The sequence below is a fragment of the Electrona antarctica genome (genome assembly GCF_951216825.1).
Source record: "Electrona antarctica genome assembly, chromosome: 15".
NCBI lineage: Eukaryota > Metazoa > Chordata > Actinopteri > Myctophiformes > Myctophidae > Electrona > Electrona antarctica.
In genome coordinates this window covers 8,077,548-8,221,726 of record NC_136796.1, presented here as the reverse complement: position 1 = coordinate 8,221,726, position 144,179 = coordinate 8,077,548, and the positions used below count along the sequence as shown (strand labels likewise).

Here is a 144,179-nt window from a genome sequence, read left to right as displayed (position 1 = left end):
TGTCTGGGCACCCTGAGTCTGGGCTTGTAAAAGTTTTGCAGCAGGGCTTGCTGGGCTCGCATTCTGAGCTGGCTGGCTTGCCAGGCCGGCTAGTTCTGTTGCTGCAAGGCAAGGCGGGGCAGACCGGGCCAGGAAGACAGAGAGCCAGGCCGCGAGAGAGGCATGGCTGAGCTGACTGAGCAAGGCTGGCTGCAATGGCTGGTTGCAAGGGCTGATGTGCGCGGGCTTGGCAGCCTGACTTTCTACACTGGCTGACTGGCGGGGCTGGCTGGCTGCGATGGCTGACTGGGCGGGCTTGCTGGCTAGCTGGGCTCCCTGAGGGAAGCTTTGGGATGGATCTCTAGGGGCCTCGGCTTGTGTTGAGCCTTCCAACGGCGTCTACCTTGATCTCCGTCCTAAGAAAGAAAGACAGAAAAAGAAAGACACACACAAACTCAACTATGCAGCTTCCACATGAGGAACCGAGACGCGAAAAAATAACTGAGCTTCACTTGGGATGGTCACAAACTCTCCAACCATACCCACCCCATGTATCTTGGAGTTACACTGGACAGGACACTCCTTCAAAAAACACCTGGAGAACACAAAAGCCACGGTCAACACCCACAATAACATCCTGTGAAAACTAGTGAACTCCAAGTGGGGCGCAGACCCACAAACAATCCGTGCAACTGCCATGGCCCTGTCTTTCTCTACAGCAGAGTATGCCTGCTCAAGCTGGAGCCGATCATGTCACACCAAATTGGTCGACACAGCCCTAAATGACACCTGCCGCATCATCACGGGATGGGTCAAGACAACACCTGTCCCGTGCCTTTATGCGCTAGCCGGCACCTCCCCCCGCACATCAGACGACTGTGTATCGCTCAAGATAAATGGAGAATACAGGAGATAGACAGTGAAGTTGGGGATGAACGAAGGAAAGTCTGGAATGAAATGATAGAGAACACCTCACACAGTTTCCTTTCGTGGCTGTTTACATTCGAGGGTCGCCGGTCCTCTCGAACGGAACAGTTTAACGTCATGCCCAGGACGAAAAGATATAGAGAACACCAACATGACAAATAACAGCAGGAAGGCATGGGCCACAATCCACCGTCTTGGCAAAGACCACACAACCCATAATTCACAACGGTCACAGCAAACTCTGTTGCATCACAACTGGTGGCCAACAGTCGTAACCAACACCGCCGCCGACCCACAGGAGAATACCATCACACAGTGGTATCAGACGAACCACAATCGGCCAGCCCTCAAACCAAACCCTTCGACCTAGAAGAACTCGAAACTGCAATGGGAAAGTTGAAACCCGGAAAAGCAGCAGGGATTGATGACATACTGGCAGACATTATACAGCACCTGGGACCTAACGCAAAGACCTGGCTCGTGGGGATGCTGAACACATGCATGGCACAGAAAACCATCCCTTCTGTCTGGAGAAAGGCCAAAGTGGTTACAAGCCACAAACCAGTTAGAATGATGAAAATAAAAAAATAAATGAAAATATCAGTGTGGGAAGTGGGATTCGAACCGTCTTTGCAATGAACCAAAAAAACCGGGGGAGCTGTGCTCTACCTATCACACTATGATAAGCTGTCAATTGTTGTAGGTCACGATCTATTTGAACTTGATCTTAACCGAGTACAATGTGCAGAGCATAAAACAGCACCACCTGCTGTTGTCTAGCAGGCAGTGCAACATGTCAACTTGTGACTGATATTATTATTTGTTTGAAAACAACTGGTCACAAGTTGACATATTGCACTGCCTGCTAGACAACAGCAGGTGGTGCTGTTTTATGCTCTGCACATTGTTTTCGGTTATTTGCTCGAGATTTACAAATGAAAAGATTAATACGCTATTCTGCATTTGTCAGTCTCCACAGAAGAGTTTGTGTTTCATGGTGTGACTATACCAACATCATTGACAGCTATTCATTGATCAGTTCAACGGAGTGCTTATATTTGTTAAAAAAAACCAGAGTCACAAGACAACATGGTATGTTGTGACTATACTGTTCCAGAGTTCACGCCTGGACAGACACACATAAGATCAAATAGATCGTGTCCTACAGTAATTGTCAGCTTATCATAGTGTGATGGGTTGAGCACAGCTCCCCCGATTTTTTTGGTTCATTGCAAAGACGGTTCGAATCCCACTTCCCACACTGATATTTTCATTTATTTTTTTATTTTCATCATTCTAACTGTTTTATAAGTGCATGTTGTCACTGTTTCATACAAGTGAGATTCCACAAACAATCGGATGGGTATTTAATGATCTTTATTTAAAAGAATAGGAGAAGATAGCTCCGCCCCTTCCTGAAACAACATCTGTGAAAGACGGCTCATGAACGCGCAAAACCAGTCGGGAATCCACTAAACATGGAAACAAGTTAAAATTTCACACCGGGAGACCTCTGTTACCGAACAAACACTATAGCAATGATTACTGTCACAATATAGAGCTATTTAATGCTGTTACTGAACACACACTCTATAGTAATGATTACTGTCACACTAGAGCTATTTGACACCGTTACTGAACACGCACTCTATAGTAATGATTACTGTCACAATACAGAGCAATTTAATTTATCATCATATCATATTTATTTATTTTATTTCAGTTATGGTTTTACATGATCATATTAATTTTTACTTTGTACTTTTTTTTTTTTTTTACATATTCCATACAGAAAAGAAAAGGAGCAGGAAGAAGATAAATCTTATTTATACCTGACCCATTTAGGTAACCAAATGGACCCCAATAGTAGATCTTTACACTCTCAATAGTTTAATTGTTGTTAAGCGCCTGCTTAATTTCCAAAAAAACTACACAATTAGAGAATGTAGAAGAAATGCTGCTTTTATTTGTTCCCTGCTGATGATGTTCACATATATTTCTTTAGTGGAGTGGTCGTGGCTCAAATGCTGAATAAATAATGGACCTCGACTAGATGTGAAAAAATGTAATTTGTTTGGTTGGTAAATAGGTATAAGACTCTACTGCCTCGACTGGGACGAGACGCCGGGCCCCGATGTTAACAAAACGCCGGACTCTAACCACTAAAGCGCCACAATGCAACATCATAGCAGTAAAACATAACATAAATAACATATCAAGAAACGTGGTGATGGTGACTATATATTACTGTAGCCGAATGGGTAATGTCGCCGCTTCATTAATATGAGTGCTCGGGTTCGATTCCCGCCAATTTCAAAGAATCTTTGTTTCCTTCCCGCCAATTTCACAGAATGTTTGTACTTTTACCAACCAAACAAATAATACTCTTTTCACATCTAGTCGATTATGTATTCAGCATTTGAGCCACGGACCACCATTTGATGACATTTAGCCTCTCACTCAGACCCATTTGAGCCACTGACCACCATTGTGAGAGTCTATCATAAAATGGTGGTCGTGGCTCAAATGCTGAATAAATAATGGTCCTCGACTAGATGTGAAGAAATTTCATTTGTTTGGTTGGTAAATAGGTATAAGACTCTACTGCCTCGACTGGGACGAGACGCCGGGCCCCGATGTTAACAAAACGCCGGACTCTAACCACTACAGCGCCACAATGCATCTTAACAGTAAAACATAACATAAATAACATATCAAGAAACGTGCTGATGGTGACTATATATTACTGTAGCCGAATGGGTAGTGTCGCCGCTTCATTAATATGAGTGCTCGGGTTCGATTCCCCCCAGTTACAACGAATCTTTGTTGCTTCCCGCCAATTCCACAGAATGTTTGTCCAAAGAAATAGTACTCTTTTCACATCTAGTCGATTATTTATTCAGCATTTGGCCCGTGGCTCAAATACTGAATAAATAATAGACCTCGACTAGATGTAAACACAAATATGTTAGTTTGGTAAGAAAGTCTCAATCCTCGACGGGGGCGGGAACCCGAGCACTGTTGTTTATAAATCGGCGACAGTAACCACTCGGCTAGCACTCGGTTGTACAGAATAGAAGCAATATAATATATATAAACATCATAACATGAACAAATAAGTATTGAATAACATTGAATTATTTACCTGCAGACGGACACGATGTGGTGACTCTCCAACAAACTGACCGACCAACCCGCCTCAGCGCGTCTGCGCCGTATTTAAGGGGGGCGTCACTTCCTTCCGGTGTGAGGCCACGCCCGCGAATTTTTCCCGCGAGTTTCTTGAAGTCATTTTGTAGTCCTCCTACGTTACATCCGGGTCCCGTCCGCTTCTCATTGTATATACTAAATAGCTACATATGATCGCGTTCGCGTGAATCTTTTTTTTTTTTTTTTACAATAACGTTATTTTTCAGAAAGGAAGCCATTGAGGGTTAAAATGTGTCTTAATGCTTCCAACTCGAATAGAATTATTAATGTAACTGTAAAGAAAATATATTACATGGAAGCTTCCTCGAGTAGAACCCGGAAGTGGCTCTGGAAGAGCGGCTGACGTCACGGCCTAAATACACGATATAGAAAGAGATCTCAAAACTGTTAATGTCGGCCGTGGTCTAGTGGGCTAGTCTTCCGATTTATAATCCTAATTTCATAACTTTGCCAGTTCAAACCCCGTTGGTAATTTTCCAACAACACAGACTACTTGTCCCTCGGTTAGGGCTAGTTTGACAATGACATGCATTGTCATTGTAGGCTATAGGCCTATTGTTTGTTATTATAGGTCAGTCCGTAAACACTGAAGTTGGTGCTTTGCATGAAAGTAAGGATAGCACTCAATCCATTGATTCACAATAATACCAGAATGCACTTTTAATTATATTACATGAAGCAGACAGCTGCGATTAAACCTTTAGCATTACACTGCAACCACACTGTGGTTACGTTTTTATTCACAATGCAAAGTTATTGTAGGCTACTCCTAATGTATCATGGTGTAGTCAGCACAGTAGATTCACATTTCAATCGATCTGGGACGTTAAAATTGTGCAAAACTGTTCAATGAATTGCCTCTTCTGCTACAGTTCCTAGAGCCCCTGATAACTGTCCACCACTACCGTCCCGCCTCACCTCATTTCAACAAATTTCACTAGCAACACTCCAACAGACAATATCACAAATGAAATCATCCTCATGCCCATTAGACATCATCCCCACCACATTCCTGAAAGAGGTCCTCGGAACCATTGGCCCTGATATTTTATCAATTCTAAACTGTTCCCTGGCCACAGGCGTTTTCCCAAGTAGCCTTAAACATGCCCTGGTGCAGCCCCTACTGAAAAAACCTTCCTTGGACCCCCTCATCTTAAACCATTTTAGACCTATTTCAAAACTCTCTTTTTTATCTAAAGTTTTAGAGAAAGTGGTTTCTAACCAATTGATTTCTTTTATGAATTTTAACAGTACGTTTGAAAAATTCCAATCTGGTTTCCGCACCCTCCATAGCACTGAGACTACTCTTTTAAAGGTCACAAATTACCTACTCCTTGCGGCTGACTCTGGGGACTGCTCAGTTTTATTTTTGTTGGATCTCAGCTCCGCTTTCGATACGGTTGATCACCACATTTTAATAGAGAGACTGGAGCACTGGGTTGGGATTAATGACCTGGCACTCTCCTGGCTGAGCTCCTACCTTATAGTCCAGTAATAATGTAATTTGACCTCTAACTAATTGCAAAAAAACCAAACTCAACTGATTTTGCATCTTCAATATATCCTGAATAACAGAAAAAAAGTTGCCTGGAATTGTCTGAGGGAAAAGTGTTGAAAATGGCCTGTACAGTATGGCCACCATTGACATCCTATTATAAGGCAATATTTTCAAAATTTCCTTATGCTTTAAGTAGCATGTGACATATCAAACTATGGGGTTTTCATGATGCTGAATCCATTCCAAGCATTAGTTTTGCGTAAAAACACTAATTGGGCTAAATTTGGCCATAGCAACTTGCCCAAATGTGCTGACATCATCACAGTTTGGCAAGTTGCTATGGCCAAATTTAGCCCAATGAGTGTCTTTATGCAAAACTAATGCTTGGAATGGATTCAGCATCATGAAAACCCCATAGTTTGATATGTCACATGCTACTTAAAGCATAAGGAAATTTAGAAAATATTGCCTTATAATAGGATGTCAATGGTGGCCATACTGTACAGGCCATTTTCAACACTTTCCCCTCAGACAATTCCAGGCAACTTTTTTTCTGTTATTCAGGATATATTGAAGATGCAAAATCAGTTGAGTTTTTTTTTTTTGCAATTAGTTAGAGGTTGATCCTGTATTTTCCATAGATTTCCTGTACTATTAGGGGTAGGAGTTTGTCTGTCACTATTGGAGAGGCCTCCTCCTCTCGGGCCCCCTTCACCTGCGGAGTCCCACAGGACACTCCTGTCGTATCTGATGGAACCACATTTCATCAATATAGCCTAAAGCATGTTAAACTAGACAGACTAAATTCACATCTAAAATTGTAGGCCTGAATAATACTAGCCATAGTGACCAACAGGACGTGTGTGTATAGACATTCAGGCACCATTCTTCACAGCTTGCACCTATGCTAAATAGCTAGGCCTACTTTGATCTAGGAGCATTTAGACCAGAGGTCTCCTGTTGTGCTTCCTGTGACCACACCTAACATTTTGGTTTTGGTGTTAACGACTGTCTGTTTCAAATGTGTATTGGGATTTGGGCTTGTATAAAGACTCTACTAAAATGCCTATCTGTGTTAGTCAGTGGCTCACACGCCGTGAGGCGGGTGGCCTAGGCCCATGCAGGAGAGATGATCTGTACTTTGTGTCTGCAAATAACTCAACATTTCTCTTGCACAACAGAAGGGACAACTAAAACATTATTTTAGGTAGATGACCGTAGATCTGCATTTATTCAGAAAATAAAAATAAAAAAACATTTTGTTTCACATTAAACAAAATACATTGAAATATCCATTTAATGGATAGACAAAAAAACATCATTTTGAAAACATGGCTCAAAAACAAAGCATGTCTCTTTTTAAAAACCTAACAAACATTCATTCTTACTAATACAGGGAGGGCACCTGTAATTACTTACAAAAGGTCTGACATCAATTACTGTACATTGGAACATTCATTAACTTTAAAAATAAACATCTTTCTTTAAACAAATAAAGCTTATTTTTTACCCTGCTTCTTCAATGTAAAACTTCACAGAAACATAAGTAGCTTAAGACAACATGGCTGACCTCCGGTCAACTGACACCAACAACAAATTAAGAGTCATCGTGTCCTTCCCTTACTGTCCTCCATTATCCCGAGTGGACGTCTGTCCTCCATTAACCTGAGTGGACGTCTGTGGCCTGACGTAAAAATAAAAAAATCGTTCGCTCTGAAAGAATATATATATATTCAAAGATTTGTGCCGCATTTTTACGATTTTTCAAAAATAGCAGACCTACAAGATCGTAGCGCGCCACTCAGTGCCGCGCTATGAGCTTGTAGATCTGCTATTTTTCAATAGCTAATGTATGACATAATGCTTAGTTAAAACACCAAAAGGGGTTCCCATCCAGAATGGGTTAACCTGAGTGGACCTTCCGTCCAAAATCACTGACAATGTGGCAAGTCCAGCAGCTCTTCTTTCATCAGCACCTGTGATACTCCAGTCCCCCCATAACATTTTAAATGTATGCAAATCATTTACAATTTGGATGCAGTGATAATCTCAAGGGACACTCTGCTGGTAGTTTGTGTATCCACAATAAATAAATACATAAATATTTTTTTTAAAAAGTAAAAGAAATAAACAACGTCATCGTTAAGGCTCATTCATAGTCTGGATTTTCGGTGGTGAGGTGACCACCGAACTACAACATGACGTCACGAGCCGCGGTGAAGAGCAAACCACCGCCACCGCCCTTCTCTGTTTTTACTCACCACCGCTCAACGTTATTTCAGCTCTGGTGGTCACCTCACCACTGAAAATCCAGACTGAATGAGCCTTTAAGCTGACATGATGCAAGAGGTTATGGTAAGAGGAATATTGCAATGGCAAGCAGTGGTGATACAAGTACTCACATTCTTTACTCAAGTAAAAGTATAAATACTGCAATGTAGAAATACTCTTTTACTATTACGTATGTACGTAATAAAAAATGTAGGCTACTTCAGTTAGTACAAAAATATTGGTTTGCGACCATAGGTCGCAGATTACTATGAAAACCTGCATTGCATGTCAGTCACACTTCATGTCAGTCAGTCCGTCAGTGGGTGTCTCCATATATGAAGATTAAACTGTCGCTGGTGAACAGAACAGTAAACGCCAAAGCACCAGTGGGTGTTATAAGAGACAGCGTTTCCTGGGACATTATTGCGGCTGCTGTTGTCTTCGCATGTCAGGCCAGACTCCTGCAGGTGCATTGGTGGTATAGGTGCCTCCAGTCATCACAGCATGCACCGCCCCCTGCTGAGCGGGAGGGGGAACACTGTAGTTTACATACTGTGAGAACACGGGGTGTTGCACTGGAGCTTGGGGAATACCAGCGGGCCCAGTTCCATCTGTCCAGTATCCACCTGAGACATTACTGTTCTGGGTCCCAGTTCCAAACGGATATCCATGTGAGACATTACTGTTCTGGGTCCCGGTTCCAAACTGATATCCATGTGAGACATTACTGTTCTGGGTCCCGGTTCCAAACGGATATTCATGTGAGACATTATTGTTCTGGGTCCCGGTTCCAAACTGATATCCATGTGAGACATTATTGTTCTGGGTCCCAGTTCCAAACGGATATCCATGTGAGACATTATTGTTCTGGGTCCCGGTTCCGGGTGGAATTCCATGTGCGATGTAAGAGTTCTGGGTCCCAGTTGAGCTAGGCAGATAGCCATGTGTCACATTATTGTTCTGGGTCCAACTTCCGGACGGATATCCATGTGTGAAATAATTGTTCTGGGTCACAATTCCGGATAGATTTCCATTTGTGAAATAAGGGTTCTGGGTGACTTGACCGTAAGGATAAACTGGGGTGCCATAGCCTGCAGCTGGCAGGGAGTTACAGGGGCTTACCGTTGCTACGGTGGGTTGATTGATTCTATAATCACCATTATTAAATTGCTGGCTAGCTGGCTGAAGAGGAGAGACTGTGGTTTTACTAGCCTGCAACACTTGAGTAGTGTCTGTTTGAATGCCTGTGGTGTAGTGGCTTTCTGGAGACTGGTCATAATCAATGACTTTGGCAGACACGCTTACTGGCATGAACTGCCGGTTCTCGTAGTTCATGGTGTCGTCATCCACAGACTTTGTGGTGGCAAGGTTAAACTTAAGCACGTTGATACTTTGGTTTTGTTTGGTGATCGGAATTTGACACTTTGAGTCCAATTGTATCCTGGGCTTTACACGACCTACCGAGATTTGGGTGGACGTTGAAGTCGTGGCCACAATGTCAGTGATCTTTCTTCTCTTTCTTTTTCTTTTTTTTCTCTTTTCTTTTTCTTTTTTCTTTTTTTTTTGAGAGACATCCTTCTGTAACTGCTTGGCTCGCACTGAAGATGTGTGCCTATACTTTTTCTTGTCAACGATGGATGTCATTGGTTCACAAGAGGGAAGGTCTTTGTTGGTTGCGGGGGACAGGGGGACAGCGATCACGGAGGTCAACTTCAGTGGTGGAGAGGCTTGTTTAGTGCCGGACTGAAGTTCTGGCTGTGGCTCACGTTCATACAGTGAGGAAACTATGAATGAAGGCATGGTTGACGGCTCAGTAGATGCAGCTGAGGCTGGCTTTGTTGGAGACCATTCAAGTTTAAAGTTAGAGGAAGCTAATGTTTTCAGTGAGTTCAAGACCAACTGTAGTTTAAGTTGAGGCCGCATTTGTGAAGGCTCACCGTGCGGCACTTCAGAAACCAGAACTCTAGGTACTGATGCAGTTTCTACTTTCACTCCGGCCTCTTGGTGTTGGGGAGAGGGACACTGGCTTGGTTCTGCTTTCTCTCTGGCTCCCTGGTGTTGGGGTGAGGGACACTGGCTTGGTTCTGCTTTCTCTCTGGCTCCCTGGTGTTGGGGTGAGGGACACTGGCTTGGTTCTGCTTGCTCTTTGGCTCCCTGGTGTTGGGGTGAGGGACACTGGCTTGGTTCTGCTTGCTCTTTGGCTCCCTGGTGTTGGGGTGAGGGACACTGGCTTGGTTCTGCTTGCTCTTTGGCTCCCTGGTGTTGGGGTGAGGGACACTGGCTTGGTTCTGCTTTCTCTCTGGCTCCCTGGTGTTGGGGTGAGGGACACTGGCCTGGTTTTACTTTCACTCCGGCCGCCTGGTGTTGGGGAGAGGGACACTGGATGGCAGGTGATGAGAAGTTCGAATAAGGACCTGAAGGGCTGTCATGTGTGCCACGTACATCAGGAGACTTCTGCCATGGGGAAATCCTTCTCCGTTTGCACGTCTCTCCATCTCCATTCAATGACACGTAATCTGATTCCAAACCATGTTTCACAGTTTTCCTAATGTCTTGGGGAGAAAAAAAATCTGTATGTTAGGACCAGACTGTCACGCACCGGGAGACGTATTCAATACGAAAGCATGTCAAACATGACTTGATGATATATTTTAATAATTTGGTCTTGACTTGTGTAGTATATTGTTGACAAGCATTTTGCATGGAGAGAGAACGATGTCCAAGTTATTTCTTCTTTTGCCATAGCTGTTTTTATTTAACATCCGAACAGAAGGATCGAGCCCCTTCCCGGCTGAAAGGCAAACAAGCGTGGTATGGAAGGAACTGAATTTAACGAAGAATCTAGCCTTCGTGGAGAGAAGTGCCGCAAGCTGTGTTTGGTGTATCTCCATACATGAATAAATCATGACCCCTATTGATATCAGGAGAACAAAACAAGTTGTGGTCCAGTAAGCGTCAGTATTTACCAGTATGTCCAGAGAAACAGGGGTCGGTGTGGTCTTCCTGTTTCACCTCCTTCTTAATGGTGACTGGAAACAGCAGAGAGACAATTTAATTAGACCATTTATACATGATTTTATATTCAACATTCTATGTGTTGGGGGGCATGTTGACCTCACAAACCTGTTATGTTTGAGTTGTGAGTATTCAGGGTTGTGAGATGCTCAGGGATCGGCTCAGTCTTCACGATAGCCAAATTGATCGGCGTCGTCTCAATCAGACTCTTTTTCAAATGTGCATTTTCTTTGTTGTGCGTCGCTTCTGTATTTGAAACAATGATAATAAGATTATCAACTTCTGCTCAACAGAAGGCAGAACAACGACATGTCCATCTCATCCTAACATTGTTTTAGTGGAACATAAAGCTTGTCTGTAGATGGAGAGGTTCTCACCTGGTGGTTGTTGGTCAGCAGGTGGACAGGAGGAGGTCACATTCTGTTGTCTCCAGATGTCCTGCAGTATGTTGATGCCTACAGACAACAACAGTGAGTTAAAACAGCACACATTCAAAACTTTAACGCCAACGCCCCATATTCTTGGGGAGCACTGACAGAAATAGCTTATAATCTACAAGTTCATGTGTTGCAACATGACATGTTGAGAGCTGTTCGGGTGAAGATATATTTGTAGAAGGAAACGAGACATGGCATCCCTATTTTGGACATGTTTTCAAACAAGAAAGACAAGAAAGAAAGAAAGAAAGAAAGAAAGAAAGAAAGAAAGAAAGAAAATAGCTGACCTAGCTGATCTACTCACCACATGCCACAATGCTACAAGTGGTGATCTTGTAGATCAGCTACTTGTCATACAGCAAAGTATATACTGGGGTAAAAAGAGATATAATAAAATATGAAGAACTACTGTACCTTCACTGAATGGAGCAGATTTGACACGATGATATGAGTTCTTGTCAAGCAGTATAACCTTGACAAGAGAAAACAAACAAATACAAACATTATAGTTGAGGCCAGACTGGAATGTGAGTTTTAAAATCCAAGCACATATTTAGATAGGTCTGCATCAAACACAAAATGTCACATATTGTCTGCTCTTTAAATCGCAAACAAATTCAAACTAAAAGATTAGAAGATAAAGGTACATCACAAACTATACAATATTGTAGTTTGTGGTATATTTGCCCTTCGAATGTGTATAGTTCCATTACAGTTTCATCACCAGCTGTAACACAAAGGTGATACCACAGGCAGCAGAGGTTAACTTCATGGTATACCACAACTATCTAAATGGTTACCTCAGCATCCATTTGGTAAAACTGTTCCCGTACGGCGACTTTGCCGATGGCGGCCTCAAAGCCTTCCATCTTCTGTTTCTCATTCCAGTCCTCCCGATTCCTGATTTCAGCCATTATACTGGAGCAATTCTGCCACTAACACGAACATACAGAAAACAATTCAGACCATATAGTTCAACACAGACACAGCTCCACTGTCATATTTGTCAAAGGTTAAACAATGTGACATTGATTGATTGATTGATTGATTCATTCATTGAATACTTATTGCAGAAAAAAGAACAGTGCACATACAGTTCAATACAAGGTATACCAAGAGGATTTAATACCCAAGAAAGCCTATGGCTTGTTTCCATTGGGGTCCTTCATATTCAATTCATCAGAACACTGATGAATTGTGTTGCTAACCAGACCGGTCCAGACTACTGCACGGGGAAAATGTACCTTTGTACTGACATGCAATGACATTATGAATATAGGGGTGCATACTTAGTTTAGACTAGTCATTGGTTAGACATGGGTTAAGGTTAGGTTTAGGTGTGCTGCCCCGTGGGAGGTTAGGGTTAGGGTGAGGGTTTGAGATAGGTTGTAGTTGTAGCCAGGACTAATGACTTGGTGCCTATTGTATGAGTCTGCTGAAACAGATTTCTGAACACTTCAGAAGAGTTCAGAAATCTGTTTCAGCAGACTCTCGCAGATTCTCCTTTCATTTTCAATGGTACATTTTACCATTGAAAATGAAAGGAGAATATGCGTCATATGTGTCTGAACAAATCAGCTTTTTGTGGAAACAACCATTAAAAGGTCTTGGGGACGCAGATTCTTAGAACGTAAATATCTCAGATTCTTCTTTTTAGACCAAAAACAAGCTTGATTTGAGGCTCCTTTCTCGAAATGATATGATCCTAGCTTACAAAAAGTATGTTTTGGGTGAATTAAATGACAATCGCGGGACAAGTTACATAGCAGATTTCTACTTCCTAATTCAAACTAAGAGTGCTCGCCATTGAAAATACATTGTGGCGCTCAGAGCCACCACTATATGGGGCTGTTGGTTCCTTATATTGCAAAACTATCCTGTGACAACCCTGGTGTAAAGTCATAGAAATTCACTCAGATGTTAGGGTACAATTCCTCAGATTCTTTCCTCAGGAAAAAAAAGGGCTCCTACAAGTACTGGAGAGGCCACTGACCATATAGTTGAGCTGGTGATCGATGCTGGTGATGTGTCCACATATGTGGTTGATTTGGACAGTTTCTTGGCAGCTACGACACATGTAGAATGGGAAGAGTCTCTCAGATATGTCTCCACACTGACACTCCAGCACTGAGCTCAGACCTGACACACACACACACACACACACACACACACACACACACACACACACACACACACACACACACACACACACACACACACACACACACACACACACACACACACACACACACACACACACACACACACACACACACACACACACACACACACACACACACACACACACACACACACACACACAGAGAGAGAAAGTTTAGCTTTTTCTTCATAAAAGGGTAAAGTTGATGCATGTAATTGTTTTGGGTGAATCTCTTACACCATGGTAAATCCTTGTTTGACACTCCTGCAACCAATCACCAAAAAAGGATTTTCAGGGCAAACAAACAAACACTCACCTACGACTCGCATTCTCTCAGCATCTGTTAGCTTCACTTTGAGGTAACAGGACACACGGCTGGTAATCAATTTCCCTGTGAGAGACAGACAAGTCAACCAATAGATACAAACGTACACAGAAAGTGAAACATGACATAAATGCAGTGACTGACTCGACCCACGTACTTGATGAATTGTTAAGGTGCACCGGTTGCAAAACTGGTTGCAGGTGTCCAATGTCCAAGAACGACCGTCTATCTGGACATTCCAATGGATTCTGTGTTTCCTCTACTTTTATTCTTTTTCTCTCCCTCGGTTCTGGGTCCTGTGGTTGTATACCAGGGTGTTGAGGTGCTCTCTGACTTGTACCAGAGTACTGAGGAGCCATGGATTGTGTGCCAGAAGCCTGAGGAGCCTGCTGCATTGCACCAGGGTCTGGAGGAGCATCCTGCCGTTCCCTGGAACCCTGAGGACCTCCTTGCTGCTTGTTAGAGTCCTCAGGAGCCACTGGCTGTGTTCGGGTGTCCTGAACAGGCACTGGCTGTGTTCGGGTGTCTCGAAGAGCCACTGGCTGTGTCCTGATGTCCTCGTTAGCAACTGGCTGTGTCCTGATGTCCTCGTTAGCCACTGGCTGTGTCCTGATGTCCTCAGTAGCAACTGGATGTGTCCTGATGTCCTCGGTAGCCACTGGATGTGTCCTGATGTCCTCGGTAGCAACTGGATGTGTCCTGATGTCCTCAGTAGCAACTGGATGTGTCCTGATGTCCTCGGTAGCCACTGGATGTGTCCTGATGTCCTCAGTAGGCAATGGATGTGTGCTGATGGCCTGAAGAGCCACTGGATGTGTCCTAGAGTCCTGAAGAGCCACTGGATGTGTCCTGGAGTCCTGAAGAGCCACTGTATGTGTGCTGATGTCCTCAGTAGCCACTGGATGTGTCCTGATGTCCTGAAGAGCCACTGGCTGTGTCCTGATGTCCTCGGTAGCCACTGGCTGTGTCCTGATGTCCTCGTTAGCCACTGGATGTGTCCTGATGTCCTTGATGTCCTTGTTAGCCACTGGATGTGTCCTGATGTCCTCAGTAGGCACTGGATGTGTCCTGATGACCTCGGTAGCCACTGGATGTGTGCGGATGGCCTGAAGAGCCACTGGATGCGTCCTAGAGTCCTGAGGAGCCACTGGATGTGTCCTGGAGTCCTGAAGAGCCACTGCATGTGTGCTGATGTCCTCAGTAGCCACTGGATGTGTCCTGATGTCCTCAGTAGCCACTGGATGTGTGCTGATGGCCTGATGAGCCACTGGATGTGTCCTGATGTCCTCAGTAGCCACTGGATGTGTCCTGATGTCCTCAGTAGGCACTGGACGTGTCCTGATGTATTCAGTAGCCACTGGATGTGTCCTGGAGTCCTGAAGAGCCACTGGATGTGTCCTCGGGTCCTGAGAACTCTCTAGCTGAACATCACAGCTCTGTGGACCTTCTGGCTGGGTGTCAGGGGGTAAGGTGTGCACTAGTGAGGCTTCTGAGCCAGTGGCCAAATTATCTGGGATGTGATTTGGTTTATTACCTACGGATGGTGGGAAGGGATGGAAGTGATAGTTATAAGGATGAGTGCAAATAAACGATGATGGGTCAGAGACAGATGGAGATGAGAAACAGAACAGCATAAAGGCTGACAACTAACAAAGTCAACATATCTTCTTTATAGAGCACAGCAGTGGTGGCCATTTTGTTTGGTTCCACAGATAGAAAGGGCTATTCATTCAGCCCACAAAGCTTTCCGAAAGTATACAAATTAATTATTTTAAGCCATCCTGACTCCTGGTGAAACATTTGATTCTGTGTAAAAAAAATACAGACTATTACAGTTAGTTACTATTACAGTTAGTTACTATACCAGTTGACATGTCCTGATGTTTCAGGCTCTCTGGTTGAGGATTAGTTGCAGAAGGTGAATCCTGTGACGCTCTCTGCTGTCTCCCCCGCTGTCTCAGCATGATGGCTTTTAATTTAGCCAGGGCTAAAGGAGAAAGAGCACAAACTAAACTCAAAACTCAAAGCTGAAACGCTGTCATAGACCCAGGTTACATTACAACTTAAAATAAAAGAATAAAAAACTAAATACAAATGAACTAAACTAAAAATAGAATTGCATGTAAAATATGATGTCACCCTGATCCTACCCTTTTCAGCTTCTATAAAGAATTAAGACTAAAACGAAATACAAACATGTATGTGCTATTCGGTTTCTTTTCTTTAATCGTTTATTGGGACATTTAAGAGCAGAATAACCTTCCAAATAGACTTCCATCCCGTGTCCCCCTAACATTCTCCTCCAAGTGCTACTGTAAAGTCAAAATTGCCTCCACACACACACACACAGGTTGTGTGAGAGAGAAGGAGCACACACTGACTGGACAACTGCTATTCTCCAAATGGTCACAGACACCTGAGACGGTTAAGCTGAGAATAGGACAAATGGACTGCGTGCGTCCTTGTAGTGAATCAGCTGTCCTCACAGCAGGGGCCAATCCCAGCGTCTGTCAACTAAGGCTGTACCCTAGCCCTGTTTTTAGGACTCGAACTTCGGCAGGAATTTTCGAGCGAACATCGAACCATTTGTTTCCAATTAATTAATTTCTCCGAGTGCTTTTAACCAGGCTGCAATTCAACACGAGATATCCGCCTTGAACATGATTAGCACAGCGCCCTCTCTTTATGAATCTCTCTCGTCTCTCCCAACACACACACACACACACACACACAGAGCGTCAAGTGCCTCTGACATTAGCCGCAATTTGCAACTCTAGATTTTTTTATAATGGGATGAATCTAGAGTTGCAATACCCTCCATTGACTCCCCACTCATCATTTTGCGTTTGCGATCTGCTTGTCTTAAACGACGTTAAACTCACCAACATTGCAGCTGTAGTCCAAGCTTGAATTATTCTCTTTCAATCTGCAAAGCTTGTTTTTCATAAAAATCCCCCGTAGACATGTTATGAGCTACTTTCTGTCAAGAAGAAGAAATGTTGGAGTTTGGAAGCGCTCGTTTGTATTAAGGGGTCGCGCTGCTGCCTCCTGCATTATGTGCAAATGCGAAACAGATGCATGCAGGGACGTTCAGTGACTTACGACGAGCGCTTCCAAACTCCAGCACTTAGAAAAATAATCACTTGCACAGAATTTCTTGACAGAAAGTAGCTCATAACATGTCTACGGGGGATTTTTATGAAAAACAAGCTTTGCAGATTGAAAGAGAATAATTCAAGCTTGGACTACAGCTGCAATGTTGGTGAGTTTAACGTCGTTTAAGACAAGCAGATCGCAAACGCAAAATGATGAGTGGGGAGTCAATGGAGGGTATTGCAACTCTAGATTCATCCCATTATAAAAAAATCTAGAGTTGCAAATTGCGGCTACTCTGACATGTGCTCCGCGAAAACAGCTTATCTCCGAGCTCATCATTCTATAAAAATGAGCCATGATTTCTCAAGCAGCCCCCAAAACAAGGTAATTGTGAGTACCTGTACGACTGTCCATATTTTTTGTCAGACCAAAAATCCTTCCCAATGTCTCTGTTAAGCTTGCTGGCAGGCAGCTAAGACGAGAGTGTAGCTTGCTCGTTAGCTGTCACTCGTTCATTAATTTGTTCCACCTGTGTACTCTACTCAGAAGCGCATTGAGTGTGTGTGTGTGTGTGTCTGTCACTGTGTGTGTCTCTTCTGCTGTCATGCAGGACTTTCAAATTATTGTAAACACAACATGAACATAGTACTCTTATGCATATCGCATATTTTCGAGTAAAATAATAATACATTAATAATACAAATATTTAATATAAAAAAAATACGAATGGTTCAAGCCCATTAATTAAGATTCGAGTGCCAACCCTAACGAGCCAGCCTTACTGTCAACAGACCACTTGCCCAGCTAGGCTGCTGAAAGTGAGATTTAAAAAAAAAAAGAAAAGCTGCTCCTCTGACAACAATAGTTCATTGGCTGCCCCATTCGCACCTTTTTCACCAACTACAAAAGCTGCAGACGCAACTCGTACATATCAATGGTCCATGTGTGACCTGTTAAACACAAACGTGCCTACTGTAGGCTAGTCTGTAGGCAGATAGGCTACTGTGTGTTGACACGTCGGAACCAGTAAATTATCGACACAACTACAGACTACAGTAGTTGTTACTGTTGTTTTATGGTCGTTTTAATTAATTAATTTGTCACGATTTGACTCTCATACACTCGACTATAGCTGTATTCTCACGTGCGTGCACGTGACATCATTAAATTGCCATGGTACCGGGGGAAACATTACACCACTGGGCATAACCTGACCGTACCGTACGCACCGAAGAGACATTAGATCTTAACCACTTTGAATCTGGCATCCTTGCATGTCATTATAGGCAAATAAAAAAATCTACAAACTAAAACTTGTGAGCTTGTAGATTGTCTATTTTGGTGGTGTGCATCTACATCACTACATGTATATGTAACTACATGTATCTATCTTGTGTTTATGGCCTAATGTTCATGCTTAGCTCTGCTTATTCTGATCACTTCCAGTGCAACTCCAACAGTCTCAAGAACCACATCCAACTCCAAACGAAACCCACTGGACACGTCTCCAGTGTAACTCCAGCCAAATCCACCGCAACCCTCTCCAAACATATCTACGACCACCTCTAAATCAAGTACAACTCCAGCCATCTCATGACAGTATCTATAAAATCTCTCTGTGAAAGTCACGCCTTCGTAACTGGAGCTGCTTTTAAATCTATGAGCGCTTCAGGTAAGGCTTCCCCGTGCCTGTGATGCAGCTGCCCCCAAAAATGAAGTCGCCTCCAAAACGTTCGAAACCACCAACCTCAAACCTACGGAGACATCTGTGACTGCCACCAAAACCCACTCGACCTTGATTACCTGTCAAACTACCAAAGATGCCTCCAAGACTGACCATATACAGACCTATGCGAGGTCAAATAGTGATGATACTACAAGTACAACCCTTCTGCTGCTTCTCTCACTGGCCGCAGCCGTGTCTCCTGCATCTACGTGTGGGAGCAGCCCTGTAGTAACATCAGAATCCACAACACATGAACCTGCAGTGGGTCAGTAAAATAACTTTAACCCTGGCATCCCTATTTTTGGCAAGCGGCAAAGAAAGGCTTCACAATCTTTCTTGCTTGCTTTCTTAAGATCACAATAAAGCAGTAAAATATATATTTTTTTAAAGAAGAAAAAGACTTGAAATTACACCAGTGGTTCTCAACCAGTGGTCCGGGGACCACCAATAGTCCTTGAGGGGGTGGTCCCCAGATAAATGATGGAGAGTTGGTAACCAAATGGACCCTTATAGATCTTTAACTTTTGAGAGTGTAAAATGAAACCAATACAGCATGGAATTGGAATTGTAGACAAAATCTTATCCAACGACAACAAAATATTCTTTAGTTTTGGGTCTGAGAGGCTAAATCTCATCAAAAGGTGATCCGTGCCTCAAATGCCAAATGAATAATGGAACTTGATATGAAAAAGGTTGAAAACCACTGCATTACACGAATCAGTGCTTGACCTTTCAGGTTTGGACTTCCTGGTTTGCGTCATGTACAAGAAAAGGATCTCAATCTTATATTGTCAGCTGTGCGAGATCAAGTCAGGAAACAAGCACCACAGGTTCGGCACCCAACACTGATCAAATTACGTGGCGAGTGATGAAAACGTTCTAATTTATATGCTGTTTTAGGAAAATGGTTGGATTTCTACATGTTAACCGTATGTTCTGAATGATGCATTTAGAGGTTCAAGCGGCCAGAGTTGACCGCAGATCTATCGGACACAGAGATTATGAAGATTGTCACTGAGTTGGCTGAGAAAGACACAGGCAGCACGAAGCAGGTAAATCACACCAGAGGTTGTTGTACAGGCCCCCGTTTAAATAGGCACTGTATAGAGCGTCGCAGTCCCGCCTCCTACCCTGGACCAGGAAATGAAACCCAATGCATTTTTCCCATAGACATTTCTTAAAGTATTTATTTAAAGACGGTTACGCCGCGGACAAAGCCAACTCGAGTCGTGACAACTCATGACAACACAAACAATATTTTGGACCAAACAAATAATTACAAAGAAGAAAAACAACAAAAAAAGTGTTCTTCTTTCTAATTATTTGTTTGGTCCAAAATATTGTTTGTGTTGTCATGAGTTGTCACGACTCGAGTTGGCTTTGTCCGCGGCGTAACAGTCTTTAAATAAATACTTTAAGAAATGTCTATGAAGAAAATGCATTGGGTTTCATTTCCTGGTCCAGGGCAAGGATAGTCTAAGAAGGATGAGACGCGAAGACCGTACGGGCGACGCCATGTTGCTTTGGAAGGAAAGAAACATGCGCAGTTGAGACCAGGAAGTTGGACATGCACAACTGCGCATGTTTCTTTCCTTCCAAAGCAACATGGCGTCGCCCGTACGGTCTTCGCGTCTCATCCTTCTTAGACTATCCTTGGTCCAGGGTAGGAGGCGGGACTGCGACGCTCTATAGTGACATGAAAATATGTTTTGGTTTAAAATGAAAGAAATCCAAAATGTCATAATCGTAAAATGTATTCAATGTTCATGTGTTCACAAGTTTTACCTTCTGGTACGGCTGCTTTAGTCAGCTTTTCATATTCTCTCTCACTATTCATCCTCACCATCTATGCAAAGAGAAAAGAAACAGTCATATACTGTATGTATGGCAATCAATCTGATCATCATGTCTGTCCATTCATATATTTTGTCTCTGTGTGCGTGCTGGGGGGATAATGTGTGCCCGAGTAGTAGAGTGGTGAGACTTGGTGGTTTTCAAAGTGCGGTCCAGGGACCTCGAAATGTCCTTATGGGTGTTCCAAGAGGTCCCCAGCCAAACGACTAGTAGTTTAATTTAACCATAGTTCAATTCACTTGAAATTATCACACTACAAAATGTGTTTGTGACTATTCGAACAATATGTTTCCATATCACCACTATGAATCTGTTCCTCGGGTACGATTACGACATTTTGGATTTATTTCATTTTAAACCAAAACATCTTTTCATGTCACTATACAGTGATTTAAACGGGGGTACAATAACCTCTGGTGTGATTTACCTGCTTTGTGCTGCCCGTGTCTTTCTCTGCCAACTCAGTGACAATCTTCATAAGCTCCGTTTCCGATAGATCTGCAGGCAACTCTGGCCGCTTGAACCTCTAAATGCATCATTCAGAACATACAATTAACATCCAACCATTTTCCTAAAACAGCATATAAATTAGAAAGTTTATCACTCACCACATAGTTTAATCGGTGTCGGGTGCCGAACCTGTGGTGCTTGCTTCCTGCCTTGATCTCGCACAGCTGACAATAGATTGAGATCCTTTTCTTGTACATGACGGAAACCAGGAAGTCCAAACCTGAGGTCCACAAGCAAGCACACAGGGTTCTGATTAGTGTAATGCAGTGGTTTTCATCAACCATTTTCATATCAAGTTCCATTATTCATTTGGCATTTGTGGCACGGATCACCTTTTGATGAGATTTAGCCTCTCAGACCCAAAACTAAAGAATATTTTGTTGTTGTTGGTTAAGATCACAATTCCATTTACATGGTGTATTGATACAGCATGGCTGGTACGTACCATTAGGAGATATAACACGCAAACGTTGATCAAAATAACAATTCAAATAATAACAAATAAACAATTGTGTAGACGTCTTGTAAATTAAGTAATGCAGACAATCATTTACCTCGAGCGTAAAAAAAAAACGGGTCTATTTGGTTTCATTTTACATTCTCAAAAGTTAAAGATCTATAAGGGTCCATTTGGTTACCAACTCTCCATCATTTATCTGGGGACCACCCCCTCAAGGACTACTGGTGGAGAACCACTGGTGTAATTGCAAGTCTTTTTCTTCTATTTTAAAATATCTTTTACTGTATGCTTTATTGTGATCTTGAAAGAAAGAAAGAAAGAAAGAAAGATGCATTATCAGATTGTGAAGCCTTTCGCCGCTTGCCAAAAATAGGCATGCCAGGGTTAAAGTTATTTTACTGACCCACTGCAGGTCCAGGTGTTGTGGATTCTGATCGCCTGGTGGATTCTGATGTTACTACAGGGCTGCTCCCACACGTAGATGCAGGAGACACGGCTGCGGCCAGTGAGAGAAGCAGCAGAAGGGTTGTACTTGTAGTATCATCACTATTTGACCTCGCATAGGTCTGTATATGGTCAGTCTTGGAGGCATCTTTGGTAGTTTGACAGGTAGTCAAGGTCAAGTGGGTTTTGGTGGCAGTCACAGATGTCTCCGTAGGTTTGAGGTTGGTGGTTTTGAATGTTTTGGAGCCGACTTCATTTTTGGGGGCAGCTGCATCACAGGCAGGGGAAGCCTTACCTGAAACGCTCATAGATTTAATAGCAGCTCCAGTTACAAAGGCCTGACTTTCACATAGAGATTTTATAGATCCTGAGATGGCTGAAGTTCTACTTGATTTAGAGGTGGTCATAGATATAGTAGGTTTGGAGATGGTTGCGGTGGATTTGGCTGGAGTTGCACTGGAGACGTGTCCAGTGGGGTTGGCGTTGGATGTGGTTCTTGAGACGGTTGGAGTTGCCTGATGTGATATGGCGCAGGTAGATTTGGAGGTGGTGGCTCGTTTACCTGATGTGATCGTAGCTTTAGATGCAACTCGCTTAGATGTAGTAGGTTTCGAAATGGCTTTGGCAGATTTGGAGATGGCTGGAGTTGTTTCTGAGAAGATTGCAGTAGGCTTGGACATAACTTTAGTGGAATGTTGAACTGTTGCACTTGGTTCAGAGGTGGTCATTGTAGATGTAGTACATTTGGAGATGGTTGCAGTGGATTTGGCTGGAGTTCTTGAGGTGGTTGGAGTTTCACTAGTGGTAGTCTTGGTCAGGTGTGACTTGGCTCCGGTAGCATTGGAGATGGCGGATGTTGCACTGGAGGTGGTTGTAGCATGAGATGGGGCTACAGGGTTGGATGTGGTTGCAGTCGTTTTGGAACAGATGGCATGTTTTGTGTTGGTTGCAAGCACATTGGAAGTTGTCATAACTTGTTGGTTGGTTGCCCTTTTTGAAGTGGATTTGGATGTTTTGGAGGCGACTCCATTTTGGTGGGTAGCTGCAGTATCACATGCCCATGAGACAGTCGGGCTGGAGATGGTGGCAGGTTTATCTGAAGCGCTTGTAGCTTTAAACACAACTCCCACAGATGGAGTAGGTTTTGAGATAGTTGTGGTGGATTTGGACAATTTGGAGATGTCTGGAGTTGTTTTTGAGAAGGTTGCAATAGGCTTGGGCATGACTGTAGCGGAATGGCAGACTTTTGTACTTGCTTTAGATGTTGTCGTAGATGTAGGTTTGGATATGGTTGTGGTGGATTCAGACATGGCTGCAGTTGTACTAGAGATGTGTGCAGTGGGTTTGGAGTTGGCTGTAGTTCTTGAGATGGTTACAGTTGCACTGGAGGTAGTCTGAGGCAGGTGAGACTTGGCTCCAGCAGAATTGGAAATGGTCGATGTTGCACTGGAAATAGTTGTAGCATGAGATGGGGCTACGGGTTTGAACGTGGTTGCAGTCGCTTTGGAACGGATAGCATGTTTTGTGTTGGTTGCAAGCACATTGGAAGTTGTCATAACTTGTTGGTTGGTTGCCTGTTTTGAAGTGGATTTCGATGTTTTGGAGGCGACTCCATTTTGGTGGGTAGCTGCAGGATCATATGCCCTTGAGACAGTCGGGCTGGAGATGGTGGCAGGTTTATCTGAAGCGCATGTAGCTTTAGACACAACTCCCACAGATGGAGTAGGTTTTGAGATAATTGTGGTGGATTTGGACAATTTGGAGATGTCTGGAGCCGTTTTTGAGAGGGTTGCAGTAGGCTTGGGCATGACTGTAGCGGAATGGCAGACTTTTGTACTTGCTTTAGACGTGGTCATAGATGTAGGTTTGGATATGGTTGTGGTGGATTCAGACATGGCTGCAGTTGTACTAGAGATGTGTGCAGTGGGTTTGGAGTTGGCTGTAGTTCTTGAGATGGTTACAGTTGCACTGGAGGTAGTCTGAGGCAGGTGAGACTTGGCTTCAGCAGAATTGGAAATGGTCGATGTTGCACTGGAAATGGTTGTAGCATGAGATGGGGCTACAGGTTTGAACGTAGTTGCAGTCGTTTTGGAACGGATGGCATGTTTTGTGTTTGCTGCAAGCACTTTGGAAGTTGTCATAACTTGTTGGTTGGTTGCCCTTTTTGAAGTGGATTTCGATGTTTTGGAGGCGACTCCATTTTGGTGGGTAGCTGCCGGATCATATGCCCTTGAGACAGTCGGGCTGGAGATGGTGGCAGGTATATCTGAAGCGCTTGTAGCTTTAGACACAACTCCCACAGATGGAGTAGGTTTTGAGATAGTTGTGGTGGATTTGGACAATTTGGAGATGTCTGGAGCCGTTTTTGAGAAGGTTGCAATAGGCTTGGGCATGACTGTAGCGGAATGGCAGACTTTTGTACTTGCTTTAGACGTTGTCATAGATGTAGGTACAGTTGCACTGTAGGTAGTCTGAGGCAGGTGAGACTTGGCTTCAGCAGAATTGGAAATGGTTGATGTTGCACTGGAAATGGTTGCAGCATGAGATGGGGCTACAGGTTTGCATGTGGTTGCAGTAGTTTTGGAACAGATGGCAGGTCTTGAGTTTGTTGCATGCACAGTGAACAGAAGAACTTTTTGGTTGGGTGTCGTTTTCGAAGTGAAGTTGTATGTTTTGGAGGTGTCTTCGTTTTTGTGGGTAGCTGCGGTATCACATGCCCCTGCGCTAGTCGGGATGGAGGTGGTGGTAACAGGTTTATCTAAAGCTCTCATAGATTTAGGCACAACTCCCATAGATGCAGATGGTTTGGAGACGGTTACAGTGGATTTGGACAAGATTGTAGTGGAATGGCAGACTGTTGTACTTGGTTTAGAGGTGATTGTAGATGTAGAACATTTGGAGATGATTGCGGTTGTTTCAGACATAGCTGGAGTTGCACTAGAGATGTGTGCAGTGGGTTTGGAGTTGGCTGTAGTTATTGCCATGGTTACAGTTCCACTGGAGGTAGTCTGGGTCAGGTGTGACTTGGCTCCAGTAGAATTGGAGATCGTGGATGTTTCACTGGAGATCGTTGCATCATGAGATGGGGCTACGGTTTTGGATGAAGTTGCAGTAGTTTTAGAACTGAGTTCAAGTTTTAATTTGGTTGTCCCAACTTGTTGGTTTGTTTCCATTATCGAAGTGGATTCAGACGTTTTGCGGGCAACATCATTTTTGTGGGTAGCTGCAGTAGTATCACAAGCCTGTGCGACAGTCGGACTGGAGATGGTGGCAGGTTTATCTGAAGTGCTCGTAGCTTTGGACACAACGCCCATAGATGTAGAAGGTTTGGAGATGGTTGCTGTGGATTTTGAACTGAGTTCAAGTTTTGAATTGGTTGCAAGCACGTTGGAGGTTGTTGTAGTTTTACTATCGGTGTGTGACGTGGCTGTGACAACGTTGCCTTTGGAAACAGTTTTGGATGTATCTTCACTTTGGCAGCTGTTGGAGAGTTCAGTTAATTCAGCCACAGTCCTGGATATGTTATTCATTTTGAGGTCTTCATTCGTTTTTAGAGAAACATCCATTGTTGTGCTTGTGCCGGCTGCTTTCAAAGGGTATTTGGCAGTAGCTTTCTGGGGTTGGCTTGTGGATGGGTACTCCGTCACCTTTAAAATAGCACACAATATTATGTTGGTGACTGTTTATTTAACACCTTTAAAATGACAGGATAACTATTCCCCATTATTTCAAAAACTGAAACAGTTATTTACAATCAGGTTTACTAAAAGTAAACCTGGGAAATGGATGGAAGTATGAGAGTTCTGAACCCCTTCAATCTGGGACAGCATGTGTTATTTAATGTTGCTATGTCATTTATTTAGAAGGCGTTTTTAGAATCGACTTCAGGTCTAAACAGGATTAATCTTTATTTCATACATGGTCAAATTAGAACTTCCCATTGTCTACTTTGTATAATAACAATAGCCTACTGCTATGCTAGGTGTTGGTTAACACAGTTGATAATAGATGAAGGAATTAAATCTAACTCCAAAATATGGAGTACCTGCAAGCAATCCCTGGTCAATATCAATACAGTAATGGTCACTGCACTGTCTCCAGTAGCCAAGCAACCAGCAAAGTGGTTTATCCAAGATTTTGTAAAAGATGCTGATAAAACATTAAACAACTAAAACATTACCTTCAATGTTCCCCATCCCTCGTCTCTCTCCACCTGTTGGGCCAGGTCTCGCAGCTCTCTAGGGTGCAGATTAGGTTCCACATCGGTTGGCCAATCACGGACCATACGAGGACGCAACGTTTTCTGCAAAAAACAAACACTCTCTTATTATTGATTCAAACACACTTACAAGTGGACACAAATCTACCTCCGACAGTCTCAGGCTGAATGGGCAACTTCTCTCCTCTGAGTTCCCCCTTTATGCACAAAGCATACAGTGTGGTGACATAAGTAGTACATGACTGACTACGTGGTAATAACATAGATCTTGCCTGCCATTAATGTAGAGTTCTAGGCCGGCTCTAACAGCAGAGATCGCCAGCAGCATTATGTCCACTCTCTCATGCCTGAGACAAGACTGACTCAAATAATCTAACCTGGGCCTCTGCTTAGTGGCACCAACCATTGTTTTATGACAGGTTCACTCTATACATTTCACCTCAAGTGAAAATAAACAAAGAACCTTTTGATTCTGAACACTGTATGGTGAGCACCTCGCCATTTTCCATACCTGGGACATACCGTTTAAACATTGTTAAGCCTGATCAATCGTACTACAACTTCACAATGCGACACATCGTGACGTGTAGTGAGCTTGTAGATTGTTTCTGCATACAATATTAACATAACATGACAAAGTATGAATTGAGCATTAGAAATGGTTCTCCTTTGCCACCACCACATGGCTCAGATACTCACTATGTAGTTGTAGCGGTGTGTGGAAGATATGATGTGAGACATGCACTGGGAATGGATGACGACTCTGCAACAGCAGTGGCAGCGGAAATAGTTGTAGATGTTCTGCTCCACGGGATACCGAAACTCTGTCATCATGCCCAGACCTGGACCACAGTGTCACAGAACAGCCACATAGAGTAGAAGATGATCATTAATGCTCATCTGAACCAAAACAGGACAGGTTGTAATAACGTTGTGGATACTCTGAGTAACTATGTTAATAAGTTGACATGATGTGTGCAGTTTGCACGCAGGGTATTTGGCCGTTTTACGTGGACGCTAGCGGTCGTTAGCTAAATATTATTTTATTTTATTTTTTCTGGATAAACCACAATAAATCAAATGTCGTTCTCTCGGGCAAGGCTACCTGTGCAACGGTAAGTTTATCTCGTTCTTTCGTTCTCAGTATTCAGGGAGTAGGTAACTAGGAACATTTAAGAAAATACAAAAAATTAGATGCTGACCAATGACTGGCTCCGTTCTGTCAGTGTCGTTGAGGTAGTGCAACAGGGCTGTGTTTGTATCTGCAGGGTCCATGATGTCCTCTGGAGTGACCTGGGGGTGACACCTGTCGGTTGGTGGCTGAACACTGAATGGCTTGTCCTGGACAGCAGAGATGAGTGTACTTGGCCGGGGTCGACCGTCAGATGTGGACGGAAGGGTTTGAAGGCCCTGGGGATGCGTGGGGCTGACCTGGATGTTGTTGGTCACTTGAGAAGCAGCCAGGGTGTCTGCAGGTTGATGAGGAGCTTTTGGTTTGGGTCCATGCAAAGTTTCTTCTTCAGCAACGAGCTCTTTCTCTTTCCTTAAGGCTGTCAACACACACAGAGAGCATAATGGACAAGTTCAAACACCTATCTGTACCAAGTAGACCGCTAGAACTATACTGCACATGTAAACAGAGCTGCTACCTTTAAACACATCTTAAATATGAGGCTTTTTTGTATACTATTTAAATAATCTTGGGAAAAATTTTGCTATTTGACCCAAAGTGACTAGAAACGCTATTTGTTTCAAAAAAGCTTTATACCCTGCATAACATGTATACAACGACGCAATGTGAGCTAGCTCTGTTTACACAATGCTGTACCCCCTCCGACTGCAATGTAAACGCATGTTATCTCATGCCAATAAAGCTCATTTGAATTGAATGGTGGGAAAATGGCCTTTAGAAGAGATGCTCTGAATAGTGAGTGGAGAGGTTGTATCTTGTCTTGTTAGGGAATTTTTCATGAATGTACTCTTCACGATATGTAATCCCATGATTCAAAGTACTTCTTTATGCCTTATTTAGCTCCTTTCTAACTTTAGAGTTATAACTGTCTGCCTGTCTTTAACTAGACTTATTTAAAGCTGCTCACGTATACTGTACCTCTGTAGTTGTAATAGCCCTATGCCCACACCATAGCCTCAGGTGCGTTGGAAGATACATAGTGACAGCTATATGTGATCTATGTTTCATGCTATGGTGAACATGGCCATTTTTAGGCCTCTTGCAGCAGTTCCTAAACTAAGGGCATTATTGTTCTACCTCGACCACGGCCATCTCTCTCTCTCTGAAAACAAGCGAGTTGCATTGCATGCTTTGTGAGCTTGTAGATCTGCTATTTTCTGCCTATAGATTTAAACTGGTTACACAGATTTTCGGATTTCAAAACATTTTAATTACTTATTTTGTGGGGACATGAAAAGGTTTGAGAACAACTGGTCATTGGCACTCAATCAACATAATCAGAACTCCAACAGAAAAGGTTGGAAATATACACAGTATAATGAAAATATCGCAAATAAGTATAGGAAATAGAAAGGCCAACCGGACAAGCCATGGTTCACAGACGCTCATTGACAGTCCTGTTTCAGGGATAAAACAGCACCAATGCAAGAATGCAGAGCATTCCTTGAGTTCTTGCAACAAAACAGTTGTAAAACCGCAACAATGAACTCCTTGCAACTAACCATTGGGGATAGTGCATGGTTGCAAGTAGTTGCATGTGATCTAGATTAGGAGATTAGAAGACCCTCGGTCTGGAGTGGACCTAATGTGTGGTGGTGTGTGACGATTCATCTGAAGTAGGCTATTCCCTTGGTAAAGTAAAGTTTACAAAGTGTATTACACAGACAGGGATTTAGATATGGCTCTGGGAAATACATAGTGCTGGACAAATGACGTGACAAGATATAGAAACGTGACAAGAATAAGATAAGAATAAGGACGACCTCAGTCAGCTCACTGGCGCCATAGATAGGCATATCCCGTATCAATAACGAACATGCTGTTATTTAGACTTCATTAGATGCCCATGGACAAGTCCGTCCTTGATGCAAGTCATAACAGCAGCAAAAAGTTGCATGGCGAATCATTGGTGCGGTTTGGGCTTTAGGCTATTCAAAAACACGCTATATGTCTCCATCAACTAGCTATGAGATGCCCAAAGTAGGCTACTGTGTGACTGGAGTGGAAAAATGTAACGGTACGGTAGTCCCGTCCCGATATCCTACACGTGTCTGTAATTCCGACACTTAAGGAACAACAGACATGCCTTTACATTTTTAGAAAAGGGATCTTACGTTCTTAATACGGGACGGACGGCGAGACTCGGGTCAAACCGTTACCCGTTTGCTGCTCATTACTTTTATTTGGGTTAATACATTTTTTTTAACTCACCGGTAACACTGCTGAGGTGGTGCTTCCTATGTCCTCTGGATAATTGTCAGGTCAGTGCTGGGCTACTATTCTTTAGTAGGAATTGCACCAAATTGGTGACAAAATAATCAATAGGCCTATCATCATCTGGAATATGCACTACGAGAGCTGCTGAAGGAACCACCCTGTCTTTAGAAATAAAAGAGCCATTTGCCAGTTTGCCAGCCCTGCATGCAGCCACATGTCTTCGTCAACTTACAACAACACACATGGAGTATTTGAGTTAGCCGCGCCCACAGCTGTTGTTAAGTGGTCCTATCGCAACATAAAAGGGGGAGGGGATGATTTTAGCAGTGGTGGAAAAAGTAGGCATACCTACTCACAATGTTTTGTCCAGCTTTGAGGCTTGCTTGAGGGTAACACACACATTGTCCTAACACAAACATGTAATGCCATTGACAATGCATGGCCAGTTTTGAGTGTTTGTGCAAACACAAGGACACAAATTGTGACTGGCCGGAATGAGATGATGTATGATGATGTGCCCCTCACACGGTATGAATATGATTGTTATTAATTATTAATTAAAGGTATCAATATTGCAATATAGAAATAGCTAGTAAAAGTATGTTCAGAAATCAGAATTCAAAAAGTAGTGAGTAAAAGTATTGGCATAAAAAAGTAAAGGTATATGTAGCATAGGCTACTTATTATACAGAACGCCCTGTTTCAAAACATTTGAAACTAGCAGATCTACAAGCTCAGCTAGAGCCTAGATCGGCTATTTTGAAATGGCCAAAATGAAGTGGTTAATGTATGGTTTTGTAATAATCAAAATCTACAAATTAACTAGTAGGCCTAACTATAGGCCTAATGTTTTGCACAAAAACACTCACTAAAAACGGCCAATATTATGTAAATTATGACACACTCGAAACTGGCCCCCGTAAAATCTGAATCCCCCTCACCACCTACCCCTTTCCCCTCACTGTATGTTTCTTTTCCCTTTTTACCTCCTTTATGTTGAATTCCTGTTCTGTTCTTTGGCTATATAAGTGTATATTTGTACGTCTCTAAATGTTTTGATGAATTGAACAAGGTGGACCCTCTTGTAAACAAGTGTAATGCTTTATTGGGTCGTCCACTCACAGTTAACAGTCTTTGTATTGAGTTGTGCTGATGTACTAAATACAAATGCATTGGCCATAAAAAGACAAACCACAAACATATGCAGTAAGTGCCATTACATGCACCATGGTGTATGTTACATCCATCTTGCTAAATAACCATCAGCACAATATACCAAGACCGCCACATATTACTCACCTAAAAATGTGTATAAACTGACATTAGATAAGATGCCTAGTTATTCCTTCAAATCGTAAACGCTCTAAGATGGAAAAATACAGATTGAGCTTTGTCCTCGTCCTCAGAAGACTTTCAAATGTGACAAATAAAGCCATATCTGTGTTTAATATTTTATGTTTTGGTCATTTATTATAACATTACACACATACTTTAAGCCAGGGCTTAATAATCAATTTGATTCACACTACTCCCCAAACCTATGGGGAATTATACATCAAAGAAATGTTGGCTTGTTAGATTTTCAAAACAAGCCACCGCATTTTAAAAAACAAGCCGAAAAAAACGCAACTCATCCTTTTTTCCCCACAATTCTGGAAAAAAAAACAAGCCAAAGTCGTGGTAAATAAGCAGACTTGGCAACCCTGGCCCTTGCCTGCCCTGAAAGACGGACCCCCTGGTGTCTCTGCTCTGCTTCACGATAAATGGACAAATCACCTCCCCCAACATCTACTTCAAAGGTGTCGTGTCCATACTGTTGTGGAGTGGTACAAACGGCATGTAAATTTTGGAGTGCTGCCGCAGTCATTAGGCAACTGATATTGCTTAACAAAAGACTGGGCAAGTGGGCAGACAGGGCAGCAATTCACACCGTCAACACCTTCACTGAAGGTGCTGTGATAGGAGAAGGATATCAAACGGAACACAACCACCCTAAAGAATCATTGTGTATATTCCTGCACTATAGAGCGTCGCAGTCCCGCCCCTTACCATGGACCAGGAAATGATTCTCCGTTAATTTTCCTCAGACATTTCAGAAAGTATTTATTTAAAGACGTTTACGCCGCGGACAAAGCCAACTCGAGTCGTGACAAATCATGACAACAAACACAATTTTTGGGGCCGAAAAAATAATTAGAAAGAAGAAAAAAACGGCAGGTTACAACACTTTTTGTTGTTTTTCTTCTTTGTAATTATTTGTTTTTTGTCCAAAATATTGTTTGTGTTGTCATGAGTTGTCACGACTCGAGTTGGCTTTGTCCGTGGCGTAACAGTCTTTAAATACATACTTTATGAAATGTCTATGGGAAAAATGCATTGGGTTTCATTTCCTGGTCCATGGTAGGGGGCGGGACTGCGACGCTCTATACCTGCATCCAGTGATCTTGGTACATAGAAATTGATCTATTGAAGATTCTGACTTTCAAATGTACATCATTTTTGTTTTGATTGTTTTGCTGTATTGTGCTTTGGCAATGTAAACGTATGTTTTCTCGTGCCAATAAAGCCCTTTGAATTGAATTGAATTGAAAGGAGAGGTTTAACAGAAAAGGTATTCCAGTCATGATGTCTGACGAGTCGACTTTCCTGGTCCATACTGCTTTTATAGCATAGCTAACCATATTTAATAGGCTGTACTGCAATATCAATGTGCCTTTACCACAAAAAAAAAGTTCTATATCTATCCATCTATCTCACACACACACACACACACACACACACACACACACACACACACACACACACACACACACACACACACACACACACACACACACACACACACACACACACACACACACACACACACACACACACACACACACACACACACCAGAGTAGACCTGACTTATGAATAAAATAACTTGGCGGATACACACCTTTATATTTTACGCACTGATCATGTGCCACATCACTCAAGGCCTCCGCTTTGGGCATCTTTTGGGTCTTCTCACAGGCTGATGTTTCCTCTGCATCGCTGAGTCGTTGTCTTCTACCCCCAGCCTCTGAACTGGAGTGTTCATTCCTATGCCTTTTCTCAGGTGTCCTGCTCTCCATTTCGCCATCAAAGTTTCCCCCAACTCTTGGCGTGGCGTCCTCGCTCGTCGTTCTTTCCCAGGGCTTGTCCTGACTATGACAACTCTGTCTTCTCCCCGTCGACTTCAGAGTCTCTCTGTCCACATTGGTGCCTGCTCTACGTTCCACAGAGGTGTTCTGAGTGGGACACTTCTTCTCATCAGGTTTATGGACACAGGAATCTTTCTCAGACCTGTCTTCCTTTTCCACTGGAACAGGCCTGCACACACACCAGAGTAGACTTGACTTATGAATAAAATAACTTGGCGGATACACACCTTTATATTTTATGCACTGATCATGTGCCACATCACTCAAGGCCTCCGCTTTGGGCATCTTTTGGGTCTTCTCACAGGCTGATGTTTCCTCTGCATCGCTGAGTCGTTGTCTTTTACCCTCAGCCTCTGAACTGGAGTGTTCATTCCTCTGTCTTTTCTCAGGTGTCCTGCTCTCCATTTCGCCATCAAAGTTTCTCCCAACTCTTGGCGTGGCGTCCTCGCTCGTCGTTCTTTCCCAGGGCTTGTCCTGACTATGACAACTCTGTCTTCTCCCCGTCGACTTCAGAGTCTCTCTGTCCACATTCGTGCCTGCAGTATCTGCTCTACGTTCCACAGAGGTGTTCTGAGTGGGACACTTCTTCTCATCAGGTTTATGGACACCGGAATCTTTCTCAGACGCGTCTTCCTTTTCCACTGGAACAGGCCTGCACTCAGTTTCTGTGTCTTTCTCGACCATCGAGGTGGCATCGTTGCGAGTCGCCCCCATTTCTGCTTCGGCCTCTTCTTCGGCATCAAGCTTTCTTTTGCGCTCAGTAGAACTCACCCGTACCCATGGAAACCATGGAAACCATGAAAATGTGAACGTCCGGTCCATCGTTTGTTCTTTTTCAGTCCTCTGTCCTTCTGTACTTTGTTTGAGATTGTCTCTGTCCGCACTGGTGCCTGGATCTGCTCTACGTTCCACAGAGGAGTTTTGAGTGGGACACTTCTTCTCATTAGGTTTATGGACACTGGAATCTTTCTCAGGCACTGCTTCCATTTCCACTGGAATGGTCTGTGCAGAGGGATCCTTCAGACGTGGAGGCTGTGGGGTGGGACCCTTCACATCTGGATGCTGTGGGGTGGGATCCTTCACATCTGAATGCTGTGGGGTGGGACCCTTCACATCTGGAGGCAGTGGAGTGGGACCCTTCACATCTGGATGCTGTGAGGTGAGACCCTTCCCATCTGGATACTGTGGAGTGGGACCCTTCACATCTGGAGGCTGTGTAGTGGGACCCTTCACAATTGGATGCTGTGGGGTGGGACCCTTCACATCTGGATGCTGTGGAGTGGGACCCTTCACATCTGGAGGCTGTGGGGTGGGACCCTTCACATCTGGAGGCTGTGGGGTGGGACCCTTCACATCTGGAGGCTGTGGGGTGGGACCCTTCACCTCTGGAGGCGGTGGGGTGGGACCCTTCACATCTGGATGCTGTGGGGTGGGACCCTTCACTTCTGGAGGCGGTGGGGTGGGACCCTTCACATCTGGAGGCTGTGGGGTGGGACCCTTCACATCTGGAGGCTGTGGGGTGGGACCCTTCACTTCTGGAGGCGGTGGGGTGGGACCCTTCACTTCTGGATGCTGTGGGGTGGGACCCTTCACATCTGGAGGCTGTGGGGTGGGACCCTTCACTTCTGGAGGCTGTGGGGTGGGACCCTTCACATCTGGATGCTGTGGGGTGGGACCCTTCACTTCTGGAAGCGGTGGGGTGGGACCCTTCACATTTGGAGGCTGTGGGGTGGGACCCTTCACTTCTGGAAGCGGTGGGGTGGGACCCTTCACTTCTGGAAGCGGTGGGGTGGGACCCTTCACATTTGGAGGCTGTGGGGTGGGACCCTTCACTTCTGGAAGCGGTGGGGTGGGACCCTTCACTTCTGGAAGCGGTGGGGTGGGACCCTTCACATCTGGATGCTGTGGGGTGGGACCCTTCACATCTGGAGGCTGTGGGGTGGGACCCTTCACTTCTGGAAGCGGCGGGGTGGGACCCTTCACATCTGGAGGCTGTGGGGTGGGACCCTTCACTTCTGGAGGCTGTGGGGTGGGACCCTTCACTTTTGGAGGCGGTGGGGTGGGACCCTTCACATCTGGATTCTGTGGGGTGAGACCCTTCACATCTGGAGGCTGTGGGGTGGGACCCTTCACTTCTGGAGGCTGTGGGGTGGGACCCTTCACTTCTGGAGGCTGTGGGGTGTGGTCCTTCACATCTGGATGCTGTAGAGTGGAATCAGGCTTCTTGGTCATTTTGAGGATGTCGCTTCCAAAGTCTCTGTCAATCTCCTTCAGAGGTTCTGTAGGGTCTGAACAACAACATGAGATAAATGACAAAAAAAGGAAAAAACGTCAGTACATAAGGCAGAATAAAAGTACCGTTCAGATTACTACTGTAGCTTTACTTCCTGATTTTTCCAAAGGCCAGGGATGGAGATAATGTTTCTCGTCTGTCTGTCTGTCTGTCTGTCTGTCTGTCTGTCTGTCTGTCTGTCTGTCTGTCTCACAAACTACAAATGTGTCTCCTCAGTGGGTTGACCAGGAAGTCGATTCTTCACTTTTCCTAAATTGAAACGGTTTATTAACATTTTTCGCCACAAGCGATAGGATCTTGTTGTAGCCGAGGTTCCTTTCATTAGTGTGGATCAATGTGTTCTTCTGTGCATCCTGTATATTTGATTAAACATAATGTAACAATTAAAGTTATTTTAACACATGTGCAAAAACATGACTTACACAATTTCTCTCCCTCTGGTAAAACAGGAATAAGCTGTCCATGACCATCCATCTTCTTTATCCTTTGAACGATCTTGACAGCTGGAACAGATATGAGTAGTTAAGACACCAACTCTACTACTAATATGAATTATATAATGTACAACATCACGAGAGACTCTACAGGGAGGGAATATGCAGACCCACACCATCTGCTGGTTGCGTTTCTTTATGAATATCTCCATTAAAGATAAGATAAAAGATATAGAAATACATAATACCACCTCTGAAAGTGGTACGTATGATCACATTTTAATCCATCTACGATGTGTCTTCAGTGCATTTCCACTTTCTTTTTTTGTTATACCTATAGCCATCCGAAATGAATTATGAAGTCATATTGTGTAACTTTTTCACTTAAACAAGTTTTGTTATAATCTTTGTACATTTTTCCACAATAACCATTCCACATAAATTTATTTTTTCCTATAGTTGCTCCAATTATTTTACAGTTAATAAATACAATTTAATACAGTTTGTCCAAAATATCCTCCGGCGCAAGGACAATAAAGCATGATTGTGCTTTATTTATTTATGTCACCAAAAAAGACCACTAAAATTAATGTTACACAAATACACAGTATGACAATTACAATTTAGGCATTTAGATGCTCTCCATACCGAGCGACATACAGCATGGCCTGTTACTGAAATGCACATAACTTATATTAATATACTGACATATGATATATACTTATATCACAATACTAATATATTGACATGAATATTTAATAAATATTTATATATAAATATTTAACCGGTCACATGAAGAAAAGGGGACATGGTGCTAGAACTCCTTATAAATAGACATGACCCACTGTCTTTGACCAACCAACCACGCTATTTGGTGCGGTTGCATTCACACCTACATTGAACCGAATTCTGGTGCGCTTGGAAGTGAACCGAGACCCCTGTTTTTTTGGGTTTTCTTTTTTGTGAATTTGAATTTGTTTCTTTGATCCGCACCAGAATTCCAATGAGCCTTCACACCTGCCCAAACAATTAAATCACACTTTCCGACAATACGGACACGATTCGTTTTAATCGCAGTAAAACATCCTGGTGTGAACTGTGAATGCGAGCTTACAGTACCGTTTCTATAGTTGTATGGAAGGATGGGGCTGCTCAGTGTCACTCTCTGTAAGACAGAAAATAGAGAGATACGTGTTTGTTGAAACTGATCACATTGCTGCATATAATCCATGATATCTAGTGTCCGTGATGTGTAGAGTGTACCTGTATAGAACCGGTGGAGTGGATTTCCGCTGCCTGCTTTGCCAAGTCCAGCATCTTGTCAGGGGTTTCATTTACCTCACAGTCCAGGGAGCCTGGGTGGGCATAGTGCTGCAGCACGCACGCACGCACACGCACACGCACACAGTCCATATTTAAAAGTCGATTCATGATCGCTGCTATGTTTCGAATAAATAAATACATTGTCTAATTTTGCTCTAGCATTGTTTGATAAAAAAAAGGAGAAATGTGGCTATTTGAGGAGATTACCGTACTCACCAGAAATGCTTGGATGTGTTCAAAACTGAATACGTGGGTGGACAATTCAACGTGATTCAGGATCCTCTCACAGAGTAAACATAAGGATCCTGACGGGTGCCCATTGTCAGTTTTGTAACGAACCATAAACTGAAGCCCTGGGAGGGAAAGAGGACATACCGTACATCAGGGGTGCCCAGAAGGTAAATCGCGATCTACCAGTAGATCACAAAGGCTGTGCAGGTAGATCACATGACATGCCCCTAAAGAGTATTTCATTTAAATATATTGAAGAAATAAAACGATTAAAAAAAAAAACATTTCTCCCCCTCTATTTCCCATTCCAAGTGCATTTGTCTTATACTGTACAGAATGTAACACAAACTCTACTATTCCGAAGCCCCCTCAGGTACATATTTAAACTATTTTCAGCAATGGTATAATAATTGATTTGGTGGGTAGATCTTGCCGAGCTGGTCATTTTGAAAGTAGCTCTCAAGTTAAAAAGTGTGGGGACCCCTGCCGTACATCAATGATCTGCACAAATAAAACCGTGCAGTGCACAAGCATGTTTAATTTAATTTTGTTAATTTACATTCTACATTATATGTCAAACTGCGAAACTGCTGACGTATAAACCATACTGATTCTGATGCTATATTATGCCATATTTTTCTGAGAGCCAACCTGGAACCTCTCAGTGTGGCTGCACTGGTACTACTCACCCAGCTGAGGAGATTTGTGGCTGCACAGCAGGTCATCAACTGTGACGAACTTTGGAACTATGCATACACATACACAAAAATAAATATCTTAATAAAACACAAACATTATTTAGCTGAATGAGATGGGAATGAAAGAGAGGCTTGTGGAACACTAACCTTCCAGTTGCCAGTCATTGCAGAAGTGATTAAGCACGTCGCGGACTGTCAAAGAAACATTTTAAACCATTTCAATAGACAGACGAGAAAATATTATAGTGGATGTGGGCCCCGAATAGATCCTCCCTGACAAGTCCCAGCATGTTGCTGTTCCATTACTCACCATATTTATAGTTGTTGTTAAACGTCTTAAAAATCTGGAGTGGTAGATCAATTATCTGAAAAATATAAATAAAAGTGTTAAATGCAGCACTGACTATACATTGCACTAGTCTCTTGAGACAAACTGTTGACTCACGCAAATTAAAAGGAAAAGACGGCACAGTTTTTCTTTTTTTTTTGCAGATAGGTTCCCAGATGGAGCAGAGCCTTACATAAGGATCAATGACTTTCAATGTGCTTCATTGTCAATTCACCTGCAGCATCATGTGTTCAGGTCCTTGAGCCTTCTCCTCCTCCCAGGCCAATGCTTTTAGGACCTTTCGTTCACACTCGCTTCCGTTCCAGGCAAATGGTAATCGAGCAGGATTCTGGTGCATCTAGAGCACAAATGGAATCAAAGAGAATAAATGGAAAGCCCAATATGGTATTATCAGAAAAGTGACAGCTGTCAATCCCCACATACAGTTGGAGGCCATCGATATTGTCTTTTTCTTTTTGCTGAGGTTTGCGTGATCTGCGCAAAAGGACAGTTAACCCATTTTGGGCGGGAACCCCTTTTGGTGTTTTAAACATTAGGTTATAATTTAGCTATTGAAAAATAGCAGATCTACAAGCTCATAGCGCGCCACCGAGTGGCGCGCTACGAGCTTGTAGGTCTGCTATTTTTGAAAAATCGTGAAAATATTTATTTCAGAAAACTGGATTTAGAAGGATTTTTTAAAATGTTGAGGTCAGGCCTAAATGGGTCAAATGATAAGGGACAATATCGGTGGCACCCAACTCTATGCAAGATGGAGGTGACGCCACCCCCGGCACGATGGAAGAAGCGGGGTGCATACGTTGGTTAGACATACTAACAGTCTGACAGGCATTAGTCGCACAACACCGTCGCTCCAGACATGCGTGGTCGGTTACAACTAACCTATGGCGGGTTAAAACTATAACCCGTGGCTTCCTGTGAGGTTAGGTTTAGGGATGGGTTTTGGGTAGGGTGTCAGACCAATGCCTGTCGGAAACACATGCACCCGGAAGAAGCTGTATATGTGTAGGGTTTATTTTTCCTTTGAGATCTGTCATCTCAAATCTGCCGTAAAAGCAGTTTAGGTCGCCTGGACGAAGAGAGTAGGAGACCCTTGCGCTGCCGGTCAGTCACTCTCTACTGTCACTCGTGCTCAGATGACTCTGCAGTGTGCACTTTCTACCCATGCTCTCTTTTGGCTGATTTAACTGCAGTTCTAAGGGCTGAACAAACTATGTTTCTCATGTCCTTCTGCTTGAGCACCTCATGTACAGTAGTGCTGTGCATGGCCGTTTGCAGTTTTGTTGGAACTTGGTCGGCTAAGCACTTTTTGTTCACATCACATGACATAAATTATGTATATTCCCTCCTATATATATTTAAAAAAAACTGACCGGGTGTTTTAATAACTGTTGGTTATTTCTAGCTATGCATACTGTAGGGAGGAGAAATACAGACCTGTGATATGATTTTCCAAACGCGGGACGCAGCAGATATTTTACAGAATGATGTTTAACAATGATCTAAAATGTAATTTCCCTGAGTAGTGAGTACTAATGCTAATGTGATATAGATTGTCAGTTCTTTGACTCCGTCTGCCCAAAACACTGTGCTATTATGGAAGTCAGAAAAACATAAAAATGAGGCAACCGTACATGCAACCAAAAATCAACAGAAACAAGTGACCGCAAGTACAATGATACAGGTACAGCAGGGCTCACCAGAGAGGATATGATGTGTAGTGGACCACACAGATGGGCTCTGAGGTCGCAGGCTGAGAGCACACACCGGCAGACTGTGCACACGCAAAGGGGCTTATGATAAGCACGGTTGGTGACACACATCACAATATGAAGAAGACCTTGCCAAAAGAAAATGCTCTGTTAATTATTATTCAAATAAAAGTATGGTAACTCATGTTTCCAACTGTGGAACAAATTATGTCTTCATTACAAAAACTACAAAAGCATTACACTGTAGCTCTTGATTGAATGGCATCATAAATGGTAAATGGACTGCATTTATATAGCCCTTTTCTCCAAAGCGCTTTACATGATTACAATGTACTTCACAAGTTCAAATTCACCCATTCATACACCGATGGCGGTGCAAGGCACCAACCCGCTCATCGGGAGCAGTTGTTAGGGGTTCAGTGTCTTGCTCAAGACACCTCCGCAAATCAAACCCGTGACGTTCGGATTTCCAAGACGGCCGCTTTACCTCCTGAGTCAGTAAGTCACTGCCACCTACCTACTGCATCACAATGTTGATTATGATTATACAGATGAGACATAAAGCAGCCCAACTCACCGATGACTGGTTCAGACCGATCTTCTCTCTTGATGTACTGGCATTCATTTGTCAATATACTATTGCAGGCCACTGAGATAAAAGCAAAAGCAAGCATCAATTAAGCTTTACGGTTTAACAATCAATGAAAAAAAAATGACAACCGATTGTCTGCACGTTTAAGCAGCACACCTCCATTATTACAAGTACTCATTGTAAAAAATACTCTCTGCAACATCTCTGATAGTCAGTCCAACATGTAGAATAAATAAATAGAATAATAATAAATCATACCTGGTTCGTGCTCCACTTCATCTGCTGTGATTGTAGAACAGAGGGTTAAGAATAAACAGGATACATTAATGTCACATAGCCTACAGTACATGTGGTTAACAACAGATAATGAGATAACAGGGTTTAATATACTGTAGTACCTTCTGGCACAAAGATTTTCTTCATTTCCTGTGGACATACAGACACAAGTCAATTCAATCATATTCTCACTTGTGTGTTATGATCAGACAATACAATGATCATAAGGGATCATATTGACACAGTATGTCAATAGATTATGGAGAAACATGCAACTGGCACTTGACATTTGTACAAGAGACCATGGGGCTCTATTTTTGTTTGAGCTTTCTAAAGCCACAATTTGGGGATTTAGCATTGGGGAAGGGGCGTTACCAAAGTGGCTATTTTGGTCACCTAAATTTAAATCCCTAAAACACCACCGCTACCCGTTACATTATGCATAGGTGTGGTTTGGGCGTTACAATCATCATCATAATTTTTCGACCGCGGACGAGATCGTGGATTTCACAATATTACGCCAGACTTCCCGGTCCTTCATTGCCACCCCCAGTTCCTACTGAGGTTTAGGACAGGTCAGGCAGATCCTGCTCCTGCTAAACTGTAAGCCAGTACCACCTGTTTCAGTCGGACAGAGAAGGTTTGTTAGCTCTGGAAGCAAATACTCTAGTGCTTGCAACACGAACGCCCATTGGGGGCGAAGAGCATAAGTAAGTAAGTTGCAACACGAACAATAATGCGAGGGTATAAATTCCAGGATGGTATCTGGCGCCGGATAACCCACCTCACGGAGGGGGAAAGACCTTCTTTAATACTTGGTTGTACAAATCTTTCCAACGTGTGTAGTAGTGGCGCCCACACACATTATCAGCTATTTGAAAAGACTATGGATTTTACAATGAACTGCACCAGGGTTCCTATTCCTCAGGCAACCACCTTGCATGGTATACCTGTTGATATTGGTCCAGCCCCTGCTCATGATACACCTTCGGGTGCATGTATTGTATTGTGACGGAGTTGCCTCAAATCTCTTGAGACGGGCTTCTCCCGATGGAGAAGAGTCAGGTCCACCACCACAAACCACAAGCGTTACAATAATGAAACCAGTCACCGTGCCACATGCCATTGCCTTTAAGTGATCCTTTATCCGTTGCCCGTTATGCCCAGTACTATATTGCTTCATAGCCTTATACGGTCTATACCAGGGGTGTCAAACTCATTTTGGGGCAAGGGCCACATTGCGCGAAAGGTGACTTGATGAGGGCCGCGGCCAGTTGCAGCTCACATGGGTTGACTTACACTACTTGATACTTGGCTTTGTTTTCTAGACTGTTTATTGACATAAATTGACTTTATTTGTATTACAGTTGTAGGCTACAAGACGTTTGGTATGAGATGTGGAAAAAGACCCAATAAACCACTCGAAAATAGTTAAAAATGCAATCATTATTTTATCAAAAATATCCAAAATGGCAAATTGACATGTAGCCATCATGAAATCTGACACTTTGCATCTCTTTGCTTTGACTATCGTGTGTAAGTAGACTATATTCCTCACTTGGTAAGGGAAATTAAACTCTACTGAGCTGTAACAACTATGGTTAGCCTCTCCATGTCCTGCTGTATCAGAGTGTGAGGAGAGTAATCCACAACAACTCAACTAGTAGTTGAATAGACTGTTAACGAGCCCATCAGTGACAACATTCCGCACCGGCCCACGGATCACCAGTTTGACACCCCTGGCTTAGACCATAGCTATTCCTTCCTTCCATCCCCCACACACACACACACACACACACACACACACATTCCTGGTACTCAGCTGTTCATTGTTAAGCAATTAACACTTTGTGTGCCCACACACCACTTTAAAAAAAAAAAAACCCAGAGTGCCCATGTTTTACATTCATTTTTTTGACATGTTTTTTTTTTTATTCAAAAAAAATAAAAAAAATAAAAAAATATGTTTTTTTGTTTTGTTTTTTTTAATAAATGGCCGGCGGGCCGCATTGGGCGGCTCCGCGGGCCGCATGCGGCCCGTGGATAGCCAGTTTGACACCCCTGGTCTATACGGTCATAGCCAATTAAAACCGTTTGACCGCTACCATTATTCAATCCCTCCGCCACGTCCTGCCAGGGTTTTATCGCGCGTGACACTTACTTTGAAGAGCCAAATATCCGTAATCGCATTTTACTATGAAACCATTCCGTGTGTGTTGACGAAGCTGGTGCTGGTTCTCTCGGTCGGTGGTGGAAAAAGTGGACCGCGAGTATCACAGCGCCTGCTACAGGCCGTTGAAAACGCTTGTCTGGGACAAAGCGACCCCTGCAATGTCGCTTCTGTAGATAAAGCCGTCTGAAAACAGAGCAGGCAATGTAAGTGGATGCGCGCGCATCTTCAAAATGGACGCTGCCATTGGCTCAGAAGCATAACAGAGCTAACGAACGGTAGCTTTTAATACGATCATATTTAAAACATGCATTAAATAATACATCGCTGTTAAAACGGCTTTTCCGGGTGTGGCACCGTAGGCGATTCTACGTGTCTATGTTCCTGGCAGGCCTCGTGTTAAGTCTCACTTGTGCTGCACCCCCAGACCGGCTGGCTGGCATACCGTTTACGGGTGCTTTTAAACTCCACTATGCGCCTTCCCAAATGTGTGTGACCAAAATAGCAATTTAGGGGAAAGCGTGCCAACACGCCCATGACCACACCTCTAGGCGCAAATACCGGTGTCGGCATAATGTGACGCTGGACCAAAATACTATTTAGGGACAGAGCAAGCTCCTATACTTGTAATTCCTATATATTTCCGGGCAGCCTGACTTGCGGGCTACGTCGCGGGTAACGGCGGGGACGAAAATCGAGCCCCATGTGTGAACGTGACTGATGAGCAATTGATGGGCTTTTATGAGTTGTGCTCGTGCTCCACTGAACCCAGAGTGACCTTGAAGGAAGCAAGTACCGAAACTAGACATGCTTTGGTTGCAGAGAAGTCACTATTACTTGAAGGAATTCATTGTCAAAACATATGACCAAACCCAAAATAACTTATGAAATTCTATTGTGAACTGATGTACGGACCTGTAAAACTGTAACAGTACTGTACAGTGTGACTTCTGAGATTAAACTGAGTGGATTAAGACTTGTTGTAGAACAGACTTTTCTCCGGTGCATCGTATACTGCTGCTTTTTGGCCGGGGCATTTTCTCTCTTCTACGCACAGATAGTGAACATTATCATGAGAATATTCACAACAATGTGAAAGTATGGCTCACCTGTTTGTGTTCCCATCCCACCACGTGAGCAAAATATTCCAATATGGACTCGAACTTCATAATGCAGACCTGATCACGAGTCAAAATTAGATCATATTAGCATCATCTTTAGATTATTACATTGTACTTTACAGCATTATAGGAGGAGGCAAGCAAGTACTGCGTTGTGTCTGGGGATTACGGGAGATTTACGGTTGAAATGAACTGGGAGACTCAGACAGTCCAGCAAGGTTTTAGGAATACATTTATTATAAAAAGTGAATAAGTAGTAGGGAAAAGCTTAACTGTAATGTATGTGTATGTACGTTGTAACTGGCTGCTCTCCTACTGTCAAACTGCACTGGCAGTGTTTATGTCCTTTGTACAAGGTATTCCTGTACTTATGTAATTATGTGGACATAAATAAACATTTCAAGTGTGTGTGTGTGTGTGTGTGTGTGTGTGTGTGTGTGTGTGTGTGTGTGTGTGTGTGTGTGTGTGTGTGCGTGTGTGTGTGTGTGTGTGTGTGTGTGTGTGTGTGTGTCTCTGGATGTGTATTGGGTGTATGTGAGCTGTATGTCTCTTAATTCATATTCTACAACAGTGTGGTAAAATATATAATATATATAACTCATATTCACCTGACAGCTTAGTATGCACTTTACTGGACCCTGTGCTGTGCAAAAAATAAGAAAAAATAAGAAGAAAGAAAGAAAAAGAAATATCAAAAGCTGAAGGACAAATACAGTATACATACATTCTTGCATATTTAATTTGCTGAGTTTGCCATGCTAACCTTACTGTCGGCATACCAGGCTGACCTTATGGATGCCACCTAACAGGATGCCTCACATATCTAGAAAGTACAATGCAGCCCAGAATAGATCACACGCTTCCATAACCAGAAAAACTTGTTCGATGGATGTATGCACAGGTATTGAATCTCGTAAATGTACAGTGTAAAGTGCAGTGGATTTCAGCAAAAGCAGTTGGAGACCAGGTTGACTGAAAAGGCACCTTTAATTCTCAGTTCTCTCGTTGCAATGGATCCAGCTATGATAAACACTATCTCGAAGAAAATTGTAGATCAGCTTGCCTTGAATGAATGTCATATCTGCAGTATGCACTGCATACCTTTTCAGGAGAGCAGGCCATAAGATCGAGATCATGTACATGAAACATGTCTCGTTTTATTTTTAGTATCAAATGACTGAAAAAGAATTTCAGTCATTTGGTACAAAAAAATAAAATGAGACATATTTCATATTAAAACTATGAATATGTGTCTGTATTGCATATTCAAACCTAAAATGTATTTTACTAAGACTAAAAGACTAAGACTAGACTAACTAAAATTCAGAAGACTAAATGGGACTAAAGACTAAATGCGTGTTATTCAAAAGACTAAGGGCCGATTCATACTCATATTTTACCGCTGTTTCGGCGCTGTAGTGCCGAAATGATTTCGGCTCGTCAGAAATTTTCAGTAGCACCGAAGAGCCGACTTTAGGACGGTACCCGCCCCCCCCCCCGAACCTCAAATGACATCACATTGTAGGCTCTACAGAGCCGAACCGACTTTTATTCGGCTCTAAAATAGGAGTATGAATCGGCCCTAAGACTAAATCAAAATATGCTGAAAAAACACTGAATCTGACTGCTGTTGCCATATAACCTCAGGCTTCATATCAACCTGACCTGCCACAGTACCAACTAAAATGTATATCCTATCAAGGACCACTGGTGGCCAGGGGGCTATACACCCCAGACAGCACTGTATATGACAATCGCTGTGTCAGCAATGCTTGTGGAATCATGAAGGATGAAGATCCAATCCATCCAAACCATAAATTGTTTAAGATGCTGCCATATGGAAAACGGCTACGCATCCTCAAAGCCACTGGCAAGCAAAGCTTCTTCCCACGTACATTCAGGGGTAACAGGTACGGTCGCCCCTTTTCCATCTCACCCCGCTACTCTACCTAGCTGTAAATAACAAACATAATTCATGTTGGTGATGTATATCCATGGACAAAATAATAGCATGATGATGCAATTACAAAACATGGGCTACATGGAAGAATGTGTTTAATAAAACTAAGTGGATTGTTTACACAGCATTGAAAGAAAGCAGTCACCGTCTCTGTCTCATGTTATTCTTTCTTGCTATTACAGAGTACAGAGATTGACTACTATACAATCAAATACAAGATCATTTCAGATTTCAGCAGGGAGAGGGAGGGAGATACTAAATTAACTGTTAACTAAATTAACACTTTTCTTGGGGGTGAGTTGGTAAAGGGGCGAGTTGTTTGGTATCCCATTCAGGTACATGAACGAACTCTAAAGAACGAGAAAGAACCAGGGTAAAGGAAACCGCTAACTCTGTCTGTCCTTTTCCCCTCCGAGGGTTTGACCAATTTATCTGAAATTGCACATGGTCATTGACTATTGGCATATGCAGGAAACTAAACTGAGGAAGCTGATTTTCTATGAGCAAACGTTGTCACTCCCGTCTCATCGCTTTATTAGCACCCCCCCCCCCCCCCCCCAACCCGCTTCTTTTATTAGCACTCCCCCCCCCCCCTCCCCCAACCCGAAAGAACAAACAAACAAAAAAGTCTCACCTGTCTCTGTGTCAGAGCGTTGTGCTGCCAATTTCTTCTTTGTAGCAACAACACAGCTGGTCTTCAACTTGCCAGGGAGAGGAACTGAAAATTACAGGCAACATTGAAGAAAACACAGGGAAAACGGGAGAAATGAGGAACAGGTGTTTGTGAAAATTATCTCGTTTTATTCTTTACAAAAATGAACAGAGATGTCTAATCCCACTTGTGGTCTTGTGTTAGGGATGCACATGCATGTAAATCGAATATCTGGATTTGACGTTTCACAATTAAGTAATTGTGAAAATAGTTGCTCTTTTCACTCATCTCCTACATACATATTACTATTACATAAACTATTAGATAATAGTTTATAATCAGAACAGTGTATACTAAGTCATCTCCACATCCATCATGCTCACAGCAGCATACTGTCATATAATCATTCACAGAGGCCATTCCATAACATTTGGCCAAAGAGTAAAGGTCCATGCAGACTAGACTTAGAGTAGGCCTAAAACCTTTCCTTTCATAAAGCTTATACTTAGGGGTGGCCCCATCCTGGGCGCTACACACCCTCTGCCAACCTGGAGAGAGCAACAGACTGACCTCATGCTCCTTCAATGCATGAGGAGTGAGCAGGCCGCTTCTTTTCACCTGACGGGGGAGTTTTCCCGGTTGGACGTAGCGTGTAGAAGGAACACGTTATTCCAACCAGTTCCTTTCCCCTCCATCAGGCGCCCCGGGTGGCCAGGGGGAGGCAGTATATGTATAGAGACCAGGATTACTACATGTTTTTTTGTGAGGGTACCTACCCTAGGGGACACAGGAAGAACATGCAAACCCCACACAGAAAGGCGCTTCTGCCGACCCCACCTCGGGTATGATGACGCACGCAGAGGAGAGAACACGCCCACAGCGTCCCCAGTGGGAATGGAATGAACCCAGGACCTTCTAGCTGCGAGCCGACAGCGCTAGCGCCACCGTGCCCCCTTGAAAATATGTCTTGAGAGATTAGGGCTGGTCCTAGGTTGCCTGAGATTAGCACTTAAATGATGTCCTGATCAAGGTTCTCATCTCCCTCTCCAACTGTACACATGTCACGTGCATCATGATTCATGCATTATATGCATGCATATTCATGCACGTCACTAACTTGACTTCTTCCAGCAAGTTTGTGTCCCTTTTCTTCTCACAGGCTTCCATATCCTGCCGCCTGGAGGGCGGGGCCAGGTGCTCGCGTGACGTGCCCAGCCAATCCTTGACTGGATTGAGTGTTTGACGTAATGCATCTGTATGATCTTGCCAGAGGGTGTTCTCCCATAGCGAGCTGTCGAAGCGCAGTTTGATTAATAAAACTGTCTTTTTCTCCTTTGTGGCTTTGTGGTGGAAATGTCACTAAGGAATAAGAACTGAGAACGGACAAAGTACAAAACCAACGTGGCAGACAAAAAGTACGAGAGCAGACACAGATGTGTGTCCCTTTATGTACCATCGTGCAGATGTACAATAAGTGCTTGATCAGCATACAAGAAAACAGAAGGGGAAGTTGAGTAGACAGTTTTTTTTCAGAGGTTCATAAAACGGGTCAGAGGGTCACCAAGAGTTGACAAATATTAAGGAATGTGTCAGTTCCTTGTCTGACATCCTGTCTTTGAATTGTCATCTCTGGAATGTAGTAGACACTTATGGAAGGTGATAAACATGTGTCACTTTCGCTGGGCATTCTACAGGGGCCTCTCCAGGGCCTCTTCCAGGTTTCCTGCTGTTGTACCATGGTACCTCAAGTCTCAATAGCAATCTCATTGCCTCAGCTAAATAGAATGAGCAAAACATGTTTGTGACTGGGGAAACACATAACTAGGAGAGATAACAGGAAAGCATATATTTTTACTTCACAGCTTGACCAGGCGATCTGATGTGGTTTTAGGCACTTACTATGTACAATCACATTATGCAGGGACTGTTTTTGTGAACTAGTGGGCTGAGAAAAAAAATAAGAAATGGTTCACTCTCCCCACATTCAGGCTATGGGATCTGCAGTCACGGTTGCAGTCCCATAGCCTGGAATGACAGTCAATGTCATGGTTTTATTGGTTGTCAGTTTGATTGGGGTGATTGTGATAGGGGTGTGTGATTTGGGCTCTGCTGTCAGGTGTTTTGTCTAATTGTGCTCTCCTATTTGCAATAGCACGCTGAACCTGGCCTCATGGCTAAACGCAGAACAGAATTGCATATATACGAAGATACAGTAGATAAGATATGGCAGAGGCACGGCACGCTGCCACACAAAGTGACTACTGGCCAATTACAGTGTGTCTTTTCTGGGACTTGTGCGTTCAAATACACGTATGACCAGAGGGCAAATAGAGCGCACCCTAGATTCTGACATGTCCCGGAAAAGACACGCTGTGATTGGCCAGTATAGTCACTTTGAGTGGCAGCGTGCCGTGCCTCTGCCATATCTTATCTACTGTATCTTCTGTAGTGGCAGTTTTCAAAGGGGAAAAAGCCTGGGCGAGTCGAAGCAGGAAATGTGGCATAGGAGTGGGAGTGAACCTTGTATTTTGCTAAACCAATAACAGAGGGGCGTCACTCTAAATGTGGTGACGTTAGTGTTCTCCGCTGCGTTCTACTGGGGAGGGGAGGTGAGGCGTGCTCATAGGTTCGGTTTCCAGTGCTAGTTTGTTCCACCCCTCTATGCCCAGACAAGTATAGGGCTACCGCCATATTGGAAACGAAAATAGCAGCCTCCATACGATACACACACCCCAGAGCCGGCGTCTACCTTTTTATTTCTATGGTCTCACCTGTCTCAGTGTGAGAACGCCGTGACGCCACTTCCTTCTCTGTAGCACCAACACGTCGTATCACGGACACTGCAGGGCCGTGAGAGGCAGTGCTGGTCTTCAACTTGCCAGGTACATGAACTGAAAAAAATACAGGCAACATTGAAGAAAAAAACAAAGGACAGAAACAATTCCCGGAAGGAGGGGATCTGAGAGGAACAGGGAACAGGTGTGTGTGAAGATTCTCTCAATTTGTTTTCTTATACCACATAATCTTTGGTCACGTGAGGGATGCACAATCAAGTAAATCAAAAATCTGGATTTTATGTTTCACAATTAAGTAATTCTGAAGAATTTAGGCTAATTAAAGTGTGGCTATATCAGTAGCCTATATTGTTTCTAAATAACAAAACATCATGCTATTCAAGTGTATTCATATTCTCACCACTATCAAATATACATTCATACTGTATACTACACATTCATATACATTATATTCATATATTTACATTATATCACATTTACATTATATTCATATGCATATGTTCATATACATGTACATAGATACACAAATCACCCATATACCAGTAACAAAGGTACAACACTGGAAAAACACGTGTATTGAACAAAAATATATAAACCATTAAAACCATATTTGAACACAAAAAGAAACACAATCATCATTAACAATTGTGATTTACAGAGTTAAAGCTGCAATACATAACTTTGATGTCCTATCCGGGATTCAAATCCGGGTCTCACATGATGTGAGAACTAGCTAGCGCTCGTCCAAGAGGCAATGGTTGGCCAAGGGCGCTGGTGTAATGTATGTACATAATACATTTAGTCAAGTTATGTACTTACAGACTAGGGAGACCGCCTCCACGCACTGCAGATGTGCGCTATAGTTATATTGTATTGACAAACTATTCCCTGCACAGGTCAATTGCGTTGGTGTAGCTAGGGCAGGCAAAGATGGATGCACATTAACAGTGGATTCAAAGCCACAACATCCCCAGTGGTGGGCAGGCCAGGCACTGCCCCACTGCGCTACACACAGACTGAAAAAAATAATATAATTCTAGCCATAACAGTGCAGTGCTATCTGGTGTAAACAATCCCATGTCTTCTTTGATTGGTGAGGTCTCGTGTTCTTGGAGGCATCCTGTCACTGTTCATTTCAGATGATGTCTTCACATCGGATTCCCTCAAATGTCAGGGTTGTATCAGTGAGCTGTATGGAAGAACTGCCACTCCACACAGACTGACTTTATGCATGTGTAGTATCTGGACATTATAATATACATACACTGTCTATTACACATATTCAGGTCTGGATCACTGGCAGAGTGCCATGGATAGCGCGCACACGCACACACACACACACACCCTCTTTGCCCTCCACATATGGACATGTTTATGCTCCATTTACAGACATATACAAGAGAGATGCAGCACACACACAAACACACTCACGACCACGTACAGCCTACAGACCTTTCACACGCATGTCACACGCACGTATATGCAATATACAGTTTACCATACATGGACAGTTTTGAGGCGTCTCATAGATATACCATTAGCCTCGTAAACCACCCCTTCCCCCTGAAATCATTTCAGTCATTTGGCGAGGGGAGAATGCCAACATGGATCATGATATTGATATATCATGGATCATCATACTGAAAAGATTATTGGTGACAGCGCACGTTGACAAACGAAAGCATGTGACAGCACACTGACAAAAATGAAAACATTTTGTGTCACATGCTAGCACACCTTGACAATTTTTGTTTTAAGTCAGTGCACCTTGAAAAGTATGAAAACATCAACAAATAGGAAAAACAATTAAACAGATGAAATCAATAGGCTATGAGCAGAGCACCTGTCCTGCACATTTACAACATTCATGTGTGCAGTCTGTGCACATAATAATAAAACATAGGAGTTATACACATACAAGTGTAGGTTGATTATTATTATTATGATAACTTTAACCATGTGTGGGTACATATAGACACGCCATAAATAGTCAGACCTTAGCTTTGACACACACACGGCGCACACACCATCATAGATTGTCCTAGTAAGTTGCGTCGCAAATTATGATGATTCATGAAGAGAATAAAGGTTCGGAGACCAGCCACTTGTATCAAAGATAGATCATCTTCTTTACTTGGTTACATCCACAAGTGTGAACGGAGTCCGTCATGGTCGAATCTTTGCGCGCATTCAATACAAGTGTTATGTGGTCACGGAGCAGACAGTCTCCAGCATTTATTGCGACCACAGGTCGCAGATTACTATGAAAACCTGCAAGACCTGTCAGTCAGTGACTCAATCAGTGAGTCCGTCACACCAAAATATATGGCCGTCAGTCCGTCACGCCTCCCATATATGGTCATAAGTCTGCCACGCCTCGTGACACGCTCCGTGGCCATCTCCATATATGAAGATCACGACACTGACTTCATCAAACCCTGGATAGCCATACATTGAGAAGACTGGATCATCACCTAGATCTGCATATATGGAGCCGGCCAGCAACTGACTACATCTGACCTCAAACCTCAAACCCTAGATCTCCATATATGGAGCCGAGTCTGACATTCCACATGTTGATCCTTCCCCACCCGTCCTTCCTCTTCCTCTTGTCTCCCTTTTGACTGATACCTGTCCATTCAAACTCTAGACGGGCCCGCCCCAAACTTATTAGTGCAGCCGCGAAAACTAGAGTTCTCAACAGGCCCGAAATTTAAGGCCCGGCCCTGGGCCCACTTGTACACTTAAGACACAGGGGGCTGTGTCTTAAGATCTGCCACCCTTAGATTTTCATATATGGAGCTGACCTATTCTGACATTCCATATGCTGATCTGACCTCATCAAACCCTGTACACTCAAGACACACTCCGTATATGGCCAGTACCCCCGATGCCAAAGCGCCAGCGCTCGCCCAGCAGTCTGCAGTCACCCAGAAGATTTACGCTCTGTCATCTCTTCTCTCTTCTCCCTCTACAGTACATCAGCTGTCTTCTCATCTCACTTGTCCCTCTAGTCTACGACAGCTTCCTCAGCTGTGACCTCTTCTCTCTTGTCCCTCTAGTCTACGACAGCTCCCTCAGCTGTGACCTCTTCTCTCTTGTCCCTCTAGTCTACGACAGCTCCCTCAGCTGTGACCTCTTCTCTCTTGTCCCTCTAGTCTACGACAGCTCCCTCAGCTGTGACCTCTTCTCCCTCTACATCAGCTGTCATCTCTTCTCATAAGTTCGCCAACAGTTCAGTCAGGCAACTCTTAGAATGAATTTAGAATATATATTTATTGAGCATAATTGAGCATAGATATATGAAGCATAGATTGGCGTCAGGGCTCTGTCCCTATTCATTCCCTGTAACATTGACATTTTAGTTAAATTATAAGCCAAGTAGAATTACAGGGAATGAATAAGACCCCCATGCAGGGGGATCTAGAAACAGAGCCTGTATACAGGTGGATGCTGGGGAGGCGGTGGGATTTGCAAAAACTTCATGAGCAGCAGGTTAGCAGCGAGCGAGGCAGGGAGACAGCAGCAGCAGCGGCGCACGACCGCACAGCGGGAGAGAAGCCAGGAAAAAGCAGGTAGGCAGTTTAAATAGCCGCTCTGATCAGGTAAAGAGTGCATGAGACTAGTCACCTGATCAGGTAGGCGCGCTCACGAGTTGCCTGCCTGAACTAGCTCCGCAGGTTTCGCATCATTAAAACAGAAACTCGATCCCTAGGCTCTGCCACAAAGGCCACTGCATGCCAGCGATATCTTTCAGTGTCTTCTTGTGCTAGATATCTGTCATTGATCTGCAGTGCATGTGCAAGAGCTTGAGTCACGCTTGTGTCTTTGACCGGTTCACACATAGCGATCAAAGTGTTCACCGTCCTACCTGTGGCTTCTCCTGAATTATTAACTCTGGTGAAGCTTTTTTTGCTGCTTTACCAAAAGTAATACACATCTTTTTTATAGTAATAATAACCCATTCTGGGCGGGAACCCCTTTTGGTGTTTTACCCCCTCAGGCCATGAACCCATTTTTGGGTTCTGTACAGTATGTACAGTATTCAAAAATGTAAAAAAATGTATGCTGCTATATCAATATTTGAAGTTTTTCAGAAAACTTAGGTCAGGATTTAGAGACGTTCGGGCTCAGGCCTAAATGGGATAATAATAATGTCATAATGTCATATTCCTTCAGTCTAATACGTACCCAGTGTGTCTCCTGGTGTGATGGTAGTTATCAAGCTGCTCTCCTTGCGTTCCGTCCTCCAGTCTTCCAGCATCTTCAAGGCTAAAGATTATTGTCAAGCAATAAGTATAAAATGTGACTTGTATATGGATATCTACAGACATGGTTAGGGACATAATATAGGCTGTCCATATCGAGTTAATTTCTGTTAAGACAAACCTCAGAAATAAAGACTCGAGAAGAACATTGACTCGATGTCAAGTGTACACTTTGAGTGAGTCGTGTCATTCTCCTTAAATACATAATACACATTAACTGACAAGCTGACCTTTAAATACATTACACAAACATTTGCACATGATACCCTGAAACTGACAAGCTGACCTTTAAACTATAGGAATATACACGTATGTCCCCACAAAGTCTGACTGACGAGCAAAAGCTGATATTGCTAGGGGTTAAAGGGCATTTAAATACCAGGCTACTCAGAATACACTTCATAGAAGACACTGTGGTTCTATCATCTCCATTATAAGGATTACAGACTTTTCTTCCCTCATAGGAAGGCTGTGGACAGTTCGGAAACGATGCATCCCTGAATCCCCCTAGATTTCAGATAGGACTAGGGCTGATAAATTGCAGGCCAGGCCAAAGATTTTTGGGATTTTGGATTTACAGTATGCAGTTCCTAGCTGGATCTGTGACCAGATCCGCCACTGGTTGGCAGTGGCTCAGGAAGTAGAGCGGCCACCGGAATGTTCCAAGGTTGTTTCCTGGCTCCCCCAGAGTTAGTGTAGAAGTGTCCTTGAGCAAGACTCTGAACCCCTAACGACTCACGATGAGCAGGTTGGTGCCTTGCATGGTTTCCTCCGCTGTCGGTGTATGAATGTGTGTGTCGATAGGTGAATGTAATGCACATTGTAGGCGCCTTGGATAAAAGGTGCTATATAAATGCACCATTTACTTTTTGTATGTATTTTAGTGTATGAATCCATGAGAGGATTCAAGTTGCATTACATTACTATTCATATATTTGTGTTTTTTGCCTACAGAAGTCACTGGATCTTTTTTTTTTTTCACGAATATAACCTTTTCCCTTACTTTTAAAAATGTTGTCTCGCATTGTTATAATGATCATTAGACGCAATAACTCAACTCCCAGACTCCCCAGTCAGAGTTCAGAGTTTTAATGAATGTAGAATTATGTGCAGGATGCAATTTACATACAAATGTGAGGGACTTTATTTATTTGAATATGTTTTTTTAAATAGTTTACGAAAAATCCTCTCTCTCTCTCACTTATGCCAGTGTGCCAGTGATCACCATTGTTATAATGATCATTATACTCAGATCAATAACTCAACTATCTCCCAGACTCCAGTCAGAGTTCAGTTTTAATGAATGTAGAATTATGTGCAGGATGTAATTTACATACAAATATGAGGGGCTTTATTTATTTGACTATGTTTTTTTTTAAATAGTTTACCAAAAATCCTCTCTCTCTCTCTCTCTCACTTGCCAGTGTGCCAGTGATCTCGCCCTCTCTCCATCCTTGGTGCCAAATGTTGGCACCGGTGCCGGCCCCAAAGGTTGCCTACCCCTGCCCTAAATAGAGTTCCGACTTTGGAACAAAAATTAAAAAAAAAAAAACTTACCCTCTACGTAGGAAGTCCCTTCCACTGATGAGAACAAAGCAGGCTCCAGGATCACTTGCTATAACAGAAGTCCTTACAATTATTAAAACTATCGTACACTACCAGCAGCCTGGCTGGAAAACCACCCCGATCGCGATCAAGAAGACACATGATAATGTGAATTCACCCGATCGGGAAGGTTTACCAGGCTACACTAACAGAGCATCATGGGGAAAGGATGACTTCTAGTGTAAACTGTACTTCATTACCTTCATATCAGTGATGGTCGTTCTATGGATTTCTTCCATTTGTTCCGCTAAATCCTGCATCATGCTGTGAAACCTACGGTTGTATTCATAGCTCCTGTACATCATCAGAGTAGAGGGATGCCATGCATTCTGGGAAACACAAACAACACCGAGGTTAATTTAGTAGCCGATATGGGCCAACAGTCGTCCAAGGTCTTAAAATCTCCCCAGTTTGCTCATTTGAATGTCTCGCCTGTGATGGCACAGGAAAAGAGCTTTCTTCCTCTTGGGACCATTAATGTGCACAGCAAATCAATAATGTTCATGGCAATCCAGGCATTAATTTAGATATGTTGGGACTCGGGAGACAGGGTAAGAAGAGACAATTAAAGCAGTGCTGATATTAAGCACTAACAGTATTAAGACTACATTGAGCATGTTGACTGGAGCGTTTCCATTTTATGCAACAACAATCAAGCGTGTCATAGAAAATTACAATGTAGCGGTGGATGTGATGAAAGCTGAGGAGATGGTTGATGATCTTGTGGTCGGTTAGAGTGAGTTTGCAGATGATGCAGAGATATACGCGTCTATCAGTCTGCTCCTCACAGCTGCATTCCACCAGGTGCTCCAGACCTGCAGGGATGAAAAGGTGCAACAGAGTGCAATAATTAAGCAGCACGTTATTCCAACACATTTTCCCTTTGTACCAGTTTGCTACATTCACCCGATGAGCCAGTTCTTTAACCCATTTTGTCCTGACGTCAAAATATATGAAAGAATATATATTCAAAGATTTGCGCATTTTCACGATTTTTCAAAAATAGCAGACCTACAAGCTTGTAGCGCGCCACTCGGTGGCGCGCTATGAGCTTGTAGATCTGCTATTTTTCAATAGCTAAAGCATAACATAATGCTAACACCAAAAGGGGTTCCCGCCCCAAAATGGGTTAAAAGTCTATCATTAGGTAGCTCTAATGAAAATAGTAAAGTTAAAATAATCTTATTAGCTCACAACACATCCCATGGCATTTGAGATAATCTTCTCCAGTAAGACTAAAGTGTGACTTATTATTCTGAGATGCAATGCAACTGACCTAGAAGAGGATGCGTCCTGTTTGGGTTTCCCAGATATGCCTGTATAGTCATCTTGTTTGGCCTTGCGGCTGAAGACAGATCACAAAAACAAAGTCAGGGTACCGGTATACATATTGGATAACAGGGCCATTGTTTTTTTACTGAAGGGTTTGAGCAAACGGCATAATAATGAGGCAATCCTTGGGTAGCCAGAGGGAAGTCAACTGACCTGAGGTCTGCTTTAGAAGGTTGTCATGTTGACTCAGTATGTCCATTGCTGTCAAAGTGTGAGGAGAATTATGAGTTAATTTGTACCACTCAAGAATACAAGTGTTCGCCAACTTCGCCCTTTTCTTGCCTGCATTGTTGTAGCATATATTCACCACACATGGTGTTGTCAATCTAACGTGATCAGTATTAACACATTAAATCTTGGGCCAAAGTAAATATTATATAGCAGCACTGTACCTTTGCCATAACTGGTGCCTTTCACCGTTTCAAACAAGGCTGGAGGCAAGTCCAGAACCTGCACACAATACAGCAAAGAATACAAACGCTCATGCATATTATTGGAATGATCAACCATCCTGTTCCTTCTGGTTATAGGCCTATAATCAAATACATTTTATGAAATGTAAAAAATAGAGATAAAAACCAATATATACACGCTCAATTTGTCGTGTATTTAGCCTATAATGACATACCCAAACTAATATTACAGTCCTTGTCAGTCTGTTCTGGAATTTGACGGCTGTAGTTGTAAATGAATTCCCATACAACAAAGTAAAGGGTGGTCCTTTCTTTATAACCATTGCATTTCCATTATCACATTCAAGCGCTCTGCACAAGTTAAGTTACCTGCAAATCCCCACTGTGGACCTTCGAGGACTTCTTAGTTTCGCTGCGGGCCACAGGATCCACAATAGGTTCAGAATTTCGGCAGGGAATCCAGGAGAATCTCAGCACGTTGGGATTGTTGTAGTTCTAGGAAATAGGAAATATACATTTCAAGTAGAAAGAGCATTTATCCAAGCTATAGATACATTTCAAATGGAGAGCATTCAGCCAAGCTGAAGTGGTGGTGGTCAACATACAGAGGAGTTGCAGCAGTGCTTGATAGATTTGAGATGGATCGTCAGATTCCTTGCGTCTGAGATGGATTGCTCACACACACGACACAGGTAAAACATGGAGTCCTCCTCTGAACTCAAACACAGTGTCACCAGAGACAAGCCTAGGAGGGAAGCAAATACAGAAAGGAAACCACATGGTTTCTACTAGTGACACAATCGATGGGGAATCCAAGCTAATAGAAACTGCAGGCTTGCTATTCCTGGAATGTTAGCATGCTATAATGGAAGCTGTTATTCTCAATACAGCTTCCGTGCGTGCGCGCGCACGCACGCACGCACGCACGCACGCACGCAGGCACGCACGCACGCACGCACGCACGCACACACACTTTACTAACCATTTTTTTTATTTTGTCCTCCCTGATTCAGGCGATGCCTCAGGAATTGTTCCTGATCATCAACCCGTTTCAAATTAACTGGAAGAGAAGAGAGAGAGTCAGACATGGAGAAACATCAGCAATGCACAATATGAAATTATTATATTACAGTACAAGTACAATTATACTGTACTGACAAGTTTAAGAACTATTAAGGAGTATATAAGTCTCAACAGTATCTACTATTCCCAAAAGAAAGAAAGAAAGAAAGAAAGAAAGAAAGAAAGAAAATCTTTAAAAGATCTTAAATAGACAGGAACTTACCATGGCCTCGGAACACCTCTACAGACCAGGAGGAGAAGATCATTCAGAAAGAAAACAAACAGAACAGAGGCGAATTAAAATACATCTTGAAGTCACTCGAGGTTAACGAAACTAGGAGATATTGACGTGTAGCTGCAGAGGACGAGATGTAGGCCTAACTCATTGACGTTTTTTGTGATTTAACTGGCCACACATGGGCCACTCAGCACTCACCCGTGGCTCCGACATGCGTGTGTTTTAACCGGCCACACATGTGCCACTCGGGTTAAGACTCACCCGTGGGCCAGTGGGATGGTGGTGCGACGCACCAGCGCCCCCTATGGACTGACCGCCACTGCCCGTGGCATCCGCGTGCGGTTAGGTGCACTTTGTGTGACCTTTAGGGTCATGGGTAATTAATTTGTCAACTCGTGTCTGCGTTACTGAGAATGATTCTTGGAAAGCGTTTTTTTTCTTCGTACGTTTGTCCTCGTATGCACTTGTACCATGTATACGTACAGGTATGTATCTCTTGTACCATGTATACGTACAGGTATGTATCTCTTGTACCATGTATACGTACAGGTATGTATCTCTTGTACCATGTATACATACAGGTATGTATCTCTTGTACCATGTATACGTACAGGTATGTATCTCTTGTACCATGTATACGTACAGGTATGTATCTCAATGTAAAGTTATATCCTGGAAGCACAGTATTGATTTATTTTTTCCCCCTTTACCAAATAAGAGATGACCTACCTTTCTCAAACAGTACTGCCTTTTCCTGTGGGTAGAGAACAAGAGAAGAGACATGGGTTTAGTAATGCTTCATTTATACACTGTACACAAAAAAGCTGAAGCTTGTTTACATTGTGGCCCACTTTGAGACACAGAACAACACAAATCAAACTGTACAAACCATGAAACCATGAAACAAAGAAAAGAAAATCCGAGTTAGAACCAATACAGGACAAGAGGTAACACTAAGGGCTCGGGCTGTTCCCCGCGCAAGTTTATAAATGATATCAAACTTTCCTGCGTCTACATTGCGGTTATGTTAATTATGTATGCTGTATACACGAGACCGGTAAACTGCTCAGTTTTCAAGAGAAAGCTGAGAAGACTCATGGCTAGTATATAGAAGACTGAATGACTGAAGAATGAATGGGAACTGACTCAACAGAGGCATTTAGAATTGTGACCTGAAGACCGAACAAAGTGAAAGCTGAGATACTCTCTCCTCCACTCTTTAGCCATGCATCCCAGGCCAGTGAAGTGGTGGGCAGAGGTCGATCTGCAGCCGTCTTCAGTGACTTGAAGATTGTACCATGAGGTACATGGAGTCAAAACAACTTGGTTGTGAAAACCAACCAAAAGCTATTTTCGTGCTTGGACAGACCCAGCCGGCCAGCCAGCCAGGGACAGACCCAGGGACCAGGGACACACATAGCTGTTTATAGGAGTGGTTGCACCACTCAAAAACAGGTTGACGTGAGTCAACAGTCTGTCTTGAAAACGTTTGGGTTTCCGAGGCTGGTCTTGAGAGACTATAGTCAAAGTGACAGGAATGAGGGCACCGGTCAAGGTCCTTATTGCACTAATGTTGACATATGAAGATAGCTGTCCAAGAATCTTGTTCTTTGACCTTTGAGCGTTTGGCCTTTGAGATCACCTTCAATAGCTCTTGTTTTTGTTACTGCCCGTCTTAAGATTCAGCTTGTCCTTGTAACATTTATTCTAGACTAACTATGGTCTAATCCCTGTGCTTGTTGGCAGAATATACTGTACTGCTGACCTGAGTGTTATTAATTCTCCCCATGATATCATGTACATTAAATCGCAACCATCACTATAGAATATTGTCTCGATCGGCATGCACACACAATTCTAAATGCCTAAATTGTAAATTGATCCCCTCTTGCCTCATCAGCTATTGATTGGTCCAGAAGAATCCATTGCATGACAACAGACAGTCAAGTCAGCACATTTACATGTTATTTTCGTGGTGGTCAGTTTGTTTACCCAAATGATCAAAGACGACTGCACATGTTGCATTTAGGGACTCATATTACACAGCTGGGTCCAAACTGGAAATAGGCCACACAGGATTTAGGTCTAGGCATTTGGCATTAACACATTCCTGACTCGGGAGATTTGAACCGGAAACACTTATTATGACCTGAAGGTGTCAAATGTGTCTCTATAGAAATGTATTGTACTACTGTGGTGGAGAAATCTACTAAAGACAAAACAGTTCTACCTTCTGACAAGAAAAGAATACTCAGTTTCAAAGACAATAATGATGAACAGGATCGGACAGCAACGTCATTCTCAAACAGAAATCGGAATTATCGGATGCAAAGACTTTAGTACCCCCTTGGTTGCAATTGTATCTTCCCGGCTTGGTTATTGTAACGGACTCTACACCACCCTGAGACGCTCCTCATTAGACCATTAATTACAAGCACTACATGGACTGGCCCCACTTTATATCACTGATCTTTTGTCCCTTGTTTGCCCATTGTTTTCTTTTATCCTGTGCAGCACTTTGGTCGACTTTGTCATGTTAAATGTGCTATATAAATACAATTTGAGTTGAGTTAAGAAATGCTGGGCCAGTCGAAATTTTTAAAAGGTTAAAAACATTTTTTGTTTCGTAAACATTTTCCCCATGTTGTCGTTGACGTCAGCCTTGCATCTCCTATTCCCTTATACAGGTCTGTTTTTGTTTTAATCCTCGACTACTGTATCTTTGCATTATTATACTGTGTCGTCTTTTTAACTTGATTGTTTATATTGTGTCCACTGTACAGCACTTTGTAACATTGTTTCGAAAGGTGCTTTATGGTTATGAATATAAGGTACTTACTTCCTATGCGTTGCTATACAGAAGAGGAAGCAAGTACCAAACAGGTCTAGGTTTGCCATATCAGGAAGCGGTTTGACACCTCAACCCATGATTTACAAAGTTCACTACACAGTACACAGCAGAACAAAAAGCCTTCTTGGGGGTCACTGCCAGTGTAGGTGAAAGACATGCACAACACTGACACAGACATTTTATGGTGCCAGCATGCTAATATAAACATTCTCATTCCCAGATGCGATAACGCTGAACAACACCGCATTCTCACAGTATGCAAGGCATGCATGGGGATGGAAAAAACATATAAAATGGGAATGGAATCAAGTAACTATACAGTTACAGGAAGTATAAAATTGTAATTGTAAATTGTATAAAGGAATACTTATAATCATATATATTTACTCTACACTGCCCGATACCAAATACAATAAATACTGTACCAAATATTTAGATTTCTACAGAAGTACTGGGACATTGTGTGTACTTTGTGTTAAAGTATAGATGTTCGAAGGAACTCACTGTTGATTTGAAAAGCAAAATGGGGCCCTTGACCAAGAAAAGGCTCCAGCAAATCATCAATCAAGCACAATTTAGGCATTTAGCAGATCTACGCTCTTAATCCAGAGTGATTTACAGTAAGCAATAATTAAACATTAAACATAAGCATTAAACATGCAATACATCAAATACATAACCAGTAAGACGCCTGAGGGCGAGGTCGCGTGCACGCATCCGCCTGGGTGACAGCAGACTGCTGGGCGATCGCTGGCGCTTTGGCATGGGGGGGGGGGGTAAGACCTTAATTTTCGGGCTGCCAAGCGCGGCTGTACTAATAACTTTGGGGCAGGCCCGTCTAAAGTTTAAATGGACAGGTATCAGTCAAAAGGGAGACATCGAAGAGGAATGATGGATGGGGAAGGATCAACATATGGAATGTCAGAACAGGCCAGCAACTCTACATCTGACCTCAAACCTCAAACCCTTAGGGTATCCCCTCAGATATAGAGTTGTTGGCCAATATTGATGACATCAGGAAGGAGGTTGTCTAGGCTAGGGCAAGTGCTACGGAAAGTGCTATATGGGCTAAGATGGAGTCTGAAGAGGGGGGGTTTCAGACTACGCCGGATGATTGGGAGTGAGTCAGCCATTCTGATTGCTATGGGATGTGCATTCCATATAGTTTTGGAGCCAGAAGGGAGAAGAGTTTGGCACGTGTGGAGCGCTGTCCCGGCTTTTTTAGCGAAGGTACTTCCAGCCTCCCTGCGTCGGCTGATCCGGGCGTGCGGGAGGGTTTGTATAGGATCCAATCAGACTTGCAAGATATTGGGGTGCCATACCTTTGGTTGCTTTGAAGCACAATTAATAGTATGGACAACAAACATGGACAGTTAGTGTTGGCACTGTGGGCATGTCTCAGCATGGCTGTGTTGACTCTCTGGACTTGATAAAACACAGTGGACCAAGCCAACACCAGCAGATGTGGAAATTCACACTGGATGTTGATCAAGCAAATTGTATTCTGTGCCTCCCCAACCTGTTTCCAGACTCTGGGACATTGACTTCCAAATGAAATGCAAAATGTACTTTAATGTGAAAATTATGTTGGGAATCTGTACGTAAAGCCTGGTATTGTGTGTGTATAAATTAGGTCAACATTTCTGTATTATAAATACTTTTGTTGATTGGTCTGTATGCGCATGACATCATCATACCCGGACAGCATACATCCAAACAGAAAAGTCCCATTTGATTGCATTAAATGACTTTAAACAACATTAAATTCACTTTGTCACTCATACTTTGACACTCGAGTTGCCATTCACTGTATGCATGCGCATACCCTCTATTGTTCTGAGGCTTACTGGCTTTTAGATTGTCATGAGTTCTTTGGCAGGCTATTAAAACAAAGCGGGCATGCCATGAAATATAGTTGAAAGATTCACATTTGATTTGAATCAAATTACAGAACAAAATTAACTTTTCCCATGATAATTATCTTTTTCTTTCTTGTGATCTAACCTATACACGTGTAAAATAGTGGATGTATTTTTTGTGCACGCCCCTTCTTATTTCCATAAATGCTGCTGCTATGAGGGTCCCGTCCCTATCGTCTCTCTCTCAGCTCCTTCGTCCAACCACAGCAAAAAAAAACGTGTTGTCCCGACCCGACCCTTGTGGACTTGTGGTGTGGTTATTGGGCTTTAAAAACCACTGCATTATAGGGGTTAATCCACTCTTTCATCCACCTTTTCTGAGCGAAATCTAGTGAACTGGCAAACATTGTATTCTTAAATACCAGTACACGAAAGATTTAAACATCTGAGAGTGCCTAAAAACGTAAACCCTTAAAAAGTAGGCTATAGGCGCACAAATTGACAGGTGCGTCGCGGTCGGTCGGTCACACCTGCTGTCTGTAAAGTTGCGTGTCGAGTTACATTATAGAATAATGTTTACATACTTTTCTGCCCCCTCAAATAGCGATACAGATAATGTGGTACTACTGTGGACCGTGTGGTCCATGTGAAATCTCGTGGAATGTGGAGATAGCCTATATATTTCACTAAATGACAGACCACATGACACACTACACGTGTTCTGTCAGAATAGAATAATAGATGACCAGCTGGGTATCTTTGAAATATAGATAACCTATATGAATAGGTTATCTATATTTCAAAGATACCCTTTTCATGATATGCTCTATTGCCCTACGCACCTGTCACCAGCCTTTTGCTATGTTTTCTAGCCTAAATTAGTATTAGTACGCCTAAATTATTATTAGTATAGCATTATTACAAACCAGTTTATGTTGCTTAGATCTCAGATGTTCCCATATGCAGTTGCCTTCAAACTGGCAGACCTATAATAAATAAACAGGGGGAAAGCTCTCAGCTGCAGGAATTCAATGGATATAGTGACATTTACATTTAATTTATTAAATTACATTTAATTGCACGAAGGGAAAATTACTTTTGCGTAGGCTACGTACCTGGCAGTAGTAGAACAGTCCTGGATGAGCCATGCTGAAAAGAAATCCAACTGACCTGACCCGGAGAAATTAGTTTATAAAAGGATCCGACATCGAGGCTGATCAGAGGGAACCGTGTATTCCCATGCAGGAAAGAAAACGGTGCGTGCGAGCGTATTTGAAAGAGTGATAAAACAAAACAAAATCATTGATCGTTCCCTTTTGCCTCAAGTGCGTTGTCGCCGAATGTAGCCTAAACTGGCCATCAGTCCAATGCTTACATTTATCCAGTAAACATGCCGTGCATGGCGGACGGTTCCTCACTTTTAATGACATATGGAAATGAGGAGGAGGGGGCTATCCTATCAGAGAGGCGGTGTCTGTGGTGTCACTGGACACACTGGGGGGGCGAGGGGGATCCCCAGCCCAAAAAATGACGCGCTGTAGCAGCTGACACTTGGCAGCAGTGGTGGAAAAAGCAGGTTTAGCAGGTTTACTACTAGAGCAGGGGTCGGCAATCTTTTTGACATGAAGTGCCATGTTTTCATTTTCTTGATAATCATGTCACCACATGAAAATGTAATATTTCCATCTGATTTTGATTGTCCATAGGCTGTAGCCTACAGTATAACCTTTTTATGTGGCATATTTTGTTTCACACAGACTCAGAGCCCAGAGTTTGAGTGAATGTAGAATTATGTGCAGGGTGTATGTGAGGGGACTTCATTTCACAGACTAAACTTTTTTGAATACTTCTTAATATTAAAATAAAATATCTCTCTCACCCACTTAGGCCAGTGTGCCAGTGACCACCCTCCCCTGTGCCAATGTTGGCACTCGTGCCTGAGGTTGCCTACCCCTGTACTAGAGAATACTCAAGTAGCTACCTACTGCACTTACAATTTTGAGACTTTACTTGAGTATTTCCAATTTGCAATACTTTTCCTTCTACTCCACTACACATCTCGGATCCAAATAGTTTTCCATTACAATTATTTGAACTATAGTTGCTTTGTAGATTTTGATTATAAAAAAATAAAATAAATAAAAACATAGGCTACATTGATCACTTCAACTCTAGGCCAACAATACATTTTGGCCATTCGAAAATAGCCAATCTGCAAACTCACATCACGCATTGTCAAAGATTTTTATACATTTGAAAACTTGAAATGGGACATTCTATAATGACCTTTTCTTGTACTTTTACTCAAGTAAACTTTGATACACTGTTACTTGTAACTGTATGCAGTATTTCGGCATGGCAGAAGATTGGCAGATTGATACTTTTTAAGTAAAACAAAAATAGAGTACTTTTTCCACTACTGACACAAATGCAGTCAGTGGCAACACCACCACCACCTTAATGTATAGCCTATATCCTAGTAGTGGGAGCAAAGGGTCAAATATTATGCAGGAGGCCTCAGAGACTGAAAACATGCAAGTACAGGAATCAGAGTACATTTGAGTAAAATACAATACTCGGATAAGTCTGATATAGCAAACATATAGGCATAGCGCAGTGAGCGCACAGCAGCAGTTTAATGGAGATAAGAGAAGAGAACCTTAAAAGCCCCCCTCCCCTCTTGATCATTAACTAGCCTACTAGACAATAAGCCAACACATCATCAACAGAAGAGAACGCTGAGAAAAAGCAACACCAAAAGGTTTCCCATAACTCAAGTTCCCGGAAGCATTTTAATGTCATACTGACATAGGCCTACTCATAATGTCATGACATGGGGGCGAAATGAACTTAGTCAAGGGGCTAATGAGATAAGGGGCTTGGAGAGTTTGACAACAGGTGACAACATTGTGTAAGAAAGCACATACAGGGTATGTGACAAAGAGTATAAAAGCTGTGGTAAAATTGAGGTGAGGGTTGTATCCGGAGAGCCACCGGAGGCTGTAATGTCTTAGCATGCTGTTAAATAAATACTACGTAACAATTAGCTTCCTCGACAAGACTGATTCATTCTGCACCTGGTGAAGATAATCCTTGTGTCATCTGATTTATATCACACTACACCTACATGGCCTTCAGGTGTGACAAAGGCTGTTATGACCCCGAGGTCATAATTCATTTTATGCCTGTAGACAGTGTGTGTTTGTGTAGGTTTGGTGCCTACCTGTATGTATGCAAGTGTGTGAGTGCTGGGCTGCAGGTGTGTCTGGCCGATTGAATGAGTGACTGACTGATTTGCAGGTATCTGGAGGGATCTGATTGGTCCCAGCCTTCTGTGGGGAAGTTTGAAAGGCTGGCTTCTCCACAGCTCTGTTACCGCTCTTCCGTTCCAGCAAGTCAACATGTACTGTAGAATATTAAGTTATTGATGATTTTAAGTAACAGCCATGGGTTTCGTTATGGTGAGTCCTTTTGGTACATCTGAGTTTTGCCTGTTTTGATTATGAGTTAGGTTAGTCATTTGTACTTTGGTTTCTTTTGATTTGGTAGGTAAATTCAGGTTTGTCAGATTTGCATCTTAAGTTTATTTGGTTTATTATGTTTGATATAATGCACACCCTGAAGTTACTGGCCATTTTGAATAAAACCCCACAAAAAGGCTGCAAACCCTTTGTTGCTGGTGGTTCTTGGAAGGTGGAAAGAGGAGGGTCTCACTTATTATGTTGTGCCTTAAGGTTCCCCTAGGCCGGGGCGTAACAAAAGCACTGTATCCTTCTGGCTCTCAGAATCAATAGGTGACTGACTGTTGAACACGCATGTCCACAGTTCTGGGGAAAGCCATGCATGTTGTCCTCAGAGCTCCAGCCCAGGGCAGACAGCTGTCCCCAATGTGCAGCTGGGCCTGGCCGCCCAGGTGGTCAAAATAAGTCAAAGCTGGCCTCAGCATGGCCCGACAAAGAGGGGTCTTTTTTTGTTAGCTGTAACACAGGAAAGCAAAGTGGGCACCAAAACATTCTGTTCACTATAGGGGAGTGGGACATGTGGTGCCATGGTGGAAGAGTGGGCACTTAGGGGTGGAGAAGAGTGAGTGGGGGCAGTCACTCTGGGGGCACTCTGCATGGCAAATTAACGTAGCTGAACGTGAATCCCCCCCACCGCCCACCCCTTTTTTTCCCCCCCTCACTGTATATGTTTCTTTTCCCTTTTTACCTCCTTTATGATGAATTCCTGTTCTGTCTATCGAAGTGTCTATTTGTACGTCTCTAAATGTTTTGATGATTTGAACATGGTGGACCCTATTGGAAACAAGTGTAATGCTTAATTGGGTCGTCCACTCACAGTTAACAGCCTTTGTATTGAGTTTGTGCTTGAAATGTACTGTAATTCTGCAAACTGTTAATAAATTCTTCAATCAATCAATCAATCAATGGCATGGGGAAATCTGGCCACCAGGAACATTTAAATCTGCTATTTTCGACATGCCTACGTAATCACCACAAGGTGGCAGCAAAAGTTCTATTTTATCCATAATATTGTAAAAGGAGCTAGATAGATATTATATTTTAATCCCCGAGGGGAAATTGAAGTGTTGCAACGGGGGGGGGGCATAAACCACCCCCCACTACATTCCAAGTCATCCCAGCAGTTGGGCAGGCATTACGTTGAAAGAGGAAAAAAAAGGAGAGCCCAACATAGTGTGAGGGGGGTGATGGGGCTACAAAATGAGGTAACAATTAGTCTGTCGTCCACACACACACACACACACACACACACACACACACACACACACACACACACACACACACCCCCCCCCCCCCCCCCCCCCCCCCACATTGATGATTTAGGCCATGTTATCTGCTATGGTGTTGATCCACTGACGGTGAAAACTTGTGCTTCAGTTCAGTATGTTGACAAGCTTCATGGAGATGCTAATTTTCCTTTCCAGCTCGATTTGGCACCTGTCCACAGAGTCAAAACTACTAGTAACTGGTGTACTGATCATGGTATTACTGTGCTTAACTGACCAGCCAACTGGCCTGACCTGAACCTAACAGAGAATCTAGGTTGTATTGTCAAGAGGAAGGTGTGAGACATAAGACTGAACAATATAAATTAATTTACGGCTGTTATCAAAGCAAACCTGGGCTTCCATAACACCTCAACAGTGCCACAGGCTGATCACCTCCATGCCACGCCCCATTGATGACATTTGTTCAAAAGTAGCCCAGACCAAGTATTAACTGCATACATTAATATACTTTTCAGATGGTCAACATTTCTCGTTTTTTTTAAAAATCATTTTTTTAGTGGTCTCGTAAAATATATGAAAGGAATTATATTACGGAAGAAAATTAACTTTTACAAAATATTCTAATTCATTGAGATGGACCTAAATAACTCACCATGTTGGTGGTGTATTACTGTACATTAATTATTAAAGGTTAATTCAATGGAAAAAATAAAAAGTAGGTTAGTAAAGTGTGCATGTTTGTGTGTTAGTTACCTAGTGCACTCATATGTTTACTTGGCTGTGATGTCCTTGCTATACAAGTGCAGGGGAAGTTGATTCTGATGTATATTTTGATAGCTTATGCATCTCAACATATGTCATAATTGTACACATAATACTTTGGCTTATAGGAGGTCACATTGAGTCCCATCTGGGATAGCCAGTCACTAAAGGTGGCGCAGGGACACTTTGGGATAGTCAGCTATCTTAAATAACAGCTGTGAGTTCTTCCTGTCATATATAGTAGGCTCAGTGACTTTTACCACCCAAGGAATGCGTTCAACAGAAAGACCCCTGTGGTGACTGATTGCTGACTCTGTGGTAGCTTGTTGACTAAGCCTTGAGGGTCAACAACACACACACACACACACACACACACACACACACACACACGCAGGAACAGGGTGACACCCACATGTTAAGACTGTATAAGACAGGTAGGGGATCAGTAGAAGAGTGTGAGTGAGATACAGAGAGAGACAGAGAGAGAGAGAGACAAGGGGGGCCCTGCATGAGATGCAGGCCTCAATATGATGGAACGATGATATCTGTAACCTGTCTGTAACTGATTGCTGACCAATAAACGGAAATAAGGATTATGTGCCTGCCTGGATCTCCATATTCATTCTCAACGAGCAACTTAGAAAAATCTCCACAGAACCCTGAGGAAAAGACACATCACAAATGGCGCCAGACGTTGGAGGGTGGTTGGTGAGGAAAAGTCTGGGGATTTTCTGCGCCACGCGAGACGGACCTGCGTATCTGTGGATTTTTTGTTGCTTTTAACGTGACTTTGGATGGAACCCAGGACTGAAGTTAGGATGATGGAATAGGTTTGTGATTCTTGTGTTAAGCGTACGTGTTAGGGCCATAGTGTACATCTGAACGCTGTGTTAGGCAGGTTATTGGTTAGGTTAGTGATTAGGTACTTGGAGTCTGCTTCTGTTAGGGAGTTGACAGAGTTTAAGAGTTAACTGGTAGTGTAGCTTATATGGTATGATTGTGCGTACATGTGTGTGCTAGAGCATCTTTGTGAGTTGGGGTTGAATGCCGCATGCTGGGGAGGCCTTTTTCTTTGTCTTTGCGACAGAGCGGGGGAGGATTTTATGCTTTAGGCTTGGGTGTTATTATTTGGGTTGGCCTATTGTATTATTTTTTCTTTTAGGTATTTCTGGAGCATGTGGAACATGTTTCAGAGGGGGGAGTAATATAGGTATTAAATTGGGGATTTAATTCAGGTTAAATTGGCTTTAATTTGGGGGTCCAAGCTAAATTTAGGAGGTAATTGAGAATACATTTCTCATTGTAAATTATCACATTTAGGATATTTCATTTATCCTTTGTAAAATCAGATAGGTTAATTTGGATGGTTAAGCATACAGGTTTTTTATTTTAGTCAAAGAAATATAGCCTGCAGGGGTAATTTGATTCTGGGACAAAACAGTTGCTTAGATGTGAATGAGGGAGCGATTGAGTGCATTTGACGCCTGTATGGAGTGCATGCAGGGGGGTCAATCTCTTCCCTCAGTCAGTGATTTGACTTGCTAGTCTAAAAAGAAATATAGAGGCATTTCTATATTTCTTTGTCACTGTCAGTAGTTTTCTCATTTCTTTATTTTACACTTTCCTGTGTGAATGGTGAGAGAGAAAGTATTACATGTTTTTACATGAGTTTGTAGACTATCTACTCATTCTTTGGGGCTAGTATGCAAATGAGTATGCGTGTCTGTGTGAGGTGAGAGGAGACTGCAGTCAGAGTACAGAGTGTATCACCCAGAATTTATGACAGTGAGTGAGATTATCTACAATTTAGTAGTTATGGCTTCCACTCCAGTGCACATTGTGCAAAACAAATTCTCATCTAAGAATATTCCCAGAATTTCAGAAAAATGGCATCAGATTCAAGTAAAAATAGGTCGACAGCTGAGAACGAGTCATATTGACAGTGAGGAGATGAGCAGGAAATTGTCCGTACCATTGTCTCCTGTGTCAGTACTGCCCGATGAGAAGATTTCCGCTGATTGCAGCACAGACAACCAGTGCATTGACACTGAGGGTCACAGCAACAACTCAGCACAGACTGAGGTGGACAACAGGGACGTGAGAACATCTGAGCAGTCAAAACCTGGGCTACAAGCAGACTGTATTAAAGAGGAGCTGGGATCGGTCCGGCGCCTGAAAAGGGACTTGATCAGTGAATTGACTGTGTCGACGAGGGCACACAGACATTTTCTGCGTATGATTGAGACGCAGTTGAATGAACTTTCAGTGAGGGAGAAACAGTTGATCGGTGATCTCAGTGACAAGGCTGCACACAGCCACAGTTTACATGGAGGTGATGACATCTACAGAAGGACAGCAAGCCCCAATCCGGCCATGAGCGGCAGCAACCTGTCACAGGAGGAAGTGAGGGGGGACGCTGTCATGATGCTGAACTCTCTTGGCGATAGTCTCACTGTTCTTCGTGGGCAGATTTTTGTGATAGAGAATATTGAGCGGGAGAATATTGATTCAGCCGATATTACGTACCTGGCGGAGCGTTTGGCTGGATTGGCTGCTCAAGAAAAAGACTTGGTTCGATTGTACAATGACCATTCTGATGCGTTGAAAGAGCTGGAGAGCAAACACTGCCGTGACAGAGCTGCTGGACGCACGGAGAAACGTGTGTTACCGAGTCACGACAGGCAGAGTGGGAGTAAGAGGAAGTACGTCAACAAAAGTGATGAGGATTTTGAACAGGACAGCAGTGATTGTGAGAGCCATTCCGGCACTCGCACACGTTCAAGCCGGAGACGTGTGAAAGACTCCAGGGGGGCCTTGAACGAATGCCCATGCAGATCAAAGAGGCCCACACCTGACATTGATGATAACTGCCCCAGGATGCTCCCGATGCTGGGGAAGGGCAGACATATGGAATACAAGCCATGGGCGTCCGTCGACATGACTGACATTGTGCGTCAACTTCCCCTTTTGCGGGATGGTGCGCACCGCTGGATATCGAAGTTTGAGGACCTTTTGACTGAGACAGAGCTAACTGTGGGTGACTTAAAACAACTTCTGGCAAATCTGATTGACATAGACGGCCTAGATGACATTCTTATCCGTGCGGGACTTCGACTGTACGCAGGCACGACGGCTGGAGACGCAGACCTTTTCTTGAGTCACAGAGGAGCACTATGGCGTGCGCTGAGAGTCTTGTACCCCACTGTCGTGCATCCGGATACGATTACGATATCTCCGCTGGGGGTCTCCGAACCACCACGCAAATATGTCGCCCGCGTGTACCAGGAATGGATGGATGCCACAGGAAAGGACCCTGAGCGTAGCGATCTTGAACGGTCTATTGTCTACTCAAAAATTGAACAAGGTCTTCCTGAGAAAGTCAGGGCCAATCTGCAGACAGTGGTTGGCCTGGCGAAATTGCCCCTTGCTCTGTACGTGGATCACATTGTACACTGCGTTGGACTTGCTCGCAAGGAGGCAGATGAGCAGGAACAAAGTCACACAGAAATGGTTCGACTGCTGACCAAGACCCAGTTGGAGGTCGCACAACAGATCATACAAGCGGCTGTCGTGACAGCTGGGGTTGAGCCCCAGGCGGCTCCTGACCTACCCAGTGCACCCAGGGTTGACAAGACTCAGCCCGAACAGTTTCGTCCACATAATCCCAAGCCGAGTGGACCACGTTATTACACAGGCTGTTATAGGTGTGGCGATGTGACGCACTTGCAGCGTTTTTGCACGGCTGTTTTGCCGAATAGCCCGCTGCCACAACAGTGGGAACCTCCACAACCACTTCTGCCATGGAGAGTACGAGAGACTCCTGGTTTCGTGGGGCCACAACAGAGGACGCAGTGGCAATGGGGATGTCAGCCACCTGTGCGACCCTATCAGGGGGCAGTGCAGCCACAGACACGTCACAGCCCGGAAAGCTGGAGGATGAGAGGTGTTTGCCATAAATGTGGGATATATGGTCATTTTTCTGGACAATGTGATCAGAAACCACAATGGGAAACTTTGAGGGAAGTCAAGTTGACCGGACCTCATGGATGAGAAGGACAGCTAAAGGAGAAGTGCCATGCTCTTCTTTTGACAGTTGACTTGACACGCCCCTCTCTATTGAAATGTGTGTGTGAAAGGGGACACCGCCTGATTGAGTGCATGAGTGAGTGAGACGAGGGGGGTCCCTCTCCCCTCTCTGTTCGACTGTGTGAAGTGAGTGAGTTAGGTGAGTTATGTTTGAAGGGTTGAGAATTGATTGAGAATAATGTATGTGAGTGAATGAATGATTGAATGTACTTCATACTAGACTTACTTCAAAAAGGTTCTAGCTATGTCCGGTGAAATATTGCTAGTAGGAGCCATTCTAAAAGTGATAGCTAAATGAGCAAATACATACAGAGCTACGTGTGAGGAATTGCAATGACAATTTTAGCATGCTCTGACGGAATGTGCTTTAGGGGAAAGAGGGGGGAGAGAGCAATTTCCTTCTCACCCTAAAATAAATACCTTGTTTAGTTTCAGATAACAGGGAGAGGGCTCTAGGGACCTCCTGTGGACCTCCTGTCCTGTCCTGTCCTGTCTTTACCTCCTACCTCTGTTTGACCCGCTGTGAGCTGTTTATTGGGGGTGCTATTTAGAGAAAAAGATGGGAAGAAAGTCTGCTTTTGGAGTCTGATGTCAACAAGTAGGTCGCAATTAAGGACTACATTTGTAAGGGTGTATTATGGTGTGAATTTTAAGTATTGGTTTTAGTCAAAAGTGTCTGTTTGTGTGTAGGGTAATGGAGGCGACGGCTTACAGCCTTACTGCATAACGGTGATCACAGGAATTCGCCACCCTGTGTTCTGAGCACAAGACTTGCTGGTAGCATACTGAGGGGGATTTGACCCATATCTCCAGGAGTGGAAGTTTTAACCGGGGGATCTAGACCCACGGTTGAACCTTTCAGGGTTAAAGCAAGCCAGCCCCTCAGCTCAAAACACCTGTCCATCAATACGTTTGGTGACGTGACATCAGTGAATTTAGTTAGTTCAGCGACACTATTTATGACTCTCATTTAATAGTCTCATTGTAATCTCTCAACACCATGGTTATTACATTCCTTTGCCATGCCAGAACTAGGGAGATTAGCAAAAAGAGTGAGATTAATGCCAGAGAGGTCATCTTAGTGACCAGTAGCTTGTAGTGTCATCAATATCCTAAGAAATGATTGGGGATATTTGTAGTGGGAGCCTGTATCCTTTTAATAGGTGTAAAGGAGAGGGACATCATGGATCATGGATTCCTGAAGGTGTCGAAAGTGACATCTGACTGCACCAAAAGACACCTGAATCAGCTTCTACCGTCGGAAATCAATAGCAGGTGACTTTCACAGACCTGTGTTCGCTACAGGAGGTGTCGGATTGAACGCTATTCTGCGGCTACGGCCCACGCCAACTGGTTCTCCACCGTGATGGAGGAGAGGAGCGTGCTCCTTCTGCTCTGGAAAGAGGAGGAGCGTTCCAAGAGGAGGAGAGGTCCAAGGGAGACCGTTCCAAAGTTCATGTTACAATGGAGGAAAGGAGCGTTTCAATGCTTTTGCTGTCATAATTGATATGGCTAAGCAATAAGCTGTTCACTAGAAGCCTTGTGATTGCTCAAAGGAGATTCTACTGCCAACTGCAGTTCAGCTGTGGTTCATTGGTGCTGGAGCATATGGTGACAAAACTGTCTGCTTCGAACCTACAGATCAGAGAGCTGTGCTAGCTCTGAGAATCAAGAAGGATGTTCCAAGCGTTTTTATTCTATAGGCGAAAAAAGAATTGTGGGAACCATTTCCCTAGCGCGTTGAACGTTTGAACAATTTGCGTCATGAAGGGAAAAAATCGCGGTTCATCTGAATTGTGATTAATGTTGGAAAATGTTGTTCTAATGTTTGTGTTTTGTTGTATTCTGTGCTGGCAGGTCAAAATAGATATAACAAGGTACTGGAAATAGTACTGTTAAAGGGATGGTCTAACCATTTTGTCATGCTTTGAGTGTTAACTTTTCATTTTACAGGTATTTGTATTCAATCAATATAGGAATTTGATTTAGTCTAAACAGGATGTAATCAATATAGGAATTTGATTTAGTCTAAATAGGATTTCAGTTAAATAAGGAGTTTAATTTCTGTTTTAAATATGGTTCAGTTTCAGGTCTGTCATACAAGAGGTACAACGGAACAAGCCCCATGCTGGTTCGGTTCTAATTTGGTACAATATAGATAGTTAAAATAGTTGTTTGAAAATAATAGTTGATGGTAATAATATGAGTTCATTTTAGATAACTTCCTTAAGTATCACAGTGAAGTCCAATTAAGGAATGGGAATTATATTCTAGTTAGTAATACAAATGTTGTTTGATTGTTAGTTAAAATAGGCCTACATTAGGATAATGAGTTAACGTCAGAAGATGTGAGTGAGTTGGTATTGGAACCTGTATACACATGCACTAAATTGACTCGTCTGCCTGGGGAGGCAGGGTTCACAGGGGTCGCCTCTGTGTGCTTGTTTATATGGGTGGAACAGACCAAAGTACTGAACATTACCAAGTACTAAAACAGGATGAAGTAACCCGTAGGCTTTAGGTTATCGAGTAATATATTGCAGACAATGTTGAACTGATGGAGTCAGTATAATGTTACTATGTTAATAGTCACATATAATATTGATACAGGTTGGAACTCACCATGAGTATTACATGTTAGCTCTTAGTTTGTGTGCAACTTTCCGAGTGTCGGATGGATGGTTTCTGCAGGGCCATTCATCCATTATTCCATGAAAGTTGCTCACTAACTAAGAAGGGGGGGAGAAGGGAATATTATATTATTTCTTATTAAGTCGATATTGGAATCCACTTCCAAACAAATATTGATGTCTATACAGGTACAGGAATCAGCCTATCTAATGTTGGGGAACAAATTAAAAATAGTATAGTAATTAGCCTAGGAACAGTTCACTTGAATTTATTTTATCTGGGTGTGACAACAAACAGCTTCGGACTGATAGGGTCATTGTCTAACAGATTGATTTTGTTCATTTTGTTTTGAGTTTTGTGTCAACCTGACTGTGTTTCATCTTCACATTATCCAGGGGGGAAGAGGGTAATTACCTACGAAGGGAGACCGTTTGGGGAATTTGAACATTTTGGGATTTTTTGAAAAAAAAGAAAAAAGTGAACATTTTTTTTGGAAAATTAATTTTGGTCATTTATAAAATATGAATTATGTCTGGGGAATATTTAATTCCCCAGAAGGGGGGTCTGATGTATATTTTGATAGCTTATGCATCTCAACATATGTCATAATTGTACACATAATACTTTGGCTTATAGGAGGTCACATTGAGTCCCATCTGGGATAGCCAGTCACTAAAGGTGGCGCAGGGACACTTTGGGATAGTCAGCTATCTTAAATAACAGCTGTGAGTTCTTCCTGTCATATATAGTAGGCTCAGTGACTTTTACCACCCAAGGAATGCGTTCAACAGAAAGACCCCTGTGGTGACTGATTGCTGACTCTGTGGTAGCTTGTTGACTAAGCCTTGAGGGTCAACAACACACACACACACACACACACACACACACACACACACACACGCAGGAACAGGGTGACACCCACATGTTAAGACTGTATAAGACAGGTAGGGGATCAGTAGAAGAGTGTGAGTGAGATACAGAGAGAGACAGAGAGAGAGAGAGACAAGGGGGGCCCTGCATGAGATGCAGGCCTCAATATGATGGAACGATGATATCTGTAACCTGTCTGTAACTGATTGCTGACCAATAAACGGAAATAAGGATTATGTGCCTGCCTGGATCTCCATATTCATTCTCAACGAGCAACTTAGAAAAATCTCCACAGAACCCTGAGGAAAAGACACATCATACTTACCATCAAAATATGTTTTTGACACTTCGGTTCAGAAGTTCATCATAAACCACCCCCCCACTACATTCCAAGTCATCCCAGCAGTTGGGCAGGCATTACGTTGAAAGAGGAAAAAAAAGGAGAGCCCAACATAGTGTGAGGGGGGTGATGGGGCTACAAAATGAGGTAACAATTAGTCTGTCGTCCACACACACACACACACACACACACACACACACACACACACACACACACACACACACACACACACACACACACACACACACACACACACACACACACACACACACACACACACACACACACACACACACACACACACACACACACACACACACACACACACACACACACACACACACTGATGATTTAGGCCATGTTATCTGCTATGGTGTTGATCCACTGACGGTGAAAACTTGTGCTTCAGTTCAGTATGTTGACAAGCTTCATGGAGATGCTAATTTTCCTTTCCAGCTCGATTTGGCACCTGTCCACAGAGTCAAAACTACTAGTAACTGGTGTACTGATCATGGTATTACTGTGCTTAACCGACCAGCCAACTGGCCTGACCTGAACCTAACAGAGAATCTAGGTTGTATTGTCAAGAGGAAGGTGTGAGACATAAGACTGAACAATATAAATTAATTTACGGCTGTTATCAAAGCAAACCTGGGCTTCCATAACACCTCAACAGTGCCACAGGCTGATCACCTCCATGCCACGCCCCATTGATGACATTTGTTCAAAAGTAGCCCAGACCAAGTATTAACTGCATACATTAATATACTTTTCAGATGGTCAACATTTCTCGTTTTTTTAAAAATCATTTTTTTAGTGGTCTCGTAAAATATATGAAAGTTTCACTTTTTGAATTATATTACGGAAGAAAATTAACTTTTACAAAATATTCTAATTCATTGAGATGGACCTAAATAACTCACCATGTTGGTGGTGTATTACTGTACATTAATTATTAAAGGTTAATTCAATGGAAAAAATAAAAAGTAGGTTAGTAAAGTGTGCATGTTTGTGTGTTAGTTACCTAGTGCACTCATATGTTTACTTGGCTGTGATGTCCTTGCTATACAAGTGCAGGGGAAGTTGATACTTACCATCAAAATATGTTTTTGACACTTCGGTTCAGAAGTTCATCAGACAGGTCGGGGGGTCGCTGTAACTTAAAAGGGATATAAAGAACTAATAACTTTGAAGGGGCCTCTCCTGACATCTTAAATATGCCGGTTGGGGGATAAGATACAGCTAAGGGGGCCTCTCCTGACATCCTGTTTGCCAGTTACCAGTCACTTTGCTTTTGTACTTTGTCCGCGGACACTTCAATCAAAACCTTCTTTTGTACTTTTGTACTCTCGTGTGAAACTTTCTTTCTCGTCAATTCTCAGTTCTTATTCCTTAGTGAGTTAGTTTTCCACCACAGTAATCACTTAATGTCCTCCCTTTACTGTCATCCATTATCCTGAGTGAATGTCTGTCCCCCATTAACCTGAGTGGACATCTGGTGTCCTCCATTAACACACTAGGTACCCTCCAGCTACTGTAAATTAGCCCAAATGCAGTTTGTGTTCCTGAATACTATAACTAGTAACTACTAAAATATTATAAATACTAATATATAAACATCCCACAGAACATTTGAGGTTTTCTTGACTTTGTAAAACAAAATATCAGTTTATAGGTCAAATCATAATCTATCAATAATCGCATCGTGATTATATAATACATTATAAGATTATAGGCCATGGTATTACAACTATGATGGCTCTAATTAGCAAATACCTTGACAAATAAAAGCCTGCGAGTGTCCAGGAAACAATTCATAATACTTGACTTATAATACTTCATCTTATAAGTCATTGTGTCGAACTGAGTGCAGTGACCTCAGTATGTTGAGAAAGGAGGATAAATTAAGTGAGGTGACATCTAAACATTAATGGACAAACACCAGATTACTTACTTACTTGTTAAAATAAGTAATCTGTTTAAAAGAGCAATCACCTAAAAAAAAAAAAGAAACCTACTCAAATTCTACATGAGGGGAGAGAACAGATGGAGGTGAACGGAACACTGACCGCCCTCCCTCCCAGTGACGTTCCACAAGGAAGCGAACTAGGGCCTTTACTGTTCCTAATACATAAACAATTTACAATTTACAATTTAGGCATTTAGCAGACGCTCTTAATCCAGAGCGACTTACAATAGGCAAGAACAAAAAGCATGGGAATACATCACATATGTAACAAAATGCATTTATCGCGAAACATGCGTAAGCTAAGACCGTGACTAGAACATATCTATATAATGACACTATACATATAAACTATAACTAGAACATATCTATATAATGACACTATACATATAAACTACACATATGTGCTATACTATGCTGTACATATATACTATGAAGTGCTATGACTACATACAATGCACTTATTGTGCTGTCTACATGACATGCTATAAGTCTGTTTCAAATGCTATATAAGTCTAAGAAGTGCTGTCTAAGGGGGTAGGGTAAGTGCTATGGGCCATGATGGAGTCTGAAAAGGTGGGTTTTCAGACTACGGCGGAAGATCGGGAGTGATGCTGCAGTTCTGATTGCAACGGGAAGTGCATTCCACAGTTTTGGGGCCAGAAGGGAGAAGAGTTTGGGACGTGTGGAGCGTTGTCCCGGCGTTTTTAGTGAGGGTACTTCCAGCTTCCCTGCGTTGGCTGATCTGAGTGCGCGGGAGGGTTTGTAGGGTTCAATCATGCTGGCAAGATATGGGGGAGCCATACCTTTGGTTGCTTTAAATGCCAACATGACATCAGCTTGTGACCACAATTTGTTCCTGTTCGCGGATGACTCGGTCCTGCTGGTCTCGGACAGGGACAAATTGCAGGTTGAATAGGCCCTCAGATCTGAACTCGGTAGAATCTGCACCTGGCTCGCTGATAAACTATCATTACACCTGGGAAAAACTGAATCCATTCTCTTTGGATCAAATAATCTCAGCAGGGTCGACGGCTTCTCAGTTTAAGTGGGTGACTGACAATATTATCACAAGAAAATACAAAATGACCTAACTAGGTTCCATCCTGGAGGCAAATCTTTCCTGTGATAAAATGGCTACCAACGTAATAAAAAAAGTCAACCAAAGAACAAGATCCCTGTACAGGATCTCCTGACTGGTCAGCAAAAATACTTTGAAGAGCACCTCAAAGGCCCTAAACAAGGCTCCAGAAATCCAAAAACATCAGTGGTCAGACTACTATTTGGCCTTACTCGCAGAACCTGACCTCACCCCCGCTCATCAGAACCTGACCTCACCCCCGCTCATCAGAACCTGACCTCACCCCCGCTCATCAGAACCTGACCTCACCCCCGCTCATCAGAACCTGACCTCACCCCCGCTCATCAGAACCTGACCTCACCCCCGCTCATCAGAACCCGACCTCACCCCCGCTCATCAGAACCCGACCTCACCCCCGCTCATCAGAACCCGACCTCACCCCCGCTCATCAGAACCTGACCTCACCCCCGCTCATCAGAACCCGACCTCACCCCCGCTCATCAGAACCCGACCTCACCCCCGCTCATCAGAACCCGACCTCACCCCCGCTCATCAGAACCCGACCTCACCCCCGCTCATCAGAACCTGACCTCACCCCCGCTCATCAGAACCCGACCTCACCCCCGCTCATCAGCACCTGACCTCACCCCCGCTCATCAGAACCTGACCTCACCCCCGCTCATCAGAACCCGACCTCACCCCCGCTCATCAGCACCTGACCTCACCCCCGCTCATCAGCACCTGACCTCACCCCCGCTCATCAGAACCTGACCTCACCCCCGCTCATCAGAACCTGACCTCACCCCCGCTCATCAGAACCCGACCTCACCCCCGCTCATCAGAACCTGACCTCACCCCTGCTCATCAGAACCTGACCTCACCCCCGCTCATCAGAACCTGACCTCACCCCCGCTCATCAGAACCTGACCTCACCCCTGCTCATCAGAACCTGACCTCACCCCTGCTCATCAGAACCTGACCTCACCCCTGCTCATCAGAACCTGACCTCACCCCCGCTCATCAGAACCTGACCTCACCCCTGCTCATCAGAACCTGACCTCACCCCCGCTCATCAGAACCTGACCTCACCCCCGCTCATCAGAACCTGACCTCACCCCCGCTCATCAGAACCTGACCTCACCCCCGCTCATCAGAACCTGACCTCACCCCCGCTCATCAGAACCTGACCTCACCCCCGCTCATCAGAACCTGACCTCACCCCCGCTCATCAGAACCTGACCTCACCACCGCTCATCAGAACCTGACCTCACCACCGCTCATCAGAACCTGACCTCACCACCGCTCATCAGAACCTGACCTCACCCCCGCTCATCAGCAACCTGACCTCACCCCCGCTCATCAGAACCTGACCTCACCACCGCTCATCAGAACCTGACCTCACCCCCGCTCATCAGCAACTTGCAATGCATGGGCCTGGTCTACAAGATTATCTACACCACTAAGATACCCATGTACCTGTAAAAAATACTTCCTTAATGTCAACAATCACTTAATGTCACAATCACAACACCAGAGGGAGTTCCACAAACCACGTTCAACCCAGATTTGGCTCAAACATGATTTTCTTCTTTTTATTTGCATAGAAGTGAATATTTGTATGTCTTTAAATGTTCTGATGAATTGAAAATGGAGGACCCTGCTTTTTCTGATTTTATCCTCTTAGCAGTTGTTGTATTGACCTGTACTTTCCTTGAACTGTACCCATTCTGCAAACTGATAATACAATTTTCAATTAATCAGCATATTGTTCACAGACATTGATGTCAAATATCCATTTGATTATTAAAACAAAATGTTGTGACAGTACTTTATATGGCTCAGTAACAAAGTATTTTCCTATTAAAAACCAAATAAAATCAAACAAAACAATTCAATTATTGTATAAACTCGCACAATTTTATAAATAAATGATCCTCTCAGTCAACAATATTCTTCTAAAAAAAATAAGACACATTAGTGTAACATAATAACAGGACATGACCGGTCATTGCTGGTGATAGAGGAATGCTGTGACCTAAAATATAAAAACATATAGACTACTATCAAAATAACATTGAGATCATGGAAATATAACTTAAAAAACAAGTTTTGCTTTCCTGAATATTAGTACGTTGTCAGAGCCGTGTTTATGTTGGCGTCTACAATCAACAAGCTGCCAGTGGCCAGATACTAATAAACAGGAGAGTTAAAATGGTGCAATGGCTCAAAACTGTGTGGCTCAAGACAAGAGGGATGAACCTCTGCGATATCAAATCACCTTCCCGTTCTGTTCTCCCTTATGCTGACAAAGCACTTATGACTCGCTATAGGGGGCTACAAAAGGGGACATGGATCTTTGTTCATGCTCGCACCTCAGGGATTTTTGGTCTGTCACTTTGATTTTGTACTTTGTCCGGGGACACTTGATTAAAACCTTCTTTTGTACTTTTGTACTCTCGTGTGAAACGTTCTTTCTTGTCAATTCTCAGTTCTTATTCCTTAGTGAGTTTTCCACCACAGTAATCACTTTATGTCCTCCCTTTACTGTCATCCATTATCCTGAGTGAATGTCTGTCCTCCATTAACCTGAGTGGACGTCTGGTGTCCTCCATTAACCTGAGTGGACCTTCCGTCCAAAATCACTGACAATGTGGAAAGTCCAGGCTGTCCAGCAGCTCTTCTTCCATCAGCACCTGTGATGCTTCTGTCCCTCCATAACATTTTAAATGTATACAAATTCAATAACAGTTTGGATGTAGTGCTAATCTCAAGGAGGAAAACCTGCTGGTAGTTCACTAGTTTGTACATTCACCAAAGAATAAAAAGTCAAAGAAACAAACGCAGTGTCATTGTGAGGCTGACATGATGCAAGCCAAGGCTCCACAGAGGTCAGGCTCAGAGGAATTGCAATGACTAGCACCAGTGTGAGACGAGAGAAGAGGATAAAAAACAAAAACAACAAAAAATAACTACAGGTAGTCCTGGGCCGTGGCACAGCGGGCCAGGCACCTTGGCTGGCAATCTAGTCTGGCAGTGTGCCGCGTGTCACCCCCCCCCCCCCCCCCCCCCATCTCTCTCCCCATTTCCTGTCAGCCTACTGTCTGTCCCTCCATAAAAAATATAAAATAAAGGCGAAAGCCACAAAAAATACATTTAAAAAAATAAAAATAAAATAACTACAGTAGAGCGTAGTGATTAAACTGTGGCTGGTGAACAGTAAACACCAAAGCACCAGTGGGTGTTATAAGAGACAGCGTTTCCCGGGACATTATTGCGGCTGCTGTTGTGTTTGCATGTCAGGCCAGACTCCTGCAGGTGCATTGGTGGTATAGGTGCCTCCAGACATCACAGCCTGCTGAGAGGGAGGGGGAACACTGTAGTTTACATACTGTGAGTACATGGGGTGTTGCTGCACTGGAGCTTGGGGAATACCAGCGGGCCCAGTTCCATGTGTCCAGTATCCACCTGAGACATTACTGTTCTGGGTCCCAGTTCCAAACGGATATCCATGTGAGACATTACTGTTCTGGGTCCCAGTTCCAAACGGATATCCATGTGTGAAATTATTGTTTTGGGTCCCGGTTCCAAACGGATATCCATTTGTGAAATTGTTTTGGGGCCAAGTTCCGGGTGGATATCCATGTGAGACATTATTGTTTTGGGTCCCGGTTCCAAACGGATATCCATTTGTGAAATTGTTTTGGGGCCAAGTTCCGGGTGGATATCCATGTGCGAAGTAAGAGTTCTGGGTAGAACCAGTGTTGTGGGTCCCAATTGAGGGCGAATATCCAGGTGTCATATAATTGTTGTGGGTTCCAATTGAGGGCGAATATCCAGGTGTCATATAATTGTTGTGGGTCCACGGTCCGGGCGGATATCCATGTGTGAAATAAGGGTTGTGGGTGACTTGACTGTAAGGATAAACTGGGGTTCCATAGCCTGTAGCTGGCAGGGAGGTACTGGGGCTTACGGTTGTTACGGTGGGCTGGCCGTTTCTGTAATCGCTGTCATTAAATTGCTGACTAGCTGGCTGAAGAGGAGACACGGTGGTGTTACTAGCCTGCAACACTTGAGCAGTCTCTGTTTGAATGACTGTGGTCGGACTGTGGTCGGACTCCTCAACAACAACTTTGGCAGCCACGCTTTCCGGCATCAACTGCTGGTTCTCGGAGTTCGTGGTGTCATCGTCTGCAGGCTTTGAGGCTGCAAATTCACACGTCAGCACGTTGACACTTCGGTTTGGTTTGGTGATCGGAATTTGACACTTTGAGTCCAATTGTATCCTGGGCTTTACACGACCTACAGAGATTTGAGCGACCACAATCTCAGTGATCTTTTTATTTGTTATTTTGCACTTTTCTTGCCTAGGAGAGCCATCCTTCTGTAACTGCTTGGCTTGCACTGAAGATGTGCGTCTAAACTTTTCCTTGTCAACGATGGGTGTTATCGGTTCACTAGAGGGCAGGTCTTTGTTGGCTGGAGGGGACATGGTCACAGAGGTCAACTTCAGAGATGGCGAGGCTTGTTTAGTGCCCGACGGGGTGGACTGAAGGTCCGGCTGTGGCTCACGTTCAGCCAGTGAAGGATCTATGAAGCAAGGAGTGGTTGACGGCTCAGTAGATGCAGGTGAGGCTGACTTTGTTGGAGAGCATTCAAGGTTAAAGGAAGCTAATATTTGAAGTGTGTTCAAGAGCAGCTTAAGTTTTCGCTCAGGATGCACTTGTGAAGGTTCACTGTGCGGCACTTGAGAAACAAGAGTTGTAGGTGATATGGGTTCTACTTTAACTTTGGCCACATGGTGTTGGGGAGAGGGACACTGACGGGTTTCAACTTTCACTCTGACCTCTTGGTTTTGAGTAGAGGGACATTGGCTACTTTCTACATTCACTTGGAGTTGGGGAGAGGGACAGTGGCTGGCAGGTGATGAGACGTTCAAATGAGGACCTGAAAGACTGTCATATGTTTCGCTGCCATCATGAGACTTTGAAATTCTTCTCCGCTTGTCTGTCTCTCCATCTCCATTCAATGACACGTAATCTGATTCCAAACCATGTTTCACAGTTTTCCTCATTTCTTGGGGAGAAAAAAAAAAGACAAATGATGTTTGTTAGGACCAGACTGTCACACATATTCAATACACAAGCATGACAAACATGACTTCCATACAGCTACAACTGCAGACATCAAGAGGCTGTCTGGGGAAATCAAATTCAATGTAGGGCTATAACAGGCCAATGTGAAAAGGGTGGGATATATTCCTCAGCCTAGTAGGAAAGTCTGTGAAAGATTTCACGTAAATTGCACGCTGTGTTCATGATTTGAGGCTTTTTGTTGAAAACGGGCCAATCCTGCAAACTTTGAAAGCCAATGTTAGCCAATTAGGATGGAATATGAAATATCGGACAGATCCGTCTTGAACACATGACTATAGAGATACTGTGGACAGAATCTGGAGGAGTAATAATGTGGAGTAATAATAAGGAGTAAAAATGTGTTTTACAAAAGTCGGCCTCCTGGTGGCGCTATAACAGGCCAATCTGGAAGATATGGGGCAGAGGTTCATCGTTGGCATCCAGGGAGTGTGTGTGCAAAGTTTGGCATCGACCGGGTTAACGGTGCCGGAGATTAGCTGGTAACAGACGGACGGACGGACACACACACTGACGGAGTGCAAAACATACTCTCTCAAAAATTGCCCATCATCTTTAACAAAATAGATTTCCATGGGATTATTCAGAATAAAGATGTAGAGTGCACAGCAGATTTGGCCGATTCTTTTTAAATGCCTGCATCTCGTATCTTGGCTAGCCTGGCTCCAGCCCTGAATCGCTAGCCACACCCATTAAGAAAATATGTTCTGGCGATTCAGAATAATGAAGTGAAACAAAATGAAAATTCAGATAATGAAGTGAAATGAAAATTGTCAGGCTAGTCCATGGGTGCACATGGGTAGTCTGTGTGATTCCTTCACTGCGTTTAATCAGAGTTATCTCTAAGGTAAATTAACACTGTGCATAACTTAAAAATAAGTTAATAGACTGAGCATCAAACCTTTTTTTGCCTTTGTTATCAATAGCTATAAGAGTACAGTTGGTCAAAACAGCAGGATTATCAGGACAACAACAAGTTCTGTGCCAGTATAACAGTCAGTATTTACCAGTATGTCCAGAGAAACAGGGGTGGGTGTGGTCTTCCCGTTTCACCTCCCGTTTAATGGTGACTGGAAACAGCAGAGAGACAATTTAATTAGACCAATTAAGACAGGATTTTATATTCAACATTCTATGTGTTGGGAGTAATGTTGATCTCACACACCTGTTATGTTTGAGCTGTGAGCGTTCAGGGTTGTGAGACGCTCTGGGATCGGCTCAGTCTTCACGATGGCCAAATTGATCTTTGTCAAACGTGCATTTTCTTTGTTGTCTGTCGCTTCTGTATTGGAAATAATAATAAGATTATCAACTTCCAACAGTGATCACTAGCTGGAACATAATGTGTATTTTGTGTGTGATGTTGGTCCTTGTATACCTTTGCTCTTGTCTGCCTCTGTTGGCCTGGATGACTCCTCTGTGTGAGGAGGGTCTTGTGAACTCTGCTGGTCTGTTCAACAGAAGGCAGAACGATGACATGTCCATCTCATCCTAACATTGTTTTAGTGGAACATAAAGCTTGTCTGTAGATGGAGAGGTTCTCACCTGGTGGTTGTTGGTCAGCAGGTGGACAGGAGGAGGTCACATTCTGTTGTCTCCAGATGTCCTCCAGTATGTGGATGCCTACAGACAATCAATACACTACAGTTACAACACCACACATTACAAACTTAATAGTAATAATAATAATATTAATTCATAATAATAATAATAATAATAATAAAAGACTACTGTACCTTCACTGAATGGAGCCGATTGGACTATATGATATGAGTTCTTGTCAAGCAGTATAACCTTGACAAGAGAAAACAACAAAACATTACAATAGGTAAATAAAAAAAAAGAAAATACAAACATAGTTGAGACCTGACTCAACTGAGTTGTAAAATAAAGTCTGCAACACACACAAGGACATTGTCTGCTCTCTAATCTCACACATATTCACACTACAAGATTAGAAAATAAAGGTACATCACAAACTACACACTATTGTAGTCTGTTGTATATTATTTTCCCTTCGAATGTGTATAGTTCCATTACAGTTTCATCACCAGCTGTAACACAAAGATGAACCCACAGGCAGCAGAGGTTAACTTCAATCTAAATGATTACCTCAGCATCCAATTGGACAATCTGTTCCCATTCAGCGACTTTGCCGATGGCGGCCTCAAAGCCTTCCATCTTCTGTTTGTTATTCCAGTCCTTCCAATTACTGATTTCAGCCATTAAACTGGGGCGCTTCTCCCACTAACACAAACATACAGAACACATTTCAAAACGTAGCTCAACACAGCCACTGTCATATTATTAGTGTGACTAGAATTCGACCGGCCGGTCTCACTCTAGCGCCACGCCATCCAGGAGGCCAGTGTACTGTACCATACTGTACTGTACTGTAATGTACCGCACCGCACTGTATGGTGCCATACTGTACTGTACAATACTGTACTGTACAATATAATGTACCGTACTGTACCATACTGTGCCGTACAGTACCATACTGTGCTGTACTGTAGAAGACAGTACAGTACAGTACAGTGCTGCACTGTACAATACTGCACCATAATAATTGCCATACATATTCTGAAGAAAACCTGGAGACTGACATTCAGTAATTGGATGTAATGATCAAAATAAGAACATCATAATGATGTGTAAAACAGAAGAAAAAGATCCACATGTTGGTGACCCCTGCTTGTAAAAAATGTTATATTGTGAGAAGCACTGGAGAGGCCACTGACCATGTACTTGAGCTGGTGATCGACGCTGGTGATGTGTCCACAGATGTGGCTGAGTTGGACAGTCTCTTGGCAGCTACGACACATGTAGAATGGGTAGAGTTTCTCAGATTTGTCTCCACACAGACACTCCAGCACTGAGCTCAGACCTGAGACACACACACGCACTTTTATTTCGTTTTTATTTGACAAAATTGTCAGTATATTTAGTCAGTTTTAGTCATCATAGCTTAGGTCTTTTTTCCATTTAGATTGTCAGAGAAGAAAGGTAGTCAACGTACATTATTCGTCATAGTTTTAGTCGACAAATCAAGACTGCCTGGGACTTAATTAAGACTTATGAATGATGTAATACTTGACACTTGAGGCTACAATATCCTTGTTGACAACCCTTGCGTAAACAAACACTCACCTACGACTTGCTTTCTCTCAGCCTCTGACAGCTTCACTTTGAGGAAACAGGACACACGGCTGGTATTCACTTCCCCTGTGAGAGACAGACAAGTCAACCAATAGATACAAACTTACACACAGAGTGAAACATGAAATCAAATCAAATCAAATCTAATCGATGTGACTCAATCCACACGTACCTGCTGAACTGTATTGGCGCACCGGTTGCACAACAGGCTGCTGGTAATATCCACTGTCAAAGAACATCTGTTTATCTGGACATTCCAGTGCAGTCTGTGTTTCCTCTACTTTTATTCTTCTTCCCTCCCTTGGTTCTGGGTCCTGTGGTTGTATACCAGGGTGTTGAGGTGCTCTCTGACTTGTACCAGAGTACCGAGGAGCCATGGATCGTGTGCCAGAAGCCTGAGGAGCCTGCTGCATTGTACCAGGGTCTGGAGGAGCCTCCTGCCTTTGATTTGTTTCATTACCTATGGATGGAGGAAAGTGATAGTTGGTGGTCTGAATGCAAATAAACATGGTCAGAAACGGATGGAGATTAGAAACTGAAAACAGGCCTGGGCCATGGCTCAGTGGTCCAGGCACCTTGGCTGGCAATCCAGTCTGGCAGTGTGCCGCGGGTTCGACTCCCGATCCCGACGGCCTTTACTGCATGTCTTCCCCCCATCTCTCTCCCCATTTCCTGTCAGCCTACTGTCTGTCCCTCCATAAAAAATATAAAATAAAGGCGAAAGCCACAAAGAAACATTACAAAAAAAAAAAGAAACTGAAAACATGATATGGGCTGACAAAAAAAACTTTTAAGCTTTGCACCCATTAATTAATTCCTTCAGAAAACCAAACCTTAGCTGGACCAGAGCTCAATGGGATCCACCGATTCACTCAGTTTATCCCACATTGGCTGAAAAGCAGCTAACCTTTGTTTCACTAGGACTTATTTTGATATGGATGTGAAAAGCATTTTCAGCTCGTCTTTAATGGACAGTAATATGATTGGTCATATTAATACGTTTACAGTTTCTTATAATATTGTACGCTCGTCGGAACAATTCATGTGTGACATTTATTTTCTTTTATTTGTTGTGTTCCATAGGAATGATTTATTTGTATTTTGTGGAAAATTATTTTATTTACAGGTACAATTCTGGGCCCTGCTTACAGGCCCCTTAGAGTAGACCCTCTGAGAGGTCTTCTAGCTGTTTGCCTGCATACAAAGTTGTTGTCTTGGTTTGTTCAAGGCTGAATTCAGCTGATGTTTTAAGAAAGGATGGTTGGTGCATTTACCATCAGGGTGATGTGAAAGTTCATGTAAACCAGTTGACATGTCCTGGTGTTTCAGGCTCTCTGGTTGAGGATCAGTTGCAGAAGGTGAATCCTGTGACCCTCTCTTCTGTCTCAGGATGGCTTTTATTTTAGCCAGAGCTAAAGGAGAAAGAGCACAAACACAAATCAAAACCCAAAGCTCTGCACTAAACACCCAGGTTATTATAGTTAACTGAAACTACTAAGAAACCTTTGAAAATAAAGCTAAATTAATAAAACTAGCTAAATGAACTAAAACAAAAATAATACTAAACTATAAAAACTTCACTTCATCCGTAAAACTAAAATCAAATTAGAATCAAAACCAAACTGTAACACTAAATAAAAACCAAAACTGAACAAATTATACACATTTCTAAACCACAATAACTGTCATAGACAGATGATGTTCCATGCATGGGAAAAAACACTTGTATGATGATGTATGATAGGAGCTCCCCTCACTTCACACAGCCAATCAAATAATCACATTACATGCTACAAACACACCTACACACAAGGCTGTGCATAGGAGGGTCTGGCGGCCCTCAAAAACAGCTGCTTTAAAAGTATAATGAGACATTCAAGAGCAGAATAACCTTCCAAATAGACTTCCATCCTGTGCCTCGCTAACATTCTGCTCCAAGTCCTACCATAAGTTCAAAAAGCAGAGATCCCCCCCCCCCCACACACACACACAGATAATGTGAGGAGGAGACAAATGCAATTCTTACAGCGTCCCTAAGCGTCCCTAAATGGTCTCCGACACCTGAGACGGTTAAGCTGAGAATAGGACAAATGGACAGCAGTCCTTGTCGTGAATCAGCTGTCCTCACAGCAGGGGTCAATCCAGTCCAGTCCACACCAATGCAACTACTTGCAACCATTATCCCCAATGGCAGTTGCAAGGAGTTGCATCGGTGTGGACTGGCCATAAACCTGTTTTAGTATATTTTATTGGATGAAGACAAGAGTGTCCAAAGAGGTCAGTAAAGCACAAACTCAGGCTGCTAGTTGTAACCTAAAGTCCTAAATGGTGGAAATGGAAAGAGAACATTTGGAAAATAGCTAAACAATAAGGGGACAGGTTGCCAAATTGATTAATTAGATTATGATGTTACGTGACTGAAGGTCTATAAAAGATGGGATGAATTTGAGGTGGGGAGTGGACTTTGAGATTCGGGTGGATACGCTGTCAGATTGCATGCCTAACACTGCTTGCTGTATAGTATCATCTTTAGCTGTAATAAACACTATGCTCTATTCTATGCTGAGTCCTTGCATCTGGTGAAGATACATTGCCTGGTTCAATTCAGTTTCTTTCAGGTGTTTTCTGTCCAAGTGCACAGCAGGGTTTTACCTTCTGGTACTTCTGCTTTCGTCAGATCTTCGTACTGTCGTTCACTTCTCATCCTCAGCATCTATGCAAAGAAAAGAGACAGTCATATACTCTGAGTGCGCGCCGATTGGAGAATGTAATATTCTCTACACGTTCATATACACTTATTTTTTCATCCGTTTAACATGTTCTCAAATTCCTCTCTTACTCTCTCAGGGTTTACCTTATCAGGGTCGCGACATTGCTACATCTATCAATGGGCCAGTCAAGCGACTGGTTTCAACCGGTACTTTTGCCCAGTTGTTGCCCAGTATCTCAGAACCTGTCATGTTAGGATCCACCCTTTTTGCTGATTTTGTGGACTCATATACTCGTTGCATTGTGCATTTATTTCATGTTGCCCCAGCTACTCCTTCAGAGCGGTTGTGACTTCATCATTTGTATACATCTTGTGGAATAAATGTCCCATCAGACCAGACTTTTCTCTCAAGTACTTTTTATTTCTCATCTTGTGCATTAAAAACCTCCAAACAGCGCACACGTGCGTGAGTGTTTAATTGAATTATTACTAGCGCTATCAATCTATTCCTCGTGTAACATCTTTTCATATCAGTATATGCCTAGGACATAATTAGTTTAACCGGGGGTCCATGGCCTAATGAAAATACATTTGGGGGACAAAAAATAAATGATGCGAGTTACCTGCGTTCTGTCGCCTGTGTCTTTCTCAGCCAACTCAGTGGCAATCTTCAGGAGCTCCGTGTCCGACAGAGGAGCGGTCAACTCTGGGCGCTTGAACCTCTGAATGAATCATTCATAACATACAGTTAATAAACAAAAACAACCCGTTTCCTAAAACCTATAAAAAAAAACCTTTTCATCACTCACCACGTAGTTTGATCGGTGTAGGGTGCCGAACCTGTGGTGCTTGGTTCCTGCCTTAATCTCACACAGCTGACAATAGATTGCAATCCTTTTCTTGTACATGACGCAAACCAGGAAGTTCAAACCTGAAAGGTCGAGCACAGGTTATTTTACCATTTCTGATATTTTAAAGGAGCATTCAGTGATTTGGGTGATTTGGAAAAATACCCGGTCCACCCGGTAACAAGATGTGCACATGCACACGCTCTACAGTGGGGGAAGTACAACAGACCAACAGCATGTGCACCAAGGCCCGCCCCACTCGATCATGATTGGAGGAAGGCCCCTTTCATCCTGATTGGATGAAGGCTTTGCCACCCAAAGCCCAAACCGAAACTAGGGTTTTTTGACCCCAGGGGCTCACTGGGGATAGGGAGGAACTCCTTATATGGTCAGCACACTTAAAGTAGGGAGGATTATCCAAAAAATAAGAAAAAATAAGTGATATTTGAATTAAGTGAAATCACTGAATATACCTTTAATCAAGAAAGAAAGAAAGAAAGACACCCACCCACTGCAGGTCCATGTGATTTGGGACTCCTGGTGCATTCTGATGTTTCTACAGGGCTGCTCCCACAGGTAGATGCAGGAGACACGGCCGTGGCCAGTGAGAGAAGCAGCCTCTGGGTTGTTTCTACAGGGCTGCTCCCACAGGTAGATGCAGGAGACACGGCTGTGGCCAGTGAGAGAAGCAGCCTCTGGGTTGTTTCTACAAGGCTGCTCCCACAGGTAGATGCAGGAGACATGGCTGTGGCCAGTGAGAGAAGCAGCCTCTGGGTTGTTTCTACAGGGCTGCTCCCACAGGTAGATGCAGGAGACACGGCTGTGGCCAGTGAGAGAAGCAGCCTCTGGGTTGTATCATCACTATTTGACGTCACACGTTTGGAATTGGCTGTAGTTCTTGAGATGGGTGGCGTTGCACTGGAGGTAGTCTGGGTCAGGTGCGACTTGGCTCCAGTAGATTTGCAGATGGCAGATGTTGCCCTGGAGGTGGCTGCAGCACGAGATGGGGTCACAGATCTGGACGTGGTTGCACGCACATTGGATGCTCTCCTACTTTTACCATTTTTACCATCAGCGTGTGGCGTGGCTGTGGCAACGTTGCCTATGGAAATAGTTTTGGCTGCAACTTCAGTTCGGCAGCTCTTGGACAGTTCTGTTAATTCAGCCACAGACTTGGATATGACATTCATTTTGAGGTCTTTGTTCATTTTAAGAGAAACATCCATTGTTTCAGTGCTTGTGCCGTCTGCTTTCAAAGGGAACTTGGCAGTAGCTTTCAGGGATTGGCTTGTGGATGACCTCGACACCGTCTCCTTTAATTAAAATAGCACACAATATTATACAAGTTATTGCTTATTAAACACCTTTCAAATGTTTAGGCAGTGGCACAAGTTCGAATCCGATTCCCTGGCATCCTGGAACAGATATTTCTGTTTCCACATCCACTTGTGTTTAATTGCATTCTGGTAACTAGAGGGTTATAATTATGTTATGCATGTTATCTCATGTCTGGACACTATTGTTTAATTATTGCATACAGAAGATTGCTGGGAATATGGTTATCTAGAGTTGGTAGTAGAACGTTTTTATGTACGACGAGGTGAAGTGGTGTGGGTCAACCTTATTCACTGTGACTTGTGGCACAGTTGATAAGGGATGTTTGTTAATGAATGGGACAACAATACTACAACAATACCAGTACCAGACTTAATATGGATGACATTTTTTGTTTGTTTTTACTATTGCAATTATTATTGTGACTATTTGTTGTTTACAAGTTAATGTCCCCTGCTGATTAACATTGAATGGAATGTCCTGGGCATCAGAGCCGAGTGTACTTGCCTGGGGATGGTAGTCAGGTGTGGATGGAAGGGTTTGTTGGCCCTGGGGATGGATTTCAGGTGTGGATGGAAGGGTTTGATAGCCCTGGGGATGGTATTCAGGTGTGGATGGAAGGGTGTGTTGGCAGTGGGGATCGTACTCAGGTGTGGATGGAGGGGTTTGTTGGTCGTGGGGATACCATCCCCACGACATCTCACACAGTTGGCCGTGGGGATGGGGTGGGCTGACATTCATGTTGTGCATACTGCTTATGTCTCCTGCTCTGTCTAGCTCTTCTTTGGACGTCTTTTGGGTCTTCTCACAGGATGATGTTTCGTTGAGTCGTTGTCTTTTACTCCCAGCCTCTGAACTGGAGTGTTTGTTCTTTTGCCTTTTCTCAGATGTCCTGCTCTCCATTTCGCCATCAAAGTCTCCCCCAACTTCTGTTCTGGCAACTTTTCCCGCATCACCCTCTCTTTCCCGGGCCTTGTCCTGACTCTCACAACTCTGTCTTCTCCCCGTCGACTTGGCAGCCACCCGAATTGACCCACTCTGGACATGGTTCAGAGTGAGTTTCTTTGACTTTTTCGGTCCTTTCCTTTGTTCTTCTGTAGTTGCGTTCACAGTGTCTCTGCCCACTCTGGTGCCTGGATCTGCTCTACGTTCCACAGAGGAGTTCTGAGTGGGACACTTCTTCACAGTGTCTCTGTCCACTCTGGTGCCTGGATCTGCTCTACGTTCCACAGAGGAGTTCTGAGTGGGACACTTCTTCTCATCAGGTTTATGAATACAGGAATCTTTCTCCGGCACCTTTTTCTTTTCCACTGGAACAGTCTGTGGAGTGGGATCATTCACGCCTGGACGCTGTGGAGTACAATCCTTCACATCTGGACGTTCTTTGTCAGCATCGCTCTCAGGCATCTTGGTCATTTTGGGGCCTGTGTCACTTCCAAAGTCTTTGTCTGTCTCCTTCAGAGTTTCTGTAGGGACTGAGAAACAACATGAGGTAATACAAACGGCTTCTGATTAGTGTAGTTTAACACCCTGTTTTTGTTTTTTTTTATCTCCCAAGGCTAATGGATGGAGATTTTATTTTTGTCTTTGCCCCTGTGTATTGTAGTAGCTCAGATTTCGAGTTAATTTAGGCACTGTAGACAGACACCAAGATTCTATTTGAAACAGCATTCATAGTGGCCCCAAAGGCCAGAGCATCATTACACGTCTTTGCTTTGCTTACCCAATTTCTGTCCCACTGCTAAAACAGGAATAAGCTCTCCGTCACCAATATTCTTCTTTTCCCTTTGCAGGACGAGGACAGCTGGAACACATATGAGTAGTTAAGACACCAACTCTACTTCTATCATACATTATATTTGTACACCATGAGAGACTCTATAGCTATAGGAGGGAAAGTGCAGACCTACACCATCTGCTGGTTGCATTCACTTTTTTGGCTTTTGAGTCATATGTCGGCCAAGTCTAAGGACATTTAATGTTTGTTTAGAGCACAAAACATGTGGCAGCCAAGTCTATTTAATTTTGAGTGGTGCAACCACTCCAAGGAACAGCAATGTCTGTCCCTCCCTATGTTTAGGGTACCAATAGGGGCAAAAGTGGCGCTGTTGGGCTAGAAACAGAGAGAGATAGTGTTGCACTGTTGCCTGCTAATAACAATGTGGAGCGTGCATGAGAGATGGGGGGAGGGAGAGAGAGAGAGAGAGAGATGTCTGCTAATTCCCCCACACAGTAACTGTCATTTCTCGACCATTTCGGACGCGGGGTGGCTTGCCGGAACCGGGCCGGCACCCTGGGCGTGTTCCGGTGGGTCTGGAAGTTCCGGGGACCCCCCGGGGACCCCCACACAGAGTTGCACCACTCAATTCACACGGGTGTGATTTTTATTAATGTCCCCATTATGACAGTTTCTGATTATGCATTTGAGATAAGATATAGAAAGACATGGTGGCTTTCAGAAGTACTCTGAAAGCGGCGTCTTCAGTGCATTTACACTTATTTTGCCACCTGATGACTCTGGCATCTGGATGCATTTTAAAGACATACTGTTATGACTTTAAACTTTCTCAGTTAAACACAAGTTTTGTTATCTTTGGCAGAGGCAGTGAGAAGTTGGATAACTGACGCCTTCACTTCTTAGGCGTTAAAGACAGTGTCCTATGCAGGTGTATCCTACTTTAGGGCTTGCTGGAACTCCAGGCGCTTGTTGTCGACGCTGTGGTTGAGGTGTTTTGCCACCAACACCGTCTTACCAAGCGATAGAACCCGTCAAGAACTCGTCTCTCCATCATCACTGTGACACTCAACCAAGGCCAGGTCCAGGTTGATATGGCTATTCTAAAGTTATTACTTTGTTAAATGTGTCATATAATCCCATATGGGATGGGCCAAAGTGGCATGACACATTCATTCATTCATACTTTCATGTATTTTTTATTTCTTCAGCAATGGGAAAATATTCTTTTAGGTGGGTCGATCTTTGTTGAGCTGGACATTTTTTATGTGGGTACCAGTGGTCTAAACCAGGGGTTCTCAACCCGTGGGTCGCGACCCCTCGGGGGGCCGCCAAATTATTTTAGGGGGTCCCCAAATTATTTTTAAAAAAAAGAAAAAAAAGAAAAAGATTTTTTTTCAAATTTTATTTTCACGATTTTTCAAAAATAGCAGACCTACAAGCTCGAGTGGCGCGCTATGAGCTTGTAGATCTGCTATTTTTCAATAGCTAAATTATAACAATGCTTAAAACACCAAAAGGGGTTCCCGCCCAAAATGGTTTAAGGTTATTGTAGCAGTCAATTTATATTGGGGGTTTTGATTGATTGATTGAAGAATTTATTAACAGTTTGCAGAATTACAGTACATTTCAAGCACAAACTCAATACAAAGGCTGTTAACTGTGAGTGGACGACCCAATTAAGCATTACACTTGTTTCCAACAGGGTCCACCATGTTCAAATCATCAAAACATTTAGAGACGTACAAATAGACACTTCTATAGACAGAACAGGAATTCATCAAAAAGGAGGTAAAAAGGGAAAAGAAATATATACAGTGAGGGGAAAAAAGGGGGGGGCGGGGGGGGGATTCAGATTTTACGGGGGCCAGTTTCGAATTGCAGCCATCCGTAGGTGCCCTTTGAGAGCGGTTTTGAAGGAGTCAAGGGATTCGCATGTCTTAATGACAGTTGGTAGGGCGTTCCACATTTTGGTGGCATAGGAGCGAAAAGAATTTAGTCCCTTGTTTGTGCCGAATCTGGGTTGTACATGGTTCGTTGCACTCCCTCTGGTGTTGTGGGTGTGGACTTCGTTAACATTAAGGAAGTATCTAGACAGGTACATGGGTATCTTGGTGGTGTATCGAATCTTGTGGACCAGACCCATTGCAAGTTGCTGTACTCTGTCGTCGACCCTAAGCCATTCCAGCCTGTCGAAGTGGGCAGGGGTGAGGTGGGTTCGGGGGGCTAGATCAAGTAGGAGCCTGACCAGTTTGTTTTGGGAAGTCTGGAGCCTGGTTTTAAGGGCCTTTGAGGTGCTGTGGTACCAGGAGGTGCATGCATAGTCAAAGAAACCCTGTACAAGGGCTCCTGTTAAGGTCTTCAAGGTGTTTTTGTTGACCAGTGAGGAGATCCTGTAGAGGAATCTTGTTCTATGGTTGACTTTTTTGATTACGTTGGTGGCCATTTTATCACCGGAAAGATTAGCCTCCAGGATGGAACCTAGGTAGGTAATTTCATCTTTACGTGTGATAACATTGTCACCCACTCTAACCAAGAAGCCATTTGCCTTGCTGAGATTACTAATAGAGCCAAAGAGAATGGATTCAGTTTTTCCCAGGTGTAAAGATAGTTTGTTATCAGCGAGCCAGGTGCAGATTCTACCGAGTTCAGAGCTGAGGGCATTTTCAACCTGCAGTTTGTCCCTGTCCGAGACCAGCAGTGCTGAGTCATCTGCGAACAGGAACAAGTTGCAGTCACAGGCTGAAGTCATGTCGTTTACATATATTAGGAACAGTAGAGGCCCTAGTATGCTTCCTTGTGGAACGCCACAGCTCACTGGGAGGGGGGGGGACAGTGTTCCGTTCACTTCCACCATCTGTTCTCTCCCCTCCAGGTAGGATTGCATCCAGCTCGGGAGGGGGCGGGCGGGGGTCCCGAGACATTGCCAAAGCATTTCCGGGGGTCCCCGGACAAAAACGTTGAGAACCCCTGGTCTAAACCTCCTAAACAAGGTGCTGTGGTGGAAATTTCACTAAGGAATAAGAACTATAGAACTGACAAGAAAGAAATACTGATAGAGTTTACTTTAAAGTATAAGAGTAAAGGTTTATTGTAATGTCCGCGGACAAAGTACAAAAAGGCAAAGTACAGATCCAAAGTAACAGACCAAAGGTTTCCCCAGATTGCGAGAGCAAGCACAGATTTGTGTCCCTTTTTGTACCCTCTCGCAGGTGTCCACAAGTGCTTGGTCAGCAAACATAAAAACAGAAGGGGAAGCTGGATAGATAAGACACAGTTTGTTGCAGAAGTTCATACAATGGTCCAAGAGGGTCACTAATAGTTGACACATACTGAGGGACTAGTTCTTTATCTGACTTCCTGTCCTGTGAATCAGCATATCTGGGGAGCTATAGACACCCATAGTGTCAACATGTTGACACTTTCAACTGGACATTCTACGAGGGCCTCTCCAGGGCCTCTTCCAGGTTTCCTGGTACCTCAGGACTAGATAGTAATCTCATCGAGAATGCCCAAATAGAATGACCAAAACGAGTTTTATGACTAACAAGAAGAGATAGTTGGAAAGCATATATTTTTACGTCACAGTTCACAGTGCCACCTACAGTAGTTTGAGGGTTTGTTGTCTGTGCTCTACTGCAGGGGTTCTCAACCCGTGGGTCGCGACCCCTCGGGGGGTCGCCAAATAATTTTGGGGGGTCCCCAAATAAAGATTTTCCAGCCAACTGAATGGCTGGAAAATGGAAATGAAGAGTTTACATAGTACACATAGTACATGCATACACCTTCCCTAATGATTATATCTGGTTTCAGTATTTATTTATGGTGTATTGTCTCTATTATTAAGGTTATTGTAGCAGTCAATTTATATTGGGGGTCGGGAGGGGGCGGGGCGGGGGTCCCAAGACATTGCCAAAGCATTTCCGGGGGTCCCCGGCCAAAAACGTTGAGAACCCCTGCTCTACTGAGCACATTTTCTAGTTGAATGCAAACAGCAGAGGGTGATCTGACAACTTTCCTTGTGTAATGTATAGCCACACTTACCGTCTTTATAGGAATATGGAAAGACAGGGATTTTCAGTCTCTGTAAGACATAAAATATAGAGCTACTGTATGAGTGTCTGGAAACTGATCACATTGCTGCATGTACATAACTCATGATATCTAGTGTACATGATGTGTAGTACAGTGTACCTGTATACAACCGGTGGGGTGGATTTCCGCTGCCTGCTTTGCCAAGTCCAGCAACGTGTCAGGGGTTTTCTTTGCTTCAGAATAAAGCGAGCCTGGGTGGGCACATTGCTGCAATACGAAACGAAATCTTAAAACACACATTTTTAGCATTGCTTTTAACTAGATCATTGCATGTCGTTTTAGTCGCTCATTTTTGTTTTGTTATTACTATGTAGTTGATGCTCTCTTGTTGTGTTTTGCGCTTTCTTGTTTTATTTTTGCTCTTACTGTAAAGCACTTTGAACTGCACTCGTTGTATGAAATGTGCTATATAAATAAAGATTGATTGAACACACACACACACACACACACACACACACACACACACACACACACACACACACACACACACACACACACACACACACACACACACACACACACACACACACACACACACACACACACACACACACACACACACACACACACACACACTTTTTTTTAAATCGTGGAATTTCCCTCTACCATTGTTTGTTTGAAAAAAGGGAGAAATGTGGCCATTTGAGATTATTGTACTCACCAGAAATGCTTTGACGTGTTCAAAACTGAATACGTGGGAGGACAATTCAACTTTATTCAGGAGCCTCTCACAGAGTAAACATAAGGATCCTGATCGGTGCCCGCTGTCAGATTTGTAACTAACCATAAACTGCAGGCCTGGTAGGGAAAGAGGGCATACATCAATACGTGGTCTGCACAAATACAAATTGATTTAGTTCATTTGCCTAATGTATAGTATAATTATTATATATTAATTATATGTCAGACTACGTGAATTGAATCGAGTCTACACTACATGAACAAACTAAATCCTACGTCGGCACAATGTTTTACCTTGAGAAACAACACAACAAAACAACAAAGAAGAAACATTTGGACCACATGTCTCACTTGGGAAATGAGGACATGTGTTGGTGATTCTTTCAAGGGAGTTGGTCATATCTACATGCTTTTCACAAAACTCTGTGGACAAATGGGGGCCCCTTGACATAAAAATGTCAAGGCCCAGGCATATTTTGGGGATATTATAAAAGATATAAATATATTGGAAAGGAGGGTGAGTACACAAGGTCGGGGGAAAGAGGGATGGAATACAGTCTTATTGCTTGTAGAACAGTGCCTGTTGGGGTGTGATCAATACTGATCACCCTTAGATCTCCATATATGGAGATGGCCTGTTCTGACATCACAATGACGAGGTCGCCCATCATTGTGATGTCAGAACATCATTGTGATGTCAGAACAGGCCATGTCCATAATATATCTAGGGGTGATCAGTGCCCGTTGGGGGGGGGGGGGGGTGATCAGGTAGGCTAATAAAGGGAAAGGTCTCATCATTGTGATGTCAGAAAAGAAGTCTGTGGGGCGAACGGTTCTCGAGTTATGAGGATTACAGACGTACATACAAATACGTGGTGCATTTATAGATAGATAGACTAGAGCGGTGCCCGTTGGGCACTGGCCTACATGGAACGATGCAAGTTGGAAATGCATGACCCTCCCAGTTATTAAGTCTGTGTCCCTTTTAGGCCCATATATGGAGTTCTTAGTCAGGCATGCCCAAATATGGAGTCTATGCACATCAGCTTTTGTGCTGGTTCTGGACAACCAGCTATCCGATGGACTTGACACAGGGAACTGCACTCCCTGTGGTGGTGTGGAACGCGAGTGTGTGAAACCTACACACGTGCATACATATGTGGTGCATTTATAGATATAACATGGTCTTAGTTTGTATGTGCACATCTTTAGGTTGTATGTGTGTATTTGTGTGTGTGTGTGTGTGTGTGTGTGTGTGTGTGTGTGTGTGTGTGTGTGTGTGTGTGTGTGTGTGTGTGTGTGTGTGTAGCGTGTGTGTGCCTTTACCAGTGGTATTGTCCAATGTTAACCCTGGATTCTCCCAGAAATAAGAAACTACACTTTAGAAACGAGCCCAAAGGCCCAGTGATCCGGACATTTAGGCTCAATGTACAGGTTCGAGTCTCGATCGCGACAGCATTTGCTGCGTCATTCCCCGTGTTTCCGTTTCCTGTCTCTCTTCACTAATACTATCCAATAAAGGCAGAACAAGCAAAACTAAATACAGATAAATATCTAAAACAAAAAAAGAAACCAGCCCCCCCAAAGATTGCAAGCCGCAATTACTAATATTTGCAAGCAACTTTACAGAAAAACAAGCCCAAAGTCGCGTATATTAAGCAAACATGGCAACACTGAGTACTAGTACTGTACCACTCACCCAGATGAGGAGATTTGTGGCAGCCCAGCAGGTCATCAACTGTGACGAACTTTGGAACTACATACACACAAAAACAGGCAACGTTTAGGCAAAAATAAATAATAAAACAAACATTATTTAACTGAATTAGAAGGGAATGATGAAAGGGATTGTTACACTGTGATATTGAAATCACTAACCTTCCAGATGCCAGTCATAGCAGAAGTACCCATCAAGCACGTCGCAGACTGTCAAAGAATCATTGGAAAGCATTTCAATGCAAAGATGAGAAAACAGTGTAGGACAGTGAGGTGTGTGGATGTGGGCCTCAAATAGTTCCTCCCTGACAAGCCCCAGTATAAATGGTAAATGGTGCATTTATATATCAACTTTATCCAAGGCTCTTTGGAATGATTGTGCATTACATTTTAGCTTTCTTAGCTTACGTACTGTATGAGGTATGATTCATGATGACTATTCTTTATATGATGTATTATCATGGTTTTTTTTTGTTCTTGCTTACTGTAAATCGCTCTGGATTAAGAGCGTCTGCTAAATGCCTACACCCATTCACACACATTCATAATGGCGGTGGAAACCATGCAAGGCACCGGGCGGCGGTGGCTCAGGGGTAGAGTGGCTGGATGGTAACCGCAAGGTTGCCTGTTCGAACCCCGGCTCCCCCAGAGTTAGTGTCGAAGTGTCCTTGAGCAAGACACTGAACCCCTAATTGCTCCCGATGTGCTGGCTAGTGCCTTGCATGGTTTCTGCCGCCATTGGTGTATGAATGTGTGTGTGAATGGGTGAATTGATGCACAATCTATGTAAAGCGCCTTGGATAAATGCACCATTTACCATTTACCAAGGCACCAACCTGCTCATCAGGAACCATTAGGGGTTCAGAGTCTTGCTCAAGGACACTTTGACAGTAACTCCGGGGGAACCCGGGATCGAACCGGGTTCCCCCGGAGCGGCCGCTCTACCTGCTCCTGAGCCACTGCCGCCCAGTATGTTTGATTGCAAGGCCAGTACTCACCATTTGAAAAGTTGTTGATAAACAGAATAAAACTCCAGCTTGGTAGATCAATTATCTGAAAGAAATGAAATAAAACTCCTTATAGCACAGCCTGATGTCGTGTCCAGGGAAATGGTTTAAGCATACAGGTACATTTATTGTAGAATTGAATAAGTGGAGGAATAGGAATGGGGAAAAGGTAGGGGGGTAACAAGGGTTCAGGGTCGGGATGTTACAGGAGAAAAGGGTCGGAGAAAAAGGGTGCGGTTCATCCCTTTGTCTGTCACTTTATACTGGGGCAATACATTGCTGTAAATGTATGTGCACGTACTGGTCCCGCACCATTAGTGTGTATGGACTCCACTGGTGTGTGCGTTCAAACATGCTACCTACCAATCACCAGTCTGCGTTGACCCGAAAGTGCGCATGAGATGTGCGTGTGATATGCGGGGGGGGGGGGGGGGATGATTCCCTTCAAATGATGTGTCTGTGCTTAACTGTGCTTTCTGTGTGTGCTTGTGAGTGTGTGGGTGCCGTGCGTGCATGTGACCATATGGGTCTGTGTATGTGCTGTACTGTATGGCCTGTGTGTGTGTGTGTGTGTGTGTGTGTGTGTAGGGGGGGGGGATTTAAATTGGGAGTGCTGTTGATTGATTGTACCCCTCCACGGTATGCATGTGAGTTGATCTAATCCAGCTGTGGGGACTGACCTATCGTGTGCGTGCGTGAGAGAGTTGGGTGCTGTTGATGTGTCTGTGAGTGGTCCTATATGAAATATTCTACACTTACATAAGGATCGATGACTTTCAATGTGCTTGGTTTGCCATTTTACCTTGATCATCATGTGTCCAGGTCCTTGAGCTTTCTCCTCCTCCCAGGCCAATGGTTTTAGGTCATTTTGACACTCCCCACTTCCCTTCCAGGCAAATGGTAATCGAGCAGGATTCTGGTGCATCTAAAGCGCAAATTGAATTAAAGAGAACAAATGCAAAGCTCAACGTTATTATTTCCCCACTAAAACAATAACCCATGTGGTGACATCATCCTCAGCACATGTACAGCCGTTAGAATTTCCGCTCTTTCTGAGCAGTGTTGGTGATGAAAAATGTTCGTCACTATGTTTTTTCACTGAGGTAAACTCTTAGAGTATGTTAGAATAGAGACGGCAACGGATATCTCCTCCCATCCACTTGCATTAAGTTGCTCAAAAGCGCATGAGGCGATTTCACTCAGGAACAGAGTGCATTCTGGGATGGATTTGCCCCAAACTCATGAACGCGCTGGCCGTTGACTATCATTGCACGCGTTCACGTATGAAACAGCGGTGTTCACGTATGAAACAGCGTTCACGTGTCATCATGAATGTGCACAATGATAGTCAACGGACCAGCGCGTTCATGAGTTTGGCCCAGCGCTGCAATACTAAATTCGGCCACTATGTCCATTTTGCCTCAGGGTTTCCTCCGGGTGCCGTCTCTATTCATATATACTCTAAGGGTAAACTACATAAAACTAAATAAGATCTAAGATATGATGCCTACCTACGGAAATGAGAAATAAAAACCCAAATATCACTAAAATAAGTAAAAAGCCACTAATGATGGCGTTAGTGAGGAGACCAACATGAGGCAACCGTACAGTACATGTACTGTAACCCAAAATCTACAGAAAGTAACATGACCATGACTGACCAAGTACAGTACAGGTACAGTAGGGCTCACCAGAGTGTGTCTGATGTGTAGTGGATGATACAGATGGGCTCTGAGGTTGTAGGCTGGGAACGTACACTGGCAGATCATGCAGACACAAAGGGGCTTGCAAAAAGCACGGTTGGTGACACACATCACAATATGAAGAAGACCTTGCCAAAAGAAAAAGGGCAAAAAGTCATTTGTGTTTGCCACTGTGGAACAAATCAAATCAAACTTTATTTCTAGAGCACATTTACAAAGACCAGAAGGTCAACCAAAGTGCAGTACACGATCATGAGGCAAACATACAATAACACAAGTAGCATAGTAAAACAACATCCAAGCAACACAAATGGTACACAGGTTAATTAGGTAAAACATTGAAAGCCAGGGAGAAGAGTTGGGTTTTAAGTAAAGACTTAAAGGCCTCTAGGGAGCGGGCAGACTTGATATGTAGGGGCAACAAAGTACTGTATGTTTTCACTTTCAATAACTGCAAAGACATGACACTGACTGTAGCTCTTGAATGGCATGGCAGTGATGATACCGATGAGATGTAAGTAAAGCCCAACTCACCGATGACTGGGTCAGACCGATCTTCTCTGTTGAAGTACCGCCATTCATTCATCAACATAGAACTGAAGACCACTAAGATAAAAGCAAGCATAAGCTTTACGGTTTACAATCAATGATAAAATAATCCGATTGTCTGCCCGTTTAATTCCCGACATTCCCAACTTTTTTGATAAAGACCTACTTCCCTGCTGATCGACATTCCCGACTTTTGTTTTCTTGTTTAATTCGCTGTTTTTGATAACTTTTAAGAGATACACTTCAAAAGGTTAGTGAAATACTCAGCAGTGAAGCTTATTTCACGATTTCAATTCTCCGCAGTCAACGTGTTAAGCAGCACACCTCCATTATTACAAGGGCTCATTGTGAAAATTCTCACTGCAACATCTCTGATAGTCAGACCAACAGAACAAGTAGAATAATAATAAATCATACCTGGTTCATGCTCCACTTCATCTGCTGTGATTGTAGAACAGAGGGTTAAGAATAAACAAGAATAAGATGCATTAATGTGACATACAGACAGTACATGTGGTTAACAACAGATCATGAGATAAACAGGGTTTAATATACTGTAGTTAGTACCTTCTGTCACAAAGATGTACTTCATGCTCTGTGGACAGACAGACAATAGGTTAGAAATAAGCCACGGCACGTAGTAGCAAACATGCTTGGCTGGCCATCTCTCTCTCACTTGTAAACAAAGATAACAGACAGTCGCGGCGCGCCGCTACATATGGGTGCAATGATTGAGATTCTAACGTCCCATAGCCTGAAGGGATGGGCTGCTCCGATTGGTTCCGAAACATACAGGCTTCCGTTTCTATGGGGCGGCAGTGGATCAGGGGTAGAGCGGCCGCTTGGGAAGCTTAGCAGAAGGTTCCCAGTTCAGTCAATCTATGTCAAGCGCCTTGGACAAAGACGCTATATAAATGCACCATTTACCAATATGAAAGTATGGCTCACCTGCTTGTGTTTCCATCCTTCCACGTGAGTAAAATATTGCAATATGGTCTCGAATTTCATATCGCAGACCTGATCAAGAGTCAAAATGAGATTACCTTTAGCCCACTGGATTATTGACATTGTACTTTATGGCATTATAGGAAGTGACAAGCAAGTACAATGTAATTCATATTCACCTGGCAGCTTAGTAGACAGAACATTACCGGAACCGTTGCAGGACACTTTGCTGTGCAAAAAAAATAATATAAAAAGAGAAAAGAATGAAATATCAGTATGCAGGTATCAAAGAATCAGATGGAATGGAACACAAGAAAACGAAGTCATACTGTACAACTTTATATCGGTGCCAGCCGCTCTAATGTAGGGGACAGACAGACAGACAGACAGACAGACAGACAGACACACACACACACACGAGGGGTATCATCACTCAGCGGACGCCCCTGGACATATTATGTAAGCACATGCACTCTCATGCACATCAGTGTTCTGAACGCCACCATATTAGCCCATTTCTGGGAGAATCCAAATTTACCACTGGACATTACCACTGGTAAATGCACACACCATCTTAACACACTGTAATCTAATCTAATCACCTGTCTTAGTGTCAGAGCGCTGTGATGCAAATTCCTTCTCGATAACAACAAGTTCTTTCACGGACACTGGGCCAGGAGAGGACACTGGGCCAGGAGAGGACACTGGGCCAGGAGAGGCCCCGCTGGTCTTGCCACAGATAGGAACTGAAAAGAAAACATTGAAGAATAAATCATGGGATTTAACAATTAAAACAATCCCACTAGACTGGTTAACCACTCCCTTTTGAAAACATTTCAAAGAGGGAGTGGTTAACAAGGCTACAATCCCACTGCTTTTGTTATCTGCCCCTTTGGAGTCTGCTGGGATGATGTGTGGATTGAGAGAAGGTGTGAACCAAAAAGTAGATTGCAGACCAGACGTAGTATTGCATGTAGCCCGTCTCCGGACCCCCCGGGTTGAGCTCCTTTGGACCCCTAACCCATGGGTCCAAAGGAGCTCAACCCGGGGGGTCCGGAGACGGGCTATATTGCATGATACATTGAAATGCCGTGGTGAAGTACAGTACAGGTAGAATAAGTATAAAACAATAACATCTAACCAGACAACACTCATCTCTCACGTTCTCTCCAAAAAGGCTCTCACTACACCAGACCACTACACCAGACCAACATGCCTCGCAGCTTGTTCCCAGAGGAACACCTAGACCTGTTCTAGACCTCTCAATGCGTCACAGACCTATTGAGAGCTTGTAGATCGGCTATTTTCAGTGCTCGCAACATGATTCCATCCAAATGACTGAAATCAGTCCTGTCAGCAACTGAGAACTTTAATCCATGCAGATAATGTCTAGCCCTAGAATGTCTGTGATCTTACATACATTTCATGTATTCTATAGCATGTGTACTCACCCAATAATTAATTCCTAAAACTTGGAGTCAGATATTATCCTCTAGTTTCATATCCATTTAAAAGTTCTTGCAAAAGACATGTGATTAGTCAAATATCTTTTTCACAAGAAAATTCAACATTCTAGAAAGCTGGACTGCCGTGCATGTCACTCTGCTAAGCACGCGGATGGGACCGATCTATGGCTGTGTATTTGGAATGCGTGAATAGTGATTAGATAAGATCAGACATTCTAGGGCAGGGGTGCCCACACTTTTTTGACTTGAGATCTACTTTCAAAATGACTGGCTCAACAAGATCTACCTACCGAAAAAAGTAGAAAAGATTATACCATTGCTGAAAATAGTTTAAATATATGGAATAGCGGCGCTGGTGTTGCATATAAGACACATGCACTTGTAATGGAGATATGGAATAGGTAGGTAGATGTTTGTGCACAGCAACACTCTTGAAAACAAAACATTGCATTGTGGGTTTGAGCTGACAGGCCCTTTTTGATATCAATTAATCAAGTCACATTAATTAGTAGCAGATGCCAAAAATATGTTTTTTATACTTTTTTTTAGGGGCATGTCATGTGATCTACCTGCACAGCCCTTGTGATCTACTGGTAGATCACGATCTACCTTTTGGGCACCCCTGTTCTAGGGCTACATAATGTCATATTCCTTCAGTCTGATACTTACCCAGCTTGTCTCCTGATGTGATTCCAGTTAGCAAGCTGCTCTGCTTGCGTATCTTCCTCAGAATTTCCAGCTTCTTCAAGGCTAAAAAGTAAAACGTATAAAATGAAACTAGAGACAGATACTGTAGGCTGTCCTGGATTTCTGTTAAGGGATTCTGTTATGGCAACCCCCAGAAATAAAAACACAAGAAGAAGGTGTCATGGCAGCTCGGCAGTCCTGTCTGACTGATACTCTCTGTTTGGAGCTGCACTCTGCCATGTGGGAGAGGTGTGTCCTGGAGATTACCTGCAGGCTGTCTCCATTCTGGCAATTACCTGGCTGTCGTGCCTGACTGTGGTCAGTAGCCTGGGCAGCAGCATTCCTTTTCGGGTGTATGATCTGGTCGGAGCGGATGGTAATTTATGTCATGTTGTAGTCAATGATCTGTAGTCATCACCAGGCAGGAAACCACAAAGCGGAATCAGAAGTACCCAAAGTAATTCCCGCGATCATAATTTTAGGGCCGACCCAATAAAATCATTGATGCAGCGTAGTTTAGCTTATTTTTTAAATATAAATGCGAGTGTACTTTCCAGAGACTATTTAGTGTCTGTATACCTTTGTTGTCCCACGGGGAAATAATATTTTATTGAGTAGGCCCTAAAAGTATGGCAGCGTTGAATAATTTGCGTATTTCTTTTCGTTTCCTGCCTGATGACTACAAATCAGTGACTACAACATGACGTATTTTACCATCCGCTCCAGACCAGTTCACATTTTGGAACACAGACCAGGCTTTCCTCCGAGGTGGAAAGCCTGGTGACGCGAAGTTAGTGCTCAGTTATATTCCCATGCCTGACAGCCTCCCACGCAGCTCCAACCTGGACATAAGCCTTGGCTTGGAGATCGACATTTAGACCTGTAGGAGTTGGTGCTCAGATGACTCAAGGACTATCTTCGCCAGATGCAGAATTAATCGGACCAGTCTTGCATGCCCACCCCTCTAGACCAGAAAGCATGCTGGCTGGGCCAGGCTATTTACCATGCATATAAGGCATTACAGCTTCTGTCGTATGTCCTTAGACCTTCAGCTCCGTTGCAGCAAGCCAGTCCAGTGTGTCATTGTCTAGGTCAATTAACCCACGATCACCATTCGGTGGCCGGTATATGTGGCAGCTGGTCAGCATGTGTTCCACAGTCTGTAATGGGACATTACAGCAAAGCAGGCTTAATCAGAGAGAGGCATAGCCTCGGAACTGACCCGCCTCAAGTGAATTCCTGTCGTAGAACAACTCTTGTGAGTCACTCACCTTAAATATGATTTAGAAAGAATACCAAAAACTGACTAGAAATACCGGTATGCATGTAAAACAGTCAATCTGACTGACAAGAAAAGCATTATTGCTAGGGGTTAAAGGGCAAATACTAGGCTACTCAGAATATACGTCATAGAAGACAGAGTAGCCTAGTAAGTAGTTACAATGCACTGCGCCTGCACTGCAATTATATCCCCTTTCCGTTTTATTTTAACAATCTCTGTCCTTTTATAGTGCGTTTGCTTTGTGACAATTACAACTACAATATATAGCAACATATTTTGTTTGTAATTTTGGAATAAATATTTGAATTTTTTCAGAAAACTTAGGTCAGGATTTAGAAGGGTTTTTTCCTCAGGCCTAAATGGGTTAAGTGATCCATAGAATGTGGATGTCAGAGGCCTAATTCCAATGTCCCCGCTAAGCCCTCAGGGCCTGAACCTATTCCAATGTCCCCGCTAAGCCCTCAGGGCCTGAACCTATTCCAATGTCCCCGCTAAGCCCTCAGGGCCTGAACCTATTCCAATGTCCCCGCTAAGCCCTCAGGGCCTGAACATAGCCACAATTTGAAACTCTAGATTTGTTTTACAATGGGATGAATCTAGAGTTGCAATACCCTCCATGGACTCCCCACTCATCCAATTTGGTTTGTGATCTGCTTGTCTTAAACGACTTTAAACTCACCAACATTGCAGCTGTAGTCCAAGCTTGAATTATCCTCTTTCAATCTGCCGAGCTTGTTTTTCATAAAAATCCCCCGTAGACATGTTATGAGCTACTTTCTGTGCAAGTGATTCTTTTTCTAAGTGCTGGAGTTTGGAAGCGCTCGTCGTAAGTCACTGAACGGCCCTGCATGCCATCTGTTTCGCATTTGCACATAATGCAGGAGGCAGCAGCGCGACCCCTTCATAAAAACGAGCGCTTCCAAACTCCAACACTCCAACACGGAATTTCTTGACAGAAAGTAGCTCATAACATGTCTACGGGGGATTTTTATGAAAAACAAGCTCGGCAGATTGAAAGAGGATAATTCAAGCTTGGACTACAGCTGCAATGTTGGTGAGTTTAACGTTGTTTAAGACAAGCAAATCACAAACGCAATTGGATGAGTGGGGAGTCAATGGAGGGTATTGCAACTCTAGATTCATCCCATTGTAAAAAAATCTAGAGTTGCAAATTGCGGCTAGGCCTGAACCCTCACCAGACTTTAAAAATGACTTTTTTTCATCAATTTCACAGCCCGTGAAGCCTTGAATGCCTCTCACCCTCAACTTCTCAAGCACTGATGTCACAGGAGTAGTTCACCCAAATCTGCCTTTTATAGCAACATCAGGAGACCGACCTTTGCAAAACATTTTTTTTTTTTTTTGGCTGTCAGAATGTACGTTCCCTGCCAGGCTAGGGCTAGAATTTTGGGTCTGTACGTAGGGCTCTCATCATCATCATGACCGCGGTCGAGATCATGGATTTCACAATGCCACGCCAGACTTCCCGGTCCTTCATTACCATCCCCAGTTCCTGCTTACTGATGCATGTGTCCCTAACGACAGTTTTCTACCTCTGGTCTGCTTTGAGGCAGGACTCCAGAGAAGAAGGGAAGATATAACCTCATTGTCAGCTCTGTAGCAGTGGCCGGCAAACTGTGTTCTTCTGGATTGGACTAGTGAAGAAACACGGGGAAGGTTGCCGTATATTAGATTAGTCGATGGGTGGCTCTTCCTAGACAGATTTTGCGCTCTCATTAGAAGGCGGGTGTAAGTGCCATCCAACCGTTTCTCTTGTTTCTTTGAAAGTGTCCATGTCTCGGAGCCATAGAGTAGAATCGGCTCAACGGTCGTCTTAAATATTTTTACTTTTAACTTACTAAGATGGGATGACCAGATCTTATGCATGTCATTGCAGGCTGACCAGGCCATACCCTTCCTAGTTTGAAAGTCCTTTTGGGAAGAGGATATATATGAACCCAAATACTTGTAGGGCTCTAGTCCGGACTATGTCCTGACTTCCTAGTTGGATCTGTGATCAAATATTTATGTTGCGATGCATGTATTCACAAGTGGATAAAAGGTGCATTACACCATTATTAATGTATCAAATAGTGTTTCTCGCCCACTTAGAGCTCACCGGATCTTAATTTACCCTTGAGTTTTATGCCTTTAACTTCCATTAAAAACGAATTCAGTAAAATTCCCTGAATTACAGTATGTCCTATATAGAGGGTATGCGCATGTATAAAGTGAGTGGCAAATCGAGTGGCAAAGTGAGTAGCAAAGTGAATTTAACGTCGTTTAACATTGTTTAATGCAATCAGATAACTTTGGATGTATGGGCTATCAAGGCCAGAAAGTCGTTTTTTCCCCCCCACTCAGTAGGCGTTCCCACATAGTGTTGTTCTGACTCTGGAACCAACAATAAAAACTTACCCTCTACATAGGAATTTCCTTCCAATGACGAGATCAAAGCAGGCCCCAGGATCACTTTCTATAACAGAAGTCCTTACAATTATTAAAACTATCATGTTACTAATTGCTAATTATCATTTACTTCTAGTGTAAACTGTACTTCATTACCTTCATGTCAGTGATGGTGGTTCCATGGATTTCTTCCATCCGTTTTGCTAAATCCTGCATCATGCTGTGAAAAGCTGTGTTGTATTCATAGCAGCTTTTTAACTTCAGAGTAGAGGGATGCAATGCATTCTAGAAACACAAACAAAACTGGGGTTAATTTAGTAGCCAACGGGCCAATAGAGCGTCGCAAGTCCCGCCCCCTACCATGGCCCAGGAAATTAATCCCAATGCATTTTTCCCATAGACATTTCAAAAAGTATTTATTTAAAGACGGTTACGCCGCAGACAAAGCCAACTCGAGTCGTGACAACTCATGACAACACAAACAATATTTTGGACCAAACTAATAATTACAAAGAAGAAAAACAACAAAAAAGTGTTGTAACCTGCCGTTTTTTTCTTCTTTCTAATTATTTGTTCGGCCCAAATAATTGTGTTTGTTGTCATGATTTGTCACGACTCGAGTTGGCTTTCTCCGCGGCGTAAACGTCTTTAAATAAATACTTTCTGAAATGTCTATGAGGAAAATGAACGGAGAATCATTTCCTGGGCCATGGTAGGGGGCGGGACTGCGACAGTCGTCCAAGGCATTCAAATCTCCCCAGTTTCCTAATTTAAAAGCCTGTGATGGCACAAGAGGAAAGGCTAATCAAAATAGCACTTGCGGGACCATGAATGTGCACAGCAAATTTGACCAACGTATCTTGAAAATGAATGCCTAGATTCAATCTAGACATTACTTTTCAAGATATGTTGGTCACAGACAGGGAGACACTGTAAGAGGTAATAGTTGCTGAAACTAGGAGACAATAAACAGTACTGATATTGAGCAGCACTAACGGCATTAAGTGTTTCCATTTGATAGAACATTACAATGTAGCGGTGGATGTGATGAAAGCTGAGGAGATGGCTGATGATCTTGTGGTCGGGTAGAGTGAGTTTGCAGATGATGCAGAGATATAAGCGTCTATCACTCTGCTCCTCACAGCTGCATTCCACCAGGTACTCCAGCCCTGCAGGGATCAAAATGTGGAAGAGAGGATGATAATTAACCCATTTAGGCCTAACCTCAAAATTTCAAAAAGATTATTCTAAATCCTCCAGTTTTCTGAAATAAATACTTTCACGATTTTTCAAAAATAGCAGACCTACAAGCTCGTAGCGCGCCACTCGGTGGCGCGCTATGAGCTTGTAGATCTGCTATTTTTCAATAGCTAAATTATAACATAATGTTTAAAACACCAAAAGGGGTTCCCGCCCAAAATGGGTTCAACGCAATAGTTCCAGTTAGCTGCATTCACCTGATGAGCCAGTTCTTTAAAAGACAATCATTGGCTCTAATGAAATTAGCTAAATTAAAATAATCTACCACCGTGGATTAGCTCACAATATAACATGAAATTTGACATCAATTAGTCTAAAACGTATTATTCTGAGATGCAAGCACTGGGCCCTGTCCTACCACCTGTTGAATCAGGACGCTATCAGTCACAGATGCCATCTTCTCCACCAGTGATGTCATAATATGAGCACACTGTTGGCTTTTGTTAAATACATAACGTTTTACACTACATCAACACTACAACATTCCGTGCATTGCGTGTCTTCTCTCACCCCCAATGCAACTAAAAGTACTTTGTCCTGGCAAATGGTAAATGGTGCATTTATATAGCGCCTTTATCCAAGGCGCTATGTGCATCAATTCACCCATTCACACACACATTCATACACCGATGGCGGCAGAAACCATGCAAGGCACTAGCCAGCACATCGGGAGCAATTAGGGGTTCAGTGTCTTGCTCAAGGACACTTTGACACTAACTCTGGGGGAGCCAGGGTTCGAACAGGCAACCTTGCGGTTACCATCCAGCCACTCTACCCCTGATCCACCGCCGCCCTGGCCTTTAGCCAACAACACTGTAGACCTCAAGACCCTCATGATGCTAGTTTCTAGATAGGAGTGTGTGTTGAGGGCAGCGATTCAGACATCCTGAGGTGATGTTGGCTAGACCGCACTCTCACATGGCATGGCAAGCACTGACCTAGAAGAGGATGCTTCCTGTTAGGGTTTCTCAGGTACGTCTGTATAGTCATCTGTTTCAGTCTGGCAGCTGTGGATAGACGGGGCACAATAATAGATGCATAAAATAATAAAATAAAAAATAAAATAAAACAAAATTGTGAGCTTGTAGATCGGCTATTTTCAAATTGCCGAAATGTATAAAATGGGCTGACGTGGTTAATGTAGGTTTTGTAAAGTACAATATTTGTCTCCGAGATGTAGTGGAATAGAAAGTACAGAAAATACTCCAGTAAAGTGAAAGTACCTACGATTTTTACTTAACCCCACTGAGTTAGGGAAAATTAATATTGGAACACAAGGCCATCGTTGACCCTTTAACTGAAGGATTCAAGCAAAGCCTTGGGCAGCCAGTTAGCTCATCAACTGACCTGAGGTCTGCTTCAGAAGGTTGTGATGTTGACTCAGAGTGTCCATTGCTGTCAAAGAGTGAGGAGAATCATGAGTTCATACTTCATAATAAAAGTGTTCGTACTTTCTTTTTTGGTATTCAGACAGCCAGCAATAGGTAGAACGCTCCCAAAAATAATTTAGTCTCTGTGACAGATCTAGGGGCCGCAATCTGCATTCAAAGATTTTCCTAGAAGCTTTGTCATTGGTCGATTTGCCTGTCTGCTTCCTCATTGGTTAGTCATTGCGACCGGGTTTTTTTCGACCAATGACAAAGCTTCTAGGAACATCTTTGAATGCAGATTGTGGCCCCTAGATGTGTCACAGAGACTACATTTTGGGAGCGTTCTACCCATTGCTGGCTGTCTGAATACCAAAAAAATAAAAAAGGTAATTACATGTTTGACATATTATTGCTTATAGCAGCTTTAACCGTTCAAAGATGTACACACAAGTGGCAGATCTACAAGCTTGTATATCTGCTATTTTTGAATAGCCAAAGTTTAAAATAATGGTTAAAAGTGGTAAAAAGCTAAAGTGAGACAGGTGGGTTCCTGGTCTTAATGGGCTAATATTCTAATATAAAAAATAGATTTGACATTTTGATTTGTATTATTGTGTAATGTTGTCAATCCAACATATTGATTCAGGATTAACAGGACCAGAAGAATTGTATTGTAAAACAGAAGGGCAGCAGCACTGTACCTTTGACATAACTGGTACCTTTGACTGTCTCAAACAAATCTGGAGGCAAGTCCAGAACCTGCACACAGAAACAATGGAATAAAACAGCTAAAGTATATGTAACCGTCCTGTTCCTTCTGGTTACATCATCAAATAAATTTTATGAAATAGAAAGGCTATATTTTTCCTGTGTTGGATGAGGAAAATGGCAATGATCTGTCTCAATATTTAAAAATAAATAAATAAAATAAAATCTCTGCAAGTTTTGTTGACCTGTAATTAAAAAGGTTGATTGAACTGCTATTTCCATTATTAACAAGTAAACACAATCCACCCTATGGCTTCAGGGGTGATCAGCAGGCACAAGTTGATTGATTGATTGATTTGCAAAACTGCTGAGATTACACACTCAAAATCAACAATTAAGAAATAAAACACAAAAACCAATCTACAATTGAGCAGTTGAGACAAATAACCATCTACTGTAAATCCATAATTTATTCTGACCCCTCCCCGATGGTTATCTGGTTATTCGTCTCAACTGCTCATTAATGCATATAGATATATAAAACACAGAAACAGTGAAGGTCAAAGAAACAATTACATAATGGGTTAGGGAGGTTTTAAATTGAGAATCAATGTAGGTTCAGCTCTAACAACTTAAACCCATTTAAAAGTAGTGAAGATAACCAATCTACAAGCTCACCTTTAATGTGTGTGTGTGTGTGTGTGTGTGTGTGTGTGCGTGCGAGCGTGCGTGCGTGCGTGCATGCGTGCGTGCGTGCGTGCGTGCGTGCGTGCGTGCGTGCGTGCGTGCGTGCGTGCGTGCGTGCGTGCGTGCGTGCGTGCGTGCGTGCGTGCGTTATAAAGTGGTTAATCCAGAGATACAGGGAGATATTTTACAGACAAAGTGATGGGCTCTAATATGACCTGCAAGCTGATGTTTCTCTCTCCATCTCTTGAGATCCAGCTACCCAAATATTCAAACATTAGTCAGTCCTTGTCAGTCTGCTCTGGAATTTGGCTGTGTTTTCAAATGAATTCCAAGATAACAAAGAAAGACATGGTCTTTATAACAATGAGGATCGCTCTGATCAAATTCAAGCGCTCCGCACAACATTAACCCCACCTGCAGAGTCCCAGTGTGTAGCTTCCAGTTCTCCTCTGCTTTGCTGAGGGCCACAGGGTCCACGATAAGCTCAAGATCTTTACTTTTTTGAATCCAGGAGAACCTCAGCACGTCGGGGTCCGTGTAGCTCTAAAGGAAATGGGAACGATAAATCTTGAGTAGGAGCATTTATCCAAGCTGATGTGTATCTCTGTATAGAGCGTCGCAGTCCCGCCCCCTACCATGGACCAGGAAATGATTCTCCGTTCATTTTCCTCATAGACATTTCAGAAAGTATTTATTTAAAGACGGTTACGCCGCGGACAAAGCCAACTCGAGTTGTGACAAATCATGACAACAAACACAATTTTTTGGGCCGAACAAATAATTAGAAAGAAGAAAAAAACGGCAGGTTACAACACATTTTTTGTTGTTTTTCTTCTTTGTAATTATTTGTTTGGTCCAAAATATTGTTTGTGTTGTCATGAGTTGTCACGACTCGAGTTGGCTTTGTCCGCGGCGTAACCGTCTTTAAATAAATACTTTCTGAAATGTCTATTTCCTGGTCCATGGTAGGGGGGCGGGACTGCGACGCTCTATAAGGTGATGGTCAACAGTCACTTACGTAGTAATTGTAGCAGTGCTTGTTGGTTTTGGAGATATGTTTCTTAAAATTCCTTACGCCTGAGAGTGATTGCTCACACACATGACACAGGTAAAACATGGAGTCCTCCTCGGAAAGCTCTAAACTCAAGCACAGTGTCACCAGAGAAAGGCCTAGGAGGGAAATAAAATGCAGAAAACAATGAGGAACATGAGTATCTTGAAAGGTTTTCAAAAACATTCTTGAGAGCAATGTTTAGCTGTACATAGTGCTGCACAATAATCAAAAAAAGATTGCGATCTAGATTCAGACACCTACAGTATGAGGTCTCATTTCCAAATTTGAGTGCATCATTAATTGGCTATCCAATTCATTTTAGGTACTCTTTTGTTTTTGCTACAAGAGATGTTCAAGTCGAGCACTTTGATGTTGTCCGTTTAAAGCCACAGTAGTTGGCTCCAGGCGCCACATTTTGAATGTAGTAATGTTCAGCAACTACAGACTGAAGACAATACAAATTTTCATGGGAAAAATGAGAATCGTGTGAGAATTGTGATCTCAAATCTTGTGGAGGAAAATCGAGATTAACATTTGAGCAAGAATCGTGAAGCACTAGCTGTACATTACATTGGGTGTTTGTTTACACTGCTTTCATGTTGGATACAGTCAACATGAAAGCCGTGAAATCTACAAGAAGGCGTGCATAAGCTTTGTTATAGTCCAAGTGTTTCAGAAGAATATACTGTAGTCCAAGGCCAAAACTGCATCCTCTATACCCCTGTCACTCCTATAAGCAAACTGAAAACCATCCAATGAACAGCCAACCACTGCCTTCGACAGACTGATGATGTTTTTCAAAACACTTTATAACTACTGAAGTCAAAGCGACTGGGCAGTAATCATTATTTTCCTTGCAGCATGCCTTTTTTGGAACAGGGATTGAACAGGGATTGTAGGATGCACTTGTACATCAAGTCGACTCAACGCCAGGAGTTAGGCTCCTGCCACATAGACCGTTGATTCCGATGGATACTTACTTTTTATTTTCTTTGCCCTTTTTTCCTGGAAACGCCTCAGGAATTGTATCTGATCATTAACATGTTCCGAATGAACTGGAAGAGAGAGAGAGAGAGAGAGAGAGAGAGAGAGAGAGAGAGAGAGAGATAGAGACATGGAGAAATATCAGCAATGCATAATATTAAAACAATTATCCTGTACTAACAGGTTTGTCATTAATTTAACCACTTCAGCCCCATTTAAGACATATTGGGTACATGTAGATTTAGGGGGTTTATTGAATAAGTCTCAACTGCATATATGAAGGAGGATGAAGCTATGTATGAAGCTGTCTCTTTCCAAATAAAGCAGACAATACAAAAAGATAGTATCTTAAATATATGGGAGCTTACCAGGGCCCTGGAACACCTCTACAGTCCAGGAGGAGGAGATCATTCAGAAAGAAAAACAAACAGAACAGATGTGAAAATTGAAGTCACTAGAGGTTAACAAAACCAGGAGAGCAGAGGACAAGATGTAATGCAATGCCTTTTCTGTGATTGGTGGCGTGGCACAGGTCTAACTCATCTCTAAGCTCAAACTATCCATCCTATCTTAGTATAGTATATTAGTATTATAATCATACTATATAATAACGATATAGCAGCATGTTGTACCTGGGCTCAGGGCCACACGCGCACATTATGCACACGCACGTGCAACAGAAAACAGTAGAAAGCGAGAGAGAGCTGGCTTAATGTTGCAAAGTTAAAAAGTGGTTCCAAAACAATGGGTCGGTACCCATTTTTGGGTCACAGACACAAGAAAATATCTTACATTTTTATTAACAATTTATTTATTTGCTATGGATAGCTAAAATGAAATAATTGCCTATATGTTAACTGGAACGCTCGCCACCAAAACACACACCCCAGGTTCTTGTATTTTTGTATTCGATTTACTGAGGTTAAGGTTAGGAATAAGGTTGTGTTTAGGCATAGTTTCACTGAGGTTACATTTAGGAAGGACTAAATGGCGATTTGACCCGGGGCGAGTGTGTTTAAATTGGGGCAAGTTTTCTTATTGGCCTATACAGCTCGGACTGATAACCTTGGCCAATGATGAATGCTCTTCATTTAAATGCTCTATATTTCTATTTGTTGGAAACAAATCATCATCTTGGAGGCACAGTATTTTTTCTTTGACCAAATAAGAGAGGGCCTTACCTTTCTGAAACAGTTGTGCCTTTCTCTGTGGGTAGAGAACGAGTGACAAGTTTAGTAATGATAATTTACATATAAATCAGGCTTGTTTAACTGTTTAACAATAACAACATTACTGTTGGAAATAAAACATTGAAAGAGTAAGTGATTAACAATTAACCCAGGGTTTCTGTAATCTGTATGTTACCCAACAATAAATACTTCCTTTCTAAACATGAGGGAAATTACAATGTCTTCTTATAGAGTATATATTGTCAGAGCAGAGATTTCAGTGTTTTTCAGCAAAGAGGAGACGACCAGGTATTCTGTAGAAGGCACTTTTAATTCCAAGAAGGCACGTTGTACAACGGGATTCAGCCAGCGATGCAACATAGTACATACATCGTCCTGAATGCCGTTGAGCATACAGACATTACATTTTATAGGTATACTGAAAGGTGATATCTACGTCATTCCGGAAAACACATGATAACCTTTCCATCATTAATAGCTGTCAACATATCAATACAGATCATATTTGGCCTTGGGTGTCGTCTGGCTAACATCCTCATTTGGGCAAGCCTAGCATTCTATTCTATAAATGTTTTTTTGCCTGGGTGGAGATGAAATTCTGCTGACCATTCTTGTCCTCTCATCCTGTACTAACAGCCATGTCTAAGTCTCCTCAGAAGGCCTGTCTGTGAGGGAACGAATGAACTTTGACATACTCAGGATAACAAGGCTCAGGCTAACTGGGATTCAAACCCAGGTCTCTCACGTGGAAAGCCAACATCTTAACCACTGGCCTAAAGGGGAACTCCCCCTTTAATTGGCAGGGGGAGATATTAGGCTTTTATTTGGTCATCAAGCGGAAGGCTTTGAGTCACTACTGCTACACAAAGTCAGACCCTCTGGAAACCTGGGGGTCCCTGCCTGGATCCCATGTTGCGAACCAGTGCTGTGTAGAGGCCAGGGAAACAGATCTCTTTCTCTGCTGATCACTAGACGATGGCTATGTTGTAAACAATGTAGCACGCACGCACGCACGCATGCACGCACGCACGCACGCACGCACGCACGGTGTCTATGTGGTGCACAGGGTTCTCTAGGACTGTGCATGCGGTGTCTGCGCAACATAAAGCTGTGCATTTCAACTGGTGCATGTATGTGTGTGGGCATGCATGCCGAGAGAGGGTGCTGCTGTGCCTTCTCTGTGTCTAGGCCAGTGTATCAACCAATGGCTCAATCATTCCTGTCTTTATGCCAAACACAATGCATGGTCTCCCCATTGTACCACCCGTGGCCAATTCGAAGTGGAGACCAGAGATCAACTGAGGTCACCAACGGAGCCACGGTTGCCGAGGTTTCCTAAAGGAATGTGGCCATGAGGCCGCATCACAGTGGACCCTAGAAATCTGTTAGGAGTGACCATTGTATTATTCATTATTTGAGCAGTATATACGGTATGCACATATGTAGGTAATATGAATGGGGCATTGTAATATGGAACAATATGGAATAACAGAGCCGCAGAGCGGGTGACAATGACACAAAACGGCCGTTTGGCTAGGACAATCGAAGCATAAAACCTGGAATTTGTATTTATATTATTATAAAATCTCATGACTCTGACCTCTTAAAGGGGAATACCACATTTTACTATGTCATTAATATACCTTAGAGTTGTTGTGTGGACATAATAAAAAGTCCCCCCCATTCTGTGTTTCAATACACAACAGGTGCTGATCCGTTCTGTTTGGATGTTGAATTAAAAAAGGCTATTAGTACAGTAGTAGTAGTAGTAGTAGTATTATACAAACCAGTTTATGTTTCTTAGATGTCAGATGTCCCACAATACAGTCGCCTTGAAGTTCAAACTGGCAGACCTGTAATAAACACAGAGGGAAAGCTTAACTCCCCAGACTCACGCTTGATCCCAGAATAACTCACCTCCTCCCAGGTTGCAAACTTTGACAGCCTGGAATGGCTTGTTCAAAAAGTAGATGAGAGTAGTACACAGTAATAGTTCGGGACGCCTCACAGCCAGGCACAGAGAGACAGTTCACAACTTCACATGTCTTGGACTACTATTGATGGACTGCATGTAACCACACGCACACACGCACGTCAGGTTACTACTTGGCCTCACTCCCCGAACCCACCTCACCCCTGCCCATTTTGACAGGCTGGAATGGCTAAGGGTCGATTCATACTCCTATTTTAGAGCCGAATAAAAGTCGGTTCGGCGCTGTAGAGCCTACAATGTGACGTCATTTGAGGTTCGGGGGGGGCGGGTACCGTCCTAAAGTCGGCTCTTCGGTGCTATTGAAAATTTCTGACGAGCCGAAATCATTTCGGCACTACAGCGCCGAAACAGCGGTAAAATAGGAGTATGAATCGGCCATTAGGGTTGACGACAGAGTACAGCATCTTGCAATGGGTCTGGTCCACAAGATTCGCTACACCACCAAGATACCCATGTACCTGACTACTACTTCCTCAATGTCAACAAAGTCCACAGTCCACAGTCACCACAACACCAGAGGGAGTTCAACAAAACATATGCAACCCAGATTCGGCACAAACAAGGGACTAAATTCATTTCGCTCCTATATGCCACCAAAATGTGGAATGCCCTACCAACAGTCATTAAGACATGCAAATCCATTGACTCCTTCAAAACCGCTCTCAAAGGGCACCTATGGACGGCTGCAATTAGAAACTGGCCCCAGTAAAATCCGAATCCCCACCCACCCCTTTTCCCCCTCACTGTATTTTTTCCCCCTTTTTACCTCCTCTATGATGATTTCCTGTTTTTGGCTATATAGAAGTGTATATGTCTCTAAATGTTATGATGAATTGAACATGGTGGACCCTATTGTAAACAAGTGTAATGCTTTATGGTGTCGTCCACAGTTAACAGTCTTGTATTTAGTTGTGCTTGAAATGTACTGTAATTCTCCAATCTGTTAATAAATACTTCAATCAAACCGAATAGAGCAGAGGAGACACCACAGCTGGATTTGTCATCACACACACACACACACACACACACACACACACACACACACAGAGAGAGAGAGAGAGAAGTATTGTTTTATCTTGATTGTTTTGTTCCACTTTTGCTTTGGCAATGTAAACGTATGTTTTCTCATGCCAATAAAGCTCATTTGAATTGAATTGAGAGAGAGAGAGAGAGAATGACATTTAAAACATGTGCACGAGAAGAAGGAGAAAATGTTTGTGTACGTACCTGACAGTAGTAGTTCAGTCCTTGATGAGGCATGATGAAATCCAACAGAAGTGAACAGAAAAACAACTACCGTATTCTTCCTTGGACATTCCTTGCATAGGCCTATTTCATAGGTAGTGATGAAAAGTAAAAAGTAAACCAAAAAATAAAGAATCGCTGATCGTTCGCCTAAAATCCCTTTGCCTTGCGATTTGCGAAGTCGCGCACACTGCCCATGCCCCCGTACCGCGTTTATTCAGTGTAAACAAACACAGACACCACACGTGTGTCTCTGTGTTTGCACACAGCTGCAGAACAAAAATAGTTTAGAATGCGCGCTCTTGGAGTAGTCTCGAAGCTAGGTGCAGAACTGCAGATTGAAGATACAAAAATATCCGCACTCTCTTGAGTATAGTTTCTTATGAAATTAATCTTTTTAATGAACGCAGCAGCAGCAGTCTACCTAGACTAGAGAAACGCTACAGTCACAGAGGCGGTGCTAACTGCTAAGTGCTTGTGATATTATATGACGTCACTGCATGGAGGGAGGCCGGTGTGAATCTCCACTTCATTAGGAACTTAGAATGCTCCTCAGATCAGATCATTGGCCCTAGTAAACAAAAAGAAATTGCTACAGCTATTTGAATCATTATTTCCCGAACCTTGATATCATTGTTGTATTATTATTATTGTATGTTATTGTATTGTATTTCAGTTTTTTTGTCATGTTGTTGTTTATTTTCTGTTCTTATTGTTTGTGCTGCGTTTTTCTACCTGAATTGTTTGTAAAATATAAAAAAAAAGAAAAAGTACAATAGGCCTATCTGCTACACCGGCAGCGGCCTGCATTAACCCCAGTTAAGTGGATTGTTTACACAGCACTGAAAGAAAGCAGTCACCGTCTCTGTCTCATGTTATTCTTACTTGATTTTACAGAGTACAGAGATTGACTACTATACAATCAAATACATTTGTACAAGATAATTTCAGATTTCAGCAGGGAGAGGGAGGGAGATACTAAATTAACTGTTGACTAAATTAACAGTTTTTGTGGGGGCGGGTTGGTAAAGGGGAGATTTTTCGAAAATGTTGGGAAATGTTTAATATTGATTAGAATTATTGTAAACATAACTCTTCTCTTCTGGGAGTCCCTGGCAAAAAAAACTAAACATTTTCAGACGGGGAGCCTGCAGCCAAATACATCATTTTGGGGTTCCTTGGCAGTTGGCACAAAAAGGTTTGAGAACAAACTGCCATTAGGCCCAGCCTGGTGACAGAAGTGATAATAGAGGTCAATGTTCATGATCAGCCCTCTCTTTTCTTTTCTTTATTAAATTATTGTGATATAGTATCATACACATGAGTCTACCCATCCCCCTACCCGTATCACACACACACACACACACACACACACACACACACACACACACACACACACACACACACTCAGATTCAGATACCTTTATTTGCCATTGTGTATACTGTCGTATCTGGTAGATGGACAGGATGCTACCGTCGGGACAGAATGGGGCAATTCAGACAGTCCAGCAAGGTTTAACATGAGTACATTTATTGTAATATACAGAACTTGGACCATCCAATCAACAGTCTGCGTTGACCCAAAGTTGTACATATTAGGAAAGGTCTATAGTGGTCTTCGCGTGCTTGTGACATGCGTGTGAAACGTGCGTGTGGAATGTCATCCTGTTGGAGGCCCCACATGAGGTCATCATATGGATTGTGTAAGTGGCTATGAATGTATGTGTGTGTGTGTAAGGGTGTGTGTGTGTGTGTGTGTGTGTGTGTGTGTGTGTGTGTGAAGTGTGTGTGTATGTGTGGAGCGTGTGTGTGTGTGTGTGTGTGTGTATGTGTATGTGTATGTGTATGTGTATGTGTATGTGTATGTGTATAGTATATATGTATAGTTAATATGTATAGTGTCATTATATAGATATGTTCTAGCTACGTTCTTAGCTTACGCGTGTTTCTTGATAAATGCATTTTTTATATGTGATGTATTCCCATACTTTTGTTCCTGCCTAATGTAAGTCGCTCTGGATTAAGAGCGTCTGCTAAATGCCTAAATTGTAAATTGTATGTGTATGTGTATGTGTATGTGTATGTGTATGTGTATGTGTGATGTGTGATGTGTGTGTGTGTGTGTGTGTGTGTGTGTGTGTGTGTGTGTGTGTGTGTGTGTGTGTGTGTGTGTGTGTGTTCACAAATACCAACAGACACAAGACAACACCGTGCAGGGAAATAAATATAAAGTGCAGGGTTATAGTTCATAGTGCATCAATGTTGCCGGTGTTTAAAGTCACTGGGGGGCAGGGGTGGAAGGGAAGCCGGGGTGGAAGGGAAGCCAGAGTCATTGAGCAAGCCTGGCAGCTGAGGGGAAAAAACTTTGTCTGTGGCGGCCAGGCTTTCGTAGCCTTCGGCAGAATTCTCCCAGAGGGGAGCAGGGTGAGGAGGCCGTGGCCACTGGGTGAGGGGTCGGCCATGAGTCTACCCATCCCCCTACCCCCTCAACACATCCACTTCTGGTTGACACCTACAGAATTTATGGCCAATCCCAAGTCGTTAGAAGGTATTGTAGAACAGCCTCAGCATGGTGTTATCTACCTAATCTGCACCCAGAAGGTCCTGAACTTCTCCTGAACCTCATCAAACTCAGCAGACTGAGCAGAGCAGTCGGCCAGTCGCAGACAACCCCCTGTGAAGAGCTCATGTTATCTCTAAGGTCACGCTGGGCGCATGATCCACTTTAATTAAGGTGGATAAGAGAGTCAAGATTGAATCAAGATTTCAACTCGTTACTTTTACTGATTTTATTGCTTTGAATTCTTATCTTTTATTTCTTTATCTTTTTTCCTAATAAAGTTGTTATTTTCTTTTGTCCTCTCCACTGGCCCGCAGACATAAAAACGTTGTTTTAGTGCTTAGAAAAGCACTATATATATCAATATGTTTATTGATATTAGTATTATTATGAATAATGTAGCTGATGTTCACGAGTCACGACCATGCTATACGAGGAGGAGATCCACTCACATCGTTCCTGTCAGATGTAAGAGAAACTGTGGATAATGTGCATTCAAGCACAGTTTGAAATAGCTAATTAACCATCACTAAGAACATTTGGAACAAAATCGGCATATACAAATGAAATAGTGACACACTGACAGAAAGATTCAAATTGCAAAAAAAAGAAAAGAAAAATGCATACAGTACAAAAATGTATGCCTTTACTGACCCCCAGAGGGGACATTTAATATATAGCATTAAAAAAACAGCAACATTGTATTATAGAACAGTGGTTCCTCACATTGTTATGTGGGATCTCAGAACCATACAGGACATCCACCCACCCACCCACCCACACACCCACCCACACACACACACACACACACACACACACACACACACACACACACACACTCTCATTCCGATAGATTAGTCCTCATGGCCCTCACGCACACACACACAGGAAATGCAGTACCAGCCATACATCACATCGCACCTACTGTACACACAGCTGGACTGCATCAATTTACAGACCCATAGGGTAACATGCACGAACACGCACGGCACCCACACACTCATAAACACACAGACAGTTAGGCATATACACATAATCTGAAGGGAGCATCACTCACTATGCCTTCTAAAGCAAACCTATGCACTCCCACGTACATGCACTCCCACGCACATCACACGCACATATCACACGCACGTCACAAGCACGTATAGGCGATCATGTAGGTCGGATACCATATATGTACAATGTTGGGCCAACGCAGACTGACAGGTCATTAACATGTTCGGACGCACACACAAGGTGGAGTCCACATACACACTAATGGTGCTGGACCAGTACGTGCACATACATACACAGCCATGTATGGTCCTGTATAAAAGACAGACCAAGAGACTGGTCTATCCCGTCTCCCTGTACCCATGTCTTCCCCTCTCCCTAGTCTATCCCGTCTCCCTGTACCCATGTCCTCCCCTCTCCCCTTCCTGATAGCAGAGTTAAACCAGATACATCACTGAACATATACAATTTATTCACTGAACATATACAATTTACCCCCCCACATATCCCATACCATGGGTTGCACATGGTTTGTTGAACTCCCTCTGGTGTTATGGGTGTGGACATTAAGGAAGTATTTAGACAGGCACATGGGTATCTTGGTGGTGTATCGAATCTTGTGGACCTGACCCATTGCAAGATGCTGTACTCTGTTGTCAACCCTAAGCCATTCCAGCCATTGTGCGACCTCTCCTCCTTTGTTTTCAAGCATGGGCGCAGATAGCATTTTATAACTGGGGGGACATATTTGGGGGCTCGAAAAATGTCATGAGAAGGGGGGGATATCCCCCCCCCCCCACACACTTTTACGCATAGTTAAATTTTTTAGCGGATTTCACGGCAAAACACTGCCAACACAGCAAAACACATGCAGCCACGGTACATGGCTTTTTTTTTGGAGGGGATAATCCCTAACCTGACTCAGCCAGATGGGGCAGCAGAGAGTACACTGGGTTCCCCCCCTCCTGCTCCCATCTGGGAACTCTCAGGCAGACTTGATGCTCCGGCCACCAAACGGCCTGGCCAATCAGCGGCAGCTAGAGGCGGGATCAAGGCAGCACTGTGTATGCCTTGATCCCGCCTCTAGCTGCCGCTAGAGGCAGGGGTCGATCCCCCCCTGTCCCCCCCCCTATCTGCGCGCCTGTTTTCAAATATGGCTGGTATTCAACTCCTGGCAGGGAGACCATTGTCTTAGGGGTAATTTACCTTTGTTTGTATAGGCCAAGCCAGTGCAGATGTTGAGACAGTGTCCAAGGAAGGATCTGTCTGGTATAGCCACTGATTTATTTAGTGATCCATCAGGAATGACACCTTTATGTGTTAGAGAAGGCTTGGGGGTCATATTGTCTTTAATTATAGGGATAGTTCACCCCCAAAAATAACTTTTTTTCTATCGATTACTCACCCCATAAGATATAGAGACTTGCATTCTGACCTCACCAACTAGATTAACAGTTTAACTTGCTGCTCAACTGTGCCGTATTAAGAAGCTCTGTTGTTTCAGCGTCCTTACAAGCGTCTTACTGGTATTAAATACTATCACTTTTTCATTTTATTTTAGACAATAATAAAGGTAATAGAGCATGCACATCCACTCTAGACCAGGTGCTGAACAAAAGGCAGTACAGGAGAAAGAAATAGAGTCCGTAACATTGGTAAGGGAAAACTCAGCTCCACTGGTTTGTTAATTCAACGTTTCGATCACTGGGATCTTCTTCAGGAATTTTTTTTCTCCTATTATAGGGTATTTTTTATACATAATATATATGAGATTAGGTGTGCATACATATATACATGTATTAGTATGTATTATTGTTGCCATGCGGATACATATAGGCCTGTACTGTCTGTCTTGTATGCTCTGTTTGTTGTGCAACTGTCCTGTGGAAGCTGGAGAAGGAGAGACCAATGTGTAATGTCATTAACCACTGACTGCACCAGAATCTAGTTACATAGTAGCCTGGCTAATAAGCCAGACCGAATCAGCCGGTGGCACAAAAAAGATTGCCTGCCGGCCGCGACAGTGTTGTGTGATATTAGTCTGGCTTATATATAGTATCGTTGAAAAGAAGGAAGCTTCAGGATGCGTTGTAGTGTCGTGTAATTTAGAACCACACACACACACATACTCACTCACTCACACACACACAGGCACATGCCATATGATACAGCATAAGAGGCATTGGTTCATGGGGTCACACACACACACACACACACACACACACACACACACACACACACACACACACACACACACACACACACACACACACACACACACACACACACACACACACACACACACACACACACACACACACACAGGTGTACTGGACACATGCCAGTGTACTGGACACATGCCAGATAGTAGAGTTAAAAGGAGCACGTAAGATATACAATCTCATGCGGGGCCCCCGCTATATTTTTGAATATAACGTGTGTGTAACGAAGACTCTGACTAGGACGTTGGGCTATATGATATATGACATGTTTAGTATGACAATCCCTATATTTGGGCCCGAGCCGACCTAGTGCTGATATCGATAGATATGGTAGAACCATATATGGATAGAACCAAATATGGATAGATCTAACTGGCTTAGTCATCATGACAAGCCTGGTCGGAGAATATATAGAGGGTCGGCTTCAGGGAGAAGGCAGAAGTCGAAGCATCCTGGTTTAAGTTCTAACCGGACACCACTGCGGGGGTCCTAAGCTAAGTAATCAGCAATACAGCCTTGAGCTATTTTATATGGTCCTTCGAGCACGGATTAGGGCTTACCGCAGTAACGGGATGCTGAAGTCTTCCAGACACATACGAAACAAGGTATCTGGCTTTACAACCCATATACCTTGAATAGCTTATATGACTCAGTGGCAAGATTCTAACCAGATGGTAACCCAGTTGCTGCCAGAGCCTGAACACTCTGGCAGTCCTGGCTGCTCCGCAGGTGAGCAGCAGTATCTCGAAGTTGTGAGATCCCCCCCTGCTGTCAGAGCACGAACGCTCTGGCGGTCCTGGCTGCTCCTTAGGTGAGCAGCAGCGTCTCGAAGCTGTGAGACCGCCCAGTTGCTGCCAGAGCCTGATAGCTCTGGCGGTCCTGGCTGCTCCGTTAGGTGAGCAGCAGCGTCTCGAAGCTGTGAGACCGCCCAGTTGCTGCCAGAGCCTGATAGCTCTGGTGGTCCTGGCTGCTCCGTTAGGTGAGCAGCAGCGTCTCGAAGCTGTGAGACCGCCCTGTTGCCGCCAGAGCACGAACGCTCTGGCGGTCCTGGCTGCTCCTTAGGTGAGCAGCAGCGTCTCGAAGCTGTGAGACCCACCCTGTTGCCAGAATCTGGATGCCAGAATCTCGGAGCCGTGAGACCTCCCCAACCCTTAGAGTCAGAGAGCACTGGTGATGTGCAGAAAAGAGAGAGCACTGGTGATGTGCAGAGCACTGGTGATGTGCAGAGCATTGGTGATGTGCAGAAGCAGAGAGAGCACTGGTGATGTGCAGGAGAGAGAGACTATCTGTCTTAGAGGGAGGGAACTGGTGATGACCTCAATGGGGTGGCCTGAATGGCTGACGTTTGATGTTCAAGCCTCCACTCCGTATGCTTGTATTGGGGTGGCCTGAGGGGTCCACTGTTCAAGCCTTCTAGATATGGTACAGATTTCCATGGGAAATCTGGGGGTGGCAATGTAACGAAGTGGAACTTTAGGACACCTAAGATCGAGACGGGACAGGATGTACAAGAGGAATTACCGCAGCCAGCTTTTACAATCCTGACTATAGCAGGAGAGTCCTTGCATGTGGGCTATCCACCGCTTAAAGGGAGAAATGTCATGTTAAAGGTGTGCGAAGTTCTAATTTGCAATTGTGGCAAAGTAATGGAAGTATATGCAGTTCTGGATGATGGTTCAGGGCGAACCATTTTGTTACACACAGTTGCCAAGCAGGTCAGATTGAAGGGTCAACCTGAAGAGTTGCGTATCAGAATCATGAGAGATCTTCAAGTTTTGCACGGGGTGGCTGTATCTTCCGAGGTATCTCCTGCCGTACAGCCCAACCAAGTCAAGAATATTGAGGGAGCATTGATCGCCAAATAGCTTGGATTGTGAGCATACACAGATCGTCAGCAGACTAATGGAGAGAGATTAACATCTTCGAGAGCTTCCCTTGCTGGATAACTACCAGGCCTGGCCTGTTAGAACCTAGCCGAAAGAAAGGACAATTGTCTGAGTCTGCTGGATGCGGTATAGACTTCAACGTGAAATCTGGGGTGGCTGTAACGAAGACTCTGACTAGGACGTTGGGCTATATGATATATGACATGTTTAGTATGACAATCCCTATATTTGGGCCCGAGCCGACCTAGTGCTGATATCGATAGATATGGTAGAACCATATATGGATAGAACCAAATATGGATAGATCTAACTGGCTTAGTCATCATGACAAGCCTGGTCGGAGAATATATAGAGGGTCGGCTTCAGGGAGAAGGCAGAAGTCGAAGCATCCTGGTTTAAGTTCTAACCGGACACCACTGCGGGGGTCCTAACCTAAGTAATCAGCAATAGAGCCTTGAGCTATTTTATAGTGTGTGTGCGTGCGTGTAGAACATATAGACAAAGAACTCATGTCTTTTCTTTGGTCATGTGTGTGTAGTGTGTATTCAAACATACGTGCGCGCACGTACTCGGGGCAACCTGTGTGTGTCATCTTAGTTAAATGAATTACAAACATATTATAAACATGTGTGCGTCATCTTAGTTAAATGAATTATACATGCATAAGGCCAGACCACTTCTGACCGGTTCTGACCAGTATGTTTCAGAGTGAGACACATTCTCTTTGGGATATTGGTACATAAAATATACCGGTAAAACATCAGATATATAAATACATTCAAGATATACCCTGAGATATACATTTCCTATACTTATTAGCCAGGCTAGTTACTTAGCACTTAAGACATGCAAATCCCTTGACTTCAAAACCGCTCTCAAAGGGCACCTACGGACGGCTGCAATTCAAAACTGGCCCCCGTAAAATTGGAATTCCCCACCCACCCCTTTTCCCCCTCACTGTATATATATTTTTTAATTTGACCTACCTTTTCTTTTTAGTAAGTAAGTAAATTTTATTTATAAAGCACTTTTCAAAACAAAGTTACAAAGTGCTGTACAGTAAAAACAACAATATAAACAATCAAGTTTTACCTCCTCTATGATGATACCGCATATTTATACATCTCTAAATTCATCATAAATGTCTTTATGATGAATTCCTGTTCTGTTCTTTGACTATATAGAAGTGTCTATTTGTACGTCTCTAAATGTTTTGATGAATTGAACATGGTGGACCCTCTTGTAAACAAATGTAATGCTTAATCGGGTCGTCCACTCACAGTTAACAGTCTTTGTATTGAGTTTGTGCTTGAAATGTACTGTAATTCTGCAAACTGTTAATACATCAATCAATCAATCAATGATGAATTGAAAATGGTGGATCCAATTGTAAACAAGTGTAATACTTTATGGTGTCGTCCACACTCACAGTTGACAGTTTTTGTATTGAAATGTACTGCAAACTGTTAATAAATTAAATCAAAGAAAGTGCTTTGGCGTGGTTAACCTCGCCTCACCAGGCTTTCGGCGCATAGAGTATTAAAAGTTTCGGCGTGGTAGAATGCTGATGGGGGAGGGAATTGTGGGTATTGTAGTTTGACGCTCTGTTAAAAGTTGTATCTATTTGCCTGGTGGTGGTGGTGGTGGAGTCAAAACAACAGAGATAATCAGAGAAAGGGAGTCGTTTGGAGACGAGACGCCCGCACTCACTGTCAGTCTGTGGAGAACACATCATAGAGGAAGTCCAGGTCTTTCATTTAACGTAACGTCAGGCTACTAGAAGGTGGGGAAACATTGATCGACCTTTTTGATTAAATCCATTTAAAGTGAAAGTAGATTCCGACGCGGACATTAGAGGTAAGTTACGACGAGGAAAGTTCTAGAAAACAACAACACGCGGTCGGATCTGTGTGTTTGATTGCCGAGAGCAGCTGGACTGTTACACGGCCATCGGTGACTTATCGAATGCCGTGACCTTATTGGGAGTTCAATGGGAAAGTGTATTTTACTATTTTCTGTTTAGAATTTTAGTGATTTGATGTTATGAAGGCACTTAATTGAAAACAATGAAATGGCGAAACGGTGACAGCTGGTCAAAGTTATGTATGATCTATGACCGTCCGTTGATCAGTATCGGTTTCTGTTTTCTGAAAAACACGTGGAAATCTCTGATAGGTTTGTTGTCAGACAGTTGCTGTTCTGTTCCTTGCATTTCGCAAACACTGGTTGACAGTGGCTTAAATGGGAACAAGTCGCTTAACTTAAATTGCAAGATACAAAGATACGCTTTCATTTTAAATTCGTGCCGTGATTTATTTGGGGATCAGATCATTGACTAAAAAAAGAATACCTCCGTGTTTACATTACCTGTGTCGCCATCTGGTGGTCACTGTAGTAGAAGCGTTAGAAATTGTGAGGCACATTAGTTTTTTTTGTAGCCTATTTGTCTTGTTTGTTTGTTTGGATAAGTATTATTAGGATTTCATATTTTCATCACCTGTAGAGTCTTGAAAGTGTTAGTGCTCTGAACCAGAGGGAGCACACGTGTACACTAGGGCTGTGGTTCCCAAAGTGGGGTCCGGGGACCCCCAGGGGTACTTGAGGAAGTTCCAGGGGGTACCCTGCAGCTAAATGATCGTTTGGAACCAAATGGACCCATTTGGTTCCATTTGTACAGTGTTCCATTTGTAGAGTTAAATCAACATTGATTTTACAATATAAATTGAGGGTCCCATAGAAATATCATTAAATGGGGGTCCCTAGCCTAGCTAATGCATGTCAAACTGTCAACTTAGGGTTCAAGAAAAAGTCCCTAAAATCTATCACACAAAGATTTGGCGGCCCCCCTGCAGTATCTCTGAGGACGCCCTAGGGGTCCCCGGACAAGACCCCTGGACTAGCACTTAAAGGTGTCAAAAGGAGCAGCTAATGCCTTATTTATGTTCTTAGGCAGACACTACAGCCTGACAGCCTGAGGATAACAATCCCAGGATGCTGCAGGTTTGACACCCACTGTCCCACACACTGTATGTTCATTTTTTAAATGTCACATGCTGTTAGTTTGAGGAGGTTATTATCTAGTAATGCTGTTGAGCGACACGTGTGTGTGAATTTGGAATTTGGAAGGGCTGCGGCCCGAAACGTTACCTACCAGTAAAGATATTTTGGGAGCATCAGATGGTGTGCGGATTTTTTCATTTCTTCATTGTGACTTTATTTTTGATCCAGCACCCAGCCTATAGGTTTAGATGTGCGTGTCCTTTTTGACTGTTTAGTGTTTATTCAGCCTCCTCTACTACTTGAATTTGGCATTGCCTTCCACACTAGTACTTCCAAGACAACTTGTATTATCAAATACCTCAGTAAAACACAATCAGCTGAAGCAGGACTTAATCACACTCTTGTTCTAAACACCCCCTAACAACAGGATAGCCAGAATATTGCAGTCATAGCTGTAAAAAAGCAAACAAAACGACAACCATGTAGATTTTGTTTTTGTACAGATCAAACCTTGGGCCCTTCGCTGTGGGAATAGCTATGATTTAGAGGTCCTTTGATCAAACGTGAGGTGTGGGTGAGACAGTACGTGGTTCACGCTTGAGAGCAACCACAGTTTTTTGTTGTTGTTTTGTTGCAGAAATATGTGGTGGACTGACTGCCTTGACATTCCTCTGTCTGTTATCTGTCTCTCTCCCCCACTCTCTCTCAAACGCATGCAGGTTCCACAGCATGCAGACTGCTGGGGCCAACACTGGTACGTCAGGGGGGTAGGGGGGATTGGGGCGGCTGCTGAAGCATGTTAGTTCTGTAGCTGTGGTTCTCAACCTTTTCAGGTCGTGATGAAATTATCATATTTGAACTGTGGACCTCAAAAAAATAATCAGATTTGAAGTGACCTGACTCAAGTCACATTCACACCTAATACTTCGGTAGACTCGATGCGAATGGGCAGAGAAGTTGAGCCATTCGGCATATTTAATTTACTGTGTTTGCCTTCACACTGCGCTGTCATCCACAGCAATTGGAAACGCAGCAGGGACCTTTATCAATGTGTTCAATTCATAAACTACACAGTGAAATGTATGGTGTTACAATTATACTCGTAATTATAGTAACATTTGGGTAACATGCATGTGTCGTGCCGTCGGGGATTGGGACTGGATCTCTCTCTCTCTGCCGAAAATAGCCGATCTTGCGCTGTGAGCTTGTAGATCGGCTGTTTCCAGTGTTCGACACGGTCGTACGGCGGAGTCTAGGTTAAGCATAACTCTGCAACGTTTTAATCTGCGCTGAGCACCCACTGCCTAAACCAAGGGCAGCATCCAGAGGAAGCGCACAGGTATGCTTTTCTTTCTTTCTCACCCATAACTCCACTACTGTCTGCTTGCAGGTATGGCAGGCAGCAGCCTGCTCCTCCACTCTCTACGGGTCTATCTGAACAACCAGAACAGACTGCAACCCATCATTGGTCAGCAGCAACATATCTCTCTCTTGCGACATTTGAATTACAGCATATGTGTGTGTGTCTGTGCAAAATTCATATTAAGACCCATGTGTGTTTCAGGTCTGACTAGTGTGACAGAATGCGTGAAGGCCGGGCCAGGCGGCAACGAGGTGTTGTATCTGTGTGACGTGTGCGCCTGTCGGGTCAGCAAGGCCGACATACGGAGCCACATCATGGGAAGCCTCCACAGATGCAACTACATTGTAAGTAGACACAGACACTGTGTTTTTTGGGTGCCACAAACACCTATGATTAACTCCCGAATGATTAACTCCCGAAGGACACCTTAGCCCCTGCTTTGTGATCCTTCCTGCGGTTTCTTCTTTTATTTTTGCTTCTTGGGAGGTTTTACTCACATGATTGAGGGTCTTTCAGGACTGTTTGTTTCCTTCGTTATGTGGCCCAGTAAGCCCTTACAGATTGTAACTGTTATTAAGTGCATTACAAATACAGTCCCCCATGGTTCTCTACGCAGGGGTCCTTGAGGGGGATCCCCAGCTTGCTGATTGATAGTTGGGGACCAAACCTGTAACAATCCATTCTTAAACGGTAGAATGGGGTCCCAAAGATAAAAATAAACTATTGTATCAAATAGGGTCTGTGGCCGAATGCTTGGAGTCTGTAAAAAGGTTGAGAATCAGTGGACTAGACTATGAGTAGTACACTTACTGGGGGTTCAAGGCCCTTTTAATATGAAAAGCCTCCCATGTCGATGTTAAAAAGGAGTAATAAAGAGTAGTTATGAAGATGCTTGGCAGACACGTTATCTTGCCTGAAACCACCTTATCTCTTCCTGTGGCAGCCAGGACACTTTCAAAGTACCGGCCTCCCGGGAGACCGTTCACTCCTCTCTGTGTTCCGTTTTCAAGGTCTGTGAGTTGGCAGTACAGACTGCTCATTAGTTTGACTTGGAGGGAGTTCAGCCAGGGACGAAACACTGTAGCTGAGCTATACTTCCTTAAGTTCCGTGTCGTGCCGTGTCGCGTGCCAAAAATAGCCCATATCTACAAGCTCAAAGGAACGCCGTGAGCTTGTAGATCACCTATTTTCACACATTGATGCCACTCCTTCTAGCCATAAGGGATGACAGGGCGGCAGTGACACAGGGGTAGAGGGGCCGCTTTGGAACCGGAAGGTTCCCAGTTCGATCCCCCAGAGGTAGTGTTGACGTGTCCTTGAGCAAGTCGCTGAACCCCTAATTGCTACTGATGAGCAGGTTGGTGCCTTGCATGGTTTCCTGGGACATCAGTGTGTGAACGTGTGCATGAATGGGTGAACGTAATGCACAAGGGCCTTGGATAAAGGTGAATGGGTGAACGTAATGCACAAGGGCCTTGGATAAAGGTGAATGGGTGAATGTAATGCACAAGGGCCTTGGATAAAGGTGCTATATAAGTAAGGGATAATATCTGGCTAGGTGGTCATTGTCGGGAGATAATTCACAGACAGGGAGTTTAACCACCGAGGCGAAGCCGAGGTGGTTACACTCCCTGAAGGTGAATTATATTATATAGCGGGATATTATCCCGCTTATTACATGGCTAACTAACATAAATTAATACATTGACCCAAAACACAACAAAAAAAGTATTCCATAAGTTCGCGCTGGCTGCGTCTGCCCAGCTGCAGGGCTGCAGCACTATCAGAAAACAAGGAAGTGAGTTGATCAAATAGAATCCATTTTCGGGTCCTGCTTCGTCTATTTCTCACTCAAATGTTTTCAAAAACATTTTTAAGAGCAATGTTTAGCTGTAAATTACATTGTGTGTCACTAGTGTGTGTGTTTACATGGCTGTTATGTTGGAAACAGCAGTAAATCAAGCGGGGCGCAGCTGGTGGTGCTCAGAGGGTTTGATTAGGCAGCGGTCATTATACAGCGGAGCGGTCATTATCATGAGATAACTCACCGCTGAATTAAGCGATTGACCAATCAGAATCAAGCATTCAACCAAGCCATGTAATAAATGCATATAAAATACACTATTTACCATACGTCTCTCCTGACAGAAAGTCTGTCACCCGTACATTATGGGCGGACGGGAGGTAACGGACCTGTCCAAGTTGGCCTGGCCCCTGATGGACTTGGCCCGTGTGCTGGAGAAGAAAGAGGGACCCGGGGACGTACAGGTAGAGTGTGTGTGTGTGTGTGTGTGTGTGTGTGTGTGTGTGTGTGTGTGTGTGTGTGTGTGTGTGTGTGTGTGTGTGTGTGTGTGTGTGTGTGTGTGTGTGTGTGTGTGTGTGTGTGTGTGTGTGTGTGTGTGTGTGTGTGTGTGTGTGTGTGTGTGTGTGTGTGTGTGTGTGTGTGTGTGTGTGTGTGTGTGTGTGTGTGCTTTCCAACTGCCCCTATGTGTTTTGTATGTTCATTATTTTTTCTTCGTCAACATGATGTTTCAAGGTCATGGAAATGGATCCAGCTGCATACAAGATGATGGTGTCCCTCAGAGAGTCCGAAGGTCAGGGGTCATCTTTTTTTATTTAGGACTTATTTGTTACACTTCCTGCACTATATTAACCTGACTCCGCCAGATGGGGCAGCAGAGAGTACACTGGGTTCCCCCCTCCTGCTCCCATCTGGGAACTCTCAGGCAGACTTGCTGCCCCATCTGGTGGAGTCAGGTTAGCACTATATACCTTTGATTTGATTCACTAGTATGTCCCTGTGAGCGTCTGTACAGTACATCTAATAACATTCCAACATGTTCTCCTGAATGTATACGCACCATAATCCTGTCTTATACAAGGGTATAAAATCAGCTCCTAACTCTACCTGTATGTCACAATACAGATCCTGTGACATTCCTGTGATTCTGAACATGTTTCGAGGTTTGCATGCACACAGAGAGGCCTTAAATTAGAGGTGCAACATTCATGGAACTAGTGACTATTTTTGTCCTTTTTATAAATGTAGCCTAAATCGACTAATTACTCATCGATTGCGGCAAAAAATGATTAAATATTTTAAAACTTTCAAAATAGTGAAAATGATGCGTGTAGATCTGTAGCAGGGATCAGAGCCAGTTTACACACAGATAAGAGGGGACTTTGTATCATACGGTCAAGCTACACCCATAGAACAGTAGATGAGAAGCCCGATCAGTCAGTGAGCGAGAGAATAGGATCGACATGTCAATCCGGACCGGAATCAAACTGGAGTCTCGCTGTCAGGCATTGGAACCTGTGTGGTACGCATGTTCAGCTATCAGCATTGGACAACATTGGCATTTCCAAACCGTACGGTATTCATGTTGATAAGCCGGGCCCGACCAAGCTGTACTCGTGTTGTAACAATGTAAACACCAGGCCGTCATTCAACTGTGTCTTGAAATATTTAGACTACACGCATTGCACACAACTATTGTGCATCAAAAGCTGTAAGTAGTTAATTGACTTGATATCTAAAATGAACGATCTCTCCCTTTCTCCACAGCAATAAGTTTTTTACACGCCGTCAAAGATGGACGTTGGGCCCAGCTGTACTCATCCGTCCAATCAGCCTCTTCCCTCGAGGCTCTCACCCAATCACAGAAGCCCTCGGTTGATTTCAGCCAACCACAAACGTTGTCAGTGGATTTCACCCATTCACGAAAGCAGTCGGTTGATTTCACCCCATCACAAAAACAATCAGCCTCTTCCCTCGAGGCTCTCACCCAATCACAGAAGCCCTCGGTTGATTTCACCCAATCACAAATGCTGTCAGTTGATTTCAGCCAACCACAAACGTTGTCAGTGGATTTCACCCATTCACGAAAGCAGTCGGTTGATTTCACCCCATCACAAAAACAGTCATTTGAGATGACCAGGCCTCCCACCCCTACATTGACGACCCCAACCACTGGGCAGTGGGAGAATTCGGTCCTGTTGCCAGGGACTTATCAAATGCCACTCAAGCCCCCTGGTCAATCCGAGCACAGCAACGTCTTTCTCCATGGCTATACAGACACCAATCCTATTATCGGTGAGTTTTTACACATGCAAATCTGTTGCGGTAGAAAGTTTCAAGTATTCACATTAGACCCTTTTGGATGGCGCTGGGTTGGTGCAGTGGTAAAGACCATGCCAACTACTGTGGAGCGCCATATAACCACGATCTGAGCAACAAGGAAGTAGCGTTCCTATCGTACATGTGCTTGTATGGAATGACAATAAACTCCCTTGAACCTTGAAGTCTATGGCGGTTCGAATTCACCGCGGTGCATTCGGCTGTGTCAAGTGTACATGCGAACACAATTGGTCTGTTGGTGTTCGGGAGAGGGAAGCTGTGGTAGGGTCACTTTCACTTCCTCAAACTTTGTACCAAACTGACAAGCAAAATACTGGAGACAGTCTCGAAGTACAAAAAAAAACACGTTTTAATTCTTAAAGGTTTGTTCAAGAAAAGTTAAAAAAACAGCTATGGCTTTGTGTGTGATGGAACAGGATGGGGGCACTTGAGCACTATACACTGTATGCTTGCTAGGGGGTAGTCTCTCGAGACAGATTGTTGACTAGTCCAATTCAAAAGGAAAAGATGGTGCTGTTTTTCATTTATTTTTTGACGATGGGTTGTCAGATTGCTAAGGGGGTAGACGGTAGAGGAAGTACCAATGGTAGGCAGCAGTGTTTCCCCCATATGCCACATGCTCAAAGGTATGAATAAAAACGAGAAATCATGCTCATAGGTATGAATAAAAACGAGAAATCATGCTGAATCAATAAGTTAACTAAATTGTGTGTGTGTGTCTCCACGTGTTTTCACCAGGTCTGGACCGTGTGGTGGAGTGCAGAGGGGAGGAGGACGGACGCTCGCACTGTTTCCTGTGTCACTCCTGTCGAGTCAAGTCCCTTCATGACGGCATCATCCATCACCTCACTAGTTCATCCCATTACTACAACTACATGGTCAGTGTGTTCTGTGTTCACTAGTGTTCATCTGAACTGTGTTCATCACCATTACTACAAGTTTAACTACACGGTCACTGGTGTCTTAACTGTTTTTTTGCGCATGATCCAAAAGTGCAGCCTTTTTCCAAGACCGTGTCTTAGCTGCATGAGATAAGCACCACGCACTCATTCTACAATCAATGAGGCTGTCTTAGCCAGTCCCAACAGTCAGTGACCACCCCTTTTCCCCATGCGTTGATAGACCCCCTGTCTTAGCTGGGGTGCTACAGCACTCTTCAGTTGTGTCTCCCCAAAGGTCCTGTGCTGCCTCATTGACAGTTCTCCATACAAAAGTCAGAGAGGTCTATAACGAGAAAACACATAAGACTACGAATTTCTGGACACATGCTATTAGGACCAAGTAATTGTCGAGGAATTCTGCATGAATCAGGATGATGAGGCAAACGGAGTTGGATCCACTTTGTATTTCTAACATGGAAGCTAATTACAGTCAATGGCCGAGTAGTTATCGAGAGAAAGCAGCAGGGATCAGAGCCAGTTTACACACAGATAAGAGGGGACTTTGTAACATACGGTCAAGCTACACTCATAGAACAGTAGATGAGAAGCCTGATCAGTCAGTGAGAGAGAGAATAGGATCGACATGTCAATCCGGACCGGAATCAAACTGGAGTCTCGCTGTCAGGCATTGGAACCTGTGTGGTACGCATGTTCAGCTATCAGCATTGGACAACATTGGTATTTCCAAACCATACGGTATTCATACACGTTGATAAGCCGGGCCCGACCAAACTGTACTCGTGTTGTAACAATGTAAACACCAGGCCGTCATTCAACTGTGTATTGAAATATTTAGACTGCTAGGAAGTTGGAACTCAGAAGGACATATCACATTATCACAAGGACAGATAACAGCTACGCTTCAAGGTGACTCCTCACACAGCCTAGTACACAAGGCGGCAACTTCTGGCAAGGCCATCGTTTTCAAAACACTAATTGGCCCAATTGCTCCATCACCTTTGTCTCCATTCCATGTCCCAACATTTGGCTCATGCACCCTCGCTTGAGAAACATTGTGGTGCGTTACCGTTAACACCAGTATGCATTTCGATTTAGATAGTTTTGAGCCTATTTTGAATGCACTGAAAGAATGTGTGTGCAGGTGGAAATGCAGCCTGAATGCGAGGGCGCAATGAGAAACTGTGACAGGCACCTGTACCTGTCCATGGCCCAGACCGTGGAGCAACAAGACGGGAGAGGACAAGTCAAGGTATCGTATTTTGTACAACAGGTATACAAACTAAAATGATGAAGCCTATACCCACAGTAGCCTACAAAACAGTCTGTGAAGGATATCTCAGCCTATTCTAGCCCATGAAGAAATTAGGCAGTGGGCACATTACGGAAATGTTCTTTTTAAATTATTATTCTTTGTCCCCTTCCTCTGACATTTGAGAGTTACAAATAATATAGACAGAGAACAAATGGAAGAACACACAGATCGAACAGATACCAAGCAAGCTCTCCCACATTTTATGCAGCCGTTGAGCTGGTGTTTCCTGTACAGTGAAAGGCCCTGGGGTTTGTAAACTATACACACTACAATCCCTAGCCATCAAAAGTACTATTAGCACTGTTTTCACTGCATTAAAAACATGTTTTCTGTTGTTTTGAAACAACCTAACCCCCATATTTACTATTCAGCTAGAGATGCTATGCATGGCACAGATTGTTAGTGCCCCCTATTGATTGGAAATATGAATGCTTCCAATCTTGATAGTTTATTCTGATCCAAAATCCAGCCAATTCATAAACTTAACCCATTCTGAACGGGAACCCGTTTTGGTGTTTTAACTAAGCATTATGTTATACTCTAGCTATTGAAAAATAGTAGATCTACAAGCTCATAGCGCGCCAGCGAGTGGCGCACTACGAGCTTGTAGGTCTGCTATTTTTGAAAAATCGTAAAAATGCGGCACAAATCTTGAATATATATTCTTTCAGAAGACTTTTTTTTTAATTTTGAGGTCAGGCCTAAATGGCTGTTTGCCAATCCAATCCCCCAAAAATAAGCCACCTCCCACACCCACCATGACCATATTGTGTTTCCTAGGTGAAGTGGCTACCAACCTCCCTGTGCAGCCAACTGACTGGTAACAGTTACCACTGGTGTAAGTGCAGAACCGCATGCATCGTCCACTGTCCTCTTTAATCCTTCCTCCCCTCTCCTCCTCTCTGTTCACGAGGAGCGTCCGTTCCGCTGATTCTTCTTCTTCCTCTTCTTCTTCTGTCGTGTGTCCTTAGACCTTCTGCTCCGTTGCGGCAAGCCAGTCCAGTGTGTCATTGTCTAGGTCAATTAACCCACGATCGCCATTCGGTTGCCGGTATATGGGGCAGATGGTCAGCACGTGTTCCACAGTCTGTAATGGATCCCCACATTCGCAGTGGGCACTGTCTGTGAGACCCCACTTCTGCATGGCTGCACCAAAACGTCTTGACACCTGTCCTCAGGCGGTTATCCCCTCCCTCTCCTTTTGACCTCTGTTACGGTCGAGCCATCTGCCGTTTCAGTTGTTGTTTGTCAATTGTTTATATTATCACTTCCTTCATTCTCTGTAATTCTCCGTGTTTTTTACTCTAACCTTGCCGTTTCATCTGTGTGGTTTCTGTCCGTTTCCGTTGCATCAGTCAGTGTTGTCTTTTCATCTTGCATCCGTCTTTCATATTCTAACCGCCTCATCAGTCATTGATTTAGGGACAACCACTCCTTCCTTGCCTCTAAACCCGTTGTCTAGGTTATATTATCCTCCCATGTTTTCTCTCTTTCTCTCTCATTTTTTCTCTTTGTTTCAGGTATAAAGAAGTTGGGGGATGGTAATGTGTGGACGCCGGCTGACAAGCAGACGACACGATGGGCCATACAAGGTGTGTGATTCGTAAAGGGAAACTATCGCCATGTTATTATAACCGTATAAGAAGGAAAATTACCTGGGCACTTATCTAAAGAGACTACCCAAATAAAAGTGTTTTTGTTTTGATTTTTGTAGGGGTGACTAAACTATCACTGTACATTTGTGGTAGGGCTAAAGCTCCATTAAAAGCAGTCCTCTGTGTCTTGTCAAACACCAGGACTGCCCTGTCGTGTCGATTCTCAACGTAGGAGGTTGATGTAATGACAACCATAGACGGTATATGGGGTGCCAGGAAGAAATGCATAATATGGGAATCGTAGGAATGCTGAGAATGCACAGAAAGTGATGAGTCGCGCACTCTGCTTCCTTACTAATGTCTATTTTCTGTTGCCTTTTAACCTATCAGCATTCAAATTGTCTTCATTCCATTCTATTCTCTGCAGGGCCAAGCGATGGCACCGCAGAGGCCTCAGGCACGGGAGGGACGCAGGAGCATGCCGGCGAGCAGTCGAGGCAGGGACGAAAGAGGAAGAGGAAGAGCGAGAACAATCCGGTGTTCAAGGTAAGCCTCCCTCTGAACTACGGGCCCCTGGTGCTGGAGAGGACATCTTTCACCCTGGACGACTTGCCCGTGCTGCCCCCGGCCGACCCCACGCCCCCAAGCCCCTCACCGGAGCCCCACCAGGAGTACATCTCTGGTCCTCACTTCATCGATCGGCCCGACGACTTCTGTGAAGACTCGGATGCACTCGCCGAGGGACAGCACAACCTCTTCGGTACAGACACGAACAGACTCGCCGAGGTACAGGAGTTACAGCATGAACTCTTCGGTACAGACACAGTCGCCGAGGAACAGGAGTTACAGAATGAACTCTTCGGCGGAGACCAAGACACACTGGCCGAGGAGGACCAGCATGAGGAACAGTACTGGACCTCGTGGGACACTTTAGGCCATCAAGAGGCCAGGGATGGCTACTTTACTGATAGACACTACTTAGACCAGCAGAGAAACCCAGCCGAGGACAGTCGCCGCATCAATGATTGGTTTAATTAGCCAGTTAAATTATAGCCATTATACTTCGACTATTTTCCTTCTTTTCTTTTTTTAAATAATACATATAGATATTTTAATCACTGACATCAAGGGGAGGTTCAAAGGACAGAGGATGTTCAAAGACATGTCCCGCTTCCACACATGCTACCGTATATTCCCCAAAACTGTTTCTCTGGGCCGTGGTGGCTCCATAGCTGCCTCACATCTGCTGGTCCAACCATCAGTCGCTCTAATGGTTTCTTTCACAGGAGCGACACGAGGGACTACAGTATACTATACACAACAATGCTCTGTTTATACATGGATATTTTGTTTTTTATATCCCACGTTTCCAATTCCCTTTCTTTCTGTTTATTTCACATTTTTTTGGGACATCTATTATATCGAAAAAGATGAAGAAATGTATCAAAAGCTAGTGGAAATAGGTTTCTCCACACTATTCATTTAAACAAAGCCTACTTCATGTTAAATTGACAATTATGTTATGCAGGAGACTAACTTAACTTTCGCATCTTAAGTCACAGAAATGACTTAACATTTGAGGGCAGTATGTATGTTGGTAGGTTGCACAACTAACGTAAACATGTCCCAAAGCCTTGACACAGAAGCAACAGACTCTCAAACGACCGTCTCTTTGACATTGATTGACTGTTAATATGTGAACAAGCTGAAAAATATAATGTTCTAAAATCACCAATTTGACATTGTTAGATGTCTATAAATCATGTCAAGATTTTGTTACTGGCTAAATATGATAATGGCTCTGAAATGATCTGTGAACTCATCTTTGTTTGCTTGTCCAGAAACTCTTGTTTGAAAGTTTACTTATTTTTTACAAGACCACAAAAAAAGATTCAATTTTCCTTTAACCACTTAAACCCTATATCCTCTATACTTGGTCCCCCTCCTTTTTACCTCTACACCAAATCTCTTCACAAAATTAGCCGATCCACAAGCTCTCTAAAGTGCGGTTGTGAGCTTGTAGATCTGCTATTTTTGCTGAATGTTTGCCCCAGAATAGGGACGCAAGGGGTTCATGTGGTTAAAAGACAATACGTTTTACTTCCTGTGTTTGGAGCGAGTGGACTGTAATAGTCTATAGTTTTACTGCCACATTGAATTTATTTTGTTTTCTTTTTTTTATCACTGCAACCATCCTATTGTTGTTTATTATTATTCTTCGATGGATTTGGAGATCAATAGTCAAATTCTCTCAATGTATTGGTTAGTAATTCAAAAAGGAATGGAACGATCACAGCAAGACCTGTATGTTATTGGAAAGCATCTCACAGACACGGAAGACATTGGTTCTCAAACCTTGGCAGGCCATTTTAGGCCACGGACCACCCATACCTCTCGAGAGTGTACAGATGGAACCTTTTGTACGCTCTCAGTGGTACAGAACTACAGACCTGTAAGGGTTCCTTTGGATACTAACTATCTATCATTTAACTGGGGTGTCCCTGGAACCACCTCAAGGACACCTAGGGGGTCCCCACCCCGGACCCCTACTTTGAGAACCACAGAGTGTAAGAGAATTTAGTTTTGTATTTTGTGACATTGCAACGTTTCTAATTGAACATGAACAGGCCAGGGATCTACTTGGTTGAAACCAGAGCTATATTTATATATATATAGAGAGAGAGAGAGAGAGCTTCGACACTCCATAGAGCTCTGTTGTAAACAACAAATATTAGTCATTAGGGTTGTCCTGATCCGATCACGTGATCGTGAATCAGGGCTGATCAA

General features: G+C 43.4%; 4 protein-coding genes across 6 annotated transcripts in view; 1 reads left to right on the top strand and 3 right to left on the bottom strand.

The window, feature by feature from the left end:
* Positions 1-6,822: 6,822 nt before the first annotated feature.
* On the bottom strand, positions 6,823-40,771 carry LOC306938733 (uncharacterized protein). Its single transcript, XM_079523000.1, has 31 exons — positions 40,758-40,771; positions 40,618-40,641; positions 40,345-40,416; positions 39,756-39,895; positions 38,270-38,392; positions 38,017-38,071; positions 37,854-37,898; positions 37,698-37,754; positions 36,994-37,130; positions 36,718-36,825; positions 36,574-36,619; positions 35,443-35,523; positions 32,481-35,015; positions 27,564-27,682; positions 27,335-27,425; positions 26,832-26,974; positions 26,094-26,216; positions 21,873-25,560; positions 21,108-21,229; positions 20,927-21,025; positions 20,431-20,491; positions 15,688-15,810; positions 13,981-15,357; positions 13,815-13,889; positions 13,331-13,476; positions 12,138-12,272; positions 11,752-11,809; positions 11,278-11,355; positions 11,009-11,146; positions 10,852-10,914; positions 6,823-10,437 (listed from the first exon to the last, which is right to left on the bottom strand). The coding sequence occupies exons 4-31, from the start codon at positions 39,876-39,878 to the stop codon at positions 8,306-8,308; spliced, it is 12,081 nt and encodes a 4,026-aa protein (XP_079379126.1). The 5' UTR covers positions 39,879-39,895; positions 40,345-40,416; positions 40,618-40,641; positions 40,758-40,771; the 3' UTR covers positions 6,823-8,305.
* A 2,440-nt stretch (positions 40,772-43,211) lies between these two features.
* Positions 43,212-64,324, bottom strand: LOC306938732 (uncharacterized protein; the record flags this gene model as incomplete). Its single annotated transcript, XM_079522999.1, has 19 exons — positions 64,077-64,324; positions 63,888-63,947; positions 58,981-59,005; positions 58,237-58,254; positions 57,934-58,011; positions 57,557-57,696; positions 57,321-57,446; positions 56,931-56,988; positions 56,692-56,739; positions 56,483-56,551; positions 55,882-56,021; positions 55,407-55,535; positions 55,159-55,216; positions 53,525-53,605; positions 49,310-49,429; positions 46,521-46,604; positions 44,535-44,569; positions 43,915-43,983; positions 43,212-43,241 (listed from the first exon to the last, which is right to left on the bottom strand). Exons 1-19 carry the CDS (start codon positions 64,107-64,109, stop codon positions 43,212-43,214), a joined length of 1,401 nt encoding a protein of 466 aa, XP_079379125.1. The 5' UTR covers positions 64,110-64,324.
* A 17,018-nt stretch (positions 64,325-81,342) lies between these two features.
* Positions 81,343-121,851, bottom strand: LOC306938282 (uncharacterized protein). The gene is made up of 45 exons (XM_079522384.1): positions 121,398-121,851; positions 119,965-120,030; positions 118,169-118,193; positions 117,356-117,373; positions 116,984-117,058; positions 115,968-116,119; positions 115,364-115,492; positions 114,256-114,313; positions 113,532-113,579; positions 113,123-113,191; positions 111,954-112,093; positions 111,081-111,209; positions 110,934-110,991; positions 107,216-107,296; positions 105,683-105,826; positions 105,260-105,309; positions 105,084-105,152; positions 104,703-104,730; positions 104,553-104,576; positions 104,121-104,192; positions 103,575-103,714; positions 102,686-102,808; positions 101,875-101,929; positions 101,039-101,086; positions 100,860-100,916; positions 99,141-99,277; positions 98,579-98,686; positions 98,429-98,468; positions 94,373-94,453; positions 93,157-94,124; positions 91,823-92,627; positions 91,276-91,397; positions 91,090-91,188; positions 90,409-90,469; positions 89,031-89,168; positions 87,929-88,216; positions 87,748-87,822; positions 87,339-87,484; positions 86,710-86,844; positions 86,334-86,391; positions 86,143-86,220; positions 85,976-86,047; positions 85,763-85,879; positions 85,605-85,667; positions 81,343-84,520 (listed from the first exon to the last, which is right to left on the bottom strand). Exons 1-45 carry the CDS (start codon positions 121,428-121,430, stop codon positions 82,716-82,718), a joined length of 7,287 nt encoding a protein of 2,428 aa, XP_079378510.1. The 5' UTR covers positions 121,431-121,851; the 3' UTR covers positions 81,343-82,715.
* An 8,878-nt stretch (positions 121,852-130,729) lies between these two features.
* LOC306939061 (uncharacterized protein) overlaps positions 130,730-144,179 on the top strand; it is a 13,554-nt gene continuing 104 nt past the window's right edge. The window contains exons 1-12 of one of the 3 annotated variants that reach the window (XM_079523526.1): positions 130,730-130,862; positions 132,799-132,833; positions 133,470-133,547; positions 133,644-133,786; positions 135,591-135,710; positions 135,979-136,036; positions 137,011-137,538; positions 138,322-138,461; positions 139,627-139,734; positions 140,578-140,635; positions 141,318-141,389; positions 141,820-144,179. The exon at positions 141,820-144,179 is cut by the window's right edge and continues 104 nt beyond it. In XM_079523526.1, the coding sequence (XP_079379652.1) occupies positions 132,809-132,833; positions 133,470-133,547; positions 133,644-133,786; positions 135,591-135,710; positions 135,979-136,036; positions 137,011-137,538; positions 138,322-138,461; positions 139,627-139,734; positions 140,578-140,635; positions 141,318-141,389; positions 141,820-142,430 (1,941 nt within the window). In that variant the 5' untranslated portion in view covers positions 130,730-130,862; positions 132,799-132,808 and the 3' untranslated portion in view covers positions 142,431-144,179. Of the gene's footprint in view, positions 130,937-132,063; positions 132,080-132,716; positions 132,834-133,469; positions 133,548-133,643; positions 133,787-135,590; positions 135,711-135,978; positions 136,037-137,010; positions 137,539-138,321; positions 138,462-139,626; positions 139,735-140,577; positions 140,636-141,317; positions 141,390-141,819 lie in introns of those variants that run through there. The other 2 variants (XM_079523527.1, XM_079523528.1) reach the window with 2 other exon arrangements.

Coding starts and splice junctions, on each gene's coding strand:
- LOC306938733 (XM_079523000.1), bottom strand. CDS start 39,878: ATGTGTGTCACCAACCGTGCTTATCATAAGCCCCTTTGCGTGTGCACA. Junction 21,026..21,107: donor GACACCGATTAAACTATGTG/GTGAGTGATAAA, acceptor TGATGCATTTAG/AGGTTCAAGCGGCCAGAGTT. Junction 15,358..15,687: donor ACATCAGGACATGTCAACTG/GTATAGTAACTA, acceptor CACCATCCGTAG/GTAATAAACCAAATCACATC.
- LOC306938282 (XM_079522384.1), bottom strand. CDS start 121,430: ATGCCTCATCAAGGACTGAACTACTACTGTCAG. Junction 112,094..113,122: donor CAGGAAGCATCCTCTTCTAG/GTCAGTGCTTGC, acceptor TGATCCCTGCAG/GGCTGGAGTACCTGGTGGAA. Junction 90,470..91,089: donor ACACAGGCGACAGAACGCAG/GTAACTCGCATC, acceptor TTCTTTGCATAG/ATGCTGAGGATGAGAAGTGA.